The 144,179-nt window shown below is 41.5% G+C and overlaps 2 protein-coding genes across 3 annotated transcripts; both read right to left on the bottom strand.

Moving 5' to 3' along the window:
* Positions 1-10,665: 10,665 nt before the first annotated feature.
* Positions 10,666-12,275, bottom strand: rasd1 (RAS, dexamethasone-induced 1). Of its 2 annotated transcripts, none has more exons than XM_030077963.1 (2): positions 11,926-12,275; positions 10,666-11,713 (listed from the first exon to the last, which is right to left on the bottom strand). In XM_030077963.1, exons 1-2 carry the CDS (start codon positions 12,194-12,196, stop codon positions 11,163-11,165), a joined length of 822 nt encoding a protein of 273 aa, XP_029933823.1. In that variant the 5' UTR covers positions 12,197-12,275; the 3' UTR covers positions 10,666-11,162. The 2 variants fall into 2 exon arrangements, with proteins under 2 accessions (XP_029933823.1, XP_029933824.1); XM_030077964.1 differs by having other exon boundaries at positions 10,666-11,692.
* Positions 12,276-27,764: 15,489 nt separating this feature from the next.
* On the bottom strand, positions 27,765-128,519 carry pemt (phosphatidylethanolamine N-methyltransferase). Its single transcript, XM_030078679.1, has 7 exons — positions 128,252-128,519; positions 124,070-124,177; positions 80,687-80,802; positions 63,710-63,855; positions 52,151-52,262; positions 34,676-34,750; positions 27,765-28,208 (listed from the first exon to the last, which is right to left on the bottom strand). Exons 1-7 carry the CDS (start codon positions 128,342-128,344, stop codon positions 28,154-28,156), a joined length of 705 nt encoding a protein of 234 aa, XP_029934539.1. The 5' UTR covers positions 128,345-128,519; the 3' UTR covers positions 27,765-28,153.
* Between the last annotated feature and the right edge of the window lie 15,660 nt (positions 128,520-144,179).

Genomic DNA, 144,179 nt, shown 5'->3' with positions numbered 1-144,179 from the left:
CGCAGAGATTAAATCTTCTCCAAGGAGGCCAAAACAAATATCAGATGATGCAGAAATGTCAGCTGTCACATGTTCAAAACACACTACACAGAAAAACTTAGCACCACGGTGACCCACCATTCAGAAAAAAAAAAAGTTAAACAAAAAAAAATTAAACTGATTTGTGAATGCTTTAAATACCTTCTTGAGTTTTAAAATAGCACAGTTTCCACACACGTTTCAATCAAGTGAAGGTTAAATGTTAAAAATGCAGCAGTTCAATCAAAATACATGTAGAAAAGAGAACAACACAAAACAAATGATACAGTGAGAGACTGACAATATCAATATTATACAGTTTAACCCTATAAAGCCTGAACTATGAAGGAATTGGCAGAAAATTCCAATTTTTTGAAACTGAACCCTTTATTTAGTCCTATAACAAAATATATATATAAAAAAAAGAAAAATCAAAAAATATATTATTACACGACCTTTCTGTTGTATGATATATGATATGTACTTGAAGTGCCAATGGTATGGTCCAGGGTGAACAGGGGAAGTGTTCAAAGGTATACAACAGTATTTTGGTCAAGTATTGATTAAAATGAAAATGAAAAACGGAATTGAAAATGTGTATAATATATGATACAAATGGCTTTATAGGGTTAACCATATTCACAGTCCATACATTTATTTTTGCAAGTTGGGTTTTTGTGGATGCACTAGAGGATTTTCTTGCAACTTGTAAATCACCACGGAAGCCACAAATGCATTGAGAATCATCTTATAATTATAACTCTTCGTCGTATCTGTTTGTCGGGGGTAATTTTCCGGAACCCATTAACGGGGATATAGGTGGCTTCTGGAAAATTACCCGTGTTCTTGCGTCTGCATCCTGTACAAGAGCTGCAAATGTTTTCCCAGGTGTTGTCTTACACATTTCCGCGGCGGCGAGACTGCTGACTTTCAGAAGTCTTATGACGCCGCATGAGGATGTTAAATGAAGCATGGCGGACTGCAAACATTGCCTGCACTGACCTCGACAGATCACTGCTGATCGGCGGCGTGTGGCCTCGGCGCGCCCTGGATCAAGGCGAGCAGTGTGCCATCTACTTATGGGAAGCTGCAGAAAGTTAAAATTAGATCACAGGCCTTTTTCTCGAGTCAGGACTTTCATCTCTTGGGAGGCACAGAGAGACGAATGGGTGGCAGGGAGCAGGGCAGCGAGAGGTGGGATGGATGGAGCCAGCAGCTGGAGGTGGCAGCGAGCGGGGCTTTGCCAAAATTAGATTTGTCGCCCGTTTCTAAGAGTGTGTGTGTCAGCTTTTGTGCGCCTCTGCATGTGTGTAGGTTACAGGCAGAAACGTTGAGTCACAACAAAATGCCAAGTTGAAAAGGATGAATATTCGTGTCATTCAGAGTGAGAGCCCATTTGTCTGTGTTTCTATTTCCCGAGGTTATTTTTTATTGTCTGCTGCATGGAAAAGTTTGTGTGTGTGTGTGTGTGTGTGTGTTAAGGCAAGGCAAGTTTATTTATGTTGCACTTTTTGCACACAAAGCAAACTCAAAGTGCACATGCATAGTCATATCTACATACATAAAGGCAACTATAAACACATTTATATATATTTTAAAAATTTAGAAAAGAATCACAGGATGCAAATAAAACTGAGTGAAAATTAATTATGAATCAAAGATAATGGAGAGCATCAAAGTTTTGGTGTGGAGATAAAAACAGACAGTGCTGAAGTTTTATTCCAGTCATTCCTGGCAGAAAAACCAAATGCTGCCTCACCATGTTTTACTTGGACGGCGGGGACCGCAGAGCCGCATGACCCGAGACGCCTGGAGGGGTCGGATTTTATCAAGCATTTCACGGATTTGTCTTTGCCCTTAAGCCACAGAGCGACTTGTAAACTAATCAGGACCGTGCAATTAACATAATGATATTTCACAGCTGAAATACAAAAGATGTGTCTCACATAAAATTTATCGCTATTGCTGCTTGCCTACCCTTGTCCCTAGTTGGGTTTTTAAAGAAATTAAAGCTACCTAAAATGTATATAATGTTATTAAAAAAAAAAAAGTACATAAATTTAAATATTCGGCATAAGCCAGAGACTGCGCATTATCAGCAAATAAAGTGCGACGTGCAGCACAGTGATGAAAACACTCAGCTCAGTGAAACAAGAAGGAAAAAGGAACTTTGGTGCAAGAATGTGTGGCAGTAAGTGGCTTTTTTTCTGAGGGAGGAGAGTAAACCCTGAAAGCAGAGGGTCAACCTCGAGCACCAAGCCAAACTCATTAACTCACATTATCCTTTAACTGCGACTTCCTCAGGCTGAGTTACATCCTAACCGGGGTCAGCCAGATCATGTGCTGCTGCGTCCGGAGCAGGAAGTGGAGGGAGACCAAACAGAGGCAAACAGCCAGGGGCAAGGGTTTGGTTCACACATAGAGCCACGTACAGGTCATGTGCACGGACCGGACATGTATGCAAACAGATTATTAAGTCATAATTTAGTCATGCACGCTGCAGAAACCTCCACCTTGGCAAGTCAGGGAGTCTCAGCCCTCCAGCAGAATGAGATGAAACCACTTGTTTGCAATGCAGAATCACCTGCTGAGTGAGTATAAATGTGTCGAAACGAGGCAGAATAAAGGTTTTGTGATTCTCAGATAAAGTTTGGATGCTTAAATGACAGCAAGGAAGCAGCCTGTCCACTCTGAGTTGTGGTATCTGTGTCTCTCAGGATTAGCCGACCTCCTCCACCTCACAGCAAACAAACACTGATGTTACCGACAATACAGTGTAAATACAATTCTGACAGTTTTCAATAGCAGTTGTTTGCCATATTGTTTCATTTTGTTCCACTTCTGCTGTCACATATGATTATCTGTTCTTAGAGACCAACCACATACATAACCCCAAAAGATAATCTGACTGTTCTGTGAGTTTTCTGTTGGCCAAACAACAATCAACCCTAGCCTCTGAACAAAATAAAAGCACAAAAGATGGATCTTCATGGTGTGATATTTTGGATTTGGTGTGAAGGAGTTCATAGAGATGCATTGCTTTGTTTAAAAAAAAAAAATGGAAAAAAATGGGTGCGAACAGAGATAATCCCACTTGTTTCCAATGCAGTTTCCCTTGTTTCAATGATTTTTCTGTGAACAAGAGTAAATATGTTAAAACAAGGCAGAACGAGGCCACTGGGATCGAGAAAATGACTTGATTCAATAAAATTCTGGAAATACGTGGAGTAGGCCCAGAAACAAGAGGGATTATCTCATCCTGCTGGCAGGTATTTTTCAATTTTTCAATAAAAATAAGATGTAAACAGTGAGTGAAGACATGATTTGTAGAGATGGAGATTTTTTTTGCGGTGCATATACACTGACAGGGTGCAGTGCATGAAAAAAAGAAAAGTTATTTATGTTACGAATTCATTATTCTCACTTTTGTAAAGCGTCAGAATGAAAGGTAGTTGAATTGTCCCTTGTGTAACAAAAGGTTATTGTTTTTTGTTTTTTTTTTAGTATTTCCAGTGTTTTATTGCCTATTATCTGATCATCTCTCTATGCAATCCTGTTTTTTCCCCTCCCTGCTGAATCTTATTGCTTCTGCAACAGCCAAGCATCCACACAGGAATTAATAAAGTTTTATTATATCTCTCTGTTGTGATTCAGTTTGTGCACAGCATTGGGTTTATTCCACTTGCAATCATTATGTGGTTATTATTATCATCTGTTTACTTGCTGTACATGAGCTTTAAAATATTTAAAAAATGTCAGTTAATCAATTTTGCCACAAAAATGTAAGAGCTACGCCTCCTAAGTTTAATTGTGTTTGATATTGGACATGCTTGGCACTATTTTGTACTCTGCAGCATAAATACATTACAGATTAAATGTGATCCTGGCTGGGACACTGAGCTGTTCATCATCTCGGTATCAGCAAATCTTTTTGTGTAAAAGGTGATAGTATACTCTCAGTCCTGTGTTGTGTAACAGCAGCTGACAGTTCACAGTCCGGTCCTGTCAAACCGAGAACGAGCACAAATACTTGATTCACTCCACATACATGATCTTATTACGCTTTCAAAATGTATAGCACTTTGGCTGACAGCCTGACCTTTTTTTTTCTTTCATCAAAATGCACTGTATTCTTCTCTCACCTCTGCGAAAACCACTGCAATTATCAGTAAGACAAGATAATTGGATTGCAATTTAGTACGAAATGTCAATGACATTTCATAATAAATTTCATACTGTGAGGCAGCAGCTTCAAAGGCAGGTGTTATGTAATGTGGCTGCTGACAACAAAGGCCCAAAGGTTGCTGAATATTTTAGCTTTTACCTAATTATGACTTAATTACAAAATGTGGTTATGTGGTATTCCAGTCTTATTGAAAGATTCAATCTGAAGCTGCCATGTAACAAGACAGCTGTGTTGTGACCTTAAAAAACCCAGAATTTCAGGAAAATTTGATCAGACATATGAAGTTTTTGATACAGACTGGATTTAGGCCAGACCCGTCAAACTGAGAACAAACACGCAACCATGGATTTATTAAAATGCAGCATCGAGATTGAAGAGTATGTCTCACATCCTATTTGAAATGCTGTGATGCAGATTTGTGTCCATACAGCAGAGGTTTAATTCGACTTGACAAGTTGAATACAAAAAAAGAAAAAAGAAAAAAAAAAAACAGCAATGGAAATGCCTTTCAAACGTGCTAATTTCACCTCAACATTTATTGAAAAGTAATTTAATTTAATGTCCAAGCAAGTGTAGGATCCTCAAGGCAAGATAATGTAAGAGGACATTTTCACATGACAGCCTTAGTCCAAATGTCTCACAGTGAGTGTGACAGTAGAAGAAACTTAAACAAAACCAATAGATATGCAGTCAAAGTGCCAGAAATATTATCAGAACGTTGTGGCTCTGGGATCCAGAGCCACAACACAGTGTGTAAAAGACAAAAAATAAAAACAGACAAAAATAAAATTAGAACAAAGCTAGAGAATCCAGTTGGGAACTTAGGACGTTGGGAACATAGGACTCTTGGAAACGTAGGAGACTGGGAACATAGGACCTTGTGGGCATATGATTCTGGGTACATAGGACCTTGGGATCATAGGACCTTGGGAACATAGAATCCTGGGAACATAGGATTCTTGGAAACATAGGAACATAGGACCTTGGGGACATGGGGTCCTGAGAACATAGGACCTTGGTAACATAAGACCTTGGGATCATAGGACCTTGGGAACATAGAATCCTGGGTACATAGGACCTTGGGAAGATAGGATCTTGGGAACATAGGACCTTGGGATCATAGGACCTTGGTAACATAGGATCCTGGGAACATAGGACCTTGGGAATATAGGACATTGGGAACATAGAATCCTAGGTACATAGGACCTTGGGAACATAGGACCTTGGGAATATAGGACATTGGGAATATAGGATCCTGGCAACATAGGACCTTGAGATCATAGGACCTTGGGAACATAGAATCCTGGGTACATAGGACCTTGGGAATATAGGACATTGGCAACATAGGATCCTGGGGAAAAGGCCCTTGGGAACATAGGACATTGGGAACATAGGATCCTGGGAACATAGGACCTTGGGAACATAGGATCCTGGGAACATGGGACCTTGGGATCATAGGACCTTGGGAACATAGAATCCTGGGTACATAGGACCTTGGGAACATAGGATCTTGGGAACATAGGATCATGGGAACATAGGACCTTAGGATCATAGGTCGTTGAGAACATAAGATCTTGGGAACGTCGGTCCTTGGGAACACAGGACCCAGGCTCAGCTTCAACAAAGCTAATCTAGGCTTTTTATTTTAATCCAGTGAATGAATGTTCAAACACAGATGACAAGCAGTCTCATCCAGATATCTCCAGTAGCTACAATGGAGACTGATAGCAGAAACTGTTTGTGATGTCAAACCTAAAAAGTAAAAACTTGGGTTTGGCTGTCAGTCACTCACACACGACATTCACCGATGGATTCAGAGAGAAATCCAGTGTAGAAAAGATGGAGACCAATTGACTCTCTGGATATATTTACATGCCTATAGATTCCCTTTAGATTCAAAGCGACAAGTTTACACCCATTATCTGGTGGTTGTCAAAAGGCATTCTGGGAAATCCAGGAAATCACTAATTAAAGTGGAAGCAGACATGGAACAGTTGAAGTTAAAGTAAAAATTAACACACTGCAACACTTCAATGCAAAATAACCGATGGGATCAACTGAACATGGCAAACCTGTAGCAGCTAGGTGATGCTCCCTTATTTAATTTAAAGATCAATGGAGGTTACTTCTCCCAGAAAAGAAAAACTGTCAGAACATCACTGGATGTTCTGTATAAGGCTCTTTTGTCTCTTCAGCCAGCTTCCTGATGTTGTGTCTTGCTGTATTACACTTGAGGACAGTTACAACAGCAGGTTGCATAATCGTGATCCTCGGGACCTTCGCTGTGTCTTCAGCCAACGCTACACAAGCAATTACATCTCTGTTCTCTCCTCAGTCTGTCTTTGTGATGATCTCTGATCTAATCATTTTGATTAAAGTCCTCCTCCAGCTATTGAATAAACTACAAAAAAATCATCTCTGTTCATCAGTATTATCTACTTTTTTCCCTATGAATAAACATCCCCTCATGCCTTAAAATGGCTTTAAAATTCACTAGCAATGAGGTTACATGTACAGGCAGGTGTGGCATATATCAGGTGCAATGTATGTTATGCACATTCACCAGTTTAAGTTTTTTTTTTTTGTTTTTTTGTTGTTGTTTTTTTACACAAGTTTTGCAAAAGAATGCAAAAGTTTCTGGGGAGGGTGCAAAATTATTTATCTTTCTTCCCCCATCCATCTATCTTTTTTTCTTTCCCATGTCCCACTAGGGGCTCTGGAAGAAACACAAAGTAAGAAAAAAAATAGAACATATTTTTGAGTCTTTGAAAGGAACTTGGAAACAGCTGAAATGACAGTGTTCAAAGAACGATTCATGAGAATTTGTGCAAAGTGACTGCAGAGAAAAACAGACCGCTGAGTCATGATTCTGAAGCAACAACAACTCTTGAGTCTCATGCTCTGTTGTTCGCCAGACACAACATTTCACAAATTATTTTATGTTATTAAATTAAAGAGAACGCAACAAGAAGCCTGTTGACCTTGTTTCAGATTTCAGAAGACATTTGTGAATCTTGTTAACTTTTGACTTTGATGATTTGGAAACTGCTCTTTCTGCTTGCTTTGGGTATTTTGTCCTGATTTATGTTTATGATATGAGCTACTGACGTCCTTTACTAATTATTCAACCAGCTGTAGCTGTAGTTTTATTTTTGATCACAAAATGCTTCACCTGTGGAGCTGGGTTTGAATTTTCTGCTGTAAGCTGAATGTCTACACCTACCTGCTCCTGTTTACTTCTGCCTTGGAAGACACACAAAAAACTCGCTCTTATTTCTTCACCTTGCTTATTTTGGCCATCATTTACGACAATTAGATTCACATCAATATTTCTCTACACCCACTGTTTACACGCCACACTCTGGGCATTTTGAAATAATAGTGATCAACAAATTCAACCTCAGCCTATTGCCTATTTATTGCATCTAATACATAAAACATAGACAGAAATGTGGAGGGCCCAATCTATGATGTGCACCGATTTTTCCAGCCCCTGTCAAACTCTGAGTGAAACTGTGCAGGAGTCACAGTCCAGACTGTCTCAAGTGAGGATGTACTAATGTAATCCACCACTAGGGGCACTAGGAGACTGTGGTTGCCAGTTAAAGCTGCACCAGCTGAGTTTAATGAAAAATATGCCTGTCTTGTGAGCCTTCATCATGAAGTGGAAGTGCAACAGAGAAGAAGGTGTCACACATAACTGGTGTATATTTGCTAAAATGAAATTCTTTTCACTCCTCCAACCGCAGAAATTTCAGATTGAAGTGAAGTTTGAAAGCCATACTGTTTCCTACATCAGATCCAACATCAGATCTTCTTCCTCTCTCATCTGATTGGTTTCCTAACGGTACAAAACATCACACGAGAGAGCTGCGTGCAGTTTACTGACGTCAAGCGACATAAATGCTGGGTACTGATGTTCAAATGGTTTTCAAAAAGTTACCACGTGCTTCCATTTGGAGCTATAACATGCAAAATTACCAGGTGCCAATGTAACTCTCCTGCAGGAATTCAGAACTGAAATAATGGCAGAGTGACTGATGAAGAAATAGAGGATTTGTGCCCAGTTTTAACGATTTGGCCTGCACCTGATGAAATAAAATGTTTAGTTCATGTTGTGAGGTAGCATGATGTGTGTAAAAAAAACTACAGCTAGTAGAGAGAGAACTTAGAGAATGCCATTAATATGTTACTATTAATTTATCACGTGGGGTTTTTCTTTTCCCCGAGTCATTCTCTGTCTGTGCCATAGACGTTCCACTGAAATATTTTCAGATAAGAGTATTTGACAAGACATTCCTGACATAAATTCCTGTCCTGATCCATTGTCATCGTCTCATTGTTCTGGTGATGTTCAGTTTGCCCCTTGGTACAACTTGTCCATGTTGACACTGTGACGCCGGTGTCCCTCTCTCCCTTTGACGTGGTTGTACAAATGTTGACACTTTTTTTTTCTCACCGTATTGGAAAATGATAATGATGATGACGACGGGAATTTAATCTCCTGACCGGTCCTTGTGGCTTTGCAGGATGTGCACATCTTGATCCTCTGGAACTTTCTGTGTTTCATCCCGGAGAGGACGGAGCATCACTGGGCATCAGACCAACACACTGCCAAAAAAAGAAAAAAAAAAAAAAAAAAAAAAAACATTAACCCATTAACAAGTCATTTAGCCTCATTTAGTGTTAAATCTTGTTAATCTTCGAAGAAGGTAAAAAAAAAATGTGTCAGTGGGATGAGATAATGCCTGCCAGGCTGCCGCCGTGCCCTAGATAAAAAATCAGCACCAGTTCCACAGCAGAAAAAAGGCACATTTGCATATTAATGAGCAGTGTAATTATTCCCCTCATGAATGCAGAAGGAGGAGACACGGTGTTACTGATTAAGAGGAGGGCAGGGTCACATTGCTCTGTGTACCTGACTCCTTACTCTCTCTCTCTCTCTCTCTCTCTCTCACACACACACACACACACACACAGGACAGGCAAGATCTTATCCTTCTAACTGTGCATGAACTTATAGCACATACAGAAATACTGATCATATTAAAGAGTTAGCAGGCCTGAGAAAGCACTATAATCTCCATGCAAATCATCTCCATATTATTATTTAGTTTCATTTTTTTGTCTTAAAACTTGTTTTTTCTTCAAATATGGAGTTTATTCTGCCTTTTTCCTTTTTCTTGTCCTTGTTTGAACATATTTACACCTGTTGCAGCAGGTGAACCAAGTGAAACTGCACTGGAAGTGGGATTATTTCATCCCACTGGTGGATGTTTTACCTTGTTTGAAGAAAAACAAGATTTTAACACAAAAGAAGAGACTAAATGACTTGATAAGATCGATTTCTTTTGCAGTGCAGTGCTGGAAGCTGTGGTTCTGATTCCCCACTCCCAGCTGAAATGGATGAACTTAAGAAATAAGGTGTGACTACTGAGGAATTAATAAAATATAACAACAAACCATGTGCTTTGTTTTGTAATATTAGTCCATGCAGAGTTTGAAGGTTGAACGCACTCAGTTTTTTTTTTTTTTTTTTTTTAAATGTAAGCCGTGAGTACAGCCTCAGTGATGAAAATGCAAAGGGAACAAGCAGCTGTTTTCATCTGCAAACTGAGGCGAGGACTCAGAACTTCCACCAAAGCTGTGAAAATGTGTGTGTGCATGTAAAGTTTGAACAGACTGAAGGAACATTACACACACACAGTCGCAAACCTGGGTTAAGTGACCTTCAGCAGCTATGATGAGGAGGAAAAGTGAGCCTTTCATTCAGTTCTCAAAGCCCAGGTTTTCCCAGTTACCAGGGTGTTTTCAAGAAAGACACATGATCATACTGAGTGCAGTGATTTATTATTTTCCTCTGCTGCCTGTAGCGTTGCTAAATTCATCACAGCTTAGAGACAGTAAGTGGAATGACAGTGGCATGAAGAAATCTGATTTCTAAGCACTGATGGTATCAAACTGATATTTTCATGTCTGATATATTTGATTTACTGACCATTATTTTTTAATGAAATTAACAGAGAGAGAGAGAGAGAGAGAGAGAGAGAGAGAGAGAGAGAGAGAGAGAGAGAGAGAGAGAGATTGCAGTGTTTTTGTGTGCATGGTGTGCACACAACACAGCTGCAGGTTGGGTCTTTGCATCAACCTTGGACACTCTGGAAACTGTGTCAGGCTTATTTCTGCTTATTCTGCAGAAACCTGCGGGATGTGGCACCAACACTGACCGGCTCTGCCAACTTATCATCCTGCTGGAGAGCAACGGCTGCATGTGTGTGCTCAGACTGCAGAGAGGTGCTGTGGATTCATATGCACTGAGTGGCAGATATCTGTGTGTTTTACATATCCAGAGTAGACTATCAAACAGTGCAGACATGGAGTAAAGAAATGAGAACAGGTGCAAAGGAAGGTTCAGATTGAATTGTTTATTTTTCTTTTTCTTTGCAAAAACTGACGCTGACAATAAATATACATTCACAATAAAAAATTGTTCAGATTGCAACGAAACATTCAAGTGTAATTAGCCGTTATAAAATCTATAACAAAATGTAAACAACTTTTTCTTTTCCCCAACATTGCAACTTCTGAGCCCAGAGTATTTTTCCTCTCCCCTCCAGGATCAGTGAAAGGCATGACGTCTACACAACACATTTTTTACGCATTGATGTGCGGTTCTCACAGGGTTTGAAGCCACGTCACACATTAGGCTCTGATTTGACAGAACAAGCAACATTCTCAAATGTCTCGTGAGCAAAAAGTTTTGCGCGTTTAGTGCACTGCGGTGTCCAGTGTCCATGGCAACATGCGCTGCGCCAGAGCGCGCGGCGGCCCCGGCGTCTCCGCATCTCCAGCGTCCATCAGTTTGAGCGCGGCAGCCGCACAGAGCGCCGGTCAAGCCGAAGCCTCGGGCTCTTCTCCGTGTCAAAGATGTGTCTCGGGTCTGAACCCCGCAGTCCGTTTAACTGATCACACACCTCTCTTTATCTTTGCCCTGCCCGCCTCCGATCGCCTTCTCCTTAATGTACATCAAGTCGCTGTGGACGCTGGGGCGGCGGGCGAAAGGAGCCACGATCCCGTAGGCTTCCCCCACGTCCTTCAGCTTCTTGTTTTTCATGGACTTTCTGTGCAGCATGTCGCAATACTGCACGGAGACTTTCCGGTGAAGGTCGGGGCTCATTTCGTGAGGTAGTTTGGCCAGGGTGAACAGAGTCTGAAACATCTTATCCACGTTCTCGTTGCGCTTGGCGGAGATCTCGAAGTACGCGCACTTCTCGTCCCCGGCCACCAGCTGCTCGATCTCCTCCGGCTGCACCTCCCGGTAAAACTCCCGGTCGCCCTTGTTCCCGCAGATGACCAGCGGCACGTCGATGTTCTCTTTGGTCTTGTTTTTCAGGCACGACTTGGTCTCGAAGATCTGCCGCTTGAGCCGCTGCACCTCCTGGAAGGAGTCTCGGTTGTCCAAACTGAAGACGAGGATGAACACATCACCTGGGGGAGAGAAGGATGCTTCTGTTTAGTTTTGCATCCAAGGTATACAAAGTTAGCAAAGGCACACAGTTTTAACAGTTTATGGCGCATTCTGCAGCCGTGCGTAAAAGACGCGCCGTGCACACAGATTTTATTGTATATCAACATTTTAAAAAGTTGCAATGATCAGCACTGCATTAAAATTCTGCACAGAAACGTTTTGCAAAAATAAAACAGCTCTGTGTGATAGTTACCTGTCAGTATGGATAGTCTCCTCATGGCGGGGAACGGGTGGTTCCCTGAAGTATCCAGTATGTCCAGCTGGTAAACGTCTCCTTTGATGCTGTACAGTTTCCTGTGAAAGTCCTCGATGGTCGGCGTGTACTGCTCGTCGAACCTCCCGTTCAAGAACCGGGACACGATGGCAGTTTTCCCAACTTTGGTGGATCCCAAAATCACCATCCGGTAGCAGTTCTTTGCCGGGATATCAAACTCGTTCTCCGAGGGTGACATTTTCTTAATCATGTTGGTAAACTGTGGAGCGTTTCCCCCGAAAGCCTGTGCGTAAAAGGCGAAGTGAGCGGCCTCAGCTTTGGGTTCACTCTCCCGGTGGTATCTGCTGCGTTTCTGCCTGGATCCCGGGCTGGAGCCGGTATATATATCCGCGGCGGGCAGACCCCTCCTCCCGGATACGTCACGGCTCAGTGAGTACTCGGTGCTCCATTGAGCGCCTGGGAGGGAAAGCGGACCAAACGCCCCTTGGTGCGTCAGTCGGTCAGTTCCAATGATCATGAGAGGACGATACGGCCAAGCGCACCACTGGGACTTGATGACAAGCATTTCTGCCGAAAAACAAACTAGGCTACACATCAGCCAGAGCCGGCCATAAAACTGATGTATTTTTTTGTGCGTAACAGCCCAATAGTAAAAGCGTACTAGAAAATTCCTAGTAGCCAACGCTTTTCCTAGTAGGAATATATCACAGTTAAGAATTATCGATCTTCTCTGCAAGATTCAGCGTAGCTCAGTGCATTGTGCTTACGATCACAGCGACCCTTGGACATTTTCTCATAATATTAAACCTCACGAGCGGATATGAAGCTCTCCAGATGGACGCACTAAACGCAATATTGCTGCTCCAGTGGTTTTATGCATAAGCCTAAATGACAAAGTGTCCCCACATGTGTAGTTTTTACATGACAAACTGTCAGCCTATTGCTGTTATTCCATAAGGTATAATAATACTAATAACAGTGTGATTTGAGTTATTGCATACCTCGGTGCACCTTTAGAACAGGTTACAACAATGATTTATCCACATTTTGGCACAAATGTTATAAGACAGAGTCTGACTCATTCATTAATCCATTCAGTCACTCATTAATTCCTCAGCCTCGCTCACTTCACCAGGCAGAAGAAACCTGCAGCTTCACCGTGAGCGGAGGCGAGAGATACTCTGCAGTTACTTACATTACCAACAGAGGGCAGTCGGGGCACAATCCCAAGCAGTGATGTACAACATGACTTTGTGTGTGTGTGTGTGTGTGTGTGTGTGTGTGAATGAACTGTAGGGCCTGTTATGTGTTGCAAATCTGTGTTTAGTTTCGTTTCTTGTCCACCAGAGGAGCATTTCTCTCTCAGCTGGTGTTTGTCAAAAGACATTAACGCAATAAGACACCCATTCACAAAATACATTGTGTGTGTGTGTGTGTGTGTGTGTGTGTGTGCAAATGAAGTGCAAGCCAGCATGTGTTGCCTATGTGTGTTTAGTTTCACTCCTTCTCCCCCCCCAGAGGAACATTTCCCTCTCAGCTGGTGTTTGTCAAAAGACATTAACACAATAAGAAACTCATTCACAAATAACGCTCACCACAGAGAGTGAACAGAGTCTGCATGGTCATTATTACAGTGTGAGAAAACAAGTAAACCACATAGGTCTCACATCATGTTCCAGTCCTGAGGAGGAGTTTGCTGAGAGGACGGGGGAGGAGGAGGCGGGAGTCCAGCCATGCATTGTGATAAACTGAGGATGCATTCACAACAAGAATGTCTGAAATGGTTTATTCAAACTGTGGAGCATTTATACGCCTTATGTTCCATGCATTCCTCCAGGTGAGACTAGAGCCATTTAAATTAAAGTGGCATTAAATCTTCTGAAAACGTTGCGGTCGTCTGACCACAGAGCTGTGAGGAGTGAGAGTGTAATGTGAACCAGCTACAGGAAATGACCTCCACAAAAAAAAACCAAAAAAAAAAACTCGAGGGATTATGTGAGGAGACAGATGCTGACATCTGTTTCTCATGCATGGGAAACCTATTAGTGTAACGGCAATTCATTCAGTAAGCCTGCATATCAAATGGGAACAATAATCAGAACAAATGCACATATACCACTTTGTCTCTCTCAGGTGAGACGCTGAGGTGAAATGCACCTCTGGATATGAACATCCCATATTTAACCAGCTTAGCAGAAAATGCACCGACAATGCATCTATCTTGAGTATCAAACTTTATTATTATCCCTACAGGATGTGCCCAGCAGTCCACACCATGTGCAGCAAACTGCAGGAGGGGAGTTTATTAACTTGTTCTGTGAATTGTTCACGTTCACAAAAATTGATCTGAAACTAAATTCTGAGGCTGTTTGCCAAGTAGTTTTCTGATAAACAACAAATATAGCAAATTCTGATCAACCAAAATCCATCTCAGGCCCAGGCTTGTGGTTAGGCCACGCCCACTTCAGAGTATAGATACATATTGCTTGCTAGGGCAGCACAAAAATGAAAAAATGAGTTCTGGGATGAAAGTCTATGAGAAAAAACTCTAAAGTCAATTTTAGTCTCAGAACAGACCTAATCCTCTTCCGTCCACCCGTCCCCCCAGACCTGAACCTGAACCAAACAAAGAGAGAAACACAACAAAAAGCAAACCTGCCCGCTGAGTAAGAGCGAGCGTGGATGAGCCGGCGCTGTGCTGTCAGTCAGAGGCAGCGAACGAACCACCGACCACACGCTGAGTCACAGGGAGGACGAGGCGAGCGCCCCGGCCGCTGCTCGCTGCACTGCTCGTACCTCGGACGTCCCACGCAGAGCAACAGGAACTGGGCACTGAGGAGTGTGTGTGTGTGTGTGTGTGTGTGTGTTTGTGTGTTGGGATGGCCACAGGCGGAGAGAAACAGTTGTGAATTTGTGTGTTTGCCTCTGTTGCACATGTATTAGGTCGGAGTATCCAAAATGTGATATCATGATAATTCCTGATTCCTGATCATATTGATTTTGACAATTAATTCCCAAATCCTTTTTAAATCTGCTAAATGAAATGTTTTATGTGCATAAATCGCACATTAATCAAAACTGTCATGTAATCAAAACTACATTTGCACATTCCTCTTCCTCTTCGTGTGTCTGCAAAAATTTAACAAACTTCATTTTTTTTTCTGCTCCCCCTGCACCCGTCGTCTCTGTCCCGTCATCCATCCTGCAGGTTTTGGCTCCAGCCCCTAATTGGATCTCACACACCTGGTCCAATTAAGGGCTTCATTCTGATTGGCTGAAAGAGATCTGCCTTTACAATGTGCAGTCACCAAAGGGAAAGGAGACTTGAGATTCACGAGCTACTTCATTTTCCCAAAAAACAACGGTGCCTCGACACTTAAACAGGTTGGACATAGTTTTTCTTCTACCGGTAAATGTCCATTGGGCTTATTTGTCTGTGCAACATGTTTGAAATAATAACAAACCAAAAAAAAAAAAAAAAAGAGAGAGAGATTAAAAAAAACAATTTGATGATTTAGGCCTGCTGTGTTTCAACAAGAGAGTTAGAAAATGTTTTGGTACAATCTGCCGTTGTTGGTTTTATTTATTGCAAATATGTAGCATAACTAATACAAACAAACAAACAAACAAACAAAACACTATTACAAAATAAAATGGGGTGGGGAGGATACTGAAAAATAAATGATGGTGGTGAGGTTGAGTTTGAGTCCTGTGTTAAGCGAGCGCTGTGTTCGTTGCCAAGCCGTTTTAGTGGCTAACGGAGCAAAAGAAAGTGGCTAAAGTAGCTAGCGCGCTAATATTAGCCAGCGCTCCTGGCTCTAAGTCTAAATGTTGATGTGCAGCAGATTTTCGCTTTTGATGTGTCGAAACTTTGACTGGCCACATTTTAGTCTGGTGACTGGGTTTAGGTTTAGGTTTAGGTTTATTTATTTAGCTCACATTAAAGCTACAAGAGTTCAAGAGTTCAATCAATTCAGATTTATAAGGCTAACAAATAAACACTGAAAAAGAAGGCGATAAAGTACACACATAATCAGTGTTATATGAACAAAATATGGAGATAGAGAACAGAATAATCAATATCAAGTAGAGACAATGGAAATAAAGTCTATACATAGGGGTTGAAATCATGGAGAAAAGGCATAGAATAAAGATGTAGGGCAATGGAGAGGGCATATGGTGTGTGTGTGTGTGTGTGTGTGTGTGAGACAGAAAGACACAGTGAGACAGAGTGCATGAGTTCGGCCCAAACACATGATAACAGAAAATGCCAGTTAGGTAACAGCAGAAATGCTCATTACCCATCAGATACAAAGGGATGAAGTTGAGAGGCAGCGATGGTGGCAAAGGGAACACACACACACACACACACACACACACACACACACACACACCACTCATGTTGTGTCTGACTGCAAAGTGACTTGTTCACTCTCCCTCACATCTTTGTTCCATCGCTGGAGACACATGAGAAGTTTAAAAAAAAAAAAAAGTAAAGAAAAGAAGAAGAAGAAAGACGAGGACAACGTGTCTATTTTTTGTCGTGTGTGAGCGGAGGGAGGCCGCTAATGAGACGAGCCGCCTCAGAGGAGAGCGGCGGTCATGTCGCGCTCGCTGTCGGATAATGACACGGCGAGGAAGAGCCGGCCGAGCTCCTGCAGGGACGGCAGCCGAGCAGGAAACTCAGAGCAGCCTGGAAAAACAAATGGTGCTCAGCAAACAACTCCACTTCTGCCGGGCAGGTCGTAAAAGACAGGGACTGTGTGTGTGTGTGTGTGTGTGTGTGTGTGTGTGTGGAGGAGAGGCTGATGCAGAGAGTGAGAGTGAGACAGAAGAGGCTTGGAAACTCACTTAGTGAAGTCAGAGCGACACACACAACAAGTGCAAAACTAACATTCCCGCTCTACGGCTGATGTCACATTCCCAGACTTTTCCATGACTTTCCAGGACTAAAATGTTGAATTTCCATGACCTACATCCACAAAAGTTTTTTTTTTTTCTTTTGACCAAAATTTTAAACAAATCTCAATTAATTCAACCACATAGGTCATTTATTCCAACCATCGAATTCATTCATTTATTCATTCATTCATTCAATTCATTCATTGATGCATTTTCCAAACTGCTTTTCCAATGCAGGGATTCTGGAGGCTATTCCAGCACTACCCCCTAGAGGTACGCTGGAGTACTGCAGCGGGTAGAGTTTTTTTAATATGAAAATCTAAAAAATATCAGTCATGCTCCATTACTCAAATAATTACAGTATGCTATAATAATTGAAGATGCAAAAATGTAAATATAAGTTTGAGGAATCACATTTATATTTAGTTTTCCCCTCCGGGTTTCCTGTCAGATGTGTGTGTTTGTGGTTTAAATCTGCCGCCGTGGTCGTCGAGCGAGGACGTTTGTTCACTCTGACCGGGAAGACGAGACAAAGGGGAAAAAAAACAACCAGAAAATAGATTTGTGGTTGAAACATAGCAGCGATACAGCTGAGAACAAGGAGGAAGAAGAGAAAAACAAGCAGAAGCAGAAACAGAACAAAACCTCCTCAGTATCAGGCTGTTGTTTCACACACTGATGGAGCCGGGTTGGACCACTTTAAATTGGGTTTTTTTGTAGCATTTTTGCTAGAAATTGCACTGGTCAGGGCTGAAAAATATTTCGAAGGGGGTGCACGATTGAAAAAAGTTTGAGAAGCACCGCTCTAATATGAACAGAAGTGTTTCTCTAACACCTGAAGGACTGTTTCCCAACTCAGCCAGATACTAGCTGACCAGCTGACAGGCTCGCTAACCACTAAAATACTTGGTCAAAGTTATGGGAAGGTTATTTTTAAGGTCAAGAAAAGGTTTGTTGTAATGGTTGAAGTTGGAGAACCTGAATTTTTGCTGTATTGGTCGCCTCAGAGGATGAAAACTGCTCAGCCGTGTTGCTCAGAAAGGTAGAAATGTGTGCAGACGTGTGTGTGACTACATGGCCGGGTTGTGTTTTTAGTGACAGGAATCCTTCAGCATCCGCCCTACTGGATTATGTGACCATTTTTTGTGATTCTCAAATAGTTAAAAGAGAGAAAAACATAATGTTTCTAAAGTGCAATGGTGGTTACCGTAAAAAAAAAAAAAAAGCTGCTTTGAAAAAATGATTTCCAAGTCAGTGGAGAAAAACAGAGGCATGACACTTGACAGAAGAGACTTTTTGTTCAGATTAACTTCGGAGACAGATGGCTCTCGCCGATGAACCACCCGGCACAAAATGCATCAGAGTGATTCTTTTTTGCAAAATAGTATTCCTAGTGTTAAGTGTTATATTGACTTCTGTTAGGCAAACTGTTGCAGGTGATTGCAGAGAGAGAAAAATGAGCCTGAAAGTGGCCACTTCAGGATGACTCTGACCCACTTTTGAGCGAGTTTGAAACTACTAACTGTCTCATTTCTGAAGTAAAACGATAGTTCAGTACCTCGGTGACTCCTTCACAGCTTTTATCACGATTTTGTTCTCTCCTGCTTCCCACTCGAGCCTTTCAAAACTTTGTTTGGCTGTAAAAAAAAACCACAGTTGGAACAGAGAGGTGTTTTAAACAAATGAACACATCCGGTGCGTGAAAACCAAATACATATTTTTTTCAGTTCAGGCAGTGACACACCATATGATTTCTAGGCTGCTAAACACCGAATAAAAAAATGAATTGAAGAAACTTGCACAGTATTTGTCGTTCTTGACATACTTCTTGAAATTATGCCACACTGTCTAGAACTCTAAACACAAAAGCAAAACTGCATTGTCATCTTCATAAAACCTAAAACTTCCAAACAAAACTGTCTCCTTTCAAAACCGTGTAACCTTCAATCTACAGCAAACTTTGCATCACACAAAAGACAACACACACACACACACACACACACACACACACACACACACACACACACGCACACACACTACAGAATAGCCATTACACTGAAATCAATTGAAGACACTGCTGTAAAAGCCTGATGCTGCGATGAATAATGGCACAAAATGTGTGCTGCAGTACAATAAACTGAAATTGAGTGCAAAAAGTAAATGTACTGTAAAAAAAAAAAAAAAAAAACTATTATTGACAAAGAGAAAGTAAAACAATTTACATGTACTGTTCTTAGATATATAAATGAATGAAAAAAATGGCCTATTTCCCAAGAAAGCAATGACATTTAAGGCTCATTTATGTTCCTGTTACTTATGAAAACCATCACTGTCTCTGGATCAGACCAGAGACCAGAGACGAGCCTCTTCCATGGCCTGGAGCAGGTGAAAACTGATGTAAGGGGTTTTTGTGGCAGACCTTCCACCACCAGACATGCTGAAAAAAAAAATCCTTGACAGGGTTTAGGAACAGAGAGCATGCAGGGAGAAAGATGTTGCTGAATCGTGTGTTGTTAGTGGAAGCTGACATCGTCCCGGATGACGACGTATCACGACTCCCACTGGTCTGCCAACACGTTCTCATCCCACGTCGTCAAACACTGACGCTCTGTCACGCAACTCTGCATCTGATACCGACACCGAACGCACCCTGGCACCGGGTTTTCTTGCTTTTACCACGTCTTGGAGACACGTGGTTGGGGTTAGGCAACAAAATGACTTGGTTAAGGCAAATAAACGACATGGTAAGGATAGGGAAAGGTTTGGATTTAGACAACAATCCCACTTGGTTAAGGTTAGGGAAAGGTTAGGGTTAGGCATAAAAAACACTTGGTTAAGGTTAGGCAAATAACGACATGGTAAGGTTAGGGAAAGGTTTGAATTTAGACAACAATCCCACTTGGATAAAGTTGGGGAAAAGTTAGGTTTAGGCAACAAAACCTGAAACTGGGCACAGTCTTGGTCACATGTGAACAGTCTCACTCGAAAAAAAAACAACAAAAAAAACCCCTGTAGCCTGGAAACCGGAATCAAACCTGCGTCTTCTGCTTGCAGGCACGTGGTTAGGGTTAGACAACAAAATGGCTTGGTTAAGGTTAGGGAAAGGTTAGGGTTAGGCATAAAAACCACTTGGTTAAGGTTAGGCAAATAGACGACATGGTAAGGTTAGGGAAAGGTTGGGTTTAGACAACAAAACGAGTTGGTTAAGGTTAGTGAAAGGTTAGGGTTAGGCATAAAAACCACTTGGTTAAGGTTAGAGAAAGCCTTGCACGCTCACCGTCCACCTGAACCACCTCCCCATCCTACATCACCACCCCCGAGTCTCATACTGATGCCACTGGCTTCTAGCAGGTACCTTATGCATCAGACGCCCTGGGAGTTGCAGGTTGCAGCTGTCATGACTGGTCACCCTCGTAACGCCCAGACGCACCAAACCAGACATCAAACAACTGGTGGCGACAAAGGACGACTGTTGTGCCGCATCACACCACCCAACCAGACGGGGTCCGACCAGTAGGCACTTTTGTGGAATGATCGCTGGTGCTGTCCAATCAGAAGGTGTCATGTCATTTTCAGGTGTAGCTGCTCTCAACAGCAGGTCATGTCAGGAGGCAGGGTGAGCTGGGTTTATCAGTCTGAGACATTCAGCTGCAGATTAACTAACGAACTAATCCAGGCCAACTCCACACAAGTCTGAACATGCATCTTTATCTCTCCATTTTACCATAAAACAGCTTTTTCATCAACCGCAAACCCTTGAAAAGAGGATAAATTTGAGGACGATTTGCATTGTAGTGTAGCAAAAAAACAAACAAGGAGAAAAAAACAAAACAAAACTGGGAAATGTCATGATCCTGGCTGGAAAGAGAACAATCAACTTGGTGGGCAAAACTAATACAAGCCTTGTTCTGCACATGCCTATTAAAGAAATTCAAGTGTTTTCAGCATTTTGGTATGGACGGCCAATTTTTCCAGGACTTTATGAAAACACGTTAATTTTCACTTAATGTGCCATGACAAGACTTTCAGATTTTTTTCGATTAGCACAGACTAAAGCGTCTGAAACACCTGGTGCCTTCTCATAAAGTGATCCTGTCGCTGTGCTGTGTGTGAAAGGCCAGGCAGACACATTCCAGGCTGCATTTTGTTCCTCAGCATAAAGGAAGTGTGCTTTGCTTCCTTTTATTGACGGGAGAGAGTGAGTCATAAATAAGAGCTCATTTTCAAAATGATACACACTATATTTTATTAGTTTTCGAGGGGAGGAACATACCAGGTTGGTTGTTCAATATGTTTAATTCAGTCTCTGGAAGCTTTTTGTCAGCTGAGCTCCTGGCGTTGAACACCGCTGTGAATAAAATGAGTCGGCATAACAGAGAAAACTTTCAATGCTGTGACATAAGAACAATATTGTGATTCATGCTATGGTACATTTTTTTTTTTTTTTTGTAAAGGATAAGTAGGTCAAGTAAAACGTACTGTGAACTTAATGAACTAAAGATATAGATTTTTTTCTTATGCTTAAGTGTTTTGGAATGGAAAAAGAATCTGTGCCGTCAATAAAAGAGTGATGTCAAAGTCCCAAGAAATGAAGAAATCAGAAATATTTAAGACAGAACGTTCTGCATATCTCTTTTTGTTTTCTTGCCCTTGTAATTTCTTTATTGGTAGGGGAGAGTGGGGTAAATAGTGCCAATTTTTACTTAAAGTGCCTTTAAAGCGAGGGGATTACAGTAATGCCTCCAACTAAAATATGCACATATAGTTTAGGATGTTGTGCATCCCTGGGAACAATCACTTTGGATCCTATATAAACTGTTTGAGAAATATAGCTTTAAAAAAAAAAGTGGTTTTGTGGCACAACTTGTGGCGAGAATACACTGGGGTAAATTGTGCCATTGATAATTGAAGTAAAACAGATCATTTTAATCTCACAAATGATAATGCTATATAAAAGCAAAACAAATTCAATACAAAATTATTTATTTAACATTTATTTATTATTTTAACAAGATCACAGGCCTCTTTTCTATAACGAGGCCGAGCGCCACATGAACACATACCCAGAACAAAATAAAAAATTCCAAAATGAGCACCTGCAAATCACCTTCATCTGAATCTGAATAGTTTTAGTGATCAAAGGTAAGAAAACAATGTACAATAACAATAAAATACAATAAAGTAATATATAGTATATAATCACAAGTTATTCCACTGGCACAATTTACCCCAGGCCCTTTGGCACAAATTACCCCAAGCCCACCATTTTGAAAAAAATGCATCCCCCAGCTGTTTTGAGCGAACATCATGCTAACTGTATAGACTCATGGTGTAGCTTCCTAAAGTACTAAAACCTGTGTGAACTGTTATCAAAGTTTTCTATAATTGTTCAAACACAGCAATCAAAAAACCTTGATCATAGAAATTTTACTTTGGAGGGCAAAAAAATGATTTTTGAACTTAAATGTGCTTACCTCTCAAGCCATGTGTCTCCCTTCTTTATAAGGTGAGTGAAATGGATGCCTCTTCAAAAATATGTGGTCACATGACCAACTTCTTCTATGGTTTTCTAGATAACAGGGGTGGCACTACTTGCCCCTTGGCACAAATTACCCCACTCTCCCCTACGCTCTCTGCTGAGGAGGAGGATGATCGTGTTTGTGCCGACAGCCGCTGCCGTCTGCCCGTCCCGCCGACACAGAGAGACGCATTTAATACGTTTTACTTCAGGAAACACATCTGAAGAAACTGCTGGTCGGTTATTGCTTGTGTGCACGAGGCTTCTCGTCTCGGTCTGATTCATGTGTTCATTTCCGTCTCAGTCATTCATCCCGTTAATCAATTTCCGCCTTCCTTCCTCTTTCCCTTTTCAACGAGCCCATCCTCTCCCGTTTAAACTCTTAACTTGAGTTTGAGTTGTGGCCTACAAACATTTTTTAGAGGCAGAGCTGCTCAGAAAACAGAAATAATCCCATTATCTAGTTAACCATGAACTCATTATTCCTTTATATTTCCCTGTAAGTAGATTTAAAGTTAAACAAAGTATTTTTTTTCCATATTATTAGACAAAGTCACGTTCCTATTCTGTGTCCTCTGGTTGCAACGCTTCATCACACCGACACAGAGTGAAATATGAAAAGCAAAGATGCCGCTGTTTTATGGCTCCAGCTTCACATCAAGTGGAAAAGATCTACATGTCACGTGCATCATTTTATACACAGCTCTCTGTAATTCAGCAGCTCATATTTGCCATCTTTGGAAACCTGTGGATCTCCACCAGAATTTAAGAAAAGGTTCTGTGGGTTCGAATGAAGCGATGACAAACCCTCCCATGGGTGCAGTACAGTTGAAGAGGTTAAACATTAAACGTTGGAGTTTTAGTTGTAGGAAACCAATCTCTGTCGGAGGCAGAGCTGCTCAGCAAGCAGAGATTAAACCTCAACAGGCGGAAAGAAACCAGTGATCAGGGTTAGCTAACCGGAAAATCCACATGGCACAGAGGGAACTCCGATCACAGTATCAATTAAAAACAGCAGATTTCATCTCACTGGATATGCAATTTAACCTGTAAACTGCTGTTTTTTGTGTATATGTTTTCCTCTTCTGTTTGTTTAATCTTGTCTCTTTAATTTATTCACTGTATGTACTTCTTTATATTTAACAGATGTAATCGCTATGGTCTGCATATTGCCTCTTGGAAAAGCCCAATAAAATACACCAACTAAAAAACAGCAGATTTCTTTTATATAGGGGAGCGCGGGGTAGAAACTAACGCGGGGTCAGTTATAACACGGACTTTTTAGGTAGTTGCACAAGGTCAACCGGCAAGTGCTTCCGGTTAGTTTGTCAAATGATCGTAAAAGAGCCCAACGCGAATTTTGGGGGGAATTGGCTGCATTTTTGAGGAGATACGTGTAAAAGTGTGTTTTACCACCAAGTAAGTGAATTTCTTTACCTTTCTAATTTTTTGACTACTGAACTGTGTGTGTGCGTTACCGAATCCAATCTTACATCAACGTATTAAGCATCATGTTTCTTTCAATTTTTTTTGTAACATTTCTCTTCTTCCACTTAGGGTGAAATTCCACGGAAATGGTAGGTTCTAGAAAGAAAGTTAAAGTGTTCATTTGTAGCAGAGATGTGTATGTTGCTTGTATTTAAAAATGAGTTCTCTAACTCCTACAAATCCTACATTTTTTTTGCCTTTGGCCTGAAATGTTAGGTTGTACCCCTCGCTCCCCTATATCTATCTATCTATCTATGTATCTATCTATATATATATATACACACACACACACATACATATATATATATACACTGCAAAAACTCTAAATCTTACCAAGATTATTGGCAAAATTTGTTTCTTGTTTCTATCTAATTTTCACTTATTTCAAGTGAATTTTCACTTTTTCCACTGGCAAATTTTGCCAATGAAACAAGCAAATTTTCACTTGTTTCAAGCAAATTTTCACTTGAAACAAGAGACAATTGTCTAAAAACAAGTTACTTCTGAGGTGATCATGTCTTATTTTAAGTGTAATGAGATATTTTGACTAGTAATAAGACATTTTTGACTTGAAATAAGACAAATAATCTTGGTAAGATTTTGCGTTTTTGCAGTGTATATATATATTCAATCATTCCATTGCATAAATAATCTCAGGCTAGCTCAATATTTTACTATCCATACAGTTACAAGATTATATAGATTATTGAACCCAGATCACTTAGTGTGGCGATGTGCAGATCCATGCATTTACATTGCACATGATCATTCAAATCTGATCAAATCATACTTTAGGATAGTCACTTGCAATTGATATTTCAAACTTTTTGGTTAGGAAAACATGAATGAATTGCAAATCAACAAAGCTGAGATGAAAGTCAGTGGCAGGCCGTGTCGATGGGATCTGATTTCTGTTGTCATTTGTTTTTTGCCGCACTCGTATGAGAGAGTCATATCTCGTAGTAAAAACCCTCTGATGAACATTAACAACCCGGGTTTCTTCACACCGGGGAGCGGATGTTGTTTTAGCCTCCAGGTGAATCTTCAGTGCCGATGAGCTTACACATCAACTCCTCTCTCATCGACAGAGCACGTCCCAAAGCCCAAACCAGCCCTTTGTGACTTTTCTCATGAAAAGTCACGGCCCGCTATCTCCACCTCTGAGTGCCTCATGTTTCCTGCAAAATCTCTATTTTGCTCTGAAATGCGTCAGTGATGCTGCAGATCCACAACCTCCCTGAAAAACAGCATTTGGTCGTCCGCTTGAGGCTCCAAAATTAAAGGCGCTTCGCCGGGCCGCAGCTTTCAGAGGACAATGAACGTCTAAAAACAGCCGCCGTGTTTTGAGAATGCGCCCGTCTGATGCTTTTTGACGCATTTCAGCCTGAAGAGCTTGTGTAACCTGGAGGATTTGTGAACACAGTGAGCAGCGCTTTGAATTCAGACTCACTTTTATTACATAAAAAAAAAAAAAAAAAAAAAAAAAAAAAAGTTCTCCCGTCAACATCACAGGAACAGGGCAGTGTGCACCGTACAGTGTGGAATGGTTAAGTTTGCATAGATAATACAGTTTAATACGATAACAGACATGATTCTTGTGAAATTGCACTGCATTACATTTAAAAAAGGGTGCAAAAGGAACAACAACAGTACAACAGTAATACGACAGTGATGTAAGTCCTCATGTTGGGTTTGTGGAATTGAAAAAAAAAAAAAAATGATGTATTAATCCTCTGAAAAGAAGTCATCATGGCCATCAGCTTTTTTTGTTGAGTCTCTTCTTCACGGTGACGTCTGTGTCGTGAAGCTGCGACTGTTTCATTCACACCAGAGGACTTGACTTTGTTATGTCACCGTGGCGCCGGGGTAAAAAGTGATGGAATTTTATTATATTAAATTATATCATGCTCCTATTGTGCTTGTTGAAGAGGCGTTTTCATAGGTTATGCACACAAGGTCTGTGCTTGGGATCGAGGTTGAAGTTGTTGAAGGTCGCGCTCAGCAGCTCACAACAGCAGCCGTTATCATAACAATTGAACTTTTTTTTTTTTTTTTTTAATTGTTATTATTATTTTCCCAGGATTATAATAGCTGGCGTTATAAAACAGCTCAAATGTCACAACTGATCTGGGCTGATGAACTCAACCGGAGAAGTGAAAATATTCAAGCGCAGGCCGTTTAGCGCTTTGACATTGCTTTCATTCGTCTCGTAATCTCCCAGTGGGATGAGATAATCCCTCATTTCCAGTCGCAGTCTCACTTGCCTCATTCATTTTTCTGTGAACAAGTATAAATGTGTTGAAACAAGGCAGATCAGGCGCACCAGGATCAAGAAAATGACCCTCGATGCAAGAAAAGTCGGGAAGCGAGTGGGATTATCTCATCCCAGTGGTAGATTTTTAAGATTTTAACAGTGCAGATGAGAATAAATGACTAAATGAGTGAGGGATTAAAACAAACATGAAAAGAAGCAAGGTTAAACTCTAAATCTAAAAATGGATTCATGTCAACAAAGCAGCCTGGAAGAAAAAACACTGACCTCAAAACAAATCGGTAACACTTCACTTCACGGTAAACAGGTGATAATCAGCAGGTAACATATTTGAAATTTCTTTGAAATGCGCCCCTAATTACATCAACATTTACCTCAAAATTTACTGAAAACTTTTACTGTGTTACCAAACTGAGTCTAGATGAATATTTCAAATCCATTAGATCGTGATATTCCAGAAATTAAACGACCAGCGCTAAACCTGCTGTCATTTTTATGAAATCCTAAATCTAAATCTGCAACTTGAATGCAGCTTCACGTAAATTCAGTTTGCAAGTGACACAGTGAAAGTGAAAGTTTTGGGTTTTAGTACATTTTGAGGGAACTGTTGGTGTCATTTTGGAGTAATTTCAAAGAAACATCAAATATGTTTCTTGAGGTCATCCATCTAACATGTAAGAGGTAATTCACGTGGCCGACACGTTTTTAAAGCTGCACGGGAGGCGGTCAGCTCAGCACCCAGAGGTGATGTAACCTCAGTGAAGTCTGCGGTCGTCTGACCTAAATTTGCTCCTAATGTCCGGTCATTGTGGTGAGGACGCTCTTTACAGAGCCCAGCGTTCTGTGGCCGGAGCGCTCACTCGGACTTAATGCATTAATTTGGACAAATAAGACGAATGTGTGGTGTCTCCATTAGGGCTGATGGGTCCCTCTTCAGCGCCGCGGCCTCGCTTTGTGCTCCAGGCTGTTCAGACGAGAGTATTTTTACATAAAACTCTTACCTAGTGCGGTTTTAACACAATTTAACAACATTATTGTGAAGAGTGGAGGGAATGGAAGTCGTCCTAAGTGAAGCTCAGACTCGTGATGTTTCCTCCTTTGTGATTAAAAAAAAAAATCTCGCTCAAATCTCTCTTTTTTTCCTCATTTGGCCTGATTTTTCAACCACTGATCGATACCACAGCAGTGACAGAGATGCTGAAAAGGCAAAAGGAAGGCTAATCTTCCAGCCAACATGGAGAAAACTTCATATTCAGGACCTGGTTTTTTAGCATTTTTGGGTTACAGGATAAACCCTTTGAGTTTTCACTGAACTGTGGCGTCTGCCTGGCAATTTCGTCTCTTTCACATTTTCGACTTCGTTTTCCATCGTCGCGTCTCGTTGTCCTCCATCCTAATTAAAAGGATGTGGGCTCCAAACACAGAACTTGACCATGAATCACATGCAAAAGAAAAAAAAAAAAAAAAGGAAAACAAAGAAGATAAACTTGTGAAAAATGACGTATTAGCATATTGGTGGATGTGGGAAAATTCAGATTAAGTCTTTACTGTCAGTTATAAACGATATAAATTCCTGCTCAAAAAAAAAAAAAAAAAAAAAAAAAAAAAAAAAAAAGCCACTTAATTGACTGATGGACAATTCAGTTTTTGTAATTTTGACAATTGAATGCTTTTGTTATTTATCAAGTTAAAAATATCAAACATTTGCTGATTGGAGCTCCAATAAGATCACTAAGACGCTGATTTGAGAACAGATGATGGATTCAATCTTCTACCACATGTCCATGATCATTCAAATGATTGATTTTTCTGTCCACTGGTTCGAAAGCATCAGATGTGAGGTACACGTGAAGGGGGAACAAAAAAAAAAAAAAAAAAAAGCATCCGGATCACAGCAGTTGAGCAATTGAGCAGCGTGAGCGCGGCGGCCTTGGCGTCCACGCCGGGCGGCTGATTGATAATCGAAGCTGTCAGGAAGTCGCTCGCTCGCTCCGCCGGCCCGTCTGGGTGCGCCTCCTCGGCCGGGATCATTTGTGCTTGCAGCGCCGACTCCGCTCCTCATAGATCTGCTCGGTGAATGGTCTGCAAATACAGCAGAGCAAACAGGCGGTGGGACAATAAATCAGAGGCTGGAGAGCCGTACCACCCCGTGCCAGGAGCCTGCGTGCACGTGTGTGTGCATGCAGGTGTGTGTGGGTGTGTGTGTGTGACTGTATGGCAGCTTGTGTGTGTGTGCGCTGCAAGAAATCACCATCTTAACAAGTCATTCAGTCTCATCCTCAGTGTTAAAATCTTGTTTTTCTTCAAACACGGTGAATAATCTGCCACTGGGATGAGATAATCCCACTTGTTTCCTAAAGTAATCTACTTGTTTCTTGAATCAAGTGTCATTTTCTTGATCCTAACGGGGCTGATCTGCCTTATTCTGCCTTGTTTCAACAGATTTTTACTTGTTTGAAGAAAAATTAATGAAGCAAGTGAAACTGCATTGGAAAAAAGTGGGATTATCTCATGCCACTGTCAGATTTTTCACCGTTTTTCAAGAAAAATCTAGATTTTAACACTGAAAATGAGACTAAATGGCTTGTTAGGATGGAGATTTTTTGCAGTGTGAGCGTGCTGAGGTGCATGTGTGTGTGTGTGTGTGTGTGTGTAAAGGAGATGGTGTATCTACATGTTCCCCTTCTCCGTCACTGCACACATGAATGTACACAGCATTCTGCACCACTGGGCCCTAATCTGCACAGATTTATTATCATGAAGTCTGGGAAACTGTCCACGCTAATATTTGCAATTGATTTCAAATGTTTCACACCTAAAAATAAATAAATAAGTACTTTTTGTAACTTGGCTGCTCGTTTTCTTTTAATCCTTGCTCACAGTGGGAATTTTCCAGCAGTTATTAAGTTTTATGAGCAAACATGACAGCAAAGTGGTGACATGCCTTCCTCCACATTTTTTTTAAAGTGCTTTTCCCATAATTATATGAAAATTGGCACATTTAGAAAATAGTTCTGCGGACCCCACTGACCGTTTGAACTCACATTTAAAGGAGTAGTCTGTTACAGTTACACCTTTTCTAGTAATAGAAAATATGATTGCTTCCTGAACATACCTGAAGCATGTTTACACAAATATGTAAAAAAAAAAAAATAAATAAAAAATGTTTTAGTGTGACTGTATGGTCCAGTGAAAAAAGAAAATAAAAAATCACCGCAAAAGTGACTCAGAGTGGCCTGAAGCCTGAGATTTTTGATTGACACTGAAAATTTCAGGACCAAACTGAAGGCATCATTTATGTATAATTTAAAAAAAAAAAAAAAGAGCCTCAAACACATTTAAATCAAGCCATTTAAATCAGATTATATACTGCCTGACCAGGTTATTTCTGCTTTTCTGTATTTGAAGTACATATATAATCTCCATCCATCTTTAAAGAGATATGGGCTCCAGATAAACATTCAGATAAGATTAACCGAGATGAATCCCAGCAAATTGGGATTAATTAATTGTCTTTCAACTGGCTCAGAAACCTAATTATCTTCTTAATTATTGTAACGAGTGTCTTTGTCTTGTAGCTGTTGTTGTTTCAGCGCAGTCGGCCGGGATGAAGGCCAGCTGTGCTGAAACTTATTTGTCCGACGCACCTGAACACATTTTGAGTGCTTTTGTTTTATATCAGTGGGTCATAAAATAAAAGGAAAATTCACCATTCTGCATAAGTACCTGTGTATTGAAGTGGTCAGCCAAGCAATTTTCTTCTCAAATTATAATTATAATTATAATCTGGGCCTGTTTGAGGCTGTAAACGGTGATTAAGAGTTTTTAAATAAATTTGCTCTTGAACATGGAGGAACGAAAATGGGTTATGACCAGATGTGGCAGGACCTCATGTTGCATTTAACGTTACTTTTAATTATTGCATTTTTTTTTATTTTTTATGATTGCTTAGACACTGTGTTTGAAACTATTAACTATTGCAAAACTCTGCACACCAAGCCAGCGAAACATTATAGATCTCCTGCAGAAGTTCTTCAAACTCTTTTGGGGTTTTTGCATCAGTACAGTACAAACACGGCATCATTCGAAGAGGCACATGAAGCATCAACTACGCACTGATAGCATGAATGAAAACCTCCTCCTCCTCTTTCGTCTTCACCTCCTCCTCCTCAGTCTCCCCATTCTTACTCTCTGTCCAGTATTGATTGGCCTTGATTGTCTGAACCAAACGTTCGCCTGTGGCCTTTTAGTGCTCAGCCTCCCATTTGTGAGTGAACTCGTCTAAAAGAGTAAATGTGGAAAGAAAATTGGAAAAATGGTGTAGAAATGTAGACCAGTGTGCGTGGTTTCAGAGATAAAGCTTAAAGAGTCGCTGTTAGTGTGTAAAAACTGGAAAAAACTGTAATATTTTCCATCAGTTCCTGTCTGAATGCACATCCTGTCTCTTCGGCCGACTTTTGTAATCCACCAGCGTTCAGTCCAGTCCAGCTGGCTGGTGAGGAGGCATCCAGAGCTACTGCCTCCTCCATCTTGGATTTCCTCTTGAAGCTTGAAATCAGTTTTTCATTTTGGCAGCGGATTTTGATTTAGTCTCAGTCTTTTGACTAAAATGCATATTAGTTTAAGTCACACATTAGTCATTTGAATTGCTGTTAGTTTTGGTCGAAGAAATCTGTAGAAGTTTTCGTCTCATTTTAGTCAAATGCATCTTTGAGATCGAGATCAAATCAACAAACTAAACTTCCTTTCTTTAGCCGTTGTGGGTAGATTTATGTAGCTGCTTCACATGTAACACTGTAAGATGCAGATCCAGTGATTTTAATCCTGACAGGCGATCAGAACAGCAGCACAGGGCGGCTCCTCCGGTCCTGCTGGGCTTTGTGCTTTATTTTCTACAGCATCTTCAGTAAAGTGTGAACACAGATCTCTTCTTTTTTCTTGAATCACTGTGAACTCTGTGTAGCTGTGCTATTAGCTATTTTTGAACGTCTGTTTTGAACGTAATAACATTTTTGTCCCATCTCGTCTCGAAAATGTCATCGTCTCGTCATCGTCTTCGTTGATGAAACCAACGCTGGTCCAAACCGTCCAGCAGAGCTTCTGTTGGCCAAACGCAGCAACATCACACCAAACTTCAGGCCAGACTCACAGAGGCTGAACTCAGAAGCCGCTATATCTCTGGAAATGCATCACTTTTTTTTGACTCAGAGTGAGTTAGTGGTGAAGCTCTCACTCTGTAAACTCTCATATGTCACCACCCTAACAGCAAAATATATCTGTGCCAGATCAGGGCCAGACATAGGTCACGATTTGGTGCAGATCCACTGAACGGATCTGCGCCTGTGTCTTTCTTCACGACGGCCCAATACCGGCACACATTTGGATAATGGATCTGTAACAGATTTTGACCGGACCTGGCCCAACACAGTGGATAAAGCCATGACATGCGGTCTGTATCTGGCCCAGATTTGTGATCCATGCTTATGATATGTGGTTTGGATTTGGATTTGGCTAAGATCCATAATATGATATATGGTTTGGATCTGCCGCATGGGAGGTCTGGGGCAAAGCTGGTGCAGAGGCGTGTAACAGTCTGACTGCTACGCGGATCTGGCGACTTGAGGGCGGATCCGTTCCGGAGTGTACTGCTGGTTCTGGTTACTGACTTACACCAAATCTCATTCTCTTATATGCAATACAGTTTTTACTAGTTAAAACTCCAACTAAATATATCTACATTACATTTTTACTCGTATAAATTGCATTTCCAGATATCAGCTGCCATATTCTAACATTATTAGTGAGAATAAATAAATGCTGATTCAAATATGTCCAATTAAATTATCATGAGTCGGCAAAAGCATTCAAGATATACAGTTTCAGATCACAAAAAAAAACTTGTTATGGTGTTATAATCATTTTTTTGGGAAACTCTGTGACTTTCTTACCAGGAGTGTGACGCTCCACCCTGCTCCTGTTCCTGTTCACTTTGCAGAGTTCAAGTTCATGCATGGGGCCTGTATCTTCTTCTACTGCCTGTGTGTGGTAATATCTCACCTGACGCTTTTCTATCCCTGCACAAACAGGGCTAACGAGAGCATTGAGAGGCTGAGCTCGGGGTGAAGCTAAACGTGGCGTCTGAACCTTCCCCCCATCGCGGGGCGCGGTGCGACCCGGCACCTGCCTTCGCTTCACTCCACAAATTTCCGGGTGCAATTTTGGACTTGCGCTGCTGGAGACAGTCCGCGCCCTCCTCCACAGCGTGCGTTAATGTGTCACATTTTCAGAGACGCATGGCAAGTCCAAGCTGTCTTTTTCCTTCCCGTCTCCCGGCCAAATGAGCTGCTTCTGAGTTTAAAGCGAAGCCTCGGTTAGACGAGGCGGCTGAATCGTCTCCTGTTGACTTCAGGCTGGTTTCTCCGGCAACACAAACGTGAGCGTGGGGAATCGGAAAGGTGATTAACTAAAATAACCTTGACATGACCAGAAAGCGAGGAGGACGACAGGGAGGCGGAATGGTAAACACCACATTTCATCTTCCATCACAATGCTCAGAGCGCAGGTGTGTATTTGCATGCCTGTGTGTGTGTGTGTGTGTGTCTGGACTTAGGTTTATGTATTTGACAAATGTAGGTCAGTCATGTTGTGACATAAACAAAGAGCCATTTTTCCAGCATCCGTCTTGGTCCTGCTTATCAAGGTGAAAATGTGCGTTTATTATTGAAGATGGGACTAAATCACCTGGTAAGGTGTAGCTTTGCCGCAGTGCGACGGCTGTTTTCAGTTTATGGAAAAACATATTGGTTGAATGAGGGTGAATATAAACTTGATAAGTGACTGAAAATGAGATGTTTCGATATAATTGGTTCACAATGCGCCATCTATAAAATCCAATCGACTTGTTTCCACCGTTGTCTTGAATCAAGCGTCATTTTCTTGATCCTGCTCTGCTTTATTCTGCCTTGTTTCAAAACATTCATTTATACTTTATATAAATGAAACTGCACTGGAAGCGAGTGAGATTATCTTATCCCACCGGTGAGATTTCAATCGTCAATATGAGACAAATCCAGATTATTTGGCAGTGAAGGAAACTGTTTTAGTTTAACAGGGAAGTCACGTCGGGTCATTTTTCTGGAGTAAGTTGTGACCGTGTTTGATGCTTTAAAGTGCACCTGCTGATTCTGAACTTTGCCTCAGTGCTGCACTTTACTCATTAAAATACATATTAAACATACAAAAGCTTAATCTTCCAATTAACCTAGATGACATGTGCATAATAAACACGCATACAAATGAGAACAAATGCGGCTGGGCTATGGATGGGAGGGCATTTCTCTCTCTCTCTCTCTCTCTCTCTCTCACACACACACACACACGCACACACACCGGCCTTGATGAGTAAGTGCACACGGCGGAGGTCTCGGACACGGCAGCTGTTTCCATCTCAAGCTCCGTCTCATTTGTGGGCGGCTTATGCAGCGGCGGCGTGTGTTTGTGAGTTTCTGTGTTTTTGTGTCCAGAACTAGGTCACTCATAACTGTTTTTGTAGGTCTCATCTCATAATGGCCACGGAGGAGGAGAAAGAGGAGGAGGAGGAGGAGGAGGAGGAGGAAGAGAGGGTGAAGCGGTCGGCTGCCGTTTGACACCTCGGCCGTGAAGAAATTGATCTTTCATCTCGCTTTGTGTTATTCTCACAGGAAGAGTTGGCACAAGAGTTTAAAAATAATCACGAAACAACCTGCATACCTATGAAGGTCAGCGAGAAACTGGTTCAGGCGATGACTTTCAGTAATTATGTCGTTGACCTTCTCTGTCTGCACGTCACTATTTTGCATAACTTCCTGTGTTCAATCGAACTTCGCTGATACCGGCACTATTGTTTCTTTCTTTTCTTTTTCTTTTTTTTATTTGAGTTGAGCAAATATGGATTGTCTGCTCCACAAAACAATCATACCAGACACTTTTTGTGTGTTTAGTGTGTAATATCTACAAAATATGTATAAACATCATATTTCTGCTGATCTATTTCCAAGGCTGCCATATCATTTTTAATCCCTTTTCTCCAGCCGTTGGTTTCCATTCATCGCTCTCCGATATGAAAATGAACTTTCAGAGACTTCAAACTTTCTCCACACCGCTATTCCATCACTATAATAAAGTCCTCCATATTCATTTTCCTAAAAGCAGCAGCACTGTTGGGTTTCCCTCCGCCAGGGAAAATAGTCCAAAATCAGTGAAAGGTTTGTTTTCCGCAGCCGGTTATCAGCTCTGTGGTTTATGAATGGTGAGGATGATAAGGCGGCTGTTACAACCAAAAAAATTATTCTGATTATGTTGTGAAATCTTTACCCTAATTTTTTTTTTTTTTTTTTGTCATGCAAAATGTGTGGAAATGTTCGTAAAACAAAATCACAGGTGTGAGCAGTCAAATGGGTTTTCTTGTCAGATTAGAGGTTTGGGGGTGAATGTGGTCGGTGGAAGATCCTCATGAGGACAGACGTAGGAGAGAAATGTGAGGATGTGTTTGTGAATGTGGATGTGCTTACCCTTCAAATCCTATCGCCACCTTGTAAGACACAGCCACTACTGCTGTGAGGACGAGACCTACAGGGCTGGCACCGCTGGAGAGAGAGGGAGAGAGAGAGAGAGAGAGAGAGAGAGAGAGAGAGAGAGAGAGGGAGAGAGAGAGGGAGAGGCATTAGCCTATCTTTTGTATGTAAGTACAACATAATACCTTCTGCATATTCAAGCCCGATCCTGGTGAAGGACCCACTTCAGCTCAATCAGACTGTCTCAAGAGAGGGAGACCGAGACCTAGAAACAGGTACAGAGAGAGAGAGAGAGAGAGAGGAAGAGGTAGGAAGAGAGAGTGAGCACAGAGATGCATTTAGGGGACTAACAATCAGTTGAACACAGCGTCCTGATGCATGAGTCCTTCACACGCAGCGCTGACGGCACGTCTGATGGATAGATATTTCACAAACATTATTTCAGGATGTTGGAGGTCACCGTTGGACTATTTGATTTGATCTCTGCAATATTTCTCTCACATTGCCTTTAAATAAAAAGTTTTAAAATGACCCCATCTTACATAGCAAGTCTTTTTAGTATAAAATGCCACCAGCTTAAAAGTAACAACTCATTTTTTACAAACCCCAAATGCAATGCAACACTTATACATGTTACTTATACATCAATCTCAATATCATAATATCTTATTTTATCTAGTTATTTATTTATTTGCACCTACAAAGCAAAGCAGCAGAAAAACAACAACAGAAAAGGAGCATGATGTGCAGGTGAGATTAAAAACAAAAACATAGAGGCTTCTAGGAGGAATCTCATCTCAATAAGCTTTGTATGCAATCATGTGATCCACAAAAGTAAACAAACAAGCAAACATAAAAAGCATAAAGTAAGTACATAAATCAAAGGAAAACAAAAAAATCAATAAAATAATGCAGTTCAACTTCACTAAATCTCATTGTCTTATATACAATTCAATTTTTATTAGTAAAACTCTTTAATTAATTAAATATATGTACATTACATTTTTACTCATAGGAATTAGAATATTATTAATTAGAATATTATAGCTGATAATAAATAAATGCTGACTCAAAATATGTCTAATTCTGTTATGATGACTTGCAAAAAGCATTGTCAGTGTCAGACTGCTAAAACCTAGTTGCTGATATTTAGAATACAGATTTGACTAGACAGAATATACTTATTATTGATGAATAAAAGTAGAATAACATCTCGTTATAATATCTGAAATTACAGTTTCTGTTAGTAACAAGTCAAAACGTCGTCTCTAACCAATGGTGCACCACAACCAGAAGTGGGCGTGGCCGTGTGTCAGCCAACCTGTCAGTCACAAGACACCAAACCAGGCCACTTTAAGGAAACAGAAGTGGGTGTGGCCTCACATGAAGTGGGCGTGGTCTAATCTGTGTGAGGCATTAACCTTTATCGGGCAAGTGACTATTTTTGGTAATTTCAAAAATTTTACATATCAGGCCCATCCCCTGTCTCAGTTAGTTCAATAATCATTTGGTCTTCACCCAGCCAATCAGCAAAGATCGCTCTACATCCCAGGTCACATGATTGTGGCATTTGACCAATCTCATTGGCCTTGATTTTCTATAGGAAAATAAAATTTTTTGAAAAATTTTATAAAAGTAATAAAGTCCTGTCATGTTCACTAATAACAGTCTAGGGTTGTTTTTTTGAATTTCAAAGTCTTTCAGTGAGTGCCCTATAAAGGGTTAACATATGGACAAAGCTTGGGTCAAAATGTTACAGACTCATCCGCAGGGACGTTCTGGGACTTCCTCTGGCATGCTCCGCCCACTGTTACTTGCAGTGGTATGCCCCGCCCACTGCCACGCCCCCTTTCGACTGAGCGGACGTTACGAGCGTCATTGCGATATGCCACGCCCCCTTTTTGGCATCTGCTGGGAAGTGATGCCACTGCATGACAAATGGATGTGCACACACACACACACACACACACCTGCAGCTATCTCTAATTGAACTTTTTTACCAGTAAATAACAGATAGGGATTCCACGTCAGTCAGTCAAAATCACACGGAAATTATTAAATTGTGACTGTAAGTGGGTTTGACCTCTCAGAGCATCCCTGTAGAGATAAAAAAAAAAACAACACACACACACACACACACACGTGCGAGGCAGTGCCCTACATATTCCTGAGCGGCGAGTGGCCTACTGACACAGATCTATTCTGTTAATCACAGAAGGGCTCCATAGCGAGGCAGCGAGGATGTGGATAATACAAATTGGACAAATTAGAATCAGAGCTGCATTTTGACCAGGTCTCCAACGCTGACTCACACGCCCTCGCCCCAAACCCCCCACGCCCACATGCACATATGGAGATGCACGGCGTCTGCAATGCGGCCGGCTTATGTAAGGCGAGCGTGCATGAGCGCCGGACAAAAGGCCCTCTTATGCCGACAGGCTGCGCAATCAGGGCCGCCACTCCAGCCTGACGACACGTTTGCACAATCACTCCACACCCGTGCGCTTCATCATCATAATCATATCATTTATTCTTCCATGCGTGAACAAAAGCATCATCCAATTGCCGAGGAGAGCGAGAGATGCAGGAAGAAAGGGAAGAAAGCAAAACAGCGAAATCAGAGGTGGGAGGAATAATCAGCGCCGTCTGATCACAGCAGCTGCTAGCCAGACTTGTAGTCCACAAATCTGGACCTTGACCTACTTAACCAGGAGGGAGTGGGGTCACTGGGATGAGGAGGAAGTGAACAAGTGCCTGCTACTTTCTTTAAACTAGTGAATGACTCTTACAACAGCTGGAACTAAACTTTTGTGAAGATACATGTATGCAAACGTCTTTGAGGAGCTGCACAGTGAGGGGTAACTGTATTTATTCATTTTATTTTATTCAATTTATAAAGTGTGTGCACTTTCATAAGTTATTCACATGAATAAAAAGATGAGTGCACCAGATTTAGCAGGGAAGCTAATTTCCATCTGCAGTCCTTACAAGAAACATTAAAACAATCAACACAATAAAACAAGCATTACAACAAACAGACCTGCACATATCATTGTGTGTGTTTTACATGTCATATGGCCCATGTCACAAACCACACCATGCCATACATACATGAATAAACAACCTAAACATTCCTAAAGTGTGATGTAAAAGTGCCGGTTAGGTAGTAGAAATTATTATTGCATACTTAAAGCGCCACTGTAGAGTGCTTGTAAACCTATTAGCATTATAATGTAAAGTGCCGATGCAAAATATTAACTTCATGAAAGTTATTGATATCATCAGACATGATTGCAGATATTTTAAATACAGACCATGGTAGTTCAGAGCTACAGAGTTACAGTGAAGACTTGAAGATTTAATACCAACAATGGTAATTAACAAATACAAGATGGTTCTTGTAAAGCAACACAGATTAAAAAAAAAAAGGTCGCAGAGGAGCTGCCGTGCACACATCCCAAATCTCAACGAGGCACTGTGTGGTCCTAAGTGTTAAACAAGCTAATGGGCTGAACTGTCCCACTTTCTGTCGGGTTCGAAAGGAAAAATGGAGCAGACAGAGGAGCGTCTTGGAAATGAGGCTTGAAAACGCAAATTTTCTCTTTGCTGTGCCTGATGACTGTATCTCCGTTTCTTTCTTCTAGGTTTTTTCTATTTCGTAGTTTCCTAAATGTGACACTTCGGAAACAGCCACGCGATCCGTCTCCGAACAGCACCCCCATGCAGACAGAGGAGCACGCTGCATCCTTCAGGCTGCGAGGGAAACGACACCGAACAAAGACGAGGAATGTCCTGTAAGAGCTGCGACAAAACTGCCTACGTGCTAAAGGGAGACACAAATCAATTCCAACATTTGAGAGGCAAACACACACATGAATACAGGTAAATTATGTTGAAGAAGAGAGAGGGAGCTGCACACACTCTGGTCAGCCACAATGTAGGTCACCGAGGCTCCGTTCATCAACGTGCAATAAGTCCTTGAGTGTAAAAGTCTTTGGCGACACTTCACATTCCAACGATTCCACTCATTCGTTCTCTTTTTCATCTCGCCGCGCGAAGACGTCACTCTGTCACAGTTCAAGTGTGACGGCTGAGTTCTGTTGTGCCTCTGCTCGTCCATGAAGTAGGTCAAGGCGACTCGAGTGATGCCAGCTTTGGCACCACATGTGGTTTCCAAAAATAACAAGAGGACCTTTCCTTCACCTCCTTTTGCCGATTTTCAGAGCGCAGGTGCCACAGAAAATGTGACTCAGCGTGGAAACATATTGTGAGAGAGAGTTTTTTTTTTTTTTTTATTTCCACAGATTACTGAGATTTGTACTCAGCCTGTGGCTTTGTACATTAAGGTGGATAAACTTGAAAATGCATCTCTCTCACTGAAAATACATCTTTCATTCTGCCCAGTGCATGCTGGGATAGCCTGCAGACCAGTGGCGAGTGGTGACGTTTTTGTGTAGTCATGCTGTGGTACCAATTTCATGCGAGTGCCCTCAGGGTGCGAGCTCGAAAAGTTTGGGGCATTTATTTATTAATAAAAACGCATGATATGGTTTTTAACTACTGTATAGCATATCAACTCGACAACTTGATTTTGATAGACACGCGTGCAAATTTTCAGTTTTAGTCTTAGTCTAGTGTCAAATGCCCTTTTTACTTTTAGTCATATTTACTCAACTTGAATTCTTTTTTGTTTAGTCACATTTTAGTCGACGAAAAGTCTTGGCATTTTAGTCTAGTTTTAGTCGAAGAAAATCCAAAGTATTTTAGTCTAGTTTTAGTCAATAGTGTTAGTCAATATTCTTTTTTAGTCTTTGACCTGCATCATGTTGGCTTTTTTTTTTTTTAATTTAACAATATTTTTAATTATTATTTTAAAAATGTAAATTACTTATCAAACAGACCTAACAATTCAGCTACCAATGAATGAGCAGTAGTATGCATGTGATAACACAGATTGAAAAATAAGCCGAAGTGATACCTCTTCTCTGAATAGACAAGCTAAGCCAGTGTGCTGCTGTTAGCCAGTGACTTCAGACTTCAGACAGCGCCACACACACGCACTCCGGCATGAGCACACAGCAGCGCAGGAGGAGAAAAACTAACGCGCATCCAATTAATGCACTTTCTGGATTGTAATTTAAAAGTCTATGACGAAAAATATGACTGATATCGATGTACAGTCCGGGCCAGCGTTGCGTTCAAGTGCAACTCCAAAAAGGAGGACAAATAAGCGTCCGGCTTGAGGCTGCGCCGGACGCTGGACAAGGCATTTAAATTCCGGACTAAATCCGGACGTATGGCCACCCTACTGCAAACACACAGCAATGTCACCAGCTAGCCTACGTGGTCAATGAAATGACACACAAACTGCCCATCAGGCTCCGCACCAAAGTGATAAACGTCAGAGAACACCTCGTTTTCATAACACCTGCAATAGCCTAAATCGATGAAAACATGCCAGGTTACTCAACTGAAGTTGTATTTTCACACATTTTGATTGGCACGATGCAGATGAAAGAACAAACTAATGTTAACGTTCCCGTACTAGCTAGCCAGCTAATGACGTTAACGGTAGCTAGCTGTCAAGTGAATGACTTGCTGTTGCCGCTGAACATTTCAAGCGAGCTGCTACGTAGCTGCTCGTGTTGCTCATGCGTCTTCTGAAAAGCTGGTTCACAGACAGCTTATTTTCCATTGAAAACGCCCCGTACAGAAACACCGGCTACAAAACTACTGTAAACACTCGGTATCACAGAGCGCATGCACGCGTCAAGCTGTCAACTTGAGTTAGATAGGTGTATATCGGCAGCGGTTTGCAACCAAAATGATAGAAATAAGGTATATTATAAAAGGACACACTAGGAGACCAACATTTTAAAGATTTTAATTGAAGGGCTTGGGCATGCACTGCAATTATAGCTTATTATGACTGCACGCCCCTGCTGCAGACCCCCACTGACCCTGGTTAAGAATCGGTTTAATTTCTCAGAATGACTTTCAACATTATCAAGAGAGCGAGCCTGCTGCTTTCTGTAAAGAGGTCAGGTGTTTGTGTAGGTAAATACAGCTAGCTAGCCAATATTAGGTTGTCTGGGACTTAAGCTGTGAGACTTAGTCAAAGCCAAAGTCCACTGTGGCGACGGTCAATGAAGAATTTGTTGAACGTCGGTGCGAAACGGCAGCTGTAGAAAAAGACGCCTTGCTCTTTGATTGTGAACAACCGACACTAAAACCTGACGTTTGCCGCTGGATGTTTTAGATCGCGTTTTCCGAGATCGAACTCCATCGCAGCAGCACAGGAAACATCTTGATGTGGTGTCTCGTCGCCGACGTTTGGCCAGTCATCTGGTTATAAGAGCTTAAAGTTACCAACAGCCAACATTCAAATGTGTTTAACGGTTGATTTTTTTTTCTTTGACTTGTAAAACATTCTGTTCAGGTTAATGTGCCACATGCCTCGATCTCTGAATGACATTAAGTCCATGAAGCGCTTGTTAGAGGAGAGGAATTGAAGGAGAGGGTCAAGGCGGCACTGTCACATCCTTTTCCTTGCATTATAATTCTGCTCTCAATCTGCAAGTGCTGTGTGGGCTTTTGACGGCCTCCGACTTTGACACACAAAACTCAGCCCTGAACGAGAAGCATGAATGGACGAGTTTCCGCCTGGAAAAAAAAAACAAAAAAAAAAACCTCTTGTGAATACTCAGTTTCAGCCAGCAGCTACATTAACACGAGTAAACACACGGCGCCTGACAACCACAGAGCTCGTATTTAATGATTTATCAGCTTGAATGAATGCTCGTTTTTAAGAAACGCCTCCATGCAGTTGCATTCTGCACTTTCTACCTCTCTCTCTCCTACTGATGCATGCTGGACCAACAGGGAGCCCAGTGCAGGGATGGGAAAATATAGGATTTTATCACGGATCATGATTAAAAAAGCTAATTGCAGTGAATTTCTGTTATTGAGATAATCCTAAATCAGGATATCCTCACAAGAGCGACTTGAAAAAGCTGCCTAGCTCACTACACTGCAAAAACTCAGAATCTTACCAAGATTATTTGTCTTATTTCAAGTCAAAAATGTCTTATTTCTAGTCAAAATATCTCATTACACTTAAAATAAGACATGATCACCTCAGAAGTAACTTGTTTTTAGACAATTGTCTCTTGTTTCAAGTGATAATTTGCTTGTTTCATTGGCAAAATTTGTTTCTTGTTTCTAGCTAATTTTCACTTGTTTCAAGTGAATTTTCACTTTTTCCACTGGCAAATTTTGCCAATGAAACAAGCAAATTTTCACTTGTTTCAAGTGAATTTTCACTTGAAACAAGTGAAAATGGTCTAAAAACAATTTACTTCTGAGCTGATCATGTCTTATTTTAAGTGTAATGAGATATTTTGACTAGAAATAAGACATTTTTGACTTGAAATAAGACAAATAATCTTGGTAAGATTCTGAGTTTTTGCAGTGTAACGTACAGTCCCATATTGGTTTCTATTTATTCTCTTAACAAAATGAAAGGTAAAGTGATTCCTGTATGTTTTAGTGTCATTTTAAGAGTTATAAGCACATTGTGATGATGTCGTGACTTGAAATTTTCACGTCGTCCCATGCCTCGAGTGCCAGCGCCTTGCCAAGAAAAGCACTCTGGGCCGCATTTGTCAAGACTCAGCCTCGTGACCTTGAAACCACAAGCCGGCATCTCTGACGTCTATCTCCCACTGACCCATATTATACAGCATCGCCGAGATTTATGGAGCAAATGTAAATATTTCTCATCCTGGCCGAGCCCTCTGGTGTCTTCTGCTCCTTTGTCCCTCGGTGATAATGACTCAGTTTCTGAATTTTAATTGTCTACTTTTGTTTTTTTTTCCCCTGCAAGAACTGGCTCCAGCTCGGTGAAAATTAACGAGCATCTGAATAAATGAATAACATTTGAATAATAATACTCTTTCTCTTGCACCTTGTGCCCCTGACTCGATTGTGCATGTCTGTATGTGCAACATGTGTGTGTGTGCGTCTGTGCACATGTAAATGCACCATATGTCTCCATACGGCATGTGCTGTGTGTTAATCATGTTGTCGGTCTGGAGATGATTACGTGTTTGGACGAGTGCACTGAACAGACGCAAAAGAAAAAAAGTCACAAAATCAACATTAATTTGACCAATCATTCACTGTTTCTTTCGCATAAAACAACCTGACATTATGTACTGGAGGCCCGGGGGGGAAATTTACCGCTCTTGATTGAGAATTGATTGAGAAACACCTGCTGCTATGGATCCAAATCAATCATCACCAAACAAAAGGGCAAAAATGACCCAGCTGGTACCTACAGCCACTTTAAGTTTCATAATCACATAAACACACGCAAGACGAAAACACACAATCCACAGCAAATGGACACGGCTGACGCGTTTATGTTGAGGAAATTTGGGCAAATCGGCATGCACTGTGCAACCGATGGAGGCGAGGTATTAAACTTGCACTGTAAACGGTTTAAATGAATAAATAACACAATACTGTTTATTGCAGTTGGCGCTCTAGTTTCTTGTTTATCTGTTTGTTTTGCTTATTTTATCTACTGTGGCCACCATCTCATTTCTAGTCCTGTTAAATCTCTTTTTAGAATTGCTCATTTTTATATATTATATATTATATATATATATATATATATATATATATATATATTTTATATATTTTTATATATTGTCATTGTCATGGATTCATTTTTATCATGTGGACTAAAGTTTGCGTAGCCCATATAAATGCTCGGGAAACCTGTTGTTCAAATGAAATTAACCTGATCCATCAGGGCGTTTTATGTAAATATTCTACATTAAGATATTAATGGTATCACCAGTGTGCAACGAATTTTCTCTTTATAATAATCCTATGTCTGTTCTTTTGAAGGATATTAATGCAACGACCAGCAGTTATACAGCGTTAGTAAGAGGTGTAGGCTATTAATTCAGGCATAGGACTGTGTGCAGCGCTATTGTTAAGGTGTGCATATGAAGTGGTTCAAACTACCCATTAAAATGCATAAAAATGCAGGAAATTGAATCGTGATGCTGATGTGATGATCGTCTGTCTCAGTGGAAGTGCTGTAGCCTAGTGGAGTATAGGCTACTGACTGATGATGATCAAATGTACTCGAAATTATTTGCATAAGTGAATCATGGTGCACAGTTGAATTTGCATTGAATCTTGCAACATATTTGTTTCTACCAAAATGCAAAGTTGACTGTTTATATTTAAGTTTTATTTCACACACTTGGGTATGGGGATGATGATTTTACAGTATGCTGGCATTGTGGCCTTTGGGTTAGAGGTGAGTCATGAGTTCAGGACATTAGGGTTTCCATTTCCAAAATGGTGATATTGATGTTGACATTCATTTTATTGATTATTGTTTATTTTTGCCCCATTCACCTTAAGTTAACAACAAAAAAAAAATGAAAATTTCCAAAATTCCCAAGTTAAATTTCCATGGAAACTTTTTAAAAACCTCATTCAAATTGATTACAAGAAAAAAAAAAAAAGAAAATTCCCCCGAGCTGAATTTTCCCGGGAATTTTTGGAAAAATAGGGAAAAAAAGTGACAGCAAAAATCTCCTGAAAATTTCCAATATTCCACAGTGAAAATTCCCACGGGAATTTTCAGAAACTTTCCAGGACATTTACCGGAAACTTTCCACCCCTTTGCAACACTATGCACCATGAACGAAACCCACTTGTACGACATTATTTTGCTGATGCTGACAGTGTCGGTGGAGGCCGAGACGTCCGACGTGCCCTGAATGAGCTGGAGCCCATCTGCAGGTACAAGGACAGGAAACACCGAACCCCGTCCTTCCCTCCGCCGCCTTCAAAGACATGTGGACAGACTCCGTTAGCGAGGCACAATCATTTCCATCCCGTGAGCCACCTGGGAGGCTGAATGTTTCCGTGAATCGCATTCGATTTCATTTTTTTTCCCTTATTAGGTTTGTTCCTTTCAGCGCGGAGGAGCTCAATGGTAATCAGATTAATTCAGTTTCTCCACGGGCAGAGAGAGCGACAGGTGGAGACCAAGTGAGGGGCAGGAGAGGCGACCGTCCTTGAGTCAAAGTGACCGTGACATACTTTCATGATAGGATTGGATCAGGCTTGGTATTATGACCTGACCACCGGCAGCCTCAGTAAAACCAGACATTTATACTGCAGAAATGCATTTCGGTTGTTTATTAACTGTGGGATGCTAAACACCTGTTGCCTTCAGATTTGAAAAATGGATGGATGGAAAGTCTGAACTGGGCTGTGCTGGAGACACTGGGCTGGATATTTAATATTTACTGCACTTCGGACAGAACGTATGAGGGAAAAGGAAATGAAAGTCCAGGATGAGCCTTCAGAGCCGCCGCTGCAGCCAATTAAACACCTCACTTTGTCTTGATGAAGGAACGAGGAGGAAAAGAAGACAAGGGAGAATCATTTCCTTCGATTTTTTTTTTTTTTTTTGGTGGCATCGTCCACCTGAGAGCCGCCGCTGCTGCTGATGACTCAGCCGTCTTAAAAATGTGTTACAGCACCGTGGCCATGGCGACGCGGCGAAAGAAACTAGGTTAACTAAACAGCATGTGGCCTCAGGTCAGGAGACCACGACGTGTGTTCAGCCACACCACCTGCAGCTTGTGTGTGTGCATGTGTGCGTGTGCGTGTGCGTGTGTCAGCATGTTAACGTGTGTGTGGGCGCCGACAGAACAAATCAGACGACACTGAGTGTGGTTGCCGTGTTGAATGACACCTTCCCAATTACTGAGATGAAAAATGGAAACTGGACTGTGCTTCTACAGCGCTTTACTAGTCTACTCACATTCACCCATTCACACACACACACACACACACACTGGTGACAGAGGCTGTTGTGCAAGTTGCCAAGCTGCCCATCAGGAGAGGGGAGGACATATAAATTCAAAGACATAAGGGAGATTAATTTCAGACTTCACTGATTCAGGTTTTGTAGCTCAGTTATCCACCACTTTACTGTGCATTTGGGCAAATTCTGTATATTTCTTTAGAGAACGGTGATTATTCATGCTGCTATGGTTACTGAAAATAACCACACTACCTGATTCACTCACATCGACCCTAGCTTTCACACCGATGCCACTTTTCTTTAAAAAAAAAAAAAAAAAAAAAAAAAAAATCTCACCCCAAAATTTTAATGTGCATAAATTCAGACAAAGGCACTATATCCACAATGCAAATTAATTTAGGGTCCTAAGGGCAAAAGCACTTCATTTTCAATAATGTCGTTTTCAATAAACTCTGAGCTTGTAACAGTAATTAAACCTGAGCTAGGAACTAAAATAATTACAGCTGTCCCTCGCTATAACGCGGTTCACCTTTCGCGGCCTCGCAGTTTCGCGGATTTTTTTTAGGGCAATTTTGCATGCTTTTTTTTTTTTTTTTACAGCGCATTGTGTTCTGCGTCCTTATTTTTCTACGAAGGTTTGAACTTTGAGAGTGTTTAAACGAGAGAAAAGTGAGAAAATGTTAATGTCTGTCTGAGAAAAGTGTATAAAGTGTGTAGTGAGGGGTTTTACAGCCTTAAAACATGTAAAACTTGTAAAAAAATAAAGCTGACTACTTCGCGGATTTCGCCTATTGCGGGTTATTTTTAGAACGTAAGTCCCGCGATAAACGAGGGACCACTGTACACGCTACCTGTCCTACTTACCAAAGGCTGCTGTGTGTTTACCCAAAAAACACTATTTCATTTATTACAGCAATATCTCTGTTTAACGCATATCACCGCCCCAATTAGTGACCTTTTATATAATCTGGATTGCACATTTTGCCATGCAAGCACAAAAGAAGAGGCCCCTGTTTTGGCCTTCATGTAGTCCTGATGTGGACGACGTAATGAGCCAAACACACCGATCCCCTCTGTTCTCCAGGCAACCTCGCAGTGCCACGCCTCAGACGGGGTGGGGGGTGGGAGGAATACTTTCCCCTGATCAAACTGGGTTAATGAGGTGCATTCAAACCTCGCACACCGCTCACACAGCCCCACATTCCTCCTGACAGTCAGCCGGGAGAAAAGGGGAAAGTGTGTAAATTGTGCGGTGAGTCACAGCCGCTGTGTGTGTGTGTGTGTGTGTGTGTGTGTGTGTGTGTGTGTGTGTGTGTGAGGGAGTGACCTAGCTCTCACAGCACTGAGAAGTCACTCTAACCACTGAGAAAAAGAAAAAGTTCAACCTCACACAAAACAGACCCGTATGGACGCCACCTTTCATCTCATCGCTTCATCCCACGCTGCCTCCAGTCAATCTGAAGGCGGACGCTCGCCCCCGCCGCCGCCGCCGCCGCCGCCGCCGCCGCCGCCGCCGCCGCCGCCCCATATGTGTTTCAGGGTCCTGCCGGGACATCTCGATGTGACTGAACGTCTCCATCCGACCAAAATAAAAGCCTCATGTCCGCGTGATTTGGACTGCGGTGCAACAGCTGCCCGTCACCTCGGATGTGGCGAGCGCTCAGGACACACCAGATGGCCGAACGACAACAGACATGATCATGCTGTCACCTCCTCCCCAAAAATTCGTGCTTTGGCGCGTTTTCAAATCATGAAGCGAACATTTGATAGACTAAATTTAAAAACAAACAAACAAACAAACTTAACTTTCATAAACTTGGTCTTAAGAAAATGTCCTTTGGCCTGATTCAGAACAGCGTTAAAAACACTACATGGCAGAGGAGGTGGGATATTAAGGCCAGCTGTCAGCAAATGCAAGTTAACTTTGTTTGACAATTAAAGGAACAGTTCACTTTTTTTTTTTTTTTTTTTTTTTTTTTTGAAAAAGAAAGAAATCTATGTTTTCCTTTGGGGGGTTGCACTGAAGGCCGTGGGACACCGTGAGCGTCTGTCGCCCTAGTTTTTGAAGTGTGGCTCAAACTGGTGGCACTGGTCGGACACCTGTCGGCCCCTTTTTCGGCAGATTGAACGTGTTGGATCCGGTCAGTGAGAGGGATCGCTCTGATTGGCTGTTCAGCTTGGCCAATCAGTGCACAAGAAGAGAGCCAGGATTATTTTTCACCTCCGCCACTCCGCCTTTCTTCAGTGCCATTTTCAATTTCTATTTCCGTAACATGGCAATAGTTGCTGTTGAGTATATATATATATATATTTTTTAACAGGGTGTTTCTGCTCATTCAGACACAAAGATCATGCTTCATGTTTCCTCGGAGAAATGCCAGCTCTGACTTGGAGTCAGTCTAATCTACACATGTTCTGATTGGAATAACCTTTGAACAAATGAGGCCCACGGGGAGCCGCTGACATTCAGCGCGTCATGTCTGGCAAGGATGTGGTGGCAGATTCTACTTTACATTATGGAAACACAGATGCATAAAAAAACACATTCGATTAAAAAAAAAAAAAAAAAAAAAATCATTGCCTTTTCTGCTGTTTCTGGCAGGAATGACGTGAATGTTTCCAGCGAACTCTAGTGAATGTGGTTTAAAGCCATAAATTTATTTACAGTGCTAGAGAGGGGCAAGAGGATGTGGAGTAGGATGGAAGTGTGTGTGTATGTGTGTGTGTTGGTCACTTGCTGATGGCTAAGGGCCCACCTGCCATCCTGCTGTAAAGCTGCACACACACACACTGGAGTCTCTGCAGGTTCAGCGAGAGCCAAATGTGAGACTGTTTCCGGCCTGTTGCTACCTGAGACTGGACTTAAGAGCAATTTAAAAACCAAAATGAAGAGGCACAACTGGGCAAACGCAGCCTATTTCTGACTGAGCGGCTAACAGCTACGCAGTTCTCAAAGTATAAACGGGCAGAACTATAAATGGCTGATATAAGAATTAGGACACCAGGAAATGAACCGTTAACACAAAGTGCATTTGTGTTTATTAAAGCAGATGAGAGGAGGCGGCTTCGCCATATTGAATTATCCTGGTTCTATTTTATAACCGAGTATGATTCGCATTAAACAGACCATAATGCAGCGCAGTCACAAGACCTGCTGTGTGCCGTGGGGATCCTCACAGGGCATGCTGGGAAATGTACGATATCACTGAATGATGTAGAAGTGGACGAGTTGGGTTGTGGAAAAATTGGTGCACCCAAAAAGTAAACAATTCCACTTCATCACAAAATAGAAAAAAAAAAGTGTAAATGTTTGATTCTTTTACTACAAATATGACTTTTTGATTGAAAAACACATCTTGTAATTTGCTGTGGAAAGTAAATGTCTCTTCGGGGACTATTTTCCCTGGCGGAGGGAGCGTTTCACTCCGCCGCAATTTCAAGGCATCAAACCACAACAGTGCTGCTGCTTTTAGGAAAATGAATATGGAGGACTTTATTACTGTGATGGAGTGCTGGTGTGAAGAGAGTTTGAAGTCTCTGAAAGTTCATTTTCATATCGTGGAGGGATGAATGGAAACCAACGGCTGGAGAAAAGGGAGGAAAAATGACATGGCGGTTGTAAAACGCGACTGCTCGCTTTGGGAAAAGATCAGCAGAAACATGAAGTTTATGCATTTTGTAGATATTACACTGCACACGCAAAATGCCTGGAATGACCGTTTTGTGGACTAGACAAACTGTCTTTGCTCAATTCAGGAAAAAAAAACAAAAAACGAAAAACAAAAAACAAACAAAAAAAATGAATCAGCGAAGTACAATAGTGATGCACAGACAGAGAAGGTCAAAGTCATACATTTTATACCATATCAGTGATTTCTCTATAAACGTGCTTTTTTCTTCACTCATCATGCTTTCGATTTCTCTCTAAACATGAGAAGTTACTATGGTATTGTCCTTTTAAGAAGATTATAAATGAGTTGGAAGTAATGTTTTCAACGTGATGCACTGAGGTCGTGCATATCGGCCGACTGGAAAACCTCCAGGTTGTCAAATCTTGAGTGATTTTAAATCCCTCTTTGGATTTGAAACAGGAAGGTCTGTACAGTTACGTTTGTCTGAGTAGGAAATACAGCTGGGACACAGCCGCCGCATAGAGAAACCACACCAGTGTCACCGGTCGTTGTGCTGATGCCAGACAACACACACACACACACACACACACACACACACATCCAGGGAACACCAAATGGTGTGAAAACAAAACAGAAACAAACAAAAAACGTAAATAAAGTAAGATTATAGAGCTTGTACAGTTCTTTAAAGTGTAATCATTTTACAAATAAATGACTTTTTCTATCTTATTTCCACTGTTGATGCTTTTGAGGAAGATACAAGCAACTGCAAAATGTCATAAGCTACTTCGCTGACATAACGTCTTCTGCTGCTGCATGTTAGCTGAATCAAATACATTTTTGCACTGACTAATGTGTTTTGTGCTGAAGCTGATGGGATCAAGTGTGACGTTAAACGCTGCAAACAACGGCACCAGTTCCAGCAGAGAAACTCGTTTGTAGTAAACTGCTGGTGTGATGCTGCATGAGTCCAGCCTGTGCCTGTGTGTGTGTGTGTGTGTGTGTGTGTGTGAGAGAGAGAGAGAGAGAGCTGCTAATGTGGGTTAGCTAACTCACTCCAAGTCACACAGAGAGGCTACTAAGTGGCCTAATGTGTGTGTGAAAGCGTCTGCCACAGAGGGGGGTGATTTGTGTGTGTGTGTGTGTGTGTGTGTGTGTGTGTGTGTGTGTGTGTGTGTGTGTGTTTATTCTTGTTGTTATTTTTCTGTTGACATGTTCTGCTGTTACAGCTGTGATACAGAGGAGTGTGTTCCTTACTGTGATAAACGAAGCTGGTGTGAGGAATAAAATAATAATAATAGTCACCAACATGTTTACTAACTGGAAAGATATTACATACATGTGAATTACATGGCAGGAGAAGAAGAAGAAGAAGAAGAAGAAGAAGAAGAAGAAGAAGAAGAAGAAGAAGATGGAGGAGGAGGAAGAGAAGGAGAAGAAAAAGAAGAAGAAGAAGAAAAAGAAGAAGAAGAGGGAGGAGGATGAGGAGGAGGAGAAGAAGAAGAAGAAGAAGAAGAAAAAGAGTGGAGGAGGAGAAGAAGGAAAGGAAGAGGAAGAAGAAGGAGGAGGATGAGAAGGAGGAGGAGAAGAAGAAGAAGAAGAAGAAGAAAAGGAGTGAGGAGGAGATGAAGGAAATGAGGAACAAAGAAGAGGAAGAAGAAGAAAAAGGAGGAGAAGAGGAAGAAGTGGGAGAGGGAGAAGAAGACAACGAGAGGAAGAAGACGAAGGAGAAGGGGAAGGAGAAAAAGAAAGGAAAGGGAAGGAGAAAGAGCAGAAGTAGAAGAAGAAGTAGAAGAAAAATAACAAGCAAACAAAAACAAGAGGAAGGAAAAGAAGAAGAAGAAGGAGGTGAAAAAGAAGAACAAGATGACGAAACAGGATAAAAAACAAAAAGACAGGAAAATATCACTCCATCGCCTTTTGGCACAGAAACAGATAAAGAAGAGAGAGGGAATGGATACGACCTCGTCCAATCAGAGTCCTCGATTTACTTTACGAAACAAAACAACATGCAGACGCTTCTGCTTTTACATAAAAATACAAAACACACACATTAAAACACATAAAGCCAGGGCCTTTTGCTCAGAGCCTGCAGAGACACATGGGCAGAGGGGAGAGAGAGAGAGAGAATGAGAGAGAGGGAGAGAGAGAGAGAGAGAGAGAGAGAGAGAGAGAGAGAGAGAGAGAAAACAGAAGGGAGGAAAATGAGCCGATGAGAGCGCCGGATTAAACCTGATGATGCAGGACGGACACCAAATTACAATCACAGCCCAACTGGATGCAGCTGATGCAGAAATAAACTGGGGCTCGCATCAAGTCAAGAAAAAAAAAGAAAGAAAGAAAGAAAGCGAGAGAGAGAGAGAGAGAGAGAGAGAGAGACGAGGCAGGAACAAAGCCCCGTCGCTGCAGCTGTCTTCGGGCTGCCTGAGGAAGAATGGAGGCTAATAGCTTAGCAGGAAGAGGCTTGTCGACCCCCAGCTGCAATCGCCTAGCAACTACGGCACGGTCACGGTTGTCATGGAGACAGAGTGCACGTAAAAGTTTTAAACACACACACACACACACACATGCACGCACACCTTCCCTTTTAAGAGGAAAGTGATTTGCAACTCAGAAAACAACATTTGCCATTTGCAGGTTGCTGGTTATTATCCACGCCGCTTCAGCGCGCTCTTCCTTTATTTAGAGCGCCATCTGACGCAGTTTGCTCGTTTGGTCACCCGGGCGGTGACTTACCTCTTTCTCGATTTTATTTTATTGCACCTGCGTGTTAAAAACTCCTCAGGTAACGGGTTATTGACGAAGGCGGTGAAAGTGACTCCCTGCTGCTCAGCCCGGGCGGCGGCACCGGGGCGAATGTCAGCAGGCGTCTTCACCCTCATTAACTCTGAATTGCTCTCTGTTAACCATGAACACATCCGGGACAGCACTCACACACACACACACGCTCACACACACACACACACACACACTTACATGAGTGCCAGGCCGAGGTAGTTGGCAGTGCTGCCCCAGTACATCGGATTCTCTATGATGTTGAAAGGAAATCCTGTGACCTTCTCCTCCATCAGGATGCCAAAGTAGTCACCTGGAAGAAAGAGCACACACACACATGCACACACACACACACACACACACACACTGAGTTCAGCACTATTAACAACTGACCTACAATCTCTCCTGTTCCTGTTTTACAAAGAGCGTGAAGCAACCTGCCACAAGACCCACATTTCTTTACCTTGGCTAACAGGAAAACTATCAAGACTTGTCACAATAAAAGCCACTGAGCTGCTTTGCTAAGCTTCATATGACAGTGATGTTTCCACAGGTGTTTTGATCTTAGTTTGGTTTCCATCTTTGTCAAGTTAGAGTTCATTATTTGACTCATGACTCATGGCACCAGTTTGTCGGTACTGTCCCGACCAAATTTAAAAAAAAATATCCAGGTAGGCTTTCCACCGATCTGATTGGCTATATCGGATCGGCCGATATTTTGCATTTTATGCAATTTGTGTGATCGGCTGTAATGTCTTAATTCGCCGATCCGATCAATGACGTCACTGTCGTGCTGAAACTTTTTGCAGATGCTCCCGTTGCTTTGTTTTATCTGTCTCGTTTACTCCGAAGAAGTTCCACACCACCGCCATGTTAGTTTTGAGCCCTGTCACTAAAACCAAACCAGGCATTTTTTTAAAGAAAACGGCAGCAGCGACCGTGCGCTTTGATCATCGCTGAAGTTGGCAAAGTTGGAAAATGGCGAGCAAACCGGTACCGTGGTCAAATGAAGAGGTGGAGACTTTTCTGTGCTTGGTGGTGGGGCCGCCTTGCTATGACGACTCCACCCACAATGAGGTGGTACTCAGTTGTAATGGAAAAGGACCGAAACCGAGGCGAGCCGAGTAGGTACTAGTGGAAAAGCGCCATATGTGACGGACAGTAAAGTTTTTTGAATCTTGAATCATTCGCTGCCGGATTCAAACAAACATGTCGGTGGTGTGGGACTTCTTCGAGGTTTGGGGCATGGCAAAGATTGTTAAACATTGGCAAAAAATGCTTGAGAATACTTTTGTTGATACTCAGTAAACGGCACATACAGTAAATAAACAAGTTATTTAAATAGACTTATTGCTCCCTCATGTGAGCGGATCGGTGATCGGTTTATTTAAACTCACTGATCGGCCCCAAAAATCCTGATCGTGTAAAGCCTATATCCAGATACTCACTGATTCTGATGTACACAGAGCTGCTGCACCACCGGTTATTTGTAAGAAGGTTGCAATCAAACATCCCTCCTCTCTTCTCCTATTTTTCAGAGATGATGGGCTGCTGGTGGAGTTAACATCTATATTTGATGACTATTATTATTATTATTATTATTATTTCCCCTTTTTCCAGATTGCCACAAGTTTTTTTTCCTATTGTGGTTTTGAGTGTACTGTTGTTTACTCAATTTTCTAAACATTTAGTATCTAGTTCTTCTTCTCTTCCTTTTCCAGTGTTGTGATGAGGTCACTTCCTTTGATAATTGTAAACACCTGCAATCAATTAATTGCATAGGTGTACTGATGTTTCAAAAGGAAGACACACAACAGTTGCAAAATGTTGGTCCTGATGAAGGTTGATAGACCGAAACGTTGACCCAATAAACAGCAGAGCTTTAATGTGCACTGCAAAAACTCAAAATCTTACCAAGATTATTTGTCTTATTTCAAGTCAAAAATGTCTTATTCCTAGTCAAAATATCTCATTACACTTAAAATAAGACATGATCACCTCAGAAGTGACTTGTTTTTAGACAACTGTCTCTTGTTTCAAGTGAAAATTTGCTTGAAAAAGTGAAAATTTGCTTGTTTCATTGGCAAAATTTGTTTCTTGTTTCTAGCTAAGTTTCACTTATTTCAAGTGAATTTTCACTTGTTCCACTGGCAAATTTTGCCAATGAAACAAGCAAATTCTCACTTGTTTCAAGTGAATTTTCACTTGAAACAAGTGAAAATTGTCTAAAAACAATTTACTTCTTAGGAGATCATGTCTTATTTTAAGTGTAATGAGATATTTTGACTTGAAATAAGACATTTTTTGACTTGAAATAAGACAAATAATCTTGGTAAGATTTTGCGTTTTTGCAGTGTGAGTGCGGGAGCAAATTGTGATTTTTTTGCAGTGAATGTGTCTGGGGATCTGCTCCTAGCACCACCCATTTCAGGAGAATGTGCACGCTGATCAAGCTTTAATTGCAATCAAACATAAGACATTTGACATTTAGCTGAATAATGACAACAACCTAAGGAACAAGTAAGTGAAAGTACAGATATGTACAGACAGACCTAATAACATTTGATATTGAATATAAGCTTTTGAATTGAATTTGAAGTTCTCAATGGAATTAAAATAGTATCCAAATTAATAAAAACCAAGTTGCCAAAGCGGTGCCATGTTGTTGAATGGTCGATTGTTGATTTGCAGGTAGTTTTCCCACTTTAGTGAGGGCATCAAAGAGGAGATATGAAGGAAACACCAGTTCTTAGAAAAATGTGTTTTCCCGCACTGTCTCTTTTATTTGACCTTGTGTGATCTTTTGCTGCAGCACGATGAAATCAAAACGGGGAGGGCGAATTGCTCCAACAAAAAGAAAAGCCGGCAAATTTACAGCCTGAAAACCTCCACGTGGAACTGCCCAATTATGATCGGGCAAACATTTCACAAAACACTGACACAACTTTGTTTTCTCTCTTGATGTGAAATCAAGGCAAAAACACAGCCGGAAGGAGGACACGCACGGGGGAAAACGTCTGGTGAAAGGCTTTGAAAACATCTCACCGGCTCTCAAAGGACGAAAGTAACTTACCTCGATGCCTCATAATGCAAAGAGATCTAAGTGTCTCGAACCACAGGGTACTTGTCCTTCATTAAGTGTACTTCAGCCACAGTCATTTTGTGGAACACTGGAAAAACAACATGCTGGGGCTAAGCAAGGACACACTGCCTGGGAAACACTGTTTTTTTTTTTTTTGTTTTGTTTTTTTTGGACGTTGGAGGTTTGATAGTGATGTTTTTTCTAGCTGCTGTGCAGTCACCTTAGTAGGGACTGAAAATATTTTGCCATCCATCACAGCTGAAACCGATTCGCAATTTTTCTATAAACCAAAGTGCAGCTGCTGAAATATCAGAGCATCTTTGATTGAAATGTCGGTCAGAGGAAACCATCTAGACACAGAAAACACAACAAAGCCAAAGCTGTATGGTGTGTTTCTTCAGGAATGCAGGCTCGTGGCCCGCACTGAGCCAGGTAAATCTGAAAATGCATCTTCTCTTCTCTGTGCATCTGTCCTGCCTTCCGTCAACAGTCTGATTTAGTCTTAAAATCTTGCTTTACTTAAGACTTTACTTAAGACAATTAAATAAAATCTGCCAGTGGGATGAGATAATCCAACGTGTTCCCAATGTGAATCAACTTGAAACTACCTGAAACACCGAAACACTGGAGACAAGTGGGATTATCTCATCCTGCTGTCAGATTTTTTACCCTGTTTGAAGAAAAAAACAGATTTAAAGCCTGAGTATGAGCCTAAATGACTTGAAGATAGAGATTTTGTTTTGCAGTGAGGGGTACTTTAAGCATTTTGGGGCATTTCGGTGTGGATGGTGGACTTTTGGAAAATGCCACCTGATTCGACTGTCACACGCTGAATGGACGTCATCAGTCGTAATCCCCCAACAGCTTTGGGTTATAGGCCCCTACTGCACCTTCCAGTGGGTCAGGTCATCATCTATTCCTATTGTCAATCTGTCTCAACCACTAAAACGTTAGCTTTAGCCACTTTTGTAAGCTTACCTTTTGTTAGCTACTTGGTTAAGGTTAGGAAAGGGTCTTGATTAAGGTTAGGAAAGGGTCTTGATTAAGGTAAGGAAAGAGTCTTGATTAAGGTTAGGAAAGGGTCTTGATTAAGGTTAGGAAAGGATCTTGATTAAGGTTAGGAAAGGGTCTTGATTAAGGTTAGGAAAGGGTCTTGATTAAGGTTAGAAAAGAGTCTTGATTAAGGTTAGGAAAGGGTCTTGATTAAGGTTAGGAAAGGGTCTTGTGGCCAAGGTTAGGAAACTTAACGCCAAGTTCACAAACATTAGCTGGGTAACCGTAGCTACCTAACAGAGATGGGGACTTGAGTCATTGCGACTTGAACTCGAGTCACTGTTTTAATGACTTGTGACTTGACTTGACAAAAAATAAAAAACTTGAGACTCGACTTGGACTTGGAAGTTTAAGACTCGGGATTTGACTCGACTTGAGACACGATGAATTGAATGACTTGATTGTTGTTCATTTCATGTTTTCAGTTTGAATATAAAATATAACATAAATATCTCTATCCTGTAATATTACCTGGTATATGAGCGCACGCTGGGAATGATGTTGTGATGATTGGATAACGACCCTGTCAATCAGTCATGCCCTCTCTACTACCTACCTTACGTTTTGGAGAAACACGCCCCTCATATCAGATGGTAATCATCATGCCGGCGGGAGTGGGAGGAGTGCCGAGAGTCATCCTTTTTGGTTTTCGCAACTGCACATGTGAAGGGAAACGGCGAACTGCCGAATGCAAGATCTGCTCAACAAAGATTTCGGACAGCCACGTTACAACGTCAAACTTTGTCCGTCATTTGAAGAGCCGTTCTGCCGAATAAGTGCTTGTAAATTAGCTAATAGCCTATTACCCTGTTAGTCAGTAATTACAAAGTCATATTTTTTAAACAGGTTAACTGAATTGGCCGATAATATTATTTGACAGTTATTAATATCTTATATTTTCTCTTTATTAAGACCGGATTCTGCAGGTAAGATTGTAATAATGTGACTTGACTTGGACTTGGCTTGATCTATTACAGGACTTGACTTGACTTGCCCAAGAAAAAATTACTTGGGACTTACTTGAGACTTGAGGGTTAAGACTTGGACTTACTTGAGACTTGAAGGTTAAGACTTGGCTCTTACTTGAGACTTGAAGGTTAAGACTTGGGACTTACTTGAGACTTGCACATGGGTGACTTGATCCCATCTCTGCTACCTAAAAACAAACTTGGTTCTTGCTTGAGTCGGGACTCAATCTCAGGTCTCAGGAGTGAAAGTCCGTGCGATTTACCCATCAGCCACCCCAACCACCTGCACCTGCTTCCATGACTGACTTCGCTGGCCTTTAGGCCTACACTACATCACGGTGCGTCTGGCTGCAGGGTCCCATTTGATTGGTTAAAACAGATTGACAGTCGGGTGGTAACAGCTTCTGACCCACTGGAAGGTGCAGTAGGGACCTACTAACCCATCCTGCTGGGGCGGATTATGACTGACAACGTCCAATCAGTGGTGTGATAACAGTCGAATCAGGTGAGTGTGATGTGAGTTAAACAAAAGGTGGAGGTCAGACGATGGTCAAGGGGAGGAGGGTGTGACAAACTCTTCAGCCAATGAAACGCTGGGAGTCGATGAACTAGGACACCGCTTGTTGTAACCTGAGAGCCGGGTAGGGCTCGCTATGTAACCACCTCAGGTATGTGCACACACACGCACACACACACACACTCAATCTGACTCATTTTGGGACTTAAGTAAACTACACATGCACATTAAAATACTCATCCACCCACGTACCCACCTACCCACACACACACACACAAACACACACACATCTCCACTAGGAAAACCAGCCTGTTGAATTACAGATGCTGTGCTGCTGGCCCTGTTTTCAGCCTGAGTAAGAGAGGCTGGTAATGTCTGAGTTACATAACAGTTTCATTATGTATGCTCATTTAAACACCACAGGTAGGGTTAGGATAAAGACCTTATATAAACAAATGGGTTTCGTTTTGAATGGAAAAACCAGCCTTAACTGGCCTCCACAATAATACGCCAATCTCATTTCTGACCCCCAAAGAGTTCACTAACCGTACGCCGTTCGGCTTTCAAAGCCAAGCGTTACAGAGTTTTTTCCCCCCTCTACCTGCGTCACTCTATTGTTTTGTTTTTCTTTTTCATTGTGGTTATGAGAATGGGCAACCTGGATTTGCTGATAAACGAAGAAGGAAGAAGTGCAGGATGGCGTCGGCGGGGCTGCGTTTTCTGTGTCATCTTTTGTCTCCTTTTCAGTGATAGAAATCTTGTTTTTCTTCATCCAAGGTTTAAGCAGTTTATCAGAGAGGTATAATAATCCCACTTGTTTCCAATGTTAATCAAGTCCAGAAATTTCAAATTCAAAGTGCCATTTTCTTGATCCCAGTGTCTGATTTGCCTTCTTCTGCCTTGTTTCAACATTTTTACAGTCATTCCCAGAAAAAAAAAAAATCCTGAACAAGTGAAACTGCAATGGAAACAAGTGGGATTATCTCATCCCACTGACAGATTTTTCCCCCACTTTTTTTTCAAGAAAAACAAGATTTCCAGGAGCGCAAATGAAACCAAATGACATTAAGAAGGCTATTTTCTTTGCAGTGAGCTTTAGAGGCTGCTGATCGGAGCTTGAATCCCCAGCTGGCCGAGAAAATCCGGACACAAAGAGTCAGAATTCAAGATTACAGATTCAAATTCATTGTCCTTGGTATTAAAAATGGAAACTTGCCTTCAGCTTCTTGCAGCTCATTAAAAAAAATACATGCATATTGATTAATTTTGTGTGGGAGCAGCAGTATTGAAATAAACACCGAGGGGCATTAAGTGAGGCTGAGCTGTATCGGCTTATTGCAGCTGGGATAAAAGAGCACCGGTGATAGCAGTTATTAAAGGAACATTTCACCCCAAAATTATATATTCTGTATCATTTGTACCATCTATTCACCCTGCGTTGAGATGAGAGCGTCCATGTTTTCCAGAAGTGGTTTATTTAGCAGATTTTTTAGTGAAAAGTACATCGGTTTTGGTATGTATTACACTGCACGAATATTTGGGGAATCTGAAATGGACATTTTCATCATTTTTGCTGCCGTTAGTCAAAGTCGAAGTTGGAACTCTTGCTCTCTGTGATGCATGAGATGAGAAACTCTCCAACGCAGGATGAGAAGATGATAAAAACATGAACAAACATGATCAAGTGTATAGTTTTTGGGTGGGGTATCCCTTTAAAATTACTCATTACATTAGGTTAATAACCACTTAATCTTGTTGCAATAATAACATGAAAGCAGACTCACTTTTTCCCCATCCACCTGTATTCCAATTCTCCATTTAAGTAATTATTTCTTTCTAATTTTCTAATTTTATTTCTATTTTTTTCCCTAATTTCTAGTTGTTTTTCAAGTATGAATGGCAGCAGTGACTTCTCCTAAAAAAAAAGTGAGGCCCAATGTGGAGGTGTTGATTGAGGATTTGTGATGATTGCGTCTACACTTGGGAACAATGCAGCCACGTCGGCCTTTGTTCATTATTATGCCACTGAGGTAAAGCGGAGTTACCTAACGTGTTGACGTTCCTGCAGGGATAAAGAAGGTCACGGTGGTGTTTCAGAGTTTGGGGGCAGAAGAAGCATCAAGTGTTCGTAGAAAACTCATTCTCTGTAAGAGCGAGACCAGTTCTGTGGAATCAGATTACTATCTTTGAAGAGAGAGCGAAAAAAACAAGGCAGAATTGAGTAAAACAACAATCACGAGCGCTCACAAAACGTAAAAGAGCACAGGTGACATTTTCTGGAGGCTCGTGGTTGCCGTTTTTCTTGGTTCTTCTTTATTTTTACACCCTCTAATCAAAGATAGTAAATCCATGCAGTTTCCCCTCTTTTCAAAGTACACACACACACACACACACACACACACACACACACACACACACACACAGATCACACTAACACATGGTGTAACCTGATTGTGCCCGGATCTTTATTTCTGCTCCAGCGCTATCGGCTTGAATCAGCAGGTCACACTGACATAAGGAGCATAAGATAAAGATAGATGAAATAAGACACAACACATCACGACACACACACACCCACACACCCACACGCCCACACACACAGACACACACACACTGACTCACTCACTGCAAAAGCTTCACTGAACAACACAACAACCTGCAGATCTCCCATCGATGCAACAAGAAATTGCTCAGTTTTATGAAGTTCAGAGTTTATTTGATGGTTAAAAATGCATTCATTATGCATGATAAAAAAAAATAGCATGAAATGCAGATTTATTTGTGTAACGGTCACTATTTTCAAGATATGTCTGCATTATTCACCTTCAGAAAAACAGCCAGTGAAATTCCTAGTTGTGACTATCAATTGGATGCTGACGTGAAAACTAGTTACAAGTTGGATCATGATGGTTATGTTAAATACCAAACTCAGCCTCACAGCAGTTGGTGCAACAGCCACCAATTTTAATCTACATATTTGTGCCTATGGATATGAATAATCCATTTTTTTTTTTTTTTTTTTTTTGGTGAATATGAACATAAATTTAATTTGTGTCCATGAACATGAACTGGCTGGATTCCAGTATCTTCAGCCAACAAAACAACTAGATTAAATAGATATATACCTATTTACTCGATGATGGTTTAATAATTTTATATTAGTTTTTACCTATTTTTTGGGGCCCCTGTCAGGCAAGGGCCCATGGAATTGTCTTAATTTTCCCCCCATATATGGCACCCCTGGTTATGGTTAGGATAAAGTCATGGTTAATGCTCGACTTCCTCCGTACGCAGACTTTGCTCTTTATATGGCCTCATGACTCACGGCACAGACACGACACACACCTCCAGCTGAAATATCTTACTCTGCAATTCATGTCCATGTACACAAATCTACAGTTTACATGTCGTTACTGTATCACCGATGAAATTTTGCAAAATGAAGGCACCTAACTAGAATGTGTCCTAGAGGTATAGAGAGGCACCACTATTTGTGTTTGTATTTGTTTTGAGGCAAAATAATTCGGATTTGGGAAAAAAAAAAAGGGCGTGGCTCCAACTGGAAGTGATTTTTTTTTTTTTAATCATTGGATTTTAACCACAAAGAAATATAAACTGACTGAAATTCCTACTAATTAGGATCTATGTATGCTGGAAATCAAAGGAAATCCAGCTGTGAAAAAATTAGGCCGACTTCTGTCTCTGTCACTGACCGACGTCTGAACACCAGTCAATGGAGTTTCCCAGCATGCTTTTGGGCAACAGACATTTACTCAGCCCAGTCCATTGTTGATTGGCTCATGTTCCCTGTTTAGTTCTTCAGTGTGTATGTGTGTTGTTTGTCATGTGCTCTTTGTGTTGTGTTATATTGAGGTTTTAAATTATTTGTGCACTGTGACTGTTACTGTCTGTTCTGCTATGTAGGGTGTCATTTGACTTTATGCTACTTCAAAATAAAAGACTGAATGTCAAAGACAGTCAGGGCAGTATCTTTCCTAAGAAAACCCACATTGCTCAGATACTATGTATACTGTCTAAAGCTCAACTTTTAGAAGAAGAAAAAATGTTCGGAGGGGTAATTTATTAATCAGGAAGCCACGATTGGTTACTTGACAAATATGGGTTTGGATTCAGGTGCATCCCTAACGTGGCCCAAGCAGCCGTATGTCCAAAAACTTCTACCTGACTAGGAAGCTTCCCGACATAAAAAAAAAAAAAAAGTAGGGCAAGCTACAACACAACAGAAACTGAAAAAACGAACTGCTGCTCAGTTTGTGGTGTGATGGCCCCTCTTGGCCACCGTAGATACCAATACTGTAGGTCCTGCCTGAGCCCCAGACTGCGTCCTGTGAACACCTGTGTCCCGCTGCCCACCTGCTGTGTTAAACCTGCCGAGTGTTTGATTCTCTCTGGGACGAGGATGGAGGATAACGGTGCAGGAGCAGAGATGGAGGCTCTTGGAGGAGACTCACTGAAACGACTGACCTAAAAAAACTTTAAAAAAAAAAAAAAAAAGCATCAGTGGCCGAGCAGTCACGCCGCTGATGTCACGCCCCGTGTTTATCTGAACGTTTGCCTGCGGGTATTCGTCGGCCAACGTGTTTGTCTCAAAGACAGATGGGACGATATCTGCGTGTGCTGAATCTGAGTCGCTGCGAGTGGCGGTTTGCATAAAGATGAGCGTGATGGTGGACTCATGCAAATGTGACTGCGAGCTCATGTGGCTGTTCTCATGTGTGTGTGTGTGTGTGTGTGTGTGTGTGTGTGTTCCCTTCTCCCCTCCAATTATATCTATATATCTATATCTATATATATATATATATATATATATATATATATATATCCCCTCCTCAGACATCTTTTTCTACACTTGTTTTTTTTTTTTTTTAAGCTTTTTAAGCATAGCAATGTTTAAAATATGAGATATACAAAGCTAAACTTGAGCATCATCACTCAGGAACAAATTTGTGAAAAGTCAAATTTTTTTTCTGGATATTATTTAGATGGTTGATGGTTGATGCTTAGTGCCTAAATCCTCTTTAACCCTGACGGTATGTTCAGTGGATCTGATATTACAAATGCTGTGTGGCCGAGCTTTGTTCAAGTTATTATTATTATTATTACAAGGTTTCCAAAAATACATGATATATGGCACTGAATTACAGGGAAATGTGTATAAAAGGATGCACAAGTCCTGTTTTTTTTTTTTTTTTTTTTTTTCAGTAATGCTGCAGCCATATAACAATAACATCATTAAATATTTCTCTCAGTGTACGTATGATGCAGCTCCAGTGATGCACTGCAACCAGCAGATACAGAAAATGTCATGTGACACCGTCATGCAAAATACAAAACAGATGCAGTTTGTGGGGAGACGCATTTTTCCTAAAAAAAACAAACTAACAAAAAAAAACAAAAAAAAAACAATATATAGACTCTTACAAAAATAATCCTCTCCATCATGACTTGTGAGCCACTAGCAGTGTGTGTTGGTGTGTGTGTGTGTGTGTCTGCAGAGACGCCGCCTTCTGCCTGGCTTTTCTTGTTTCGCTGAGCTCGGGGCTCGTCTGGGCGTCGGCCTTTGGGCAGAGGGTGTGCAGCTCCCAGCCAATCACAGCGCAGCACGGTGCCAGATCGAATGCACCACATCCAATAGGAAGCTACGAAAATCTCAGATGTGGAAAAAAGAAAATTTCACGGGGAGAAACGCAAAGAGGACAAAACTCGTTCCTCAACGAGAGTAAAATCTGGGGTTGAGCTTTCACCTGCTGGTGAGCACCGAGGGAGAGGAGGAGGATGAAGAGCGACGCCATGTTGGCCTGTTTTCTGTTGGACAGGGAAGTGCTGATGGGACACCTTTTTTTTTTCCTAGGACGGCAATGCTACATGTTGAGTGGTAATTTCATTCCACTGCCATCCAAGGAGAGCTTAGCCTAATAGGAGGTTGTGTTAACAAACCACAACCAACAAATTACCCACAAACTTCAAACATCTTTTTAAAACCCATCCTGAAACAGCATGCCAATTTGTTGACATCCTGCCACCGACATTCAGAGTTTTGTTTGAAAAGGCTGTGAAAAAAGGTTTAAAAAAAAAAAAAAAAAAAATAGATAAATAAGTGAAGGACATTCAGTGCCAACCTAGAAAGGTGCCGGTGAATCCCAGAGCCAGGAAGCTGCTGACCACCAGCAGAGTGCCGAGCACCAGGAGAGCCACACCAGTGTAGAAGATCTCCGTCCTCTCCATCGCCTCCCACCTCGCCTGAGCCTTCATGGCCACCGTCATGCTGCAGAAACAAGGAGAGAAGAAGGAGGAGAGGATTGAGAAGAGGAAAGATGAAATGAGAGTAGAGCAGCACATGAATAACTGTCACTGTGTTCTCAGTGCTGATTAACATCTGTGTCACACAAAGATCAAAAAATCAAATAAAAGTGAAGTGCAGTGGAGATTTAAGTTGGAGCATTCGTCTGGTGACTCCAGCGCTTTGGAGCGGAGGCTCTCCGCAGAGCGAGAGGCAGACAGAGAACGATCAGAACAACTAAAATCTGTAGGAGAGATTGCGTGGGAGGACCAAAAAAAAAAAAAAGAAGAAGAAGAAGAAGAAGCATAATGAGGGTTAGTGGATCAGCTGCTTCAAAGTGACTCAGTCCTGCCGTTTTGACGAACGCGCTCATAAAAACGCTTCAAGGTCAAGCTGCTGTTGTGATGTGAACTTCGCCTCTCGCTTGTTTTGACCCGAGTTACACTGCTTCACTCGCCCCGAATCCTGTCTGGCGGCCGAGACAGAGCAAAAAAAAAAAAAAAAAAAAAAAAAAAAAAAAAAAAAAAAAAGCCGACAAGAACTCAGCTTCATGCAAATCAGAAGTGGCTGTCAAATGGCTCAAATTAAGTGGCTCCATGTGCATCAACTACTTTTTAGCTCCCATACGAGCGGGAGGACAGTGATCTTAATGAAAGTCTGCAGCAGAGAATAAATGAACTGTCACCTAACAGGCTGCGTTACCCAGGTTAGGGGTGCTTCAATTCATTAAGAGCTTTTTAGTGGGCAAGTTGGCAGCTTGCACGCTCACGTTCTTCCTATTTCCTTCCTTCTTTCTTTCTTTATTATTCCATACGTTTTTTGGCCCGTTACTCTTCCAACAGCTTTCGTTTTAGGCCCACACAATGAATTGGAAAAATGTGCGGCCTGTTTGGGAGACCTTTGGAAATTACTTTTATAAGGAATCCGACTCACGGAATTTTCACAATTCCAATTTTACGGAAAATTTCGGCCAACTAAAATGAATGGCCAAAACTTTGGAATGCTCCAGGGCGCAGATCTTTTGACCTGCGTCCACGCACCAAATATGAAAAGCGTGCGTCTTGTGGAAAAAAAGCAACGTGTGAATTTTCAAGCCGTTCCGACTTTCCATTTCTCCACAATTCCAGTTTGAAGCCGAAATCCGGACGCAATACACACTAATTGTGGAATGTTCGGCGAGCCTGCCAGGGAGAAATATTTTGGCCCGTAACTCCTCCTACAGCTTTCGTTTTTAGGCCCACACAATGAATTGGAAAAATGTGCGGCCCGATTGGGAGACGTTTGCTATTACTTTTATAAGCATTCCGAATCACGGTATTCTCGAAATTCCAATTTTACAGAAAATTTTGGCCATCCGAAATGAATGGGCAAAATTTCCCAAGGCTCTGAGGCGCAGAGCTTTTGACCTGCGTCCATGCACCAAATATGAAAAACGTGCGTCTTGTGGAGAAGAAGCGGTGTGTCGATTTTCAAGGCGCTCCGACTTTCCGTTTTTCCGCAATTCCAGTTTGAAGTCGGAATTTCGGACGCAATACACACTAATGGCGGAATGTTCGGAGTGCCAGAGTGAGTGACATCACAGCTAGAGTGCAGCAGCCCTGAAAAATTGTCTAAAAATTTTGTCTTTAACTTGCTCTCCTGGCCACAGTTTTCACTCCACATGCATAAATTCGGGTAAAGTAGTAGGAAAACTAGTTTTGCTTTGAAAAATGTAAAAACAAAAGCAAATTAGCTTCAACTTTTTAAATGGTGACACTTAACGAGGCAGGAGTGCCAGTTCTCTCCCCCATAGACTCCCATTATATCTGGAAGCCAGAATCAAAGCGTTACCTTTCTCATGATACATTTTATCTTCTGCTCGGAAATCGCACACCACGGTCACTCTTCCAGCTTGCCCACACAGTTTCCCCAGAAACTGAATTTTGCGTGCGAAAAACATATTTTAGCAAGTCATTTGGTCTCATATTCAGCTTTAATATCTTGCTTTTCTTCTAACAAGGTATAAAAACTGTCAATACCACTGCGGATCAACTTTTTAACAGAATTGTCTTGATCCTAGTGGCTGATCTTCCTTGTTCTACCCTGATTCAACAGATTTATACAGAAAAATCCCTGAAACAAGTGAAACTGCACTGGAAACCATTGGGATTATCGCTTCCCACTGGCAGAATATTTACCTTGTTTGAAGAAAAGCAAGATTTTAATGCCGAAGATGAGACTAAATGGCTTCTTAAGTGGAAATTTCTTGATATTACATGTAAAACTAGGTCAGCTGAAACTTGGCTGAATGGTACTCCACTCGCCTTTCATCATCTCTCATTTGATTCTGCTGCGCCACTGAGCCGCTGTGCCATGCTGTTTTATTTTAGCCTGTTTTATCCTGTAACGTCCATGCAGATAAATTGAGATTGCACTGAGAGGGAGGCCGCGTCTCACCACAAATTAAGCACGGCAGCCGGCGGAAGCACCGACCGTGCCCGGCTCTGCAGACACAATTAGGCCGTGTATAGTGCCGTCTTTCGAAAACCATCCGTCTCTTCTCTCGCCACCTCTTCACCTCTCCGTCTCTCTTAATGCATTTACTGTACTGTGTGAGTGTGTGTGTGTGGAGGAGAGAGAGGGAGAGAAGTGCTTGTTAATGAGAGTGCTTTTTAATTTTCCCTGACGTCACATTCGACCGTCTTCGGCGCCGGCAGCAGCGAAGGTGAGGGTCGCACGTCGCGGAAAACATTTTCTCTCCACCGCGGCATCTTAAGACGTGCGGCCGAAGAGGCTCTGAAACCGCGTGTCTGCATTAATTCGCATTCAATTTCTCTTTGATAACGTTAGCACCTCTTTTCTCTGAACCTGAGGGCACGGAAAATGTGAAAAAAGGCTGAGTGGAAACAAAAAAAAGGCCCATTTGTCTCTGGCTTTTAAAAACTTTCACAGTTATTTTTGTTTTATCACAGAAGAAGGTTAATTAACTGCATGGGATGTTCTGTGACCTACTTTAAGTAAGAGAAAAGAAAAAAAAAGCAGAAATCCAAAGCAGAAAACACAGATTTCACTTCGCTCCAGCTGTGCGAGCCTTTGAAAGATCAACTGTGTTTGTGTGGAAAGTCTGGAAGCTGCAGCGGCGCGACACAGAGGGTGGCTTTGGAGGGATTTATTCAAACTCTGCAGCGTTCACTCCTTTGATTCTGCTTGTTTGGCGCAGACAGAGCCACTTATCTATAATATTCAGTACAATACGCTGTGTGTTGGATGGATAACACAGCGCAGACCGCCCACCTCGGTGAAAGCCACAGGAAGTGGGTCAGCGGCCGCACTGGTTTGCCCGGGTGGAGCTTAAAACGACAAGATGTGCACCTGTGATGCACGGGCGAGCTCTTCATGTCGCCCGAATGCACCGACAGCAGCAGCTCACTTGACGTGGAGGTAAATTTAAGAAAACTCAAACCTGCATCTGTGCAAACACAATTACATACCGCTGCACAATGCCAGGATTCATGATTTAGAATGGAAATAATTTAGTTTTTTAGCAACGAATATTCTTCTTTATGGTACAATGCACTCAGTGGCCACCTTATCAGCTCCACCCGCTCAATCTAACCCAATCCAATCCAACTCTTCCGCCATAAAGTTTCCTTTCCTGCTGCCTGTAATGCTCAGGTTTTCTTGTTGTCACAGTAACAGAGGTGTTCATTCACTTCTATGTTTGGCATTGAGCTCATAGTTAGTGCTGCTGTTGGACTGGACTGCGTTTTATTGAGAGGTGTTTCCACTATTCTGTCCCCCTCATTGTATAGAAATAGGGAGGACAAAAAATCAGAAACACCTCAGTATAATGTAGTCCAGTAGCAGACCTCTGCAAACTACAACCTCAGTAATAAACATAGAATTAAAGTAGAATTAAAGTGACACATTCTGCAATTCTTTAAAGTCTGCACAATGTGAACACAAACTGAATATTATAAACTTTGTTATAAGGTAGAATTTATGGCAGAGCTGCTGAGCTGAACTGCATTACATTGTACAGGTGGAGCTGATAAAGTGGACACTAAGTGGATATCATTACTTGAATCTTTTCCGACCTTCCGGGAACACGCTTCAACATGGTTCTCACTGTCAGGCCAATTCAGATATTTTCCCCCCTTTTCCCAAACTTATTGCACTTTCTGCCAGTTGAATCTAAAAGGTCCTTGCTTCCATCGACCGGTGTCTGCAGTTTTTCATCGTGCAGCATTTCCTCTTGTCATCTTTGCTGACGGAGCTTTTATTGTGAAAGGTTCCACATTCTGTCATTGGTTTGCTTAAAAACTCAAGCAAAAAACTGACTCAAGTAAAAGTAAAATTTTAATTGACTTAAAAAAATACAAAAAAAAAAAAAAAGTACACAAGAAGGGTACTCATTTATAGTAACGTGAGTAAATATAATTAGTTACTTCCAGCTGTGCCTGTGTTTGCTGTGGCCAGCTAACAGCTGCAGCGCGTCGAGCAGCAGAAGTTTTCCTCACAGCTGCAGAGTTTTCACAGTGAGGGTTTCTGGTTTGGCCTCAGCTTTAACACTAAAGCCAAGAGCCAATGCCAAAACAATTTCCTCCAACACTGTAAGTGCAATGTCCTCAGCCCTGGACAGCTTGTAATAAATATTCTGCCTGTGCTTCCAAAATCCTAAACAAGTCCGCTTTAAAGTCGACATGAAGGACATTTTGGGGTATTTTCTGTCCTCGCTCTCCTGTCCAACAACCAGCCGGCTGTTACATTTATCCACAGTGACAGTGAGCTCCATCAAAACTATGCCGAAACTATTTTCAGACACAGTTACTCACCTGGCCTCGGGACAAGAGCGTCATGAGGAGGGCGAACACTTTATTGCAAGGTGGCAATGAGCTGAGACAAACCTGGCACAGGAAGGCTTTATTCTCACTGTCACAGCTGATCGGACTCAAAAACAAAAAAAAACACATTTTCTGATTTTGTAAGTTGGGCATGTTGGCACACGTCGCCCTGCAAGCTCTGCAGGGGAGAGATTCCTTCCTTGCACCTTAAAAAAAAAAAAAAAAAAAAAAATCCTGAATCTGTGCGAGTCTGGGTCTTAGAGACAAAGCCACTGCTTAAAAGTATGTTCTACAAACTGTGCAGTGTACTGGGGTCATTATGACTGCTTAAAATTTATTTTAATACAAATATAAAATACATAAAATGTAATCATACCAGTCTTATGAGCCTACTCTTCAAAATAAATGAATAAACAAATCAATAAATCTCCATCTTCTCTCCATCTCCAAGTCATTTTTATCTCATATTCGGTCTTTAAACCTCATTTTTCTTCAAACCAGGCACAAAATCTGCCAGTGGGATGAGATAATCCCACTTATTTCCAACGCAGTTTCACATGTTGTTGGATTATATTCTCTGAACAAGTACAAATCTGTTGAAACAAGGCAGAATAAGGCAGATCAGACCACTGGGATCAAGAAAATGACACCTGATACAGAGAAATTCTGGATTGGCGCTGGAAACAACTGGGATTATCTCATCCTCCTGGCAGATTTTTTTCAACTTGGAAGAAAAACAACATTTTGAGAGAAAAAAAACACCTCACTGATTTATCCTTTAAATACAGAGTCACATATGTAAACTGGCTGGAAGCAGAATAATTCCTGTTAAAATGTTAGGTGTACATTTTTTTTCAGTCTGTTAAAAAAGTTCTTTCGGTGTCCTTGAAAGCACCACCAGCTGGCCCAGATGAGTGTGTGCTGTGTGCACTTTCCTGATGTTACATTACAAGATTTGCAGGCACTTTAGTCCTCAAAAAGGGTCACCAAATTGCACAGTGCAGCGTTAATTATAATAACACCGGTCACTGTGTTTTGCCCTCTTTTACGCTCCCAATTTTACATGACATGCTTTCGTAACATTTCAATACAAGACCGCGGCGGCTTGAAGCCTCATTACCCCGCCGGTGACAATGGAACAATCACACAGGTGCTGTAGTAACTGCACTGTGTGTGTGTGTGTGTGTGTGAGGCCCGGTGTGTCAGCCTCCATAAACCCCGGCGCACACCTGTGTGTCGTCGGCTCCGGCTGTGAAACCGATGGGTTTTCCTCTGAGGTGGAAGCGGCCGGCCAAAGCCAAAACTAGGTTTGGGGATTAAAAAGCGAGAACTGGGTTAGGGGGTCTGGGCCGGGCGTCCCACGTATTGTCCCTTTGTCGCGGCGAGCAGGAAGTGTAATTTGATGCGGCTCGATGCGCCATCACGTCCGACACAAAGGGCTGCCGCTGGGCCGTGCGCTGGGTGAGGCGGCGCGGCCGAGGCGAACACTGCTGTGACCGGGATTGGAAAAGAGATGGGAAAAGGTGGGCTGGGATGCAACAATGAGTCACTGTTAACGCTGATCAGGGTTGTGATGACCCCTCCCCTCCTGGATTCTGTGTGTTTGCCTTTGTTTGTCTTTGTAGGAGGCCTGCAGTTGGGAGTGGCAGAGGTGGGCCAGGTGAATCTGCCACACCTGCACCTATTTCCATTACTTGATGGTGGTGTTTTGGTGGTGGGATATTTTGTTTGATGATATGGGATTGACATCCTCACTACAGTTTTTGTTTATACTGTTAAATTAAATTTATTTCCTTTAAACCCGTAAGCATCTGTGTGGTCTCCCCTATCTTTTGTCTGGACTTTGAGACGGTTCATGACAGGGTGTATCTTCTTTTGCCGCGATGTAACTCAAAGAAAACTTTTTTTTTTTTTAACTTTTTTTAAAATTATTTTTAGAGGCCTACATTTAGCCGCTGACTTTTGTTTCCTCCCGTTCTGCCGTTTGATGTCCGTTTGGCGCTGAGTTGTCGTTAAAGAGCTGCAGGCGTTAACGGAGACGGCGCCGTTTCCACCAGGAAGACGCACTTGATTTTTTTGAGCCGCTCCGCATTTCAACCTGCAGGGGGCGACACAGCTGCTGCCACAAGAGGCATTTCTGCTTCGACCACCGCTGTAATCCAAGGCACTGCAATCCAGCGTGTGTGTGTGTGTGTGTGTGTGTGTGTGCATGTGTGTGTGGCTGTGCAGTCGACTGGGATGATGATGTATAACTCCTGTCCGAGTTCTTTGTCAGCTCTCTTTGTACCTTTCAGACGATGACACAGAGACTCTGATTACAGAGCGAGGCAAGACGAGGAGGAGGAGGAGGAGGAGGAAACAGACAGAGGTGAAGAAGGGAAAGTCCAGCGTTTGGGGTCAGACAGAAGTCCCTGTCGAGACGAGACAGAGAGAAGCACTGTGTGCCGGCTGGAGGTAGAAGGAAACGACTGAACTAAACAACAAAGGCAGATAAAACAAAATGAAGCCAAATAAAACAGGAGCACACGGGATTAACAACCAAATCAAGGTTATAATGGATATATAATGTAAATCTATTATAATGTTAACATGACAGTGAAATGGAGACGTACAAAATAAACCTATGATAAAAAGGCATGTCTATATTGAGTTTTTAGCAGAGATTTAACATCCTCTTCCAGCCACTGATTAAACCCAAACTCTGTTCATCAGGATTACATTTTTTTCCACGAAAAAAACTTAGACATAACTTGCTGCGTCTTGTATTCATTAACCATGCACAGAAATGCAATGCAAAAATAAATAAATAAATAAATAAATACAGGTAAATGTGTTACTAAACTTACATGTCGATTTAATTCTGGGCTCTTAGTTGAGTTTACTAGTTTAGTTTTATTTACCCGCCTCACTGGTGTTCGTACTATAATGTGAAATAAAAGTATAAGGTCATTATTTCAGGTATTATTTTGTTTTTGTGAGTTATCAGCTTTAAGAAAAGGGTTGATGCAGCTGCTGTCTAGAGGTTGGATACCCGACCCAGAGCCCGACCCAAAGTTTGATGGATCTACGTGGCGTTTACGTGATGACACTGAAGGCAACACGAAGGCTTGTACAGGCAGTAAATGCAACCTCATGATGGAGGACGAGCAAAACCTCAGGCTCGGGTCGGGTTCAGACAAAAATATGTGGCCCCAATGTACGGGTGATGTACGGGTGCGAGCTGGACCCGGTGCGCGCACGCACACACACACACACACACACACACACACACACACACACACACACACATTTCCTGTCATTGGTGACACATTTCATACCAAAACAACAAGTAACGGGAGCACAGATCCTGACCTACATTCTCCTCTGTCACGACGGTGACTAACGGAACCTGCTGCTGCTCCATCAGTGTCATCTCAGACCGCAGTGACCGACACACACACACACAAACACACACACACACACACACACACACACACACAGAGACAGACGCAGACCTCAACGAGCAAAAACAGGAACGTGAGCACATTTGAAATCACAGCCTGTCCATCACATCATGAGTAAACGGGGCAGCACGAGCAGACACACACACACACACACACACACACACACACATACACACACACACACGCAGACCTCAGTGAGCAAAAACAGGAACGTGAGCACATTTGAAAGCACAGCCTGTCCATCATACTGTGAGTACACAGGCAGCACGAGTCTATAACACACACACACACACACACACACACAGCTGATTTTTTTTTACTGCCATGTTGACTTATAACTTAAAAAAAAAAAAAAAAAAAAACTTTTGAAAAATGCCTGCTGGAAATATCTGTTGAATACTGACCAACCTGTTGCTGAAATTACATGAAGCTGTTTTTTTCTCTATTTTTATCCTGCTTTATTGTTCATGTTGTTGCTATTTATATTGTTTTGCATTGGAACATACACAGAAAGGTGCAAAGTAGATAATTACCTCTGTTATTATCACAATTGATGGGACACTGTGTTTGTGTGGGTATATGTGAGAGACTAAAAAAAAAAAAAAAAAAAAAAAAAAGTGTAAATTTATGATTGCAATAGAAGCATAACTCATGTATATGACTGTGTGTGTGTGTGTCCACGTTTCTCATTTCATAAAACAAATAATGACAAGCCCAAAATAAACCAAGAAAAACAAAAGTAATCCAAGTGACACCGCTGACTTATAACCAGCTTTCTATTTTCATCGAAGCTTTATTGATTTAAAAAAAAATAAAATAATGAAGAAAGAAAGAAAGAAATCAAATTAAACAACCAATTATTGCTAAGCTTTGAGTCATCTGCCCTGAAGACTGAAAGCTCAGGAGATCTGCGGCTCGTGGCGGCTATTTACAGTTCTTCGTTGCACAGGGGCTACTTTCACATTTAGTCCCGCCACTCCGACTTCATTAAGCCTCCCATTAACAACAGAAGTGCCAATAAAACATCACGAGTTAATTAGAAATGTACTCGTCGAAGCCCAGAGAGCGTTCCCTCAAGGATTACGGGAGACCGCCGCCACCGCCGCCGCCGTGTGCTCGCAGGAGATAAAAATAGCCGCTTTGTAGCTCCTGCACGTCCGTCAAGCGGGCCCGTCCGTCCGTCTGCAGGCGGGCGCGGCTGTCAGTCAGCAAGTCACTGAGTCACCGAGTCAGTCAGTCAGCCAGTCAGTCACTAAGTCAATTAGACAGGCTGGCGGGGGTTCAATGGAGCTGGAGGCTAATCAGTCCATTAGGCCGTCCGTCAGTCGGTGAGTCAGTCAGCTCGACTAAAAGTGGGATTGTACCTCGTGTGGCTGTAACTAACGACTGTCTGCATTGCTTTTATTATTATAATTATTATTATTATTATTGAGGAATTTCTATATTTACACTCAGTGGCCACTTTATCAGCTCCACCTGCACAATCTAATCCAGTCCAATCCAGCTGCTGTGCCATAAAGTTTCGTTCACTTCTGTGTTCGGCACTGAGCTCGTAGTTAGAGCTGCTGTTGGACTGGATTGCATTTTACTGACAGCTGTTTCCACTATTCTGTCCCCACTCGTTGTATGTCAATAAGAGGGGACAAAAAATCGGAAACACCTCATTATAATGCAGTCCAGTACAAGACCTCTGCAAACTACAACCTCAGTAATAAACACAGAATTAAATTGACACATTTTCCACAATGTAAAGGCAGAATTAAAAGGTAGAATTTATGGCAGAGCTGCTCACCTGAACTCCATTAGACTGGACAGGTGGATGTGATAAAGTGACACTGAGTGTATATGTGTGTATATTTACTAACATGCTGACATATAACTGACATATGACATATAACTTAACTACCTTTTGAAAAAAGTCTCCCAATATCTGTTGTATTTACATGCATTTTTCTGAAAGAATTTAAGGCTTATAGACATTGTACTGACTTGATAGACATCATCTATAAATGGACATTCTGTCTAATATTTATATATACCCAAAGAAAGTGTGACTGTCGTTTCAACAAAACCCTGCTCTCCCTTGATGTTTTTATCTCTTTTCATCTCTATTTTTATCCTGCTTTATTGTTCATATTGACACTATATATATTGTTTTACACTGGAACATACTCTGTTTACTGATTAAGAGCAGCGCAATATAGATAATTAACTGTCATTGTTACCACCATTGAAGAGGACCCTGTGTGTTTGTGTGGGTGTATGCCAGAGAATGAAAAAAAAAAAAAAACACTGAAATTGAGAAAGTGTACATTAATGACTGCAACTGATGAAGAAAAATAGAAGAAGAGGATGACAATAATTTAAAAATAATTAAATAATTAAAAAATATACATACATATGTCTGCCATGAGCTAGCAGAGCAAAAAAGTGACGTCTTCAAATCGCTCCCTCAGGCTGCAGACAGGCAGGCTCAGGCAGTGTGGAAAAAATGCAAGGACTTTCATTCGTTTTAAATGGGTGTTACATGCGTTTTGGCTCCAGCGGTGCATGCTGGGACCCACAAAAAAAAAAAAAAAAACCTAGTTGCATCCAGCAAAAAAGTCAAGCCAACTTTTGCCGTGACGCCAATCACGTAGCCGGCAAAAAGACCGAGCAGGCAGACCTGTGCCATAATGCCTTAGTCTGATCAGCAAAAAAAAAAAAAAAATAAAATAAAATAAATAAATAAATACATAAAAGATATGGGAGGAGAAAAGTAAGCAAATCTTATCATATCCACAGCTCTAACCAGTAGATGTTTGGCATTTTTGCTTTATGAATGACTTGGATGATTACTGGATTAACAGTGGATTATTTAACTCATTGTTTCAGCCCTGGTGTAACAGTGTAATTTCCTGTGAGCTGGAGGGGGAAAGTTAGCTTTGTTGCTTTGTTAGAAGAGTCACCGAGAGTTTTGCTGACGTCTCATCCCTTCTTTACGTTCAGCTGAGGAAAATGAGCGTGCCTTATCTGTGTTCACATGAAGAAATCGCTGCGACTACCAGTGTCACTTCTATCCCTCGGATCATTTTGTTAGGCTTATTATGCTTTTGTGATGTAAGGCTTTTCAAACATGAGGATCTGCATCTGCATCTGTAAAACTTTGCCGGGTTGTTTCCAGCTGAGTCTGAAAAGCACTGACGTCATCTGTCCACATGAACCAAACTAAAGGAGTAAAAACTGCCTCACAATTTGAACAAATGACTCCAAACATGCTGGTTAATGTTCATGTGCTCTAATAGTGAGTCATTCACTGTCTTTCTGCATATGAGCAGCTAATATAAAGAAATATTACAATGACAGTCAAGATAAATCGCTATAACCAAGGACAAAACAATAAAAAAACACTAAAATCAATCGAGTTAAACCCAATAAAAGAAGGTGAAAGTATTAAAATAAGTAAAACGGGGATGAAACTGAAGGTTAAAGGGCTATACTGTAAAATGTGTGCTGATTACAGTGATCAGATGAGTCTCCCAGGTTTGCCTCGTGCTGCTGCCGTGTGTTTGTGTTTGTGTTTGTGTGACCGGGAGCGTTTGATTGGCAGGCCCACCGAGGACGGCGGCCAGTGGCTCGGCGAGCTCCGCCACCGCTCAGCGTCAGACACTCTTACGTGTGCCTCAGAGCGGAGGCGGCGCCGCTTTCGGCCCTCTTCCTTACGCAGCTCGCTCACCGTGCACATGCCCGGCGCGTCTGCCAAACGTTCACGTTGGCGCCCGCGTTTCCAAGAAGACACGTTTGACGCTGATGTGTGTCGTAACGCCCTGCCAGGAGGACAGCATCCACGGTGCTGCAACCTGGATTTGTTTGGCGGTGCAGGAGATTGAAGAATGAAGTGTGCTTACATTTTCATCAGAAATATCTAAGATTAAATATTAAAATACTGGCCTTGAGTCAGCCTCCTACATAATGCATTGGGAGGCTGAGAACAATCTTTGGGATATGAATCAAGCTGTGAGAGAAGATTTTCTTTATTCTGAAGTCATTATCCTGAAACTGAGACAACGCTAAGTCTGAGCACCACGTTTCTCCTCTTCTTCTCATTTTTTGGGATATTTTCTAAGTATTTTTGCAGGTCTAGAGACATTTATTCTGACATTTATGAGGCAGTTTCAGCACCACTGATATCAAAGTGCTGCATGCTCCTCCGTCATGTGGGGCATCTGCAGATTTCGCAGCCTGGCTTCCCTCTGGTCTGAATTTAATTTAATTTAATTTATTTTTTAATTGCAAACACAGAAGAGTGACAGGAAAGACGTAGAAATTAATTTAAAAAAAATCTGTATTAACTGTTGAAAGTGGCGAATGAATCAATAGTCATTTGCTCTCAAAATGAAATGAAACGACTAAATCTCTTCTTTGAAATTTTAAAACAGCATTAAGAATGAATGGGTCTGTTGTCTATTATGGAAAAATAAAACACGTATCGATTTCTTGTCAAACGGCATGTGAGCGCAAATAAAGTCTGTGCCTTGACTGCAGATGAACTGGTCTGGTACTGGTCTCCCATCAAGACTGCAGACAAGCTGACTGGTGCATCCCTTTACCATTTACATTAACACCTGTTGCTGGAGTTTATCACCATTTGAGTTATTTTTGAAGTTAATAACGTAAATTTGACTTAAATCACCACACATCCCTCAAAGAGTAAAAATGGGTCAGTCAGCCACGGAAAGTGAAAGTAATTTGTTTGACCAGTTTTACTCAGCTTAAATGCCCTCATCCTTACAGAGCTGCACCTGAAAGACCACAACTCACAACGTTTATCACTCTACTAACCCAGAAGATTTTCAGATTTTCAATGACCAACTTTTTACTTTTCTTTGTTTCTTCTACTGAAGTAAAATGTCATACACTCCTGATCAAAATCTTAAGGCCAGTTGAGAAATTGCAAGAATTTACATTTTGCACTGTTGGATCTTAAGAAGGTTCTAAGTAGAGCTTCAAAATGCAAAAAGAAAAAATGGGAGTGAGACAAAAAAAATTGAGTGAGCAATTTATTGCAAACAACCATTAAACTGAAATAGGCTGTTCATCAGCTGATCAAAAGTTTAAGACCACAGCCTTTAAAAGGCCAAATCTTCGCAATAATGTGGATTCAGTGTCATTTTCTGTCAGGTATCCACACTGTCATGACCTCCTGATGGCAAAGGCAAAAAAGCTTTCTGTCTTTGAACGCGTTCGGATTGTTGGCCATTTCTTCTTTTTGCATTTTGAAGCTCTACTTAGAGCCGTCTTAAGATCCAACAGTGCAAAATGTAAATTCTTGCAATTTCTCAACTGGTCTTAAGATTTTGATCAGGAGTGTATGTCTGATAAGTTTATTATTACCTGATCTGGACGGATCCAGACCTGCATGGGAGGAAGACCTGGGAATAGCTCCATATCACACCATGCAAACTGCACAAACTCCAATATATCGCCCCTCTGTTTTAGATGGGGTTTAAACTTCAGGGGTCTTGCCAGGGGGGTTGCGGCCCTCCATCCAGTATCCATCGTGCTGACCTTCCATTGGACCCGGAGCTTTGTTCACTGTCTGATTTTACTAACACCAACCTTAAAAATACCCATGCTGTAAAGCTTACACACATTTTGCTGGCCATTGCTAAGAAAGTATTGCTTTAAATTGGAAATTAGATCCCTCTTTTGTCAGCTGGAATGTGGATCTCTGACATCAACAGCCCTTAAAGAAAATAATCCACTGGTTGAAAAATAAGAGTAAAACAAACAAACAAGCCTATATGGATTATGTGAAAAAAACCTCCCCCTTGCATCAGATGGATTTGTTTATGGTTTGTTGACTTTGTGCCGTCATTCATCGGGTGATGTTGTACGTTTTTGTGTTTGGTTTCGAAAAAGCAAAATAAAATATTCCCTCCAAAGAAAGATCAGTACTTGAGAGGAGTGCTTTATTACTTTCTGAGCTCTGGCTGCCCTCCAGCGCTGCCTCAGCATCACAGAGTGACGACGATGCTGCTGAGTCACAGGCCGACCCGCTCGATCCAAACCAACCGCAACGTCACACACCGTGACCGGAGCGTCTGAGGAGGACGACCAGACGTTTTACGCAACAACCCAGCCCCCCCGCCCGAGATATTTTCAGAGGAAGAGGTGTGGAAAAAATGGGTCCTTCACCTCCTCGGCTAGAAAAATAAAACTAAAAGAGAAACGGTGGTGCTGTGAAGTGTCTGACCCGTCGTGTTTCTGGTCCTCTCACACCAGCTGAGCGTCACTTCGGCGTCAGCGGCACCCCCGCTTGCACAGCTGCATTTTAATCGCATGCTGAAGTGTGAAATCGAGCATATTGACTCAAAATGCACAAGCAGAAAAGGCATTACCGATGTGGGCAAGTGGGTCGATTTGCCTGTTGGGTTCATTTTCTCTTTTGGAGCTGTGACCGAGGCAAACCTTCATCATTTTCACCAGATTCACAAAAACAAAGAAGAAAAACAAGTGAATTAGATAGATAGATAGATAGATAGATAGATAGATAGATAGATAGATAGATAGATCAATAGTAGGCTACACAAAATACAGTATCGCTCTCAAAACTACAAGAGAGAAATCTTTCGAAAAATCAACACAACTAATAAAGTGGCTCCATACAAAGAATATAAGCATATGAGCAAAAAAAAAAGCTGAAAATTTGTGGAAAAAATTTGTAAAAAAAAAAAATAAATAAATAAATAAAAAAAAATACAAGAAAAAAAAACAAAAAAATCGAGAAATTAGAGAGGGGAAACAAAAGAGAAAATTAAAAAAAAAATAGAGGAAAAAGTACCTAAAAAAAAAAAAAAAAAATTCCAGAAAATGAGGTGGGGAAACAGCCTGGACGGGCTGCCAGTCGGTCACAGGGCTCTGACAGAAAAATACACTCAAATTCAGTCACAGTCACAAACACTCACAAATTCACAGGGCGCTGGACTGAGATTAGCTGGGGTCTTTTTTTTGTGAGGCATTCTGAAAGAGGTAAAAAGATAGAAATTTTACAGGCGCGGAAACGAGCAGTCTGGAAAAAGTCTGGGAAATCTGGGAAGTCTAATCCCACATGAAGAGGAATTTCGAGAGGAGCAGCATTTCAGTGATTATTAAAGGTTTGTATCGGGGAAAAAAAACTGAAAGACTGACATGAACCTCAATGGCTGGAACCAAAAGAAAAATACAAAACATTTAGCAGAAAGATGTTCCCAGCTGTTCCCTGCTTACTAGAGCAGATCTACCTAAAATGCAGTGGGTTTTAAGTGCTGTATTTAAAGGCGAAGGTACACTTGTCGAGTTAAAGTCGGGCAGGTTCGCCGTCCATGTGACGGAGCTGAGGCGTGTGCCTGAGCGCAGCCGGCTTCACTTCAAACTAAAGCAATTTCTGCTCTGAGAGAGTGGGCCGCTGAAAAAAGCAGACATTAGACATGAGAGCAGGATTCAGGCGAAATGGGACTGTCCTTTACAGCGACAGTTAAAAATGAAAAATAAACCTGAAGGGTTCAAGATGAAGATTTAGAGAGTGCATGGGTGGATCTTGTGGAAATAAAGCTCCAAATTAGTACTAAAACCTCTTCAGAAACCCACTGCGAGTGTGTTTCAGACACTGACAAAGGCCGGGCCTGGAATTTCAAAATACCTTAAATACATCGAGGAAATATATTTGCTCCATTCACATCTTCTGCTCCTCAGAAGTATGAATGAATCAATTGTTCGTTTTTTTTTTTTTTTTCCTCTGGTTTCTCATGCTGTGCTGCGTGTTGATAAACATTTCCTTCATAAGTGCCAGAGAAAGCTGGCAAGACAATTTATCACATTAAAACACAAAAAAAAAAAAAAAAGAAGTGGTGTTGCCCGGCAACAGACATCCTTCTACAGAGTAAGCAAATGAATCCCCCTCATGCTGGCATACTGTATGTGTGTGTGTGTGTGTGTGTGTGTGTGTGTGTGTGTGCAGTGCTCTGTCACCATTTTAATCCAAAGTGGGAGGTTTGGGAGCATGTCCCTTGTCCCTCCACTGGGTGTGATGGCAGGAGGAGGAGGCAATAGCTCACATTTAACTGTGGGTTTGGATCAAGGAGGACAGTGAGGAGGAGGAGGAGGAGGAGGAGGAAGGAGAGGAAGATATGAGAGAGAGGGTGACAGAGAGAGAGAGAGAGAGAGAGAGAGAGAGAGAGAAGCTGCGCCGCTCGATGAAACAAGCTCCCATTATTTTTACCTCCTGGAGGACGGTTCATCTGAACTACTGACCTCACACAACAACAGCAGATCCTCTCTTCAGCAAAGATGAGAGTAAAAAAAACAAATGAAATACAAGTAGAGCTTTCCTCATGTCACAGGAGGTGAGAGTGCTTTGGGGAAATGTGGTCAAACACTCACATTAACTGGACCAGGAGTGTGACAGTCAGTCCGACAGTCAGAGGGATTATTGAAAAGGATTTTTACTGCCAGGCATGGTACAGTCAGAAAGTGTGTGTTACACAGACAGAGGTGTGTGTGTGTGTGTGTGTGTGTGTGTGTGTGAGTCACCTGTGGCTGCGGTACACGTTGAGCAGAATGATGAGGAAGCCGAGGCTGTAACAGGCCAGGTAGGGACTGCCAAAGAGCCGACTGAGACGCCGCGTGCGATGCTCCCACCTCGCCACCTGGGCAAGAGAGAGAGAGAGAGAGAGAGAGAGAGAGAGAGAGAGAGAGACGGAGAGAGAGAGAGAGAGAGAGAGATAGATGTTAGGTGCCACTGAATGCCAGTGGGATTAAATAATCCCATTTGCGGTTTCACCTAATGCAGGACTTTTACCCCGCGGGAATAAGTATAAATATGTTGAAACAGGGCAGAATAAGGACTAGGATCAAGAAAATGACACTTGTTTCCAATGTTGATCAACTCGTTTTCAGAATTTTCTTGGATCAAGTGGGATTATCTCATCCCACTGGCACATTTTATACCAGATTTGATATTTGATGTTTCGAGATATTTTAACATTGAACATGAGACTAAATGACTTTATTGTGTGATGTACAATATTTCATTACCATATTTGTTACGCATGGATAATAAGATACAGAGTGAGAGTGGGATAAGACAGGGACGTTTTGTTGATTATTGTGGATTAATACTTTTATGACTATAATATCAGGGCAAAAGAGAAAATCCTCCGGCAATGGATCAAACTATGTTGGCTGTTCGTGTGTGTCGGCTCTGCAAATGAAACACGGTGGACCGGGATCCAGTTCAATACACGGTCAGATTGACTTTAATGGGATTTTCTTCTGTTTTTGACCGTTTCACTCCACTTATCATCGTCCTAGTTGTATTGCGATCCCAGCCTTCAGTCTTCCGCTCTTTAAAAATAAATGTAAGGTCACCGGGATAGTCATCGTTTGTCATCGCCATAATTTTCTGTTACGAAAAAGGTTTTGCATCCTGTCTCGAAGAGCAGTCGCCCTCCCGTTCCACTTCCTGAGAGGAAAAAAAAAAAAAAAACTACTAACCCTTCAAAAAGGCCTAGGTTGAAAGAGCACTCAGCATGTATTTTTTAAGTATTTGGGTGTACAGTACAAGCCTGGCGGGTTTTATTTTTTATTTTTTTTACCTTGGATAATAAAATGTGGTCAAAGCGGACGACGCGGGAAAGCAGCATGTGGTTCAGGGACTCATTTCCACTTCTTCCCTCTCGCTCTCTCACTTGTCCGGACCGTAAGATTTCGCCATTTCGTGAAATCTCTCCTTCATCTCAACAATAATAGCCTCAGCATCATCAAAGCACTCTCCCTCTGCTGCTGCCACCAACACAGATAATCACCCGGTCACCCCTCGCCTCTGCTTTTAGGGGAAAATGGCACGCTTTCCCTTTTCTCTCCTTAATGCGTTAATGTGTAATTTCCTGCATCTCTCTCCCAGTCTGCAGACCGGCAACAGAGACACAGAGAGAGAGAGACAAACATAATGAGAGAAAGATCAAGGAGGTGCATGGGAGGGACTGATGGAGGGAGGCAGATGCACCTTAGTTGAATTATCCTATTTTGTGATCCCGAAGTAGCTCCAGCAGTCAGATGATCCACTGGTTGACTGACCGACTGATGGCCTAAATCACCGCCTGGCAGATGGACTGAATAAATCTGATTTGTTTTTTCCAGCTAACTGTCCACAGTGTAGAGTTCACAGGCACCCGCATCAGATTTCGGCGTTTCGACAACGTAACAAACCTCATTCACACGACGGACGCCTTGAAAAGTCACTCGGGACGTTTGTTTCAGCCAGACGTGATAACTGTGATGTTCTGTTTTCAGGTCCGCCACGTGCCGGCACCAAAAGTCTGCAGATGGTTCAAAATGCTGCTGGAGTCTTAACGAGGACAAGAAAATTTGACCACATTACCCCAATTCTTGCCTCCCTTCATTGGCTTCCTGTCCATTTATTTATTTATTTTATTTATTTCTCCTTTATTTTACCAGGAAGGTCCCATTGAGACACAATGTCTCGTCTTCCAGGGAGTCCTGGTCAAAATGGCAGCATAAAAAAGTTTCAAACACAGAAGGACACCAATTACACATAGACACACAGAGGGGTACCATTACACAAAGACAACGGCTGACAAGACAATACAGGCGAATCCAGGGCTAGGATCACCAGCACTAAGCAGAGAGAGGGAAAAAAAAAAAAAAAAATCAACAGCATGTTGTAAGTGGCCTATATCAGACAATGACATTGTTCTGTAAGGACAGTATTTAAGACTTTTAAAAATATGATTTGTAGATCAGACTGTAAGGTGCTTCTGTTAACCTATAAATTCTTAAATGGGTTTGCCCCATCATATCGTTCAGATCTCCATCTCAGGCTCCCCGCTCTCAAAATGCAGGGCTCCCATGTAGGGATGGGCACATCAATTCTTTGGTATCGATATATCGATACTCACACACTACTCATTTGGCATCAATTTCCTTCATGTTTTAAACCTTTGAATTGATATTTTAATCTTCAACTTTGTGCTAAAACAGATTTGAGCTTACATATAGCTCCAGCATAAAGATTGTTTATCTATAAAGAAAATTGCTGGAATATATATATATTTTTTTTATTTCATGATTTGATTTGACCATTGTTCAACATGTAGCTTAGAGGAACCAGGATTCGAACCGGCAACCCTATGATCATTGGGTGACCCCATCACTGTCTGCCTGGACCAATAATTCATATCCATGTACAGTTTTAATTGCTCAAGCCAAACTGAGGAGATACAATGGCAGATTATGCCATTGATTTACCGGTTTAGACCTTCATACAAGGTATGTGCCCACTGCCAGTCATTAAACTGCTATTTTCTTCAAAGCAGAGTACAAAATGGAAAAAATACATACATAACATGATTGTTAGTGACTCAACTGACATAATTATATGCATGCATAACTCTCAGCTGTTTTAGATAGCTTACTTCACTCACTATGTGCCGAGACTCCCCTGAGCCTGGCGGTGTATTGAGCTGGCCCGTGTCACGTGACGGCTCGAATGCGGGAGCCGGAGGAACACACAGAAAATAATGGCAGATCGGTCTTTTTTTCTTTTCTTTTCTTTTTTTTTTTTTTTTTTTTTTTACAAGAAAAGTTCAAGAAAACAACAATAACAGTGAAAATGTGCGAATTTTTGTTCATATTTAATTTATTTCATTCATATTTATGTTATTTATTTTAATTTTAGTTTTATTATGTATTGACCATAATAAATATGGTATAAATGGTCTGTATTTGTCATGTAATTTGTCTTAAATGTAATAATATTTTGAATGAAAAAAATTGCCAATAAGAAATTATCAGTATCGGTATCGGTATCGATGAAAATGCAAGAAAAAGTATTGGTATCGCATCGAATCCTAAAAGTGTGGTATCGCCCATCCCTAGTCCATAGTGTTGGTGGTTGTGTGGCTCAGGTCCCAGGTGGCTCCGGTACATCTGGCTCCGCTCGGCATCCTCGTGCCATACGTCAAACGCCGACTGTTTACACTATTTCTTTATATTATCATTTTTGTGATACTGCGTCTTACATGCACTATGTTTATCTGTGTTTTTGATTTCTGTGTTTACAACATCCACTGCACGTCTGTCCGTCCTGGGGAGGGATCCCTCCTCTGTTGCTCCCCTGAGGTTTCTTCCTATTTTTCTCTCTGTTTAAGGGGTTTTTTAAGGAGTTGTTCCTCATCCGATTTAAGGGTCTAAGGACAGAGGACGTTGTATTTCCTGTGAAGCGCTTTGCGACAAATTAGTAATTTGTGATTCTGGGCTATATAATTAAATAATAAATTGAATGTCAGCGTACGGTCTGAGGAGCATGCTGCAAGTGCATTTAGGACGTTTCGTGACTTTAACGGTGGGAAAAAGGCTGGTTGGTCCAGGCGCCTGATTCAAAAGGCTTGTACTGAGCCTCTGCATTAATCATTTGGGCGTAACATGCAGTAAACCAATCAGAGCGCCATCTCCCATTCCCTTTAAAAGCCAGGTGAGTCACACCTTGGTGGATTACTGTTAGGCCAGACAAAAAAACGGTTCCGGTTCCCGACCGAGTGTCCCATTTAACCCCCGAGTCAGGTTATTTTATTGGCCTCTGTGTAAAAATAAAATAAAAAAATAAAATAACGGCACTATGCGACCAAGTGTGACCTTGTTGGCATTGGTCAAAAGTTAAGCAGGGCTTTTATTTTGATGTATGTTGCACTCGCCTTATTTGTGATGTTCTCGCGTAACTTTGTAAAATAACTTCATGGAATCACGCACCACCGACAGCACTGGCTGGAAAGAATGGACTTCCGCACGGTGTGTGTGATTTGTCCTCGCAAACCACCAGTGAAAATAATCCGACTACAAGAGAAAACTTTTGCAGATGTAGTGAAAGAGGTGAAACAGTGCCACTGTAGATTTGCAAGCGCCACCGTGGAGCCTGGCTCTATGGCGGTGGGCGTGATGGGTGTATTCAACTTCAGGTACCCAGCGCTGCGATGCGAGCCAGAGACACCTCCCTCTGCTAGTAATAATGCTGCTCCGTCCATTAAAAAGGTGGTAACTTATGCAAATATTGAATTAATTATATTTAAAAAGCAACCCATGCATCGCTTCCGAAAAAAAAAAAAAAAATTAAATTAAATTAAATCCCTACCTACCCATCCTTCCCATGAATAAATAAAATAAAATAAATCCCCCTACACATCCTTAAAATGCTAAATAAAATAAAAAATAAAATAAAATAAATTCCCTACTTATTCATGCCCTTAAATGACAAGGAACCGGAACCCAAAGTATTTTTTTGTTTGGCCTTATAATGGAGGATTTTCCAGGTAAGGAGGAAGGCTTCTCCACAGAGTGTGTGTGGAACAAGCAGAATGGACGCTCGCCGGCGCCCCCTATGTAGGCCACCATTACTGTCTTGCTCATGAGCTTCAAACAGCAGAGAAACCTGCAGCTCTGACTTCAGAGCCGCTTTTTTTCAGACTCCATCATAACTACCTCGACTCTGGTGGCTGAAAACAACGGCTTACTGCATGCATCAAAATGTGAAATTAATTCATTTTGTGCTTCATATGTTGCAGAGGGGTTTTTATTGTTTGTTTTGTTTTTTTTGTGACCAAATTTGAATTGTTCCTCCATGTGCTTTCATCACGGAGATATTACATAACAAAATCAAGTAACTGAAATATTGTTCTGAGATTGCATAGCATGACATGTATTCATTAAGGCAGTCACATATGCATAAATGTACATACATTTGCATACACATAAAGAGATGAGGAGTCGTATACCAAAATAAATGTTATATGAATAATGCAAATGAAATAATGTACCCAGAAGCCAAGATAAGCACATCGTATGAATCAAAATGTCAAGCGATGTCATTATGTGCTTTACATTTAGAGTGAGGGATTTGTGAAAGAAAAATAATAATTTGTTTTCAGACCCAATTTGAATCCGCATTTCACCAAATTCACCGGCTCGTCGCCTAGTTTACTGTACAACACGGCGAGGGACACAGGTGTTGCCATGGAAACACCTTTATATGTTCACAGAAATAGAGAGGAGGATAACGATGAATGAAGGAGAGAGGAAACAAACTTTTGAAGCTGCGAGTGGAAAATCTGCGTAAGTGACTGCGAGCTGAAAACCTCACATACACGGTGACACATTTCTGACTGCATCGTGTATTCTGATGTGTGGACCTGCGTTATAAAGGAGCTCAGCCCAGAGGATTTATCGCTGAACATCTACACCAACATAAAGGACGCATGGAAGTGTGTCAGCAGGGACGGTCACATCATTTGAAATGGACATATTTATTTTCATATGCAAAGGAAGCAAAAAAGAGCCTTTAGAGTAACCGACGAAAGCCACTTGAACGCAGCTCTCTATCACATCTTTGCTCTCCTTCGTTCCGTTGAAATTTCACTCCTTTCCGTCTCCATTTTATTTCTCTTTTCATCCAAACTGCGAGCGGCTTCTTCCCTCCATGTTTCCCTCCCCGTCCTCTCTCGTCGCCAGTTTCCATCCCTTCGCCTGCCAAACCGCTGAGTCGTTAAGGCCTCGCAACTTAAGCCTCGGTGTGACTCAGACAAACACTGCTCAACGGCACGCCGGGCGAGAGAGAGAGAGAGAGAGAGAAAGAGAGAGAGAGAGTGATGGGTGACAGAGAATCGACGGGGCGGCCACACTCCTGGATGGCCGTTTGGCTGCTGCCGGCGCTGCTGACCGCGGCGTCCACATAACGCTTGACAACGCTGCGTTCGGTGCACGACACCCGCATGAGGGGCGCTGAGGCGTTCCCATGGCAACGGCTTCGTTTGGATGAACATGCCGGCGGCGGCGGCGGCGACGGCTGGGGACGAACATTGTGTCTGAGTCTCTGTGTTCTGTCTGCACACAGAACAATGGCCCTCCACACACTGGACGGTATGTCGGGCCGTGCTCACACACACACACACACACACACACTGCAATTAGTTTCACAATAACACCACTGACGGGGCGTTTCAGCCATGAGTCTGTCCTGAAGGCCCTCAGCCCATTAGCCACAGATGTTTGGTTGTGTAACTCCCTACATGCCTTCTCACATCGAAAGCGGTGACACTCTTCTCTCCCAGCGATAAAAATGTCACTCTGTATCAGTGGCTGATGGGAAACGGCGGGTCGGGGTCAGAGGTCACGGTCGGCTGCGAGGCGCTCGACGTCTTCCTCAAGGACGGCTCAGAAAAAAACAGACGCTTTCGGATTGGAGTGGATTAAAGATTGAGTTTGCCAACACCTTGAACCGCGGCGTCCGTGATGTGCACTAAGGGGCATTTTCAAGCTTCACGATTCAAGATTTTTCTTTGTCACACGCGTGAATGCACGTGCACAGCAGCGGTGAGGCGTTTTAAAGCCACGTTTCCAAGTTAAGAGTCACCCCGACGAACACGAGGAATGGTTAAAACATATTCTGTGCCGGCGCTGCATGAACTGACCCGTGGTTATGACTCAGCAAAATAGAGTTATGAACAACTGCAGGCAGAAAACATTAAAATAATGACAAAATAATGTGAGGCAAGGGAGGGTAAGTTTACATGTGTAGCATCTTCCAAGGCCGTTCAAAGTGCTTTACATAAAATCTAATAAAAACGAGATTTAAAATACACAGTTATATTACATTCAAGAATAATAATAGGACAGGTGAAATAAGACACAGATTTAATAGACACAGTTAAATAAAAGTCAGTCTCCATACTTTTAAGTGAGAACTCTGAACGTATGTTGCCTTTTGGGCCCAATTTACAGGTCAGCGCCTCGAGGCCATAAGCCTAACAGAGCCTCCCTTTCAGTGCAGAGGAATACTCTGCATACGCTGCATTAACTCATTTACACCCAAGCATCATCCGGCCTGGTGTTATGCAAGCAGATGCATGTACATACGGGTTTAGTTCAAGTTCAAGAATTTATTGTCATGTGCACAGTAGAACAGTAGTAATACTACACAATGAAATTCTTACTGTTTGTTCTCCCTGAAGACTTGCCTCAAACATAAGATGTACTAGAAATAGATAAAAACAAGAAAAAACAAGAAAAACAACAACAATAAGAATAATAGTAATAATAATGGTTCACATTATAGATACATATGTGTTATTCAGGTGTTATTATGTGAATTTCCCAGTCTGGGATCAATAAAGTATACCTATCTATCTATCTATCTTATTCACATTGCATGGAGGATGTACAGTGCAATATTGGAGTGCAGGAGTCTTAAGGTGCATGTGTGCATGTCTATGTCGGGAGACAAAGACAGATTATTACGACATTTGCAGCCGGATGAGTCGCTACAGATCGGGGTGAACTTCGGCTACGGCTTCAGAGTCGATTATTTTGACAACTTTTTCTTTTGGTCCAGCCTTCTATCCACACCAAAACGTCTGTTTTTCTGGTCACTGAAAATGCAAATTTTGGAAAACTTTCTGGGAAAGGCCGATTTCCTTTTGTGGTACGGACGGCGGAAACAAAATGAAAATGATTTTTACTTCTTTGGACACGCTCACTGACCTCTCAGGCTGAGCTCAACCTCCTCCTGTGTCTATATGAACCATCCAATCTAATTTTAAATCATTCCACTTTATTTCCCCCTGCAGTTTTGGACGCTGTTAAAGTCTTTTTAAGCTGATTTGCTCTTGCATTAAACACTGCGAGGTCAACAAACCGCTGCACTCACTCAGCTTCTCTGCACATGCTCCTGTTGTGAAGCCCTGTTTTTGTGCTCTTGGGTGTAGAGAGATATTTTCCCCCAATGAGTTTTTAAAAAAAAAAATAAATAAATAAAAAAAATCTGTCTCCATGTGGACGCGGCCTCGACGCTGACCCGCACATCACTCTTCTGTTAATTTCCAAAATCTTTTCTATTCTCAGGTGTCTTGCAGAGAATAATGGAGCACTTCAGAGAAATGATCTGGCAGGACATTAATACAGGTGGTGAGTAACGCCGGACAAAAAGAGACGAGTACATCAAGTTACCATGTGAGTATCCTTGACAATAATTGGTGCCTCTGCTCCTGTTGAATAAAGAGAGGACTGTTTGGACGGGAGGGAGAGAGTGAGCCTCCAAATGTAAAAAGAAGAGAAAACACGATAAGAAATGAGACATTTTGCGTTTTGCAGCCGGGTTGGTGTTCGACAGACAGGTGGCTCAGGTGTGGGTCCATGTGAAGGCGAAGAGAAAATTGTGTAATCTCTCACTGTTGCCTCTCTCCAAAGTCCCATGTGCAGCGTAGAAAGTGAAACTCAGGATGATGTGAGAAGAGAGGGAGGGAGGGAGGGAGGGAGAGCTTGATTCAAAACACACCGCAGGTTTTGCACAGATGACTTGAAGTGATGTTTTTTTTTAGATAGAGAGATAGATAGATAGATACTTTATTCATCCCGAAGGAAATTCACAGTTTTCAGCAGTATCCACAGAGTACAAGATTAAATAAATAAAAAATAAAGAATAAAAGACGACACTAGAGATTTAAAGATCTAAGTACCCAATGTGCAAAAAACAATGTGCAAAAAAACAGTGTGCATAGATATATACACTGATTTTTACTGCTTGGACATAACACAGAAGAGACAAAAAAAAAAAAAAAAAAAAAAAAAAAGCAGTAGCAGAGAAACAAGGACATACACACACACACACACACACACACACACACACCCACAAACACCGAGCAGATGAGGGAACATTTGATTAATTCAATGCATGCAGCGGTGCCTCGTTAACAAAGGGCTGGTTTGTAACGTAACACAAAATGAGCGCGCCGGCCCGGAGTAAACAGAGGAGCCACTGAGAACACTGAACGCATCACCATCATCATCATCATCATCATCATCATCATCATCATTATCGCCTCTGAGCACTTTATTACGACGAGTGCCAAACTGAATGTTTTGGATCCCATGAGCGCGTCTCACCGTCTGTTTTTCAAATTGTTCATATTTCTATTTTGTTTTTCTATATTCCTTGTTTATAATGTTTATGTTGCTTTTTGCTATTTATTATCTGTTTATACTGTTTATAATGTAAATTATGCTTCAAATCTTGCTATCCACTTTGCTGCTGTAATGCATGCACTGCAAAAACTAACAAAACACAAAAAAAAAACAAAAACAAAACAAAACAAAATCTTACCAAGATTATTTGTCTTATTTCAAGTCAAAAATGTCTTATTCCTAGTCAAAATATCTCATTACACTTAAAATAAGACATGATCACCTCAGAAGTAACTTGTTTTTAGACAACTGTCTCTTGTTTCAAGTGAATATTTGCTTGTTTCATTGGCAAAATTTGTTTCTTGTTTCTAGCAAAAGTGAAAATTGTCTAAAAACAATTTACTTCTGAGGTGATCATGTCTTATTTTAAGTGTAATGAGATATTTTGACTAGAAATAAGACTTTTTTGACTTGAAATAAGACAAATAATCTTGGTAAGATTTTGCGTTTTTGCAGTGTGAAATTTCCCCACCGTGGGACTAATAAAGGAATATCTTATCTTATCTTATCTTATCTTTAGGAAACAAGCCGAGCGCCCTCCACGTTCACCCGCGAGGAGCCCATTGATGCCTGCACGCGCTATTTCAAGGCAGCGCTGGGACGGCCAGCTCCTCCTTAAATCTTTTAAGGGTGAATTACAACATTGCGGTGGATGATGGGGTACGCTAAAAATACCCAGGTGTTCTGCAGACAGACGATTGATGCCGTTATCAAATCCAGCCGAGCCGCAACAGAAGGCCGGGAGAGGGGAGGACATGGAGAGGCGCCAGCTTGGCAGATCTAACAGCAAATTCAATCAAGGCTTAGGTAACAGGTTGATCCAGCCTCCCCGTCGGCCCACTTAGACCCGAAATGCGCGCACTTGGGCGAGCTCGCAGGCACGACGTTACCAAGAGGTCTGCAGGGAGCGACTTTTGACGTCTTTGATGGAAGAACATCTCAAAAAAACGCAGGGAACATGTAACTATAAACAACATGAAGCTCACCGACTCCCTCACACACACCCGTCCTCTCGCCTCTACACATGGAAAAGTACGTTTTATTTAAAACCTGCAGAGCCGACAGCCAATGTAAGCACAACAAAACATACTGCTGAACTCTGCAGCCCCCGCAGCGCTCGCACCCGTTCATACACTTTTATATCTGACAGGAAAAGTACAATGTGCTTTGACACGGTGGGGAATTCAAATCAGTTCACTTCAAAATGTTTAAATTGTCCCACAGGGTGCATTAAACAAGGAGGCAGCACAAACATGCAACATAAACAGACGTGTCTATGGATATTCTCATTTATCTAGGTCATCATTCTCTTTGGGCAACTTGAATCAATTTGCCAATCAATCAATTAGATTTAGTTTGCCCAAAGAGAACATAAATAGACAGATAAATGCACTTTATTGATAAGAACTGAACCACTGGAGGCACAGAGGTGAAAGTGTCTCAGTCTGGATACGTTGGAAAAAAGGGGATTTTGCCCAAAACTTTGGAATATTCCTTTAATGTGTCTACATTAGAACATATTTGAAAATGTCTCTGTGCACACCAAAATGCAAAAATTTAAAAATCTGCCCTTGGTGAGCATGAGCGAAACAGCTGAGGAGTGGTTTGGAAAAATGGTTAAAGCATCCAGCAGCGTCTAGTCGTGACCAAAACTGTGTGGAAAACAAAGCAAGGGGATTAAAAATAAGGACGAGTCTTAAATCTACATGCATGTTGAGCTCCGACTAGGGGCGCGTGGAGCCCCTGCTCTTTGGATTTGCATTTGTTTTGGGGAAAAATAATTTGGATTCAGGAAAAAAGGGCGTGGCTCAAACCAGAAGCGTTTATCGTGTGTTCTTTGTGTCGTCTTATTAAGTTTAAGGATGGTTATTGTCTGTTCTTTGGGTGTACCTCCATCTGCTATGCAACTTGTTACATGAACTTGGGCTTAATGCTGCTTCAAAGTAAAAGACTGGATGTTGACGACAGCCAAAGCGGCGTCATCGCTCACAAGCAAACCCAGACTGCAAAGATAAATGAAAAATGTTTGGGAGGAGTATATTGGCTGTCACAAAGCCGTTATTGGCTGCATGCAGAGTACGGGTTTGGATTCGGGTGTATCCCCAGCTCCTACTGAAAGTTCAAAACCGTTAATGATAGAGAGCATCGACAGGCGGCGGCGTGAGGTTGACGCCTCGGCTCTGAGCGGCGGCGGCGGTGGCGGCGGCGGCAGTGGCGGCGGCGGCGGCAACGTCAGCGTTACCAAATCACTCCATTTTCACACACAGCCGTCCACTCCTTGCCCTTTTCACTTTTTCATCCATTCATTTTCTATTTCCTTTACTTACTTTCTATTTATTATATATGCACACTTAATGTCCATAATTGTATATTGTATAAAGGTTGTATATAGGAGTGTATAAACAGTTGTCCCTCGCAGTTTCGCGGATATTTTTTTTTAGTGCAATTTTGCATTTTTTTTTTTTTTTTTTTTTTTACTGGACTTATTTTTCGACGAAGGTTTGAACTTTGAGAGTGTTTAAACAAGAGAGAAAAGTGAGAAAATGTTAATGCCTGTCTGAGAAAAGTGTATAAAGTGTGTCGTGAGGGGTTTTACAGCCTTAAAACATCTAGAATAATTGTAAAAAAAAAAAATAAAGCTGACTACTTCGCGGATTTCGCCTATTGCGGGTTATTTTTAGAACGTAACTCCCGTGATAAACGAGTGACCACTGTACATACTTTCTAATTTTATTTCTATTTTTATCTATTTTACTTGCACAGTGCTGGAGTTGTCACCACTGCATTTCACCGCTGCTGGACTTGTACATTCACGCATGTGACAAATAAAAACTTGAACTTGAACTTGAACTTGAACTTGAACTCCGGCGGTGTGTTCTCCAAAAAGCTGGATTTCTAGTGACCCGAAATGTTATTTTTGTGCGGACAGGAGGCCAAAACTGCAGCTCCACCGCAGCAAACAGGTGTGAAACTCACTTCCCCTGCTCTGATTTTTTCCAAGTCATGGAGGGGAGGGGAAAGAGGGGAGGTTCATGGAGGAGAAAGAGGAGGAGGAGGAGGAGGAGGAGGAGGGGGGAGTGTTTTGGACTCGCGGTACGGTGTGTAACAGCTTTTAAGTCCTCCTGGGAGAACATCTCTGGCTCGGGCCGCGGCGCCATCAGCCTGATCGAATCCAGCGTATTAATGCACAGCTGTATTTAACAGAAGATACCCTGCACACAGGCACGCATGCACACACACACACACACAGCCACACACACACACACACACAGGGCTGAGTATTCATGTATTAATGCATGGTTGCGTGCTGTCCCTGAGCAGCGAGGATGAGGAGAGAACAAGAACATAGACGGATCACATGCACACCCGAGACGCGCTGATTAAAAACTCCTCGATTCAGACAAGACTCAATAAATGAATGAATTAAAAAAAAAACAAAAAAAAAAAAACACCTTCAAATGTGTTAAATTATGTATCGGACATTGTGTCAAACGTAATTACTGCACGAGAATATCGGGAGCACCTCCTCTTTCCTTGAAATAGACAAATTAGATGGAAATGTAATTGATAAAAAAAAAGAGAAGGCAGGGCAGAAAAGGAGTGTATTCAATTTGCTGTGTAGTATTCATTTTTAAATCATATTGTTATGCTTTTATTGAATTTACTCTGAGTCTTCATGTCTGCACATCTGTGTCATTTACTTCTTTTTGAACACTGAACATATTTTTTCATGCAATTAATCTTCCTTTAGGGTTGTAATGGAAGCATCTGCCTGCATAATTTGCTATTTAAGCCATTTCATGTTTTTTACCTATAGTTATTTGTTCATTCATACCATGCTGCAAAACATAAACTACAGTGTGAGTGTATTCAGATTCTCAGGGATTTGCACCACCAACCTTAACACTGCAAACTCTCTCCTCTTACTCTGGGAAGTTGCTTAGATTTTTTTTGTTTGTTTGTTTGTTTGTCCCTAATATGAAAAAAATATTTTGTTTGTGGTAAATGTGCACTATGAAAAATTGCAGAGGGCTGATATAAGTGAGAACATTTTGACTGGAATGACAAAAAAAAAAAAAAAAAAGTGAAATGAGTCTACATGGTTCAATTTCTAGTGAATTACAGGTACACGATGTACCTTTACGGTGTAATTTTGTAAATCTGTGACCACCTGTGGCGCTACAGTGCACCGTAGGAAAACCGGATCCCCCTTTTCGTTTATGTAACATGTTTTTGTAGCCCGCCACATATTACACATGCAACACCACTCATAATAAGATAAATAAGAATAAGCTGTTCATTCAGGCTCAAGGTTACACACGGTGTGTTACAGAGAGAAAATTTGCAAGCACCTCAAGGACTCCCACTTTAAAAACCGCTGCTCTAAGCATTCAGCTAATGCCACCGCCATTCACTGATTTGTTAATGGGGGCTTCTACAACTGAACAACCATTTCTTCACGGCTGAGCCACCGAGTAAACAGGTGAAAGAATTAAGACGGAGGTTCATTTCATTATGTCGGACTAATAAAGACGAGTGTCGCCGTGACCTCCAGTGGCTGTCATTTAACTCGACACCAAACAAAACATCCCGCTCATGCCAGTTGGATAAATGAGATTGTGACCTGTGTGTTCGGGCGGAAGCGCGAGCCTCAGCCGTTCATCACGACGCACAGCCAAGCAGCTCAAAAGAAACACATCCCGGTGGCCTCCGAGGCTGAAATCTGTTCGCACTGCAGGCAAATCAGATTAGTTTCTCTGATCAGGTTTTTAAGACTGAGGGCTCATTTTTAAAGATCTCAGTGCACAGACAGAGGAGCATGGTGCAGCTGCATAAAGTCCACTTTTGCTATTTTAATGGCAGAAAAAGGCTGAGCTGCTCCAGGCTCCTGGTTTAAAAGGCTTGTACTGAGTCTCTTCATTAATCCTGGCTGTGTTTTATGCAGTGAACCAATCAGAGTGCCTTCTCCCGTCCCCTTTAACAGCCAGGTGAGTCACACCTTGGTGGGTTGCTGTTATAATGGAGGATTTTCCAGGTAAGAAGGAAGAGCAGTAAGACAGGGCCCGGTCTGTCTGCACTGTTATTTACAAGTGATCAGATCGGATTTGTGTGTTCACCAAACTAAGAGCATGGGTTACACTGGCGGCGCGGTTTTCCGACTGCAGAATGAAAAATGGAGATCCACCATCATCATCAAGTACCAACAGGGTGTCCACATCACTGAAACCGTCTCTCTCGGCTACAAAAACCGGATTATATACACTATATTGCCAAAAGTATTCGCTCGGCTGCCTTCACACACATATGAACATGAGTGACATCCCATTCTTAAACCATAGGATTTAATATGATGTGGGCCCATCCTTTGCAGCTAGAACAGCTTCAACTCTTCTAGGAAGGCTTTCCACAAGGTTTAGGAGTGTGTTTATGGGAATTTTTGACCATTCTTCCAGAAGTGCATTTGTGAGGTCAAACACTGATGTTGGTCGAGAAGGCCTGGCTCTCAGTCTCCGCTCTAATTCATCCCAAAGGTGTTCTATCTGGTTGAGGTCAGGACTCTGTGCAGGCCAGTCAAGTTCATCCACACCAAACTCGCTTATCCATGTCTTTATGGACCTTGCTTTGTGCACTGGTGCACAGTCATGTTGGAAGAGGAAGGGGCCCGCTCCAAACTGTTCCCACAAAGTTGGGAGCATGAAATTGTCCAAAATGTCTTTGTATGCTGAAGCATTAAGAGTTCCTTTCACTGGAACTAAGGGGCCGAGCCCAACGTCCGAAAAACAACCCCACACCATAATTCCCCCTCCACCAAACTTTACACTTGGCACAATGCAGTCAGACAAGTACCGTTCTCTTGGCAACCACCAAACCCAGACTCGTCCATCAGATTGCCAGACGGAGAAGCGTGACTCGTCACTGCAGAGAACACGTGTCCACTGCTCTAGAGGCCAGTGGCGGCGTGCTTTACACCGCTGCATCCGATGCTTTGCATTGTGCTTGGTGATGTAAGGCTTGGATGCAGCTGCTCGGCCATGGAAACCCATTCCATGAAGCTCTCTACGCACTGTTCTTGAGCTAATCTGAAGATCACATGAAGTTTAAAGGTCTCAAGCTATTGACTCTGCAGAAAGTTGGCGCCCTCTGCGCACTATGCGTCTCAGCATCCGCTGACCCCGCTCTGTGATTTTATGTGGCCTACCACTCCGTGGCTGAGTTGCTGTCGTTCCCAATCGCTTCTACTTTGTTATAGTACCACTAACAGTTGATTGTGGAATATTTAGTAGCGAGGAAGTTTCACAACTGGACTTACTGCACAGGTGGCATCCTATTACATTACTATTACAGCACCATGCTGGAATTCACTGAGCTCCTGAGAGCGACCCATTCTTTCACAAATGTTTGTAGAAGTAGTCTGCATGCCTAGGTGCTTGATTTTATACACCTGTGGTCATGGAAGTGATTGGAACACCTGAATTCAATGATTTGGATAGATGAGCGAATACTTTTGGCAATATAGTGTATATACAGTGGTGAAATCTTTTTTGTGTTTCAAAAGGTGTGGCTGCATTAGACAGATACAAACAAATACAAATTATATATTTTTTGTTTATTGTTTACAAGATAACTAACAAAACTAAAGCCGGAAACTGGACTCATCTGACCACAGAATCTTCTTCCAGTTCCTGGCTGTCCAGTTCTTGTGTGCCTGGGCCCGACGACGCCGGGCTAACCTGTCTCTCATTGATCAGGGGCTTCTTGATAGCCTTGTAGGACCTTAAGCCATGATCTAAAAGTCGGCCACGTACAGTGTGGGTGGAACACTGGACACCAGTTTGGTTTGACCACTGCTGCTGAAGCTCCTGTGATTTGGTCCGGTTTTGGCTGCCCATGCGGATCAGGATGCGGTCATTTCTTGCTGAAGAAACCCTCGGACGCCCAGATGTTGGTTTGTCTTCCAAGCTGTTGGTTTGTCTGTATTTCTGCAGAGTGTATCCAACTGCTGAAGGACTGCATCTGCACTTCCTGGCTATCTGGCGGCAGCTGTACGCTTCCTGGCTGAGAATCTTTATCTTCAGGCGTGTTTCCTGCGTTAGGTTGCTTGTTTTAGCCATTTTTGTGTCTGAAGAACTTTCAGATGTGTTGGCTTTATATAGACACCAAGCTTGGCAACAAAAATTGTCTTTTAATGAAAAGGACGACCTTCATCACTGGTACCAAAATGACCCAATACTCAAAATTTCTTATGTATTTTTATGGAACCAATCAATTTGAAGTTTTTAATGGCTTTTTTAGGATTTGTTTAGTATTTAAAGTAAATAAATTGCACTTGAAGACCTAAGAGTGATTCTTAATGCAATATTTGACAAATGCAAGGGGTGTCCGAGAACTTTTTTCCACCACTGTATATATATATATATATATATATATATACAGTGGGGAGAACAAGTATTTGATACACTGCCGATTTTGCAGGTTTTCCCACTTACAAAGCATGTAAAGGTCTGTAATTTTTATCATAGGTACATTTCAACTGTGAGATACGGAATCTAAAACAAAAATCCAGAAAATCACATTGTATTATTTTTAAATAATTAATGTGCATTTTATTGCATGAAATAAGTATTTGATCACCTACCAACCAGTAAGAATTCTGGCTCTCACAGACCTGTTAGTTTTTCTTTAAGAAGCCCTCCTGTTCTCCACTCATTACCTGTATCAGCTGCACCTGTTTGAGCTCGTTACCTGTATAAAAGACACCTGTCCACACACTCAATCAGTCAGACTCCAACCTCTCCACAATGGCCAAGACCAGAGAGCTGTCTAAGGACATCAGGGACAAAATTGTAGACCTGCACAAGGCTGGGATGGGCTACAGGACAATAGGCAAGCAGCTTGGTGAGAAGGCAACAACTGTTGGCGCAATTATTAGAAAATGGAAAAAGTTCAAGATGACAGTCAATCTCCCTCGGTCTGGGGCTCCATGCAAAATCTCACCTCGTGGGGCAGCAATGATAATGAGAAAGGTGAGGGATCAGCCCAGAACTACATGGCAGGACCTGGTCAATGACCTGAAGAGAGCTGGGACCACAGTCTCAAAGAAAACCATCGCTAACACACTACGCCGTCATGGATTTAAATCCTTCAGCGCACGCAAGGTCCCCCTGCTCAAGCCAGCACATGTCCAGGCCTGTCTTAAGTTTGCCAATGACCATCTGGATGATCCAGAGGAGGAATGGGAGAAGGTCATGTGGTCTGATGAGACCAAAATAGAGCTTTTTGGTATGAACTCCACTCGCCATGTTTGGAGGAAGAAGAACGATGAGTACAACCCCAAGAACACCATGCCAACCATGAAGCATGGAGGTGGAAGCATCCTTCTTTGGGGATGCTTTTCTGCAAAGGGGACAGGACAACTGCACTGTATTGAGGGGAGGATGAATGGGGCCAAGTATCGCGAGATCTTGGCCAACAACCTCCTTCCCTCTATAAGAGCATTGAAGATGGGTCGTGGCTGGGTCTTCCAGCATGACAACGACCCGAAACACACAGCCAGGGCAACTAAGGAGTGGCTCCGTAAGAAGCATCTCAAGGTCCTGGAGTGGCCTAGCCAGTCTCCAGACCTGAACCCAATAGAAAATCTTTGCAGGGAGCTGAAAGTCCGTGTTGCCCAGCGACAGCCTTGAAACCTGAAGGATCTGGAGAATATCTGTTTGGAGGAGTGGGCCAGAATCCCTGCTGAAGTGTGTGCAAACCTGGTCAAGAACTATAGTAAACGTCTGATCTCCGTAATTGCAAACAAAGGTTTCTTTACCAAATATTAAGTTCTGTTTTTCTGATGTATCAAATACTTATTTCATGCAATAAAATGCAAATTAATTACTTAAAAATAATACAATGTGATTTTCTGGATTTTTGTTTTAGATTCCGTCTCTCACAGTTGAAGTGTACCTATGATAAAAATTACAGACCTTTACATGCTTTGTAAGTGGGAAAACCTGCAAAATCAGCAGTGTATCAAATACTTGTTCTCCCCACTGTATATATACATAAATGTTCTTTCTTTCATGGCCTGTGGCGCCTTCGAGTGGAGCTAGCCTTGACTGGACACAGACATCCAGGGAAATCAAAGCCGGGGATGTACAGAAACCTCGGGGGTCCACAGCTCCAGACAAAGTGGTGCCTTGTTGGTGAACATATACGGGACTACGCTGCCCTGTAGGTGCAGCAGCATCTCCATCACACTGTGACCACGGCCTCTTGTGACCATGACCTACTGCCTTGACAGGAAGTTCAAAAGACGCAGAAAACCTGCGGGGCAAACTTTCTGAACTTCGCATTATTTATGGTTATTTAGAGAAGCGGAGCAGAAGAATCACTGGACATGCTGGACAGGTTTCATAAGGCCAGATCATCGAGTTTTAGGGAATCAACTTACGTGTTAAAAGGTCATTGTGGTTGTTTTCTTTTTTCGTCTGCATTTTTAGCCATCATGACTTTCATCACTTGCGTCACTATTCCTGTACAATCAGCTCAACAAGTTCAGGCGCACTGTACTGTACATATCCCACTACACATGTAACTGCAGGACGATTATTCAATCCAACACACAGATCTAACGAATAGCCTGGAACTGTCCTCCTCCATCTACTTTTGCCAAATGGGTCCTGTTGGCCTGGTGGTGGCGTTGTGCCATGCCGATCAGGTTTATAATCAAAATCCTGCAGCTCAGCGTCAATATTCATCAATATTCCCGCAGATTTCATCTAAAACTGGCAGCAGAGGCTCATGAGTCATGAAGAACACACACAGGGACCTTCCCCCAGTCTCCAGCTGTGGAGGAAAACATATTTTTCTACTGGAAATGTGCAAATACCTCATCACATAATGCCCAATCTATCTGCCTAAATAAGTCAAAATGAGACATGAAATCCTCTCTAGCTGGCTGTAACCATGATCAGGTGTTAGATGGTAATATACTGTAATGTGTTGTGATGCCTCTCCAACTGTGCAGTGAAATGAGTTATTGAACAGTGAATTATTGCAATTATCTGCTGCAGGAGTGCACCGCTAATGGGGATCCTGTAAATCAGTGGCTCTCAATCGGTGTGTTGGTGTGCAAAAGTGGGCCGCAGATTGATTCTCAGTGGATAAACGCAAGTATGACATTCACTATATGATACTTGGACTTAGTTACGTTGAAGATAACAACATGATCAAGCCAGTAGATCAACAAAACTTCTCTTTTCAACAACTGTTATTGACCTGTTGTTGTTTTGGAGGCCTGAATTAAATTTATTGGGCTTAAGCCCCCACGGCAGTTTGTTCATTTCTGATGTAACCGTGAATCAAAGCATTCATTACGGCAGTTTTTCATTTAGCAAATTAACACTGAACGGCTTCTGAAGCTCCTGTGGGCCGAGACTTAATGACTCAGGACAAATGCGAACCCTGAAGTCAGACCGCTGTAATAAATAATCTTTATGTAAGTACAGATGGCCAGGAGCGCTGTGCTCCGACACACACCCGGCAGCCAACGCAGAATCGATCAGCTGAGCCAAACAGGCCATTAAACACACAATACACACTTTTCAAGAGCTTTGGTTTGCGTAATTTATTTTATGACACGCTTTAGGACTTTCTCCAAGCTTCTTCAAGGCCCTGCAATGCAATTTTCTCTCTCTCTCGCTCTTTCTCTCGCTCTCTGACACACACCTGTCCTTACATATCAGGACAGGTGTGTGGTGTGTAATGGAGAGAGAGAGAGAGAGAGAGAGAGAATTAAGAACAGATCCCCAAGTGAAACCTAATCCAACGAAAACAACAGCAATCCTAAGAGGGTTTCTAATTATGCCCACCAGCATGACTCACACACACACACACACACACACACACACCGTTATCCTACATCGTGTGGGTGCGTCTGAGGTCAGGTAACTCCAATCACTCTAATTGACTCCTTCATAAAAGTCGTGCATATCAATCTCTTTCACTAACGGGCTTCATGGCAGAATGAATATGCAGAGTGAAGGAATGTGATTACCGACTGCTGACTTTAGGGCCGAGTCTCGTATCGCAGTTATTTGAGGTGAAACCCCCTACACACACACACACACACACACACACACACACACACACAGGCTGAATCACTACTGTGTTATTGTCAATTGGCGAAAAATACAGAAAAAAATCAGTCAAAACTCTGAATATGTCCTCAGATGTACCTCAAACTGACTCGGAAAACAAGCCACACTCCCTCCACGCCACCCACACTGCAAAAACGCAAAATCTTATTATTAAGATTATTTGTCTTATTTCAAGTCAAAAATGTCTTATTTCTAGTCAAAATATCTCATTACACTTAAAATAAGACATGATCACCTCAGAAGTAACTTGTTTTTAGACAATTTTCACTTGTTTCAAGTGAAAATTTGCTTGTTTCATTGGCAAAATTTGCCAGTGGAAAAAGTGAAAATTAACTTGAAATAAGTGAAAATGAGCTAGAAACAAGAAACAAATTTTGCCAATGAAACAAGCAAATTTTCACTTGAAACAAGAGACAGTTGTCTAAAAACAAGTTACTTCTGAGGTGATCATGTCTTATTTTAAGTGTAATGAGATATTTTGACTAGTAATAAGACATTTTTTACTTGAAATAAGACAAATAATCTTGGTAAGATTTTGAGTTTTTGCAGTGCAAGGTCACTAACTGGACGACTGACCTCGCGGTGTTATGATAGCAGTGACCGGTATGTTGATCTCTGCTTTAAAAGAGACAATCAAGGCCTTTTTTTAAAATATCATAAAACAAATTATATTTAAATCAAATCTCTCCCCAAGCCACATTAAGATAGTCTTACGGTTATCCTAACTGCAAATATAACATATACGGTGAACACTAATCAGATTACAATGAAAAGTAATCTGATTACTGACTACTACTTCACTTTTGTCATCAGTTTCTGAAACCCAGATCAACCTTTTTTTTTTAGCCGACACCCATTTTCGAATTTCAATTTCAAATGAAGTCACAAAGGCAATGAGAATTTCATTACCTGTGACTGTAATGTGATTACTGAAAATTAAAATTAAAATTACATGAACAAAAGGGACTCCACGTGACACGCTCTAGACAAGTCGGGAAAGGAAGGTTGTTTTTTTTTTTTCCCCACCTTCTGCAATCACACCCTTTTCAGGTCTTTACGTGTCCAGTTTCTTTGTTTATTCTCCAAAATAAAATTTAATCGACAACTAAACGCCTCAACAGTCACAAACCAATGAAGCCAACGAAGAAAGAAGAAAGCCAAACATGAGGCTCCTCACAGCTCCAGCCTGTAACCCTGAAGTGGGAATTAAAGCTTGATTTTACAGTTAAAGTTTAAATTTCGCATCCTGTTCTTTAATATGTCTCATTTTCAGAAATATTTACAATGACAGAGTTGCTCTTTCAGCGTCTGCAGAAGGCGTCACCTCGGTGCATACTGAACCTGCGTGCGTGTGCTTGCTGACGCTCGGGCCCGGGCCGCCGTTCCCGTAGCTGACGCTGATGCGGCCGGCATGAGTTAATGAGGGAGTTTGCTGCGACGAGATGTAGGTCAGTGGGCAGGGGAGGCGCGATGACTCGGGAGAGAGCGGCTCCATATGCACAGTGCGGATCGGATGACATGTAATGTAAGCCGGGTGTTTGCAGGGAGGGCTCTCACTCGTATCGCGGCTCCGTGCAGGTCGATTTAAAATGCATGAACCGCGTGGCATTTATTTGCTGACCTCTGCTTGTGAGGGCAGAGCAATGGGAGGACGAGGGGGAGGCATTTGTATGTATATGTGTGTGTGTGTGTGTCTGTGCAATGACTGATTTAAAAAAAAGCAAACAGTGAACATCAATCTGACTGCAGATGCTTTCGTGAAAAATTAAGGCAATTACAGCGATTACTCAGAAACGAGGTGGAGAGAAAAATCTGGTTATCGTGAGAGTATCCGCACAAAGATCGTTCTGTGTAACTTGACATGAGACGTGATGGGGATGAATACCGGCCGAGCGAACTGAATACACAACAAGTCGTCCTGCTAATGCCTCCGAGGACTTTCCATTTACCGCGCTCCCTCGCTGACCACGAGCTGAACCCTGCGGGGAGGTGAGGGTCTCTGAGGTGAGCTGCCCTCGCTTCACAGAAGTCCTCTGCAGCCAAGAGTGGTTCTCTAGCACACACACACACACAAACACACACACGACTCTGAACTCTAACACTTGGCTGCACCACCCTCCACTGACGCACAGTCTTGCTAATAATCAGCCTAAATATAACCGCCATCAAGTTTTCCCTCTAAGACAAAAGACAATATGCCCCCGGGTGTGCACAACCCTGCGTCACGCCATAAAAATATCCGAGCCGAGCGCTTACGCCCCCCCTTGGAGCTGTCATGATGGCGTGTGAGGGGTTCATTACAAACACTCTGCATATTTACTTTGCATATCTTAAATTTTGAGCAAGCAATTCTTAAAAAAACACCGGGGTGCACGACAATAACGGCGTGTCATCGGTGTCAGCCGATATCGCCTTTAAAATGAAATGTCTCGATCCAAAACGTACATTTCTGACAATGTGACATGTCGATATGCAAAATAGATAAAATCTGCCCTGGTTGTGGCTGCTGATTTTACTCCGGCAGAGCAAAATCCAAACCTGTTTAAATAGGATGAATATTAAAGTTTTGTCATATAAAAATAAATATGCCATGTTTTGCAGAACCTAAGCTGAAGTAATTTTCTTATTTAGCCCAGTGAACGTGTGCATTTTGAAAAGCATTGTATTTTATGTCTGCATCTGCCAGTGGGCCTTCACAATAAGAGCAGGCATAATAATAAAATGCTAATTCCACTACAGGAAATAATTGATATTCTCTGCAATTAGGTGGAAAAAAAATATGTGTACGTATCGGCATCGGCAATCAGCCAAAAGAAAAAAGACTTGGAAAATATCACATATCAGATATCGGTATAAAAATCCAATATCATGCATCCCTAAAAAAAAAAAAATAATAATAATAATTCTAGTGGAGATCCCAGAATTTCCAAAGATACCGCAAATGTGCTGCTGAATTACAGGGAAATGTGTATAAAATTATGCACAAGACATGCAGATACTTTCTATTTAATGTGATAAACAATATGGATGTGATGCTGTTGTGCAATATGGAAAAAAAAAAGAAAAGAAAAAGGTTTTTCCACCTTTGAATCAACTTCAGTGAAAATCAGCGTTCAAAGACATAACAGTGACGCATAACTCATATTTTACTTTCACACTCGCAATTATTGCTGAGAGCAGGTTTCAATTTTCACCGATTTTGGACTGCAGCTTATCAACTGCAAACAAAATAAATATATTTTGAGAGAGAATTTTCCAACACTGACAATATTTTTGCTTGTTTGGAAAGAGCAGCTCCTCCATTTCCAGCTCTCTTACTCCCAGTTTTATCTGAAGTGTTGAACTGTAAAAGCCTGTAAAAGTCAACGGTGAGGAGGTGAAAGGTCAAAAAAAAAAAAAAAAAAAGTTTTGACACGTGCACTAAGATCCTGTGAGTGACGCAAACATGAACCTGACTTCCACGTGTTTTTTTGTCTTAAGATATTATATATTTTTGTTTCAGTCGGCACCTTGAGGTTTGTGGCTCCTCGGCACGTTTGCACTTGCTCTCTTTCCTCCCGACCTTTTATCTCGTGCGCTTGCGGAGCGACTCAAGGTTAGATTGACTTCACATTGCACCGTCCCTTTTGTTCACTTTTTTTTGTTCCCCTGGTTCGAGGAGACATTATTTTGCCATCCTCCCGCCTCTCTCCACTCTTGACGAAATGAAACAACCCCTTCCTCTTTTCTCTCCGCCTCAGTCCATCGACTCTGCCTTTCACTGCTGCCTGAAGCCTGATGACTCATCTCTTTGTCACTGCCCTGCCGGAGGCCACATCAGGACCCCCCGGGCAGGCACCAGATGAGGACGCCCGAATCAGAGGAGACACGGGGGCCTTACATCACCAAAGCTGTGTGTGCGTGTCAAACCCGGCACCTCATCTCTATAAGGCCGACACGTGCCGCTTCATGGGACGCTTTACTTCTGAATCGGCCTCGGAAAATCATCGGCGATGAAGAGCTGAGAGGCTGACAGCGAGCGAGGATGAAAAGAGGTTAAAACGGCAGCGTCAGACGGTGATGACACACCCCGCTTTGTGGCAGCGTGCAGAAAGAGGCTCTGAACTTTCTCTAAAGCTGATGAAGATATGCCAAAACTCTCATCACGATGTTGACTGTGCTTTTGTTTTTGCCTTTAAAAACGCCTCTCGATGCCTTTTTGATCTACACCACCACATGCAATATCAACATATCAATCAGGGCTGCAGCCAATGATTGTTGTCATTGTGAATTAATATATCAGTTGGGTTTTTTTTAGACAAACTAATTAATTGTTTTGCCTATAAAATGTTTAAAAAAAACAGTCTGACCAGCATCCAAAATAAAAAAGAAAAACAAAAAAAGACTATGGATTTTACGATAATATGAACCAGAAGAGCAAGCAAATGTAACCGTGAAGGTTTTGTATTTTAAATTCTTGATGAACAACAATCAATTAATAAAAATCTAATAAATTAATTTTCTTTTGATCGACTTATACAGGTGTTTTCTAACCTATTCAGGTTTCCAGACCCCCCAAACTGAAAAACACCTGAGCTGATTTTTGTCTGAGGAGCCCTGATGTGAAAAGATATTTTCATGTACATGACGTAGTTTAACATGAACAAATATTCAGAGTGTAGAGATCAAAATAATGACTGACATGTTATCGTATCATAGAATCTAGAGAATTAAATTATCATGGAATTAAACGTTGCTTGTCTGGAACCCCCTCAGGGACCCCCAGACGTCCCTGGACCCAACTTTGAAAAGAGATTTCTAATTATATGTGCAGTTTTCCTCTGGGAATCCCTGTTATCTAACGCTGCTGACGTCGCCTCCACGTGCTGCCGATCCCGAAGCCGGCCCAAGGTGGGGAGATAAGACAAGACAAGAAGGAACAGGCTGACCACCTCTCAGCTCGACGGCGACGGGATATCTAATCTTCTGCAGCACCGGCACAGAGTCTAACCCAAACTGCGGTGCCAGATTAGACTCTGAGAAAGATTTAGAGAAGCTGGAACTCACTGAAAGAGGAAGCACCCGGTGAAAAGGCCCTAAATCAGACTTTTATCTTATTTATTTAACCTTTATTTAAGCAGGCAAAGCTCATTGGCAGTAAAAGTCTCTTTCACAAAAGCGTCCTGGCAAAGACACATAACAAAAATATCACAAGTTGCAATGAGCAGGGGAAATAAATTACAGGATCATAAAATACGAAAGCCATCCATCAGCCATCATCACAAGTCATCGACATCATGGATCACAGAGAGGCATTATGGATCATTTATATCATCTGTAGCCTCCAAATAATGACTTGAGAGAAACCAGAAGATCAAGTTCATTTTGCAACTGCTTCAATACAGACGGAGCAGAAACTTCAGTTCAGACTTCAGGGACAGATACGAGGAATGAGATAACTTTCCGTGCTTTTCTGAAGGATGCAGGTAAAATGGAAGCAAACCAAAAATTGCCTTGTAAATAAAAACATGCCAATGCTCAAGTCTACAGGTGGATAAGGAAAACGATCCAACCCGAGCAAAAAAAAAGGAGCAGCGTTGACTATAAACGCTTTAAAGTCAGTAATAAACCTCAGAGCTGCTGGCAGACAGAACCCAGCCCATGTTGGCACTGTGAAGAAAAAATGACATGGGAAATCCACATGTAAGATATTTATCCTCCAAATCCCATCTGTTGCATCTCTGCTCACCGAACACATACAGCATACTGTTACATGCCTGTCGCCTTGGTAACCAGCTCAATACAGAAAGACATAAATGAAATGGGGGGAAAAAAAGAGAGCAATGGAGCTGACCTTTCCCACCTGCCTGAGTGCTTTTAGTTTGCTCTCATCCAAAGGCAAAGGCAGCGCCGATGTGAAATCCCACGACTTTCGATCTCTAAGTCTGAATACTTCCATGAACTAAAAAAAAATTATTCCATCTATGCTTGTTAATGTAGCTTTTCAGTCCGGAAAAAACGCAGCTGCACCATAAATTACAATTTTTTTGTTTCCATAATCGATAATCATGTAAAATCAACTTGCAAAAGGGAGCACAGATGAGAAACAGCCCAGGGGCTAAATCTGGCATTTCAGATGTTCATTCATTTACACCGGCCTTATTAAATAAATGAATCCCAGCATCAGCAGCACGACTGTATTTATCTTTTCACTTCCGTTAGCGTGCACCCATGTGGCCAAAACAACAGTAAAAGGAGGAATATTGTCCATTTTCAGTGGCAGACTCTGTCTTTCTCTACCAGCTGGATGAATATTGTGATCATATGCAAAGCGGCGAAGAGCCAGACGTGCCAGATTCAGCCGACGAGGGTCACACGGATGCAAATTTGTCGTGTTCTCACTTCAGCGCGGTGTGAAATCAGTGGGCGTTTGGATCGACAAGCCGGTGATTTACAAGCAAAAACTGAGAGCGCGTTTGAGCGTCTCCGTGCACACACACACATCAAAACATCTCCGTTCATTCTTCACTGTGTGTGAAGCGTCGCTGCCCTCGCCTCTTCCTCTGTAGGGCTCAGCTGAGGGTCAAACTGTCAGTCGTCGTCTCTGAAGCTCAACCGGCGTCTGAATGAGCAGTTTGTTACTCATAACAACACAAACTTTGATGCTTCACTTCTATTTAAAGGCAGAAAAAGACAGATTTTAGAGGAAATTTTGATTACTTTTACAATAAGTGGCAACCTTTTCTAACGTATTTTGACACCCTCCAATCTCTCCACCCCTCCTCTCCTTTCTTTTAATCTTATTTTATTCATTATTTTTTTATTTTATTTTTTACTCCCTTATTTATATATTTCTGTTGTTTTTTTCTCTTTTTTGTATAGCTGTGATATATCCATATGTTGTTGTTTTGTATGTTTTTAATTGTTGAAAATTTTCAATAAAAATATAAAACAAAAAAAAAAAAGAAAAAGGCAGATTTTCCTAATAAAACAATGTACAGACTCGTACATAACTAATCCCGCTCAGTCATCACTTGTGAGCCACTAGCAATGTGTGTTGGTGTGTGTGGTGCAAGAGCAAAGGAAGGATGATGACGGGTGATTTTTTTTTTTCCTAGGACGGCAATGTTACATTTTGGGGCAGGCGTTTCATTCCATCACCATCCTGGGAAAGGAAAACTCGCTCGAGTTCATTACAGGTGCTGGGAAACCTTGAAAATTGGAGTGGTGTTTTCAAGGTTTGAAAAGATTTCCAATAAAGTGCTTTAAACTCCTTGAAACTGCAACTGCATTATATTTCATAATAAATGGCTCAGTTTGGTGACACATTTTGAAACTTGTTTCTCTTTTAATTTGTCTCCCCTCTGTAAAATGATCTCACTGAACATCACACAGCTGCGAGGGGCTGGAAAGGCTTTGAAATGCTTGAAAAGTGCTTGAATTTCATTTTGGAAAAGGGTTAGAAACCCTGTGAACAGTAAATATGTGACAACATGGTGACACCGATGGCAAAGTAAAGTAAAATAGCTCATTATGACACTATAAAAATCTCCAGCACAGGTCAGATGTACATTATTAAAAACAAAAGGATGGAAATATCTATTCATCTTTCATGCACAAACTACTTTTATGGTCTGAAAATCATCCTCACTGATCTGTTAAAAAGATCTGATGTCTACAGTAAACAAGTAAACAGTAAACATAGTCTTTCTTCAAAGTCTTGTTTTTAATTTATTCCGGTGCACAAAACTGCCTGTGAACATCACGCTTCCATATTAATTTTGGTTTATGTAACGCGTTTGAGTGGAATCAAATTAATGCAAAGTGGAACAAAACTCCAGTGTGTCAATCAGCCCATTCATTCGCTGCCATTTCTGCCGCCTGGGAATGAATTAAAAACCAGGCCTCGCTCTTTGAATTGCATGACAGGTTCGGAAAGCGCGCATCACAAAGTGGCACCACTACAAATCCACCAGCAAAAGGGGGATAAAATCTTATGTAACCAGCTGATAATTCACGCCGATAGTGTCAGTTTACATAAAGAAGGGCCATAATCGCGGTGATGATGACTAAAAACCCATCTGTGACACAAACAGGCTGATATCCTGACGAGTCTATCAGCTCAGCAAGGTTGTCACCCCGAGCCAATCTGATATAAGACTCTTTTGTTTTTTGTTTTTTTTTTGTAATTATTCTACAACAGAGACTTGATGAGTGAGTAACTGAAACTAAAATTGTGCTGCTTGTGCGTCACATGCCTCTCTCTCCCAATAAAGAAAAAAAAAAGCTGTAAACTGCTGACACAGTAATGAATGATATAAAATAACATCACTGACGGAAAGGGACTAAAATACCCTGCTCAAGTCGAGGTAATGTTACTTTACTGATGTTTTAGTGACGTCGCATTTAAAGTCCTGGTCTAAAAATGTGTTTTAGTGACAGTAAAAAGTGGGAGTTAAAATGCAGTGATAATACAAGTTGTCAAATTAGTTTTTAAAGAAGAGGAGAGTGCTCCACGTTGATCTTTTCGATGTGAATCTAAAAGGACGAGAGCGCAGGGTTCGAATGAGATTCTTTGAAGCAGCAAAATGAAATGACATCGTTTTTTTCTTCCTCCGTTCTTTGCTGACTGGCTGCTCAGCTTTCTGATGCACGATCTCTCCTGGATGCACAGTGGAGTCCAGCGCGATACTGCAGGGGAAAAGGAGAACGGCTGACTTTGCAAAGGTTTCCTAAAAAGCACAGCGTGCAGAGAAAGCTGAAACGTAAATGAGCTGAAACAAGCTGCTGGGAGGCCGGAGGAGCGTCCAAGCCCTGTCTGCTTTCAAAATAAAGTTGAAAACTGTGATGTTCTATGCTGCTTGTGGCTAATTTTGCACCTTGATTTTATGGTATTTGAGTTTCCTGTAAAATTTTCTGTAATTATACCCTTCGATCGATCGACGTGTCAGCAGTTATGTCCAGAGCGGTGTATCTCAAAAACTATCGGGAGGATCCTCATGAAATTTGGTGACACCATTCATCTGGCCTAGAGAAAGAAACCTGGTCATTTTGGTGGCCCTACGTCTTTCCCTCTAGCGCCACCAACAGGCCCAGCAGGGCATCAGCGCTTGAAATAGCACGATTATCCTTACCTTGTTGTAAATCAACACTCAAAATACTCTTTTTTTTACACCAGACTGGAGACAGGATGCTGGAGACCATTTTCACCTCTGAATGTACGTCCAGCGGTGTTAGCTTAGCATAAACACTTGAAGTCTATGGGAGTTGTTCGCCTGGCTCGGTTAAAGTGATAAAAATAAACTTTACAGCAACTCTGAAGCTGTCTTATTTACACAGCACATCGCGTGGATTTGAAATGCACGTCTCGGAATGAAAAGAAAAAGAAAAGTTAATTTGTGGGGGATTTTCCTATACGTTCAGTGAAACGCGGATCACTATAACTGACAGAAGGAAAAATGTGTTCAAGGTTAATTCCACCATCTAACTTCTCTTGAATGAATCTTGCTGTCCTAATAAATCTCCATCCAGGTTACTTACACCCTTTTTCCCCTCTATTGAAAGACAACGCAGCAGAGAGGCCCTCAGTGGTTTCTGTCATACATGTATACCTAAACAAGAGGAAAGAAAAGGTGAGGAAATGCAGAAAACTACTTGTAATCGGTCGATTTGAGAGATGAAAACAGAAAGGAAGAGACAGCTGAAAGGGCCACCAGAGAGGAGGCGAGGCAGAGGAGGTGAAGGATGACAGATAGGAAATGAAGACAGACATGGGGATCGCTGGGGAGCGGTGAGAGGGCAGATGGGATTAGAGGAAAACCTGGCCATATGGGAAGAAAGAGGAGATTATCGCTTTTGTTCGCTCGGCCTCAGAATAGCATCAAGAGGAGGGGGGCAGCAGGAGAAAACAGCAGGAGGCAGGAGATGAAAAAAAACAGGTAGAAGTGACGGTGGGAATGGAAACTAGGAGCAGGAGCAGAGGACTGAGGATCATTTTCCATCCTTGACTCAACGAGAGAAAATCTTCCCACTGGCGATGCATGAAACGCCTTCGACCGTCCCTTCCAAGCTCCTGCATTTGGGCACAGGAACCCTGGCAGAGCACAGGAAGTGATGCGATTTACGCGTTGGGTAAACAAGGAAAAGGATTACGCCCCCACCTGTGGGCTATTTTGGATGGCGGTAGGTGCAGTGGAGCGTGGCAGAAGCAGCTCCACGGAGGCCGACCGCACCGCCTCCACCTTCGATTTTTGGAAAAGTCCCCGAGCAAGAAAGAGAGAAAAAAAGAAAGGAGAGTGACAAGCAGTGAATAAATATCAATGCTGCCTTGACGCTATGGGAAGACAAGCCGTAGCAAAGCAGAAAAAATGATGCAGACGCTTTTTTCAATAGACAGGTACATAAAAAAAAGAAAATCTCCAATATTTCAAATGTTATGTTTTCTGCTTCATGCTATTAGCAGAAAACAAGATTCTCCAATTCTGTTTGCGATCTTCATGGACAGGATTTCAAGGAATGGTCAGGGGATGTTCAGTTTGGTGACCACAGGATTGCGTCCCTGTTCTTTGCAGATGATAGGGTCCTGCTGGCGTCATCAGGCTGTGACCTCCCAGCACGCACTGGGGTGGTTTGCAGCTGTGGGTGAAGTGGTCAGGATGAGGATCAGCACCTCCAAGTCAGAGGCCATGGACAAAGGTGGTTTGTCCTCTCCGAGTGGGGACTGAGGCACCGCCTCAAACGAAGGAGTTCAAGTATCTCAGTACCGGACCGTCATGGTGAAGAAGACACTGAGCTAGAAGGTGAGGCTTTCGATTTACCGGTCGATCTTTGTTCCAACCCTCACCTACGAGCTCTGGGTGGTGACCGAAAGAATGAGGTCATGGATACAAGCGTCAGAAATGAGTTTCCTTCGCAGGGTGGCCGGGCGCACCCTTAGGGACAGGGTGGGGACCTCGGACATCCACGAGGAGGTCGGAGTCGAGCCGCTGCTCCTCTGCATTGAAAGGAGCCAGTTGAGGTGGTTGGGGCATCGAGTCGGGACGCCTCCTGGTCGCCTCCTGGTGGAGAAGATGATCCGGGCACGACCACCTGGGAGGAGACCGTGGCACAGATTCAGATTCAGGACACGCTGGGGGGATGATGTCTCCCAGCAGGCCTGGGAATCCCCCAGGAGGAGCTGGTGGACGTGGCCCTGGAAAAGACCGTCAGGGCTGACCTCCTCTGCCTGCTGCCACCGCGACCCGGTCCCGGATAAACGACGGAAAATGAAGATAAGAAGATTTTTCATCAGTTCAGTTACCATGCAGATACATTTTTCTGTAGCCTACTGATGTTACTGAAGCTACAAGAAGGCATTTATGGGAAATGGAAAGGAAGAGTGGCTTTGTCCAGTTAGCGACCCAAATACAGTTCAAGCCTCAAGCTCAGTACCTGCATTTTCACATGTTTGTTTCAAAGAAAAAAAAAATACTGCTGAGTTTATTCCTTCCTCCTTCCTCTATCTGAAAATCACCTCACTTCACAAAAGCAGATGCTCTTTCTGTAGTTTCCACAGACTCATTAAGATGCACCGTCTGATGCGCTGATATGACTAATCTCATAAAAGTGCCGCCGTCCTTCGCCTCATTAAATCCGAATTCCCTGAATAAATTATTAATAAAAACAACAAAATGGATGACTTCCTGCTTGTAAGGCACTAATATGAATAATAATATCAGAGAGGATGCATCGTCATCCCCCTGGCATGGTGGGAGTGTGTCAGTGGGGCAGAGATATGGGAGTGAGAGAGAGAGAGCACTACTAATTATATTTTCATCACCATCATCATCAAGTGAGAGCTTGGAGGGGAGGAGGCTAATTAATGCACAGTGATGGGATTATCAGGACTATGTGCTGTTGTTGGACAAATACACACACACAGATATAAATAAACACCTGGGTTATCCACCTTCCCGCCAAGGTGCCGCCGCCTCAGAGGCCCCTGGGAGGAAATGACATCATCAACACCTGACGCTCCCGCAGTCATCAGCATGCAGGCGCAGCAATTAGCGAGGGAGAGCGCCGTGCTATGTGAGGATGACTGGCAGCTCGTCACTGGTGCTCGATTTTACCAGTGTGAGTCATTATCCAAACACACACACACACACACACACACACACACACACACACACACACAGGCACGCATAGCCTCAGGGCCAGAAAACAAGACCATGCGGCCTCGGGGCAGAAAAATTCATGCACCTCTAACACGCTCGCGCTGCATGAAATGATGAATATGTTCACAAATAAAACCACGCAGGCTCTGTGTCAATAACTCCAAAATCGTCTAAAAAATATTTAAATAAAAAGGAGAATGTTTATTTCTGTCTTCCCTTCCTTCTAAAAAAAAAAAAAAAAAAAACTTTCTCTTGACGGACATGTAAATGAGTGAGGAATTCCACGTCCATCAAGCCTAAAATATGTATTGACGATTGCTTTTCTATTAATTTCTGGATTACCTGAGGTGGGCTTTGATTAAATTTGAAGCTGTGTTTTTTTTTTTTTTTTAAATGTTACCTTGGCATTAGCACTGTTCACCACTGACATCTGCAGCCACGTTCACCGCCTGAGGAACGCTAACCCACCGACCTTTAATAATTACACCTGCATAAATTTCTGATTTCTTTAAAAAAAAAAAAAAAAAAAAGTTAAAAGGAGTTAAATCAACAGAGCAGAGGCTGTGACGTAACATCCACACCACGTTCGTTGGAAAAGTAAGTTACCAATTCATTAATTTGCTGAAATGAGTTATGACCACTTTCTGTTATTCTGCACTGTGTTACCCAAATTCATTTAAAAAGCAGAGGAACCGACTTGCAGGATCCAAAATTTCTGCTCCTTTTCAGTCAAGGTAAAAAAAAAAAAATGGATTCAGAAGTGCGCCATTGGTGATAAAACATAACAAATCTGTTGGCCATAGTTTCTATACACATTCATGCAAATATTCCCACTTCAGTATAAATGAAATAACATAATATAACGGTTCATGAAGAGTTTAAAACTCTTGCAGAACAGTTAGTTTATATTTATCCAAATAATTTAGATATCTGCATCTACGATCAGAAAATCCTTTAATATTTGCCTTTATTTTCCCCATTCTGTGTCTGGCGTTAGTAGAAGTACTGATATCTGACTGCAGTAGAAGTAGAAGTACTGTTCCTCTGCTGGTATGTGACTGCAGTAGAAGTAGAAGTACTGTTCCTCTGCTGGTATGTGACTGCAGTAGAAGTAGAAGTACTGTTCCTCTGCTGGTATGTGACTGCAGTAGAAGTAGAAGTACTGTTCCTCTGCTGGTATTTGACCTCAGTAAAAGTAGAAGTACTGCTCCTCTGCTGGAATCTGACTGCAGCAGAAGTAGAAGTACTGTTCCTCTGCTGGTATTTGACTGCAGTAGAAGTAGAAGTACTGTTCCTCTGCTGGTATTTGACTGCAGTAGAAGTAGAAGTACTGTTCCTCTGCTGATATTTGACTGCAGCAGAAGTAGAAGTACTGTTCCTCTGCTGGTATCTGACTGCAGTAGAAGTAGAAGTACTGTTCCTCTGCTGGTATTTGACCTCAGTAAAAGTAGAAGTACTGCTCCTCTGCTGGAATCTGACTGCAGCAGAAGTAGAAGTACTGTTCCTCTGCTGGTATTTGACTGCAGTAGAAGTAGAAGTACTGTTCCTCTGCTGGTATTTGACTGCAGTAGAAGTAGAAGTACTGTTCCTCTGCTGATATTTGACCTCAGTAAATGTAGAAGTACTGTTCCTCTGCTGGTATTTGACTGCAGTAGAAGTAGAAGTACTGTTCCTCTGCTGGTATCTGACTGCAGTAGAAGTAGAAGTACTGTTCCTCTGCTGGTATCTGACTGCAGTCGAAGTAGAAGTACTGTTCCTCTGCTGGTATCTGACTGCAGTCGAAGTAGAAGTACTGTTCCTCTGCTGGTATGTGACTGCAGTAGAAGTAGAAGTACTGTTCCTCTGCTGGTATGTGACTGCAGTAGAAGTAGAAGTACTGTTCCTCTGCTGGTATGTGACTGCAGTAGAAGTAGAAGTACTGTTCCTCTGCTAGTATCTGACCGCAGTAAAAGTAGAAGTACTGTTCCTCTGCTGGTATTTGACTGAAGTAAAAGTAGAGGTACTGTTCCTCTGCTGGTATCTGAATGCAGTAAAAGTAGAAGTACTGTTCCTCTGCTAGTATTTGACTGCAGTAGAAGTAGAAGTACTGTTCCTCTGCTGGTATCTGACTGCAGTAGAAGTAGAAGTACTGTTCCTCTGCTGATATCTGACCGCAGTAGAAGTAGAAGTACTGTTCCTCTGCTGGTATGTGACTGCAGTACAAGTAGAAGTAGTGCAGTAAAAATCTCCTGCAGTAAAAGTCCAAAGTGTCTCATTTCAAATGTCCTGACTGAGCTCCTTTTTCCAAACAGTAACTGTGTTAGCTGGGATCTTTTCCATGCAGTTAGAAAAGGAGGAGAGAACACGCTGCACACTACATGCTTTTAAAGGGGCATTACGCTAAAACTGAAGTGAGGACCCTGTAGACTCAACTGACACATGTGGAGTAAGCACATTGTATGATGTTGAGGCTACATGGTTCTCATTGCCCATGATACTTATTCCACATTTTCACCAGCTAAGTCTAGAGTTTTTTCATGGTGCAGCTTTTATTGTGAAATTTGGAAATGACAAGAAGTCTAACCAACAAAGTAGGAGCACGATCCTCTTCTCAACTTTGCTGACTTGAGCTTTTATTGTGAAAGGTCTCCGATGGTCCTGCCCATGATGCAGGTGTTTCTGAGGTCGGTTTAGATTGTACTTATTGTGACAGAGTGAGGGTGAAAACATTAAAATTAATAAAATCCGCGTATATCTGAAAATCGGAACTAAGCCTGATTTCACAGAAGTTCATGTTTTCCTAAAGCAGAGCTCAAATCAGTGAGATCTGTGTGTGTGTGTGTGTGTGTGTGTGTGTGTGTGTGTGTGTGTGTGTGTGTCAGTGCACCCGCTGCCTCATTCACTGACTGTGCTCATGTCAGTGTGAAAAGATAAAAGGTCAAGCAGTGATGTTTGGGTGTTGGTACATCATGATCAGTACCCATACACACACACACACACACACACACACACACACATACAGGAGCGCACGCACACACACACACACACACACACACACACACACACACACACACACACACACACACACACACACACCACAAATTCAAGGAACAGGCCTTCAGCAGGAACTCTGTGTTCACTGAACAAGTCGCTATTGCAAAAAGTACCGTCATGTACGAGCAGGTAGGAGTTTTTTTTCCAGGATTATCTAATATATATCACAGTATATACGTGTGTGTGTGTGTGTGTGTGTGTGTGTGTGTGTGTGTGTGCTGAATATAACATGCAGGGTGTGTAGGTGAATCCTTCGCCTCTTCACCCTGAGCTCCCATTGGCTGTCACTGTGCGTTAACAGGGCTGCACACTTACAGAAAAAATGATCCAATCCAAGTTCTTCTTCTTAATATTTTGATGTGGATTATTACTCATGATAACTCGTGTTGCTTAACGAAATAAAAAATATTTTACCACAGTGTTGCGCCTTTTTTAGTGTCATATTTGTCACCCTAGCAGCATGCTTCCAGAATTTTCTTCACTCAAGTGTCAATCAAGTGTCATTTTATTGATCCTAGTGGGCTAATCTGCCTTAGTCTGCCTTGTTTCAGCATATTTATACTTATTCCTGGAAAAATTACTGAAACAAGTGAAACTACATTGGAAACCAGCGGGATTATCTCATTATTTCATTTTTTTTTTTTTTCCTTGTTTGAAGAAAAACAAGATCTTAAACTGGAAACACAAAATGCTAAAAATGTCAAGTGTGTCTGAGGTGAAGCCCAACCTGCAGCACAAGGAAAAAGCGAATAATAATCAATAATCAATACCGTCTCTTTGAACAGAGCTGCACGCTCATTCTACCAAAACATGAGACGAGAGTTTTTTTGGTTTTTTTTCTGTCATGGAGGCTCAGTGTGGGCCGCAGCTTTCTCATCTGTCAGTGACTTTAATCTCCTCCTGTTAGAAGAAAAAAAAAAAAAAGAAAAGAACAACGTGCACCCTTGCTCTTTCTTATTTAGGAGAAAAGACACGGGTTTCTCCTCGCTCGCACTTTTTGGGGACGGGATGGGGGGGAACGAAAGGAAACGTGGCGGGTGGAAAACGTGACGGAGGAGATTAGGCAGCGACAGTCAATGAGTCAGGGAAGGACAAAAACTCAATGGGGCTGACTGTGCGTGTGTGTGTGTGTGTGTGTGTGTGTGTGTGTGTGTGTGTGTGTGAGAGTGTCTACACTGTGACGTAGGACGTGCGTTGGCATTCGACGGGCCATATGGAGCCCGCGTTGGCCATACGGTGACAAAACCTCTGACATGCAGCCTGCTGAGATGAAACACCATCATAACTGCTGCTGAGACAAATTAATTGATTAGTCGATCAACGGAAAACCGATCATTTCCAATTTGGATAATCATTTCAGTCTTTCATCACCCAACACTTGCTGATTTCACTGCTTTTCTCCATTCATATCATTATGAAGTGAAGCAATTTGAAGACCTCATCTGCACCCTGGTAACTTGTGATGGACATTTCTCATTATTATATATTATCACTGACAACATGATCAGTGACAGGAGCTGGAAGCGGCAGCGCTCGTCCTAACCTGACACCGCGCTTAAATTTACACGTTTCTGGAGGTGGCGGGAGAAAATCCGTCGCTCGCTCGGTGTCCTCGTGTCGCTGAAAGATTTTTAATTTTGAGTGTCTGAGCTCAATCCATAGTTAGAGCTCAAAAACTGCACTGAAGCAAGGCAACACGACACTGCCGTCCCCCAAGAGCGATGATTTCACCTCCATGTTTGCATATTTTGTACATGTTAAAATTATCTTGCATAATTGCATTATTTTATGTTATATAAATATAATATTAGATCGCTGACTTGATGCTGCGTATATTTTGTATTGCACTCCAATGTTGTGGAAGAGCCCAACCGGGGACTGGAGTTGAGAATTAGCACTAGCTATAAACTCTATATGCATCACATCAGCTGCAAGCCTGTAACTATGTTTGACTGCATTGTCCCTGTCAAATAAATAAATCAAATAAAAAAAAAAATTCTTTATCTTCTTGAAATGAGCAACTGATAGATAGACAGACATAGAGACAGATAGATAATACAAGAAAATTAGCCAAAAATTAAAAAAAAAAAAAAAAAAAAAAATGACCTGAAATTTATCAATAAAAAAGTATACATTATAAATACTACAATTATTTATTTAAAAATCAGATCAGTGATTCTAGATTGACACCAGATTGCGTGTGTTTAATTGATGGCTGAAAGAGTGTGAAATATAGTGAAATTAAGCTTAACTTAAGTATTTTTGCTGAGGGGCCTCTGGGAGACCCTCAGGGGCCCCCTGTGGGTCCCTGGACCGCACTCTGAATTTCCCGAGGTTTTTTGAAAATCAGATTTCGGTGGAGTTTGAGATTTCAAACATGGACAAAACATCCGCTTTAGGACGACCGGGAAACGTTTTGCTCTCCGCAGCCAATCATTGAATCACTGAAGCAGAACACCATTTTCAAAAAAAAACTAAAAAAAAAAAAATAATCTAATTTGAAAAGTGAGAGATTTTGATTACAAGTTGTAAAATCTTTAGCACTCCTGCATGATTTGAAAAATGGTTTGTTGACATGCAAAAATGTTGGGAAATTGTAGTAAATGGGCCGAATGTTAAAAATCACTGATGTGGCCCTTTAACAATGAAATGAATCACCGACTTCTCTGGACTGAAATGCATTCAGCAAAGTCAGCATCTGTTCATTTGAAGACATGCCAGTGCGTTATTGGCCTTACAACCACTGGAAACTGAATGCACAGGCTTGCCTGGGCGGAAAAAAAATGTTTAGACCCATTAATGTTTAAACACGTGCCTCCGAAACGTCCGTGGCCCCAGATCCTGAAGGTTAAGGCGCCCCTGCTTACAACAGCCATGACATCGCTCTGCGCCTTTCTTTTGACCAACTACGCCAAATACGATTATTCCAGACACAAGCACCTCAAACTAAGAAAGACGAAAAGATCTTTGTGTTTCTGTCCCTGAGAGGGTTCATCAGCTGTAATGCTGTTTGCCTCTGCAGCGCCCATTACGCCCACTTACAGGTTATCTTCCAGCACAATGCACCAAGAAAAAATAAAAAATAAAATAAAGAAGGTGATTTGGAGTCATGTGCCGGGCGAGAACACCTCGCGACATTTACTTTAATGCAAATAATTGAGCCAACTCTGACCTCTCATGTCGGAGCGTGGAGCCGCGGTGAACACGTGGCGTCAAATCAGCGTCACAGCTCGGCGAAGCGACATGAGCCTGTGCAAGCAGTGAGCTCATTCACAAAAAAAAAAAAAAAAAGAAAAGAAAAGAAAGAGAGCAGGGCAAACCACTCCAACCGCAGCCGACCAGGTCTGAGAGTAAAGGTACAGAGTGGATTCTCATGAGTGGCGGCCTGACCTCACCTGGCCCGACCTTTGTGTCAAACAAAATGAAGGACCATGCTGGGGCTAACAAGTTACAATAATTATATTACTTAACTCATTAGTTTTGTCTTTTAAATTTAGTAATCAGTATAAAGTACTTTTTTATAATATTTATATTGCTTTTTGCTATTTATTATCTGTTTATACTGTTTATAGTGTAAATTATGTTTCATATCTTGCTATCCACTTTGCTGCTGTAATGCATGAAATTTCCCCAAGATATTCAAGATATTCAAAGGAATATCTTATCTTATCTTATTTTTCACTTTTGAAAATGTTCCTTTTTCACTCTCTTACAGTCTGCAACTGTGACATTTTTTTTTTTTATCTATGTGTTGTATTTAATCCATTTTCAGTGTGAATAACGTTATCTGAATAAGCTGTTTTTAGCAACTGCAGCTGTGCATTAATCCTATTTTTTTTTTAAAGTGTGTGCATCATGTAAAAATATGTGCATTAATCCTTCAACACTATTACGACAATAAACACAGAAGTAAAATGGCTGCACTTGGATCCACATGGTCTCAGGGTTTGTCTGGACTCGTGCATTTCACTGTTCCCCACATAAACTGCTTGAATTTACACACGCTGAAACAGGGGTTCTCAAACTGGGGGTCGGGACCCCCCGGCGGGTCATGAGATACTTTTTGGGGGTCGCAAGATGAGTAAGACACAAGGGAAGGCATAAACATTTTTAATATAAACAATTATCATGATTATTTGTTCACATGTTTCCTTGTGGAGTACTGGGTAGTTTTACTGCACAGCGCCCCCTGTGGTGCTGTTTTACGGATTAAGAACCAGAGCTTCAGAGGAACCAGTTTAACTTTGGGAGCTTGTGACTTAGATCTTATTCTTTATTTTTTATTAGATCTTATTCTTTATGTTTTATTTATTTAGTTAGATCTTATTCTTTATTATTTATTCTTTATTTTTTTCTTTATTTTTTCTTTATTTAATCTTGTAATCTGTGGATACTGCTGAAAAACTGAATTTCCTTCGGGATGAGTAAAGTATCTATCTATCTATCTATCTATCTATCTATCTATCTATCTAACACAGTTTTTTTTTTTTTTTTAGCCACGCTTGTTATGTAAACTCACAGCATGTCAGAACTCAAAGTGTCCACTTACAGTAACAGTAATAATCAACTAATTTTGTCCAGGTAAGTGTTAGTTATTGATTATTTCTCCTGTAAAGATGGTCATTCTGTGTTTTTAATCGGTGGCAGGATACCTTCCAGGCTGAAATGTACCGTCATTTTCTGCACCGATGCCTGAGTTTCTATCCCGAGCGCAATTATTTCGCTCTGAATGTCTTCGTCTTGCTCTTTTCTAACTCGTCCTCACAGTTATCCACTTCAGGCGCGAAGGCTGGATGTAAATACCGAGAGCGGCCGTGAAAGCGGGCGGCTCAAGGTGTTGTGTAAGTGCCTCCACTTAACACATTTCCAGTGGATGGGCTCCCTCAGAGTGTGTGTTTACATGCCCAAACAATCATGCGAGTGGAATTACAGCGGCATGTTATGAAACCCACAAAACAGAACAAGCAGCAATTCATGAATCGACAGCATTACAGGCAGCAGAGGAGCCGCACAGGATCAAAGAGTTACTGTGGCAGGAAAGTGCTGAGAGATAAAAGCACATAGAGCGATTTTCTCTGATATCGCAGAATTTCATTTGGGGCAGCGTCGTGTCAACATGAAGGTTTAGCAGGACCAGACACTGAACCACATCAGAGAGGAGAGTGTGATGGAAAAGTTCGGTGAGAGTTTGTACAGCTCTTCTGCACAACGGAGAGAGAAAAGACAAGAAAAGATGATAACATAAAATCAGACGAGACGTAAAAAGACGAGAAAGACAAGCAATGAGCACCAGGAAAGAAAAGAGAAAAGAAAAGAGAAAACGGAAAAAAAGTTAAAAGACAAGACAAGGAAAGGAAAGGAAAGAAAAAAGATGAAAAAAGAAAGAAGAAAAGATAAGATAAGAAAACAACAAGAAAAACAAGAGAAAAAGGAAGAAAAAAGATAAGAACAGATATGGACAGAAAAAAAAAGAAAAAAGAAAAAACAAGTACAACAGAAGAGACAACAAACGAAGAAAAAAGAAGAAAATACAAAGAGCACATGAAAAGGAAAGTGCACTGAAATGACAAGGACAGAAGAAAAATGAAAGAAGAGAAAAGAAAAGCAAAAAGAAAAGACAAGACAAGGAAAGGAAAGGAAAGGAAAGGAAAAGGAAAGGAAAGGAAAGGGAAAGGAAAAGGAAAGGAAAAGAAAAAGAAAGGAAAAGAAAGGAAAGGGAAAGAAAAGAAAGGAAAGGAAAGGAAAGGGAAGGAAAGGAAAGGGAAGGGAAAGAAAAGGAAAGGGAAAGAAAAAGAAAGGAAAGGAAAGGAAAGGAAAGGAAAGGAAAGGAAAGGAAAGGAAAGGAAAAGGAAAAGAAAAGAAAAAGAAAGGAAAGGAAAGGAAAGGAAAGGAAAGGGAAAATATACTGAAATAAATGCACCTCCTGATCAATATTATTTATGGCCTAATTAGGCAGAACAGCTTGTTCCTACTTTCTGATGTTAAACAACACTTTGTCATGACGGCACCTCATAAAAAAAAGTCAACATCTGAGGTCAAAAATAAATAAATAAATAAATAAACAACACAGAATTCAACTGCAGGTCAGTGTCAAAATAAAAGCCCCTGATAGCTTATTTCCAACAGAAGAGCTCCATGTATCAGGAGAAAATGTACAGTGTAAATTAATGTTTACTATTACATCATTTTAAAGGCATTAATATTAATTATTACAGAAAGATTCAGTAATAATGACAATAATTCACCTTTTACTGCTCGCTGTTGTGAAATTGTCTGCTCTGGAGCCGGAAGGGATTGAGTGTAATGTTCAAACACTTTTTCTCTTTAACCCTAACCCTAACCCTAATGGCTTTATAGGGTTAAAGTAAGTCATATTTTTACATCCAAGGTAAACTCACTCTGAATGTTCTTGTAAGTGATCAAAAAATAAGAGAGAAACTCAGAAGAAATCCAGCAAAGAGAGTGAAAAGCAAGGAACTGAAAAAAAAACTATGTCAATTCTAAGAAATGATCTATTTGACTTAAAAAAAAAATAAAAAGAAGAAGAAGAAGAAGGTCGGAGTGTGATTGCAGCGAGGTTAAGAGGCAGGCGCTGCTGAACACTGTACGCACTGTAACGACGGGGCTTGTTTAAGCGGCGGAGGGAACATCCTTGATACGTCGTGAATACGGCTCTGTGTTCTGCTCACAAGGCCAGAACATCAGTGGAAGAAGCTCTCCTTCATCCTTTCAGCCTGGGCACATAATGAACACACTGACATACAAAAAAAAAAACCTTTTCTCAACTGTTCCTTAAACCTTATGATGCCTAAAAAGTGCCACAACGGGACCTGCACCCTTATTAAAGCCTGTCATTTCCTCAGGTGTGATTTGAGAAGATAAAAAAATATATATCTGACCACCAGAGAGTCGAAAAGATTCAAAGAAAAGACAGATTTCTTTTATAGGATACTGCAATGAGGAGTCTTAATTAAGAGTCTTAAGGCTCACTCCATATAAAATCAACCAATTCAGAAAAAAAAAAAAAAAATCCCACCTGGCCCCCTCAGAATCAGCTGATTTTTCTTCTATAATATTGTTTGCATATTCAGTATGTACACAGTATGTAGTCTACATGAGGCTACATACTGCACAAGTGCCATATCAAAATCCCCATGAAGATTTTTTACTTTGATGGTGATTAATCTACAATTAATCAGAATCAGAATCAGAATCAGAATACTTTATTGATCCCCAGGGGGAAATTACTTTTTGTTACAATAACAACTCCCACTCCAAGTGTAAAGTAAAAAGAGCAAATAGTCAAGAAAAATAAAGAAAGGAATATAAATATAAATATAAATATATATAGAATAATATATATTGACAAAAAAACGATCTTTTTTTAATATAATATATATAATATTATATTAAAAAAAGATCTTTTTTTGTCAGTACTGTACTTTCTAGGAAGAGATTTCTAGGAAGAGATTTTTCTGGCCACAAACTGCAGGGCAGAGATATTTCTATATGGAAAAACAAAGAAAACCTCTCGTTTGGACGGAGAGCCACCAGTTGTAGGCGTTCCATCTACTCACCAGGTTCCAGAAGAGAGGGTTGAAAATGATGGCGATCACAGCGACGCAGAACCTCGAGTCGCGAACGTCAACGTGCTTCAGGACGTCCTCCATCGGAGACATGTCCACCTGAGAGGCAGAGCAGAGTTTGAGAAAATGAGGCCGAAAGTGTTTCAGTTCATCAGGAGGAAGGAAAACGTAGCCTGATATGTATTCATGAATCAGTTTTAAATGTGTTTCAAGTGTCGGCCACCAAACTGCACAGATGTGAAAAACGACACGGGGCTGCTGCTCGAGTCTCGTCTCGGTCTCAAGTCGTTTTTATCATTTTTGGACTCAGACTCGTCCTGGTTCTCAGCTACAATATCAGATGTTGTCTCTTTTCTCCAAATAGATTAAAATTTTCCAAGATGAGTTTTTCTCCATCTGTTCAACTGCCTGCAAAACAAAACCCCTCCATCTTAACAAGTCACTTAGTGTCTTATTCAGTCTTACAAGTGGAAAAATCTGCCAGTGGGATTAGATAATCCCACTTGTTCCCACTGGAGTTTCACTTGCTTTATTCATTTTTCTCAGAACAAGTATATAAATCTGTTGAGACAAGGCAGAACAAGGCAGATCAGCCCACTAGGATCAAGAAAATGATGTTTGACTCAAGAAAATTCTGGAAACAAGTTGATTAGTATTGGGCACAAATGAGATTATTTTATCCCATTGAGAGATTTTTTTTTTTTTTTAAAAACTTATTTGAAGGAAAAACAAGATTTAAAGACAGAGTATGAGACTAAAAGATTGACTTGACTTGAATTTACTTAAATATGGAGATTTTTTTTGCATATTTTAAAGTGATTTCACCTGTGTGAGGCAAGAAATTGATACAGAATACAAAGCTTCTGCAGGCACATCCATATTCATCTTGACTCTGTATGTCTTGGCACATTATTTTTTTAGATTTGGGATAGCATGTACATTGCTTTATTGGCTTATTGCCTCTTTTCGTCTCGAATACCCTGCAGGTCATTACCCTTTCTCCACCAGATCTGGTCTCGGCCACGCTGCCCTCCCTGCAGCCGCCGGCCTCAGAGCCGCTGTGACGGCAGCAGCTTCCCATACGGCGTTTTCACCGCGAGCCGAGGAACAACAGATGAAAGATGACGTGCGGCACAGAGCGAGGAGCTTGGTATATAAATCAATTCAAATAACAGACATGGGAATGAGCGGTGTAGACTGAGCGTAAAATCAGATGTGCATCTCTCTCGCTCCACAACCGCAAAATCATCCTGTGATCTGAGACCGACGGAGCTGAGACTGAGCAAATGTTCAACACTTCTCTAGCTGCCAAGATAGATTCCCTCCTCGTTCGCTCTCTGCGTTTTTACACCTGATTAATGTCACAGTCATGCAGGGAATTCAAGTTCACCGATGGCAGATGAGAGGAGCAACACAGCTCGTCTTTCATGGCAAGGACCCTCCCTGACCTTGTGTTTAATACGTCAGACGGCGGGTTCACATAAAGGGGAGGGAATCGTAAAAACATCAAGTATTTCTTGTCATTTCACACAGTGGAAGTGCCTCCATCTCCACTTTCAGGCTGATTTTAGTTGTTAGGATATTAAACTTTAGGTCCAACTTCGGTCTCCCATCTAAAGTTGAGTCGAGTCACTTTTATTTCTTATGGAGCATTTAAAAACAACAGGAGTTAACCTAAAGTGCGTTACAATGCAAATGTGCACAATTAAAAAAGCCGAGACTAAAAAGGAAAACACATTTAAGAACCAAGAAAAAAAATCAAGTGTCATCAAAACAGGAAATTAAGAAGTTAAGAGGAAATGAAGGAAACCAGCAACAGATTAAAATTCAGCAAGAGGATGTGAGAGGCAGGCTAAACTAAGGGTGGCGCTAAATGAACTAAAACCAAGAGGAAAAAAAAAGTCTTGAAACAACCAACCCTGATTATAACGAACACAATTCAAAGTGCTGGTGTCTCAATAATGAACAAGTGGAAACAATAGGGAACTAATAGAAAACACCAGAAAGACTCAATTTCATCCAACATTAACTGCTAATTACACTTTGAACCTTTTGGAATAGCTCCTCTCGTATGATTATGGCTTCGATGACTAACCCGGCTGCTTTGATAGATAATTTGACATGACTTTTTTTTTTTTTTTTATGACTTTATTCATTCTAATTATTAGTTTCAAAGACTTGTGGAACAAAATTTTTTGTGGATTTTTTTTTACATCAGTGCCTTGGACTATTTTCACACCACAATGAACACTTGAGTTTCATCATATAGTGAATCCTCTAAATGCTAAATCATAGCAACAATAATACAGTTATTAACGGCAGAAAGTGAAGTTGAGGCACGATTAACCATCAGCGTGCGTCAGTGGCTGAGGACAGGGCGCTGCCGGCGTCGCCCTGCAGGGTTTTCTCCGGGCGTCACGCTGAGGGTCATAAAGTGAGACGGGGAAAATTCAGCCGATGTGCATCGACTGATAAATCCGTCACAGCCTGGGAGAGATGGAGAGATCCGATAGCTGATTTTGTCACGCTTAACGCTCGCAACCCTCCTCGTGATTTACACACGACATGCCGAGAGAGCTGACTTTATCCTGAAGCAACGGATTTGTGTTAAAACTACACATTTACGATTAAGATCAATAACGCACTGCACCAAGACAGACAAGCTGACACAAAATGAGAAAACATTATGTGGCATCTTACATGAATACTTTACAATTTGGTTGAAGCTCTTTTGCAAACCAAAAGCTTGTACGCTTTTATTTTATCAGCTCTAAAACGACGTGGCTTCTTCCTGCACGAGCACACAAGGAAAATGCACAATTCCTGTTTGATGGTGTTTTGAATTGTGCCATTAATGTGGAGAGAGGAGGGTTTCATTGAATACCAAGCAGAGCAAGAATGTGACAGGCATCTCTGATCATTTCTGTCAGCAACTTTACATTCCTCAGGCGTCGGCAGGCGGAAAAAATATGATCGAAACGCCCCGAGTTAAAGCGCACTTTGGCTACTTACCATTCACAGAGCAAAGCCTGAGCCGGGCTTTTAAGAGCTGGTTGCCTACTGTTATGAAATACCAATTTAAAGGAAGAGTTCACACAACACTAAAAAAAAAAAAAAATAGATATTTTCCCTTTTATCCCTTATGCAGTCTGAAATCCAGACAGTTTCTGTGTGATCTGGTGAGGTTTCCACTCTGTCTCCCTTCACCCCAACACAATGGGGCTGGGTGGGTGTTGGTTTGCAAAGCTCAAACCTTCAAAAATTTACATGAAAAAATCTTAATAGCAGCACTACTTTCCAAAAACAATGGAAAGAGCAGCCCTTTACCGGGAGAACGTTCCCTGCCTGAGTGCATTGTGCCGACTGTGCAGTTTGCTGGAGGAGGAACAAAGCTGTGGGCTGGTTTTATTTCTGGGATCGGCCTCAGTTCTTGACGCTTCAGCTCACCGAGACATTTTGGACAATTCTCTGCTTCCAGCTCTGTGGGACCAGTTTGGGGAAGGAAGGCCCTTTCCTGTCCCAGCATGACTGAGCCCCAGTGCACAGAGCAGCTCCATAAAGGCGTGGCCGGCTGAGTTTGGCGTGTAAGAACTTGAGCGGCCCGACAGAGCCCCGACCTCAACCCCATCCAACACCTTTGGGATCAACTAGAACGGAGCAAAGGGGGACCAACTCCATGTTAATGCCTCTGGATTTAGATTGGGAGGTCAGAAAAGCTCCTGTATGTAACATGGAGGTGGAACAATACTTTTGTCCATATAGTGAACATGAAGGATACATTCTCCATATATTTATTTATTTATTTTATTATGACAGTCGTTGTAAATATAGGCTATTTCAGTATAAAACTAATTTAAAATAAATAACAATGAACATACAATAACAAAATGTAGGAAAAGGGAAATACACAAATAAAAAAAACACATAACCTCCTGCTGAAATCGCCTCACTTTCATTTTGACACGACTGAGTCGCACCTCTCGCTTTATGTATCCTCTATGCTTTTATTCTGAAAGGAGCGGAGCGGAAGTTGTTCCTCCGACAAAACCCCCCGGTCCTCCTCCTCCGAGCCTCGGTGTGAGTCTGAGGAGGCTCGCGGACGACAGGCGGCTCCTACAAACCGTCTACACGTGTCGTTATTGTTGTTGTTTGTTTGTTTGTGTTTTTGTTTACCTTGCTGTAGTCCAGGTTGTTGAGGCCTCCGCAGCAGTCCAGCAGCGCACGAGCCGCGGCGTTCTCCTCCGTGTCGGCGGCGGCGTCGCTCATACACACACCCGCAGCGTGTGTGTGTGTGTGTGTGTGTGTGTGTGTGTGTGTGTGTGTGTGTGTGTGTGTGTGTGTGTGTGTGTGTGTGTGTGTGTCGCCTGTAATGGCATGCAGGTGACACTAAAGTGCAAGCCGTCCCTGCTTGGGGTGCTCGTGCTCACCGGGCAGCGCGGGTGACCTCTCACCTACTGCAGTGGCTTCTGGGTAATGTGGTTCAAAGTTCAGCGTTATTGAACCACAGAGCGTGCCGACTGACAGATCATACACACACACACACACACACACGCACACACACACACATACATTTCCACCTTTCACCCAGAAAGTAAATAAAATCTGTTTTGTTGGGACGCTAGACCTGCAGCATATTCACATACAGGCTGAAAAAAACCTTGGCTTTTATTTATTTATTTATTTATTCATTCAGTTATTTATTTATTTTACTCTGCTTTATTTTTAAATGTAATATAATATTTCATTTTAAATTTAAATTATAATTTATTGTTTTCATTATTACTGTTATTTTTATGTGTTATTTTTTCTTAATTTTTTTCTTATTTTTAAATGTATTTTTTCTTATTTTTTTAATTTTATTTTTTTCATAATCAGGAGTGTGGAAGCAGTCAGGTTAAACTTAGTCAGCCCATATTTTTCTTTTGATTTGTGGTCACCTTTATGGGGCTGCATGTAAACTTCACAGGATATATAAATTATTAAAACATGACATGACATGAAGAGTATTTCATACACTGAAATATTGATTTGAATATAACAACTGGAGCAGTGTTGTGTGCTTGTGAAAGAAATCAGAGCTTAAAAAAAAATAAACTGTTTTGTAGAAGGTAGTGAAGAATAAATTTTGAGTGGGGAAATTTTAAAAATGTAATGAAAATATCCTGTCAATACCAGATTTAATGTTTGCATTACACAGCACATATTGCAAACATGCAGAAATATGTTAATGTGTTTGTATCTAATATACCTTTAAAAAAAAAAAAAGAAAACACCACCATATGAAAAATACAGCTAGAACTGAGACTAAACAAAAATTACAGTAAAATATTAAAAATAAAAAAGGAAATTAAAAAATAAATGGGAAATAAAGTAAAGAAATAAAGTGTACCGAGCCCTCACAGAAAATTAGTGAAACAAATTAAGTAAAACTGCAAAACTATATGAAAATAGAAAACTATATCTATCTATCTATATCTATCTATCTATCTATCTTTCTATATATATAGATAGATAGATAGATAGATAGATTTATTTATATATATAAATTGATTTAAAAAAAAAAAAAAAAAAAAAACCTAGAAAAACTAAAGACTGTAGTAGCCCAGGTAAACATAGGAACAAGTGTGCAGCTGATGTAGGTAAAACTGTTTTAAAGGGAAAATAAAGCACAGGTCATTAGTTTCTGCTGAAAATAAAGGCCGGCTGTGTTTGTCTCGGCTGCTGCTCGCCTCGTGATGAGCTCACACACTTTACCACCTTATTTACCGTCACGTCTCTCCTTATGAGGCTTATAAAACACTGACACACACCCCCTTGGAGAGATGATGGCGAGGAATAAAACACAAACCAGAGTAAGAGAGAAACAAATGACAGCATTTACACAGATTATCCGACAAGCACATTTATTTTATTTTTAATTTAGTTTTTTATTTTACTTGTGGAGCCACGTGTCCTCTCATGTTGAGGAGACTGAGATGAGCAGCTGCTGCTGTGTAGCTCATTGTGACTAATGCAGTCATGATTAACTGGGTATAGGTGTGTGTGTGTGTGTGTGTGTGTGTGTGTATTACTGTGTGTGTGTGTTTAGAGTGTATTCAGCCACTTCAGTGCCCACTCAGCACCACAGTCTTCATCCAGCAGTGCAGTGTGTGTCTCCGTCCCTCAGCTGGTTGGCGCTATAGGGCTTTAACCTTTAGCCTGCACTGTAAAAAAAAAAAAAAAAAAAAAAAAAAAACAGTGAAATTTACGGTAAACTTCTGGCAGCTGTAGTTGCCAGAACTTCACTGAAAAAAAAAAAAAAAATACGGTGACAATCTCCACATGTCCACATACTGTAAACCTGTTTACAGTAACTTTCTTTAAAAATAACAGTTTTTATATAAACATGTGTATGGTATATTACAGTATATATTTGAGGTTTAAGGTTTTGCTGAATGGGTAAAAGTTTTCTACTCAATTTAAATGTACACATGATTGAAATCTGTAATATAAACAGAATAACACTAATTTTAGGGTAATTACATGCTTACATGAAATGATGGTATTTTCCTGCCAATTTTTACCCAAAATGTTTATTTTCACAGTTATTTTATGGCAAAAATTAAAGTGATGTACTGTTTTCTTAGTTTATTCTAATTTAATTTATCTACCAGTTTGGATTTTATGGTCTTTTACTGTTGCTGTTTGACAGTTTTTTACTGTAATGTCGATGAGCTTTTTTTTTTTTTTTTTTTTTTTTTACAGTGCAGAAAAGTGAGGGACACTTTACCCCATCTCCTTTTTTAAATTTATTTTTTAAATATAAAAATGGATATTGTGCTAGTTCAGAATGTGGTTAAAAAAGTTCATGTAAAGGGAAATGGACAAGCTAAACAAATAAAGTTATTCTTCTTTTCCACCCCACTCCATTATCGTTAATGTTTCTTGTCCTTTTCCTGCAGCCTCATTTCCTCTGTTTTCTCCTCCTCCTCCTTATTCCCTCTCCTCTCCTTCACCTCCAGCTGTTTGTTTCCATCCCAGCGGCTCAGTTTTCAGCGGCCGCCCCCCCGGTGTGGAGGAAGAGGAGGAGTGATAGCACGAGGCCTCGCCGCCTCCCGACTGAGCTCCTCCACCTGTGAGGCTCCACCGGGTGAAGAAACGAGGAGCTGAGCTTGATGCCCGAGGCTCTGCTCCTCCTTCACCGTCCCTCACTCCTTTACTTCCCGTCATGAGGAAAGAAAGCAGATAAATTCATGTGAGAGAAAAAAAAACAATGAATGTCTCTATGCAAATGTCTTTTTTTTTCTTTAAACCTTAATTTACAAGCCAAGACGCCGTTTGCATCATTCAGACAAACAATGCATTTGATACTTTGTTTTTGTTTGGCTGGCTTTCACACGGCACAATATAAAAGCACGTGGAAACCAATGTGATGTGCTGCTTATTTAAATAGAAAAACCTTTCGGTATACAACAGGAGTATCCTTGACCACTGAACATAATGCTACAATAGAAGCAACATTTTTCCTCCTTTCATTGAGAGACGTGGGCCGCCCCCTCGGCTCACCTGTCCTTTTGTGTCAGCTGTTATTTTTGTGACATGTGAACATCCCCCAGTGTCTTCACTTCCACTTTCTCCTCCAAAGACATCGAAGACAACGGACGATGAGGTAAATAATCCACCTCCTTCACGCTAACAGATAGATAGATAGATAGATACTTTATTCATCCCGAAGGAAATTCACAGTTTTCAGCAGTATCCACAGATTTCAAGATTAAATAAACAAAAAAAAAAAGAATAAAAGATGACACCAGAGATCGCATCATCACACTCACGCTCTCACACTATGAAGCTCGCTCAGTGACACATGAAGCCAAAAGAGTTTCAGTTTCCAGGTATAAAATGACCAGGATCTTCCTCTTCGCTATAGTAATGAGACATGAAGCAACCGGCCACGTTTAACAGCTCAATCCATCCACATGTCATAACCAGGATGGGAAAATAAACCAAATCAAAGCGTGTTGTGCCCATGGATGCACAGTGGTGGAAAAAAGTGCATTTGTGAAATATTGCATTCAGAATCACTCTTAGGTCTTCAAGTGCAGTTTCTTTTAATACAGTCACAGCCAAAATACTAAACAAATCCTAAAAAAGCCATTAAAAACTTCAAATTGATTGGTTCCATAAAAATACATAAGACATTTTGAGTATTGGGTCATTTTGGTACCAGTGATGAAGGTCGTTCTTTTTATTAAAAGACAATTTTTGTAGCCAAGCTTGGTGTCTATATAAAGCCAGCACATTTGAAAGTTCTTCAGACACAAAAATGGCTAAAACAAGGAACCTAACGCAGGAAACACGCCTGAAGATAAAGATTCTCAGCCAGGAAGGGTACAGCTGCCGCCAGATAGCCAGGAAGTGCAGATGCAGTCCTTCAGCAGTTGGATACACTCTACAGAAATACAGATGAACCAACAGCTTGGAAGACAAACCAAAATCTGGGCGTCCAAGGGTTTCTTCAGCAAGAAATGACCGCATCCTGATCCGCATGTGCAGCAAAACCACCGAATGACATCACAGGAGCTTCAGCAGCAGTTGTCAAACCAAACTGGTGTCCAGTGTTCCACCCGCACTGCACGTGGCCGACTTTTAGATCATGGCTTAAGGTCCTACAAGGCGATCAAGAAGCCCCTGATCAATGAGAGACAGAGGTTAGCCCGGCATCGTTGGGCCCAGGCACACAAGAACTGGACAGCCAGGAACTGGAAGAAGATTCTGACATATTTAAACTGTCAAAAATTTAGTTTTGTTAGTTTTTCTTGTAAACAATAAACAAAAAAAATATAATTTGTATTTGTTTGTATCTGTCTAATGCAGCCACACCTTTTGAAACACAAAAAAGATTTTTCCACAAATACTTCATGATAATATTTGAGATTGTGTAAAATTTTAAGGGTGTCTGAAAACTTTTTTCCACCACTGTATAAGAGGTTGTGTTGTGTGCCTTTGCCCGGCCCTGGTGTGTTAATACACAACTAATAACATTAATGCATCCACGATACAGGCGTTACACACAGCCCATGGATGTATTATCAGATAAAACATCCGTCCCGTGGCTCTGATGTCCGTTCACTTTGCCAAGAAAAATATCTCTGCATTCAACTGTTAGTGAACATTACAACTTTTAGGAGCTAATGATATAAATAAGGGCTGATTTTAATAAGTGCTTGTACTGGGAAGCTGATGTATCTTACAAAAAAAAAAAAAAGAAAAAAAAAAGGTGATGTACCTTAAAAAAAAAAGAAATTAGCTGCTGATTTACAAACATCTCTTTCACAATTTAATTCTCTTAGAAATCGTCTTTGTAGGCCTCTGTACATCACATGATGAACCTGGAAGCTGTAATTAGAAACCGGCTTCAGGCCCAAATCTGATCTGATGCAAATCCAGGGGGCGTGGCCACGACACCTGTCACTCACCTAACACCTGAGATGACTGCAGGCAGCATCTTCTCATCTTTATTGTAAATAATAGCCGAGGTTTTGGCCAGTTAGCTCATGTATACCAGCTTGGTAAGTACCAAGGTTATTATCGTTAACTAAAACTAAATTAAAAACCAAAACTAGGTGTGAAAAAAAAACATTGTAGTTGAATGAAATAAAAATAAAAACTAGACCATACCAAAAAAAAAATAACTGAAACAATATTGTGAACTTACTGAACTAACTAAAATAAAATAATAAAAATAAAAACATAAAAAAATAATGAAATAATAATAAAAAATAAACTAAAACAAATACTGAAACTCATAAAAACTGAGCTACAACTACAGATTGTTAAAAAATAAAAACTAAAATGAAACAAGCAAACACACTCCGGAAACTGACTGCAGCTAAACTGAAAACAAAAATTAAAATACAAATAAAAAATCTGATGAAAAATAGGAAATCATAATAACTCTGCAGTGCACAAGAACGTGAACTGAGGCCCGGCACGTGTCTCGGCTCGACGGAGGCCGCTGTTAGCTCTCTAAATGTAAATAAGGACAGTTTGTTTGGTGGCGTGCGCACACACACACACACACACACACACACACACACACACACACACACACACGCACGGGTGGTGTGTGTCACCTCAACCGATCTGAGCTCTTTGATCGCCCGTCAGGCGCGGGTCACTCTCTAAACTCTGTCTTCGCTTTAATCCTCTCCTCCACTTGGGCGATGGAGCGGCTGAGTGTACAAAAAGCAGCGTCGTATTTGCAGAGAGACGGGCTGATTCAAGCGCTGGAGGAGCGAAGGGAAGAGGAAGGAGAGGGCGAGATGAAGATGAAGTGGATGAGAGCTTTTAAGAGGAAATAATGGCCGACGGGCCGCGGCGTGCGTCACGCTCGACTTTTAGAGGAGAAGCCGAGGAGACGAAAGGCTCGTGTTTTCAGACTGTCACCGCTCGACCAGCCGCTGAGGTGGTTAGATGGTGGATCATATCTTCTATCTCTCACTGAGTGTGTGTGTGTGTGTGTGTACAAGTAACACACACACACACACATACACATATAAACACACACAGATACACACACATCCACAAAATCTGAAATTTTGCAGCTCCCATCAACTATATTTACATGAAGTCACACACACAATCAGACAGTTGGCAGGCGCTGTCAGTTACACGTCATTTTAGTTTGCAACACACACACACACACACACACACACACACACACACATGCACGGACTGCTACATAACAGTTAAACATTCACACAGTGAGCCAATGTTTACTTTTCCGTGGATTAGACAGGAGGACCACGTGTGTTTGTGTTTTCATTCACACACTGGCACACACACACACACACACACACAGAGAGAGAGAGAGAGAGAGAGGGCGAGGGCCAACACACAGAAAAAAGTAAGTATACACACTGTGTAAATACAAGTGAAACAGGACACGGAGGAATCAACAACCAAGGGCAAACTGAGGGACAGAATATATTTTTCTGTTACCCTCTGTGTGTGTGTGTGTGTGTGTGTGTGTGTGTGTGTGTGTGTGTGCATACACCAGAGGCAAAAATAAACACAGAGACAAAAAGACAAAAAAGAGACAGCTCTGCTTACCGAGTATATTGATATAACCCTTAACCTCATTACATCAATGCCTAACTATAACCGTTAATTCAATCTAATCCCAACTGTAATCTTAATCCTAAACCCATCCCTTAATGGCTCATATGCAGTGTTTCATGCACACATTTGATACATATCATTGCTGACTTGAGGATGGACCCCGGATTGGTGCAAAGTCATGGGTCGGACAGACACGGACATCTTTAAGGCGGGGCAAGAATGAATGAATGAATGAATGAATGACTGACAAACGGGATTATATTACTGTAAAATCAGACGAGACCAGCAGATTATGACAGCAGCGGACATTTACTGAGCCCGGTTTGCTGTCGTTTGGCTCGTTCCCTGTTCAGTTTGACATTATTTGTGCACTGTGACTGTCTATTCCTTGTCTAACTCCATCCGCTGTGCATTTTATTATGACATCCAGGTTTATGCTGCTTCAAAATAAAAGACATTCTCAGTCATCCCTCACCAGTAAACCCAAACTGTGAAGATATTACATGTATTATCTAAAGCCGAACTTTTAGAAAAATATTCCGAAGGGTAATTTATTAATCAGAAAGGCATTATTTGAATATGGATTTGGATCCGGGTGCTTGCAGAAAGAGTTTTAATATTTTCATTTTTTGCCTTTTTGATTTTACATCCAGTTCAGGAAACATGGCACTTTTTTATTATGTGAATGGGTTAGGGTTAAAAAAGTGAACAGGAATGAATTTGCCTGCATTAGCTTTGACCTCTACGCTGATAACGCTGCTGATAACAGGTCAAAATAAGTCGGGTGCTTTAAAGCCTGAAACAGCGCCTCCCTGTGGCCGTCTGGGCATCACGAGACACAAAACTACAGTAAACGCAGTCAGAGGAGCTGGAGCTGTTCAACTCTGTTTCCTTCTCAGATACACAAAATGTACTGTCATCACACATTCCCAGACACCTACACACACACACACACACACACACACACACACACACACACACACACACTGCTCTGCCCAGGTAAACACTTCCTATCAAAGCAGCTGCTCGGTGTTTCCTGTGCCGGCGCTCCCGGTGAAGACGAAACCCAGACGCGTCAAAAACAAAGCGCCGCGTTTGCTTTCCCACAATGCCTCTGTCCCCGATGAAAGCCCGGCATCATGTGGAGATTCAGATGATAAATACAGCTGGTGTTATTCAAAAACACACACACACACTCACACACGCTCACATGAACACACATGGGAGAGACAGAGGAGTGAGAGCGATGATCATTCACACTCACATACACACGCTGTGCACTACACACACACTCACACATACACACACACACACACACACACTCAAAACACATATACACACACTCAGCGCTTCCAAATCAATACGTTTATTTCAGTATTATTAATGTGTGCTTGTTACTGGGTAGATTAACAGCCTGGCAACCACACATTTATTTTATAAATAAAATAAAATAATAAATAATAAATAAAATAAAATAACAAATGATCAGTAAAATATAATAAAATAATAAATAATAAACAAAATAAAATAAAAAATAATAAACAAAATATAAAATAATAAATCACAAAATGAAATAAAACTAATAAATAGAAAATTACAAAAATAAAATAAAAAGTGAAACTAACTGAAATGAATTTATTTCATAAAATAAATATTATTTTTCATGTTTTATTTTATTTCATACCTTCAGTACTTTTTTTTTTTTATCATTTCAATTACTTTTATTTCATTTTATACTTTCAATTACACTTTAATGACCATCATATTTGCGGTGCATTTTAAGGGCATAAGGTCATAAATTTGAATTTCAATGCCCTCAGAAATCCTTATGACCACAGGAAAACATAAGCATTAATAAAACATTACAAACAAATCTTCACATTTTCCTTTTTCCACTTCCCTCGCTCCGTCTGTCCCGTCTCTCGTGGTCGTGGATCACAGGACGGAGTATCTCATGTTGCTGCCAGTTTGCAGAATTACTAGCGGTAACCATGACGCTCCACATCCAGACTTCCCAAGGCACTGTGGGATTTTTGCATGTGGTCCTCCACTCACTCAGCTCCTGTCGGTGTTTGCTGATTTGTAGTGCGGGTAAAAAAGGTCAGTTTCTCAACATGAAGAGCTTCATGTGACAAGTAAAGTCCCACAAAGGAGCCTCAGATAAAACACAGGCTGGGGCTTTCCTTCTTCGGCCTCTGATTTTCCCTTCGAAATCCCCCTTAAGTAACATCAGAGTTGGAAAAAAAAATCTTTTTTTTACCAGTTGTAGGACAACATCACATCCATAGTGAATCTGCTGCTTCACATTTATATCGAGTGAAATATTCAAAGCCAAGATGCCGTTGTTTCAGACAATATAATAGAAACATCACAGAAAACATCGATGTGTTGCACATAACTGTATACACATTTACCCGTAATTCTACAAGCGGCGTTTGGGACCTTTGGAAACCTTTACACCAGGAAGCTTCAATCTATATAAGGCACCTTTCAGATTTTAGGGACATATACCACCTGATGAAACTGCAAAAAATAAATAAATAGATACAATTAAAATAAATAAATAAATAAATAAAATCAGTGCTGCAGGCTTCTTAGATCTTAAATGCAGAGTCACAGCACCATGACAATTTAAAAGTCACTAAACCGCATTTTGCATAATGTGCATGAATTAGCACTAAAGAACCCAGATTATTTCTGCAGAAAGATGATCTCCCAGAATCCCATTTTACTTTTTAGTCATGACCAGATTTTTTTTTTTTTCTTTTCTGGATTATTTCAATGTAAAATCTCCTAAAATGACTCTTTACAATTCCAGAGATGTGTATTTCAAATCCGCATGATCCACTGTGTAAACCAGACAGCTTCAGAGCTGCTGCAAGGTTTATTTTTTCACGTTGACGGAGCGAGGCTAACGACTCCCATAGATTTCAAGTCTTTATGCTAAGCTAACACGAAATGCTAACCATGAACTGAACCAGTGGACGCACAGAGGTGAAAATGGTGTCCGACATCTTGTCTCACACTGGCAAAGTCGGAAACAAAAACCTATTTTGCCTAAAACGTTAAGAGTGTTCCTTTCAGCCATGACGTTGCAGAACTTAATGAGAAAATAGACAAAAATAGAATAGATTTGACGCCTTGGAAATAACTCTCATCCTCCAGAGAAGTAAACAGGAAAATGGGAAGAGAAAGGAGAGTGACATAACATGCACACACACACACACACACACACACACACACACACACACACACACACACACACACACACACCTGATCACCTGGCTGAAAATGTCAGCTGGGGTCACGGGACACATTTGGCCCGATGTGCTCTCTGCACCCATTCACTTATTCAGTGTGTGTGAGTTTGTGTGTGTATGTGACAGGTTTTGTGTTGCACGTCCTTCTTGTGTGTGTGTGTGTGTGTGTGTGAGAAAGTGTTTGCCGACATGCTTTTATGCACAATGTCCTCGCTTGCACTGTGAGCTGGTCTCTGTTTGTCTTTTTCTAAAATGAATTTTCAGTCATTTGGCTGTTATTGCAAACAGTCAACAGGTTCATGAATCACGCAGAACAGATCTGACCATCGAGTCCGTATCGAGTTACCAACACCGCCGAATGTTCCACCGAGCATAAAGCCAATCTTCCACCGGACCTGCTCATGTTTTGTCTGAACTCTGACTTTATTTTTTTTTTTTTTAAATAACTGCCTGAACACGCAGACTCTTTGAAACTTGGCCTTGTTTCTTCTTATTCGCACTGGGAGCCGACCAGTGCAGCCCCAGTCCTCTGCTGGGACCTCTGGCGTCCAGCCTCCCTGCAAAGAGGCGACTGGGCAGCAGCTGAAGGCAGAGAGGAGCAGTTTATCAGATGTGCAATTTATTTGAAATCAGAAATCCACCCCTCAAGGCTCCAGGCCGCCGCTGTCCACCGACGGCATTTTTAGGCCACGTCGACACCGAGGTACAGCCATTTTTGACAACATGACTATAAAATCTGTCAAGAAAAATGTAATTCAGAGTGTCACTCATGTTAATATGAGTATGCATGTGTAGTGGTTGTGTACTCTCTTGTTGCATTGTGTATAATGATTGAAGAGGCCGTTTCACTGTTGGCAATCGCCGTTTATTCAGCATCAGGGAGACAGCGCAGCAAAACAGTTCCATTTCGTTAAGTAACAAAAAAATAATAATAATTAAAATAATAAAACCCGTACCTGGCAGAGGGATGTGTGTTTTACTGTCAGTCTGGCTCTCAATGACACACATAATGTAAAAAAATAGTACAAGTTAGATAACACTTGTATTGCGCTCATCGCGGTATAAACAGTGGATTTAACACAGTCACTTTTATAAAAACACATGCTCAACTAATCGGAAGCTGAAGTCTTACAAAAGGTAACATAAAAAAACCCTTTTTGATATAAAAGTAAAATAAATAATGCTAGATGGCTACAGAGCTCACAACATGTGCAGCTACCAGGGAGACAGCGCAGCAAAACAGTTGCTGCTCTGGGGTGCACGACCCCAGTCCGCAGGGGGCGCTGCATTCAAAGACCGTAGGACAATAGACTTTCATAAAAGTAATCAATAAAATAAAGTAGTGTGAGAGGTATGGCAAGTGGAATCATCAATGCCACATACAGGGTGACACAAAAAAACGGGAACTTTTTAACAATCCAATAAAACCAAGAGTGATGCAAGAAAAATATTTTATTCATAGTAACTGAAACCTGAAAACATGCCATTTAATAATCAATGATGGAATGTTCATTTTTTAAAAATTGTGCTGCCACTTGCTCATGTCTGCCAATACGCACTTCAAAGATTCCTGTTTTGTTGGGTCACCCTGTATTAACTCTGTTACACATGACTGGCACTAAGAAAGCTGAGCTGGAATGGCAGCAGTTGTTTGACATTGCAGAATATAAAATAAAGTCAAAGCAGGGTTTAAACAGCCCTGACAGGGTCTGAAACTGTGGAAAACAAAGCTGGGGGAAAATGACACGGACTGGAAGTTACAGCTGACACAAACTAAGGCCTCAAAGGGAGCTGCCAGTGTATTTTTTTTCTCCTCTTCATAAGGTGTTTTTTGGTGTTTTCTTTTGTGAGCACAGATAAAAACAGCAATAAAATGCCAATAAAATGTCTATATTGTTGTTCTATAATTTCATAAATGCAAAAATAGTTTATGTATATGCAGTGTAACTATGTAAGATATGTTTTGTGACTGCAGATGAATTTTATTTGGCGGTTGTTATTTAGACTACATGGAATAGAACAAACGAGTGGGAGACACATGTTATTTTAATGGCTGAGTCTACACGGTTCTCAGTGTCAGCCCGGGCCACCAGTCCTTGTTTATGTGATTTCCGTCACTGCACTTCCAGCTAAACCGGTGGGATTATTTCCTCCAATCCAACTCCAATCTAAACAGCGGGCAAAAACAAAAAAAAGTCATTCTTACCATCCGTGGATCCATTTATCTATTTGCCATCCATCTATAATCCAGTTATCTCTCCATCTCCATCCACCCATCCATTTACCCATCTGTGAAATGATCCGTCCATCCACTCATCACCACAGTCTCACTCCTAGTCTCTTTTTTTTTTTCCCCAGAGCCATAAGTGGCCCGCTGAGCCGCTTCCTGCCACATAAACCTCAGAGACCGGCGCAATAAATCTCAATACCGAAGAATCAGATAAGTCCGTACGGGAAACGGATCAACAGGGCAAATTTATCACGAGAGGGAATGAAGATCGATCCCTGTTTGTGTCGCTCCCTAAATCCCAAAGTGTAATCATCGAGTGTTTACAGGTTCTGTACGGTACGCCGCGACTGCTGATAACTCACAACCTGTGTCACATCCAAGTGTAACTTACGCGAAGAGCTCAGCCCGTTTACTCTGATCCCACGCAGACTGGAGGCTGTGACTTCATATTTGCCAACAAGATGTACTGATAGGAGTGTGTATGTTCAGGGGCTTCTAGTAATCCAAGAGGAAGGAGCGTCATCGGCCCAGGAAGATGAAGACACGGCGTTACGGTGTGTGTGAGGGCTCTTGTGTGTTTATGTCCGCCGGCTACTGTGCAGTGTGTGTTCCCCGATCCGCCCGTCTCATGCTGGCAAACACATGGACAGGAAAAACTTCATTAGCAAGACGAGACTAAGTGATGCACTGAAGTGGGTGTTCAATTAAAGAGGTTTGACTCATGAGGGATCTTTTTCATTCAGTACCTTTATGTCTTTAGAGCACCTTGTTAGAGAACATGGCATACCTAAAACTCATTTCTCCAGGTATTTGCAAGTGCGTAGTCTTCCCTCCCACCTCGCCTGATACATGTTTGAATTGAGGAATTTTTAGATTTGGATGCTCTTGAACGTGGTCCGATTGTACATGAGATTCAAAGGGTGGCGTCGCCCTCACTGAACCATCTCAGAAAACAACAGGGGTCAAGACTCTGGAGCTGATATTTCAGATAAAATTTGGCGGTTTGCAACTGAACGGATCCATTCAACATCTATTTCTGTACGATATGATACTTTATTTATTGAACTTTATTGTCAGTAGTGCTGAAATTGGTTGTACGACACGGCACCAGTATGCAGACATAAGCACATAAAGCAACAGAAAGCAACATAGAGCACGAAAGAAAGTGCCAAGCACATGCAGCACATAGAGCAGACACACGTGTACTATAGGGGAAAGTGGGGTAATTTGTGCCAAGGGGCAAGTAGTGCCACCCCTGTTATCTAGAAAACCATAGAAGAAGTTGGTCATGTGACCACATATTTTTGAAGAGGCATCCATTTCACTCATCCTGCAAAGAAGGGAGACACATGGCTTGAGAGGTAAGCACATTTAAGTTCAAAAAACATTTTTTTGCCCTCCAAAGTAAAATTTCTATGATCAAGGTTTTTTGATTGCTGTGTTTGAACAATTATAGAAAACTTTGAAAACAGTTCACACAGGTTTTAGTACTTTAGTAAGCTACACCATGAGTCTATACAGTTAGCATGATGTTAGCTCAAAACAGCTGGGGGATGCATTTTTTTTTTTTTTCAAAATGGTGGGCTTGGGGTAATTTGTGCCAAAGGGCCTGGGGTAAGTTGTGCCAGTGACACAACTTGTGATTATATACTATATATTACTTTATTGTATTTTATTGTTATTGTACATTGTCTTCTTACTTTTGATCACTAAAACTATTCAGATTCAGATGAAGATGATTTGCAGGTGCTCATTTTGGAGTTTTTATTTTGTTCTGGGTATGTGTTCATGTGGCACTAGGCCTTGTCATAGAAAAGTGGCCTGTGACCTTGTTAAAATAATAAATAAATGTTAAATAAATAATTTTGTATTGAATTTGTTTTGCTTTTATATAGCATTATCATTTGTGAGATTAAAATGATCTGTTTTACTTCAATTATCAATGGCACAATTTACCCCAGTGTATTCTCTCTAATGGCACAATTTACCCCGCACCGGGGGCAAGTTGTGCCACAAAACCACTTTTTTTTCGAAAGCTATATTTCTCAAACAGTTTATATAAGATCCAAAGTGATTGTTCCCAGGGATGCACAACATCTTAAACTATATGTGCATATTTTAGTTGGAGGCATTACTGTAATCCCCTCGCTTTAAAGGCACTTTAAGTAAAAATTGGCACTATTTACCCCACTCTCCCCTACATACAATTCATAAGAGACACATACAAGACAGAGGCATAATCAACATTTTCTCTTGATCAGTGGTTCAGAGTTTGATTTAGTTGTAGGACTGACTGATGTACAAATGACTTCTTCAGTCTAACCTTGCTGAAGCCCGGTACTCTATATCTCCTTTGTGAGGGCATAAGCTCATATTCCCCATTTGACGGATGTCTACAGTTAGAGGTAATATTCCTTGCGAGCCTCAGCACATTGTGGTTATAAGAGGATTCATAGAGTTTCTCAAGTGGTTGGTCAACAATCTTAGAGCAGATGTTCAGTTGCTCCATCAATTGTGATTTTAAGGCAACAGACAAACACCCATACCAGGTGATACTACAGTACTGGAGGACACTCATAATGACAGATGTAAAAAACAAAAGAAGGATCTCTCTACTTGCCCTGAAGGATCTCAAGCGACGGAGAAAGTATATTCTTTGTTTTGTTTTCTTACAAATGGTTTCAACCTGATCCTTCCAAGACAGCAGGTGGTCTATAACTACATCAAAGTATGGATATGAGCTTACTTGCTCTATGTTTTCACCATGAATGTTAATGGGGGAGTTGTGGTTTTCTGGTGCTTTACCAAGCTTTAGTCTTTTTTGTATTAATCAGGAGAGCATTGTTGTCACTCCATTTGACCACTCTATCAACTTTTTGTTGGTGTGTTCCAGGGTCACTGCTGCTGTTCAGTAGGGAGATCAGGACTGTGTCATCGGAGTATTTTAAGATGTAATGTGATGAGTCAGAGTGACCCACCTGAAAACAGTCTGATAAACTCTCCTCCCGACGACAGTCGTCAGTGTAGAGGGTGAAGAGTACAGCTGAACTCATGCAGCCCTGGGGAGCACCAACATTTGTTGTTATTGCTGATGACATGACACATGACATGAGTCATTACAATTTAACATCATTCAGATGTTCCCAGGAAGGGACCCAATTTCTCAAGATGAAGTATCTTTTGCCACACGTTTTGGACTTCACCCGGCTCTTTCTGAAACCTTTTCCAATAGCTATGATGGGAAAATAAAATAAAAAATACAGCCAGACCCAACAACTGCAGTTTTTTAGGTCGCCTAGAAGTCTCACCGTCATTGGTTCAAGCTGATGCAGTGGCTTTTTCCTCACTACTACCATGAAGGCTGCTGCTGTTACAGTGGAAAGCCAACATGGCACCATCTCATTCTGTGATGTGTTACGAGATATTTAAAGCTAGAAAACTGAAATACTCTACCAGAGGCTCAACTAAGAGGTTTCTCAAAGTTTGGCGGCTATTTTTCTTTTACTTT

This window comes from Myripristis murdjan, chromosome 19 (assembly GCF_902150065.1).
Source record: "Myripristis murdjan chromosome 19, fMyrMur1.1, whole genome shotgun sequence".
NCBI lineage: Eukaryota > Metazoa > Chordata > Actinopteri > Holocentriformes > Holocentridae > Myripristis > Myripristis murdjan.
Note: the sequence above shows the minus strand (reverse complement) of the source record. Positions and strands in the feature narration are given on the sequence as shown.

Bases quoted from the DNA above. Each gene is read 5' to 3' on its own strand.
- rasd1 (XM_030077963.1), bottom strand. From the start codon at position 12,196: ATGATTAAGAAAATGTCACCCTCGGAGAACGAGTTTGATATCCCGGCA. The intron at 11,714-11,925 runs GTAACTATCACA...AAAACTAAACAG, and splicing joins GAGACTATCCATACTGACAG to AAGCATCCTTCTCTCCCCCA.
- pemt (XM_030078679.1), bottom strand. From the start codon at position 128,344: ATGAGCGACGCCGCCGCCGACACGGAGGAGAACGCCGCGGCTCGTGCG. The intron at 124,178-128,251 runs GTAAACAAAAAC...TCTGCCTCTCAG, and splicing joins ACAACCTGGACTACAGCAAG to GTGGACATGTCTCCGATGGA. The intron at 63,856-80,686 runs GTGACTCACACA...TTGTTTCTGCAG, and splicing joins AACGTGTACCGCAGCCACAG to CATGACGGTGGCCATGAAGG.